The sequence below is a fragment of the Pecten maximus genome, chromosome 5, assembly GCF_902652985.1.
Source record: "Pecten maximus chromosome 5, xPecMax1.1, whole genome shotgun sequence".
Classification (NCBI taxonomy): Eukaryota; Metazoa; Mollusca; class Bivalvia; order Pectinida; family Pectinidae; genus Pecten; species Pecten maximus.
In genome coordinates this window covers 18,619,963-18,764,141 of record NC_047019.1, presented here as the reverse complement: position 1 = coordinate 18,764,141, position 144,179 = coordinate 18,619,963, and the positions used below count along the sequence as shown (strand labels likewise).

The window sequence follows — 144,179 nt, the reverse complement described above, 5'->3', positions numbered from 1 at the left end:
GTTTGAAATATAAATACGTTTCTTACTACACACGTTCGTGTGTCACTGCCTTGGGGTTTCGTTTAGAGGAGGTGACATTTCCTGTATAAGCTTAGAATAGCATGGCGGGTAAAGTCGATTAGGCAGTCTTTTAGACCTTCCCTAAAATATGGCCTAACCCTTCTGATATTTTTAAGTTGTTGTCATGTAAAACTTCCCTTTATTCTATTTTTATCCAGGCTTCATCGGTTTTGAGTAGCAATTACGGTTGTACAAACGCTTTAGTACGTTATAATTATTGTTTGTTTATCAACATTTTGTTACTCACAGCAGGATCACTTCTTTTAATGCTTCCGTAATCAACAAAACACGTGAATGTCGACTTCCAAACAACATTCTCTCCCAATAGGCCTTAGTTGCACATGATTAATTTTAGAATTGATTGCATAACTAAGATTGCTGACAGGCGCACGACTTCGAATTTAATATTACAATTTCTTTTTGTTAATCTCAAAAAGTAATGAATGAAACTGTCTCGATTCCTACAGCTTGATTACATCTTAGTTCTCACACCGCAGTTGCGTTGCACACTTTCAGCTTGATCGATAAAGTTGGCAATCAATAATTCATTTAAAATTGACTAGTAAATTCTAAAATCGTTATTTGTCAGAATGTAAAGTACATATATCTATATGACAAAATAATTAAAACCGAAAAAACTCTGGCAGCAATTTCATTGTAATTCAAAACATCCCAATACAAGCATATGATGTGTCATCAATCACTAGAAACGAAACAAATAAACAATAGATATAATTAAAATCGCACTTGGATATAATGGAATTTTGATGTATTAATAACAAGGTACTGGTGATGCTAAGAAATTATAAAGGTGACTATGTTAACACATTATGCGAGCTGGACCTATGACAGAAAACATATTGATTTAGTGAGCGCAATTACGAGTTAACCATATATTGGATATTACCATACATAACCATGCTTACTACAGTAAGTTTGTACATCAATAACGAGATAACCATATATTGGATATTACCATCATAGCCATGTTTACTACAGTTAAGTATGTACATCAATAACGAGATAACCATATATTGGATATTACCATCATAGCCATGCTTACTACAGTAAGTTTGTACATCAATAACGAGATAACCATATATTGGATATTACCATCATAGCCATGTTTACTACAGTTAAGTATGTACATCAATAACGAGATAACCATATATTGGATATTACCATCATAGCCATGTTTACTACAGTAAGTTTGTACATCGATAACGAGATAACCATATATTGGATATTACCATCATAGCCATGTTTACTACAGTAAGTTTGTACATCAATAACGAGATAACCATATATTGGATATTACCATACATAGCCATGAATAACGAGATAACCATATATTGGATATTACCATCATAGCCATGTTTACTACAGTTAAGTTTGTACATCAATAACGAGATAACCATATATTGGATATTACCATACATAGCCATGCTTACTACAGTAAGTTTGTACATCAATAACGAGATAACCATATATTGGATATTACCATCATAGCCATGCTTACTACAGTTAAGTATGTACATCAATAACGAGATAACCATATATTGGATATTACCATCATAGCCATGCTTACTACAGTAAGTTTGTACATCAATAACGAGATAACCATATATTGGATATTACCATCATAGCCATGAATAACGAGATAACCATATATTGGATATTACCATCATAGCCATGCTTACTACAGTAAGTTTGTACATCAATAACGAGATAACCATATATTGGATATTACCATCATAGCCATGTTTACTACAGTAAGTTTGTACATCAATAACGAGATAACCATATATTGGATATTACCATACATAGCCATGCTTACTACAGTAAGTGTGTACATCAATAACGAGATAACCATATATTGGATATTACCATCATAGCCATGTTTACTACAGTAAGTTTGTACATCAATAACGAGATAACCATATATTGGATATTACCATACATAGCCATGCTTACTACAGTAAGTTTGTACATCAATAACGAGATAACCATATATTGGATATTACCATCATAGCCATGCTTACTACAGTTAAGTTTGTACATCAATAACGAGATAACCATATATTGGATATTACCATCATAGCCATGCTTACTACAGTAAGTTTGTACATCAATAACGAGATAACCATATATTGGATATTACCATACATAGCCATGAATAACGAGATAACCATATAGTGGATATTACCATCATAGCCATGTTTACTACAGTAAGTTTGTACATCAATAACGAGATAACCATATATTGGATATTACCATACAAAGCCATGCTTACTACAGTAAGTGTGTACATCAATAACGAGATAACCATATATTGGATATTACCATCATAGCCATGTTTACTACAGTAAGTTTGTACATCAATAACGAGATAACCATATATTGGATATTACCATCATAGCCATGTTTACTACAGTAAGTTTGTACATCAATAACGAGATAACCATATATTGGATATTACCATCATAGCCATGTTTACTACAGTAAGTTTGTACATCAATAACGAGATAACCATATATTGGATATTACCATACATAGCCATGCTTACTACAGTAAGTGTGTACATCAATAACGAGATAACCATATATTGGATATTACCACCATAGCCATGCTTACTACAGTTAAGTTTGTACATCAATAACAAGATAACCATATATTGGATATTACCATCATAGCCATGCTTACTACAGTAAGTTTGTACATCAATAACGAGATAACCATATATTGGATATTACCATCATAGCCATGTTTACTACAGTAAGTTTGTACATCAATAACGAGATAACCATATACAATGTATTGGATATTACCATCATAGCCATGCTTACTACAGTAAGTTTGTACATCAATTACGTAACGCGTTAATTGTCAGACTGATTAAGAAAACAAGATTGTCGCATTGACATATTCCTCTCTGTACAGTTTCTGTACCACTTCAAAAATAATCACATATTCAATATGCTATATCACCAGGACAGTAGTAAATAACTTGATACTAATATTAATTAATACCAGCGCAGGTATTTTATTTATCATGGAATTCAAAATATTTGCTTACACAATTCTGCCCTCCATATACATTCGGCGACAAGTCCATGCCAGATGAAAGTCCACACGATATTTGCAGGGCCTGTGCCTCAATTTCAACATTTGATTATGATATCTGGTCTTGCCATTAGCCACTCATAAGTAAACCACATTTGGTACTGGAGCCTTGAGTATTGCAGGATTATCATGGTAAATATCAATTACACAGGACCATATCAAATTTGTAAATGTAATTAATCACATCAAAAAGAATTGGCCTTTGTATATATACAAATTAGGTTGCAGAAAATAAAAACATGTAAGATTATTTTCTTAAATGTTGTTGTCCCTAAAATATTTCTAATATTCAGTAATCTTTCATTGCTTTTAATAAAAGACAAGTATAATATAAATCTCAACATATCTATATAAATTTTATAAGCCAATAAAAAAACCCTCCTCTAACTTATTGTAACAGTGGTTGTCGCGATGCAGCATCAGGCGTATACCCTTCCGGGACATCTGGTCCGGTGAATCTTGTACTGTATATGGTTCAAGAGTAAATTATCTTTACTTGATATTTCGTTCTCGTTAGAATCACGGAAATTACACAGTATAAAAGTATTAAACCTACAACATTCAATACAATGTCTTGTTCAATACAAATTTGGTCTTATAATCGACAAGTACAAGAATATCGGGATGATATTTATTTCTAGTGAAATCTTCTTTACCATACTCAAGACATACAGTTATGTAATATACGACTGTTACAGATCATAGAATGTTACAAATGTAGCTCTACAGCTGTACACTATTTCTTGGTTTTCCCGGTGTTGGGGATTAACTTTCTTGGAGAGTCTCCTACTGGTATGTCCCACTGCCATATCATTCCTATTTTTGAGGAAGGTACTGGCTGTAGCTTCGTAAACATAACAAATTACGGTTTAGTTTTATTTTCGTCAGATCAGATAAAAAGTAACCTTCGGGTCCAGGTGTTTCGACGATGCCCTTTACTTCAATAGTAAAGATTTTGAAAAAAAAACATGTACACACTGGGAAAGCCGTATCCCTGATAACCTTTCTTATAAGTTGTCTACATATTGTTCTCATGTAATTATTTTCATCTATTTACTGGATGATATTTCGAGGTTCTGAGAGTGAAACTTGTGATGCCAAACTGTCAGAAAATGATATAGTCTACCGGATGTGTAATAAACACAACCTGAAAGGCAACGCTTGGAGAGCAACTCCTCAACAACAGACTACTACCGTCCTATAAATGAAACCATAATTATAACTCAAAATCGATACAGCGGGGGTACACCTTGTACAAAATTTATGGATTAAACTGCATTTCATGGCGTTTATCGTTTAATGAACGCAATAGGATACAGAGATATGCTATGTCACTTTTGTCAAACTGTTAACAAGGATTATTTCCGTGCCATTATCCCCATTTCATGAAATCCTGGATAACATAGACGATGATATCAGAGGCAACATTCTTAATTCTTCTATTCTATATACATTATATGTATATATATAATCATATCGTTATGCTATGGTGCTTGATTGCCACTTCTGTGCATTATCTATTGAATAGACATAGTAATCGTGGAACATGGCCTTTCATCGGTGTTCGCACATGTAAGTAGACTTGACAAAAAATGCTTGCGAAGATCAATTTCGGAGAATAATTTAATATGTAAAGCAGTTCCTTTCCTGTATTATATTATATTTTCCTGAAGAGGAACCTACTTTTTACTGTAGAAGCTGATTATCAATACATTTCAATCAATCATCTGATGCAGTACCACATCCTGCTCATCCTCACATCCGACATTTGATGAAAACGTCTATCATCTCGAGCGTTGGTGTCTCATTTACAAGGGTTGGTGTCTCATTTACAAGGGTTGGTGTCTCATTTACAAGGGTTGGTGTCTCATTTACAAGGGTTGGTGTTCATTTACAAGGGTTGGTGTTCATTTACAAAGGTTGGTGTCTCATTTACAAGGGTTGGTGTTCATTTACAAAGGTTGGTGTCTCATTTACAAGGGTTAGTGTTCATTTACAAAGGTTGGTGTCTCATTTACAAGGGTTGGTGTTCATTTACAAAGGTTGGTGTCTCATTTACAAGGGTTGGTGTTCATTTACAAGGGTTGGTGTATCATTTACAAGGGTTGGTACATTGCAACGCTCTCAAAGGGTGAATCTGCTGCATCCCTGTCAAGGGCTATGCTTATTACATATTTCTGCAGAAAAGGTTTGTTAGTCCCTCAAAGCCTTTAATGTGTGTTAAGAGTGATAGTTCACAAACCTTAGCAAAGACTCCGGTTATTGTTTTGTTCATCTGGCCTGCTCTTCATATTTATTCGGCAGTAATGTTTTCTAAAGCATTTTTCTTAAGTCGGCACCTCGATGGTTCAATCCTTAGCTGAGTTTTTGCTGGAATATGGTTTTTAAACCGTAAGATGTAGATACGCCCTGTAAATAAGGTATTCAGCATGAGGCCAGACTGTTCCGGTCAGAACTTCCGGTTCCACTACAACGCATAAACGTAATGAACTATGTTTACTAGTAAATCGATAATTTCATTTACACCGGGCGGAGACTTAACTTTTCTCTCCTCAGTCAACGCGATTGATTATAAAATAAATATCGATCAAAGTTTAAGATAAAGCCATCGATACTTAAACTGTAATTATGAAAAAAACGTTTAATTTACATGTCGCCACATAGTTTATGTTTCAAATGCATTTAATACGATGCATAAAACATGATGTCAATTAAATCCATTCATGTTGCGTTGGTTCAATAAGTAATTGTGTCACATACATGACAATTATGTAGCTACATATGGATTACATTTTGTATATATATATAGCATGATACAACCAGCGCGTGCATTTCAAAACAAGATATAATGTTTTATGACGTATTAGATTATGACACTATCTACCATGATAAAGTTTATTAATTGATTTATTTAAAGCCCAGTTATATGAATGTTCATGATTATGCAGACTTGGACTACAATACAAAGATTCAGGTGTGAGCATTTTTCATAACTTACTCTGTGACAGGTGTTTTTCTTCCAGGGAAATTTACTCTAGTTAGGTCAGGGACGTATGTGTTATAAATCATCTTTGTCTTCGCTAGTGGCGTAATTGGTTTTTCATTTTGACTTTTGTTTTGTGCAATATATCTAGATAGACGGAAGCGGACGAATACGCTACGGGGATTCTTCTTTCCGCCCAATCACTCATTAACATTTGATACATGAGCCTTGATCGACGGAGGTTAAAAAACACAGCCAACGCATCGACAGTCTTCTGTTTGTGACTTACTTACTTAACACATGTCTTTATCACTTCTTTGCGCATGTGCAGCTTGTTTGGGCATGGACAATATGAATATATATAGTTTCTAATGTATTGCGTTTTACTGTTATAGAGACTTATTGATAATTCGTAGTTTAAAAGAAGATTTGAGTTTAAAAACGCCATAACTTTGCTTCTTTGGAATTCAACACCGTCTATTACCCTTTGCGGCTATTTTGATCGATTGTTTCACTATGAACGTCACAAAAGGGAGTGGTGATTCTTGGTTTGACTGATTCCGTCTGTTATAGTACGTCAAAAATATTCTGAATCCTGAATATGTGATCTGTATGCATGCTCCACATAAAACTAAAACCAATGATTGAATTGAAAAGGCCATCTTATACAAGATGGCAATTTATTATAGAAACATGAAAATTAATATCATCAGACATATTTTGAAACGCTCATCATAAGATGGCTAATTCTGCATCAGTATTAGAACAAAATATAAATTGTATGACAATTTACATCCTTAGGTGGGTATTCGACAGAATCACGCCAATAGCCAAATCCCACCGTGAAATTCTTCGAAATAGCTTAATTTAAGATTTAGTGCTAGATGCGTAAAAACAAAATGGCGATGATGAAAAACAATGTTCAAGTGAAGAAAAGTAAACAGCCAATCACCGACCAGCAAGTGCTGTATGCTCTTGGGTTCCCAACGAGATAAAAAGGCCCCATAAAGGGACATAACCAAAACAGAATAAAATGACAAAAGAAAATTAATGTGTTACAGCATAAAATCAGCTATTTGCATAGCTTGCATTTAATGAAAACTCATGACAACAGAAAACAAAGCGTCCCCTTCATTTTATTGTAAACCAATGTGATACTTGTGTTTGATATTGTTTTACAATATAGATATTTTACTATGGATATCCTTTATTCTTCCTTGTTATCCAATATCATTAACATCAACTAGAAGGTTCGGCCGGCTAGTCATAAATAAAGAGAGATAACTCCTCCGAAACTGTGTTATAAACAGTATAATAAGTTCACAATGTACACATTACAATACTCGTAGTCGCGGGGTTATGTAGCTGTGATCAGGGTTATTCCATATTTTATTTTATCATTTTCGAGCAGTTCATAACGCTTTATATCACTATAATATTGAGTGTAATATGGAGACGAAGAATTCAATATATAACGCCTTTATCAATTGATGTTACATTTGATACATTCTAAATTAGATAAGCGCAAGTATAATGATATTGACCAAATAATTATTAACACGAGACAAAATTGAAAATTAATTGCCCTCAAAAGACAGGTGTCTGTACCAACTTGTTCTGCTGTATAAATATATATTGTTATATATTGTTATATTGTTATATCAGAAATATATAGACCGGTATATTTACCAGCACCATTATTTTACCATTATATTTATTTTTACTGTCCTGGTTAGATTTTATAAATAGTTAAAAGTGTATAAATTATGAATAAATAATTAAATTAAAATGAAATGTAAATATAGAAATCTGTCTTTGCAGCTAGTTAGGATATGCCTAGAATTTGGACTTGCGTCTTTGAATATGTTCTCATTTGTCTATGTTAACATCAGCTTCATGAGACTGCTTTGAATGTCTCCCTGAATCTATCCATTGACATCCTGATCGAGCACTTTGTCAACATCACGTAGCTGGTCGGTCTTTATAAGGAAGCTTGAATTATTCATTTGTCCGGTTTGAACAAAGAGGGCCCATTATCTGCCGTTGAACTGGAAGATCCTAACTCGACAGTTGACAGGTAAGACACAGTGTCAGTACAACACAAACTGTACAAGTTTGGTATCACGTGCAACATTGAGAAATACGCATGGACAGCTTGAATATACCAGCGAAAAAAGACATTGCGAGCCTTTGACATGCACTTGACAATTAGGTTTAAGGAATGACAGCATTTGTGCTCATGATTACTAGTATTGTATGGTTTTATACTGCAGTCTCACCAACCCATTCCATTACAAAAAGTCCACCATAACACAATCTTTATCATGACTGACTCTTTAGTGTTTCATGCCAACCTCCCAGAATGGAACCCGCCCGAATATCATGCAGATCTCTTTTGCAGTTCCATCCTAGCTAATCTAATATTAGGAGATGGGGGTAAGTATGATGTCAATTGGTAAGAATACTCTACTGATCATGTCCATTACACTTGAAGACACATTTTGTAATGAAAACATTTAAGTTTAGGCGGCGTTGAAGTACAGGTTTACAATCCCCTTCTACCGTAAGCCGGAAACCACATATAAATTGAAGACTTTTGTGGAAATGAAAAAATTGTATATAAACACAAGCCTTTAATTATTCATCTGGATAAAGTATCGGTTAACCCGAGCCATTGCCGTTTTTGCGTAGTTTTTTGCCAAAGGTGAACGCTAATGTCATGTTTGGTAATGACAAAACACTAGTGCAGCGGTACATGGAAATCAAACAATGTTTGAATAACTGCACACTGCCTTTGGAAGTTCCATTCTACACCTTTCTACACGAAGCCATGTGTTGAATATCGCAAACTTTTCGCACATTTTCGTATCCAAGTTTCACCTTTCCATCGGAAAGCTAATGAGTTGCATGCTTTATATTTGTTCCAACCCTAATTGGAATATCACTGGTAATGGCTTCTCATCACAAAAACCATGCAATTTCACGTATTGTGTGTTGTTATGCTTCTTGTAGATATTTGATATCGAAGGCTAATTCATAGAAACTGTAACGCTCAACTGGCGTTTTGAATGTGCAAAGTTTAATGTCCTCACAGTCGTAATAACCATAATCCAGATCGAACCTCGGGCGTACTTTGGCGTCACATATCTCGGCTAAAATATTCGGTGTATCACTTTAAACGTATTCGTTTTTATATGACAATGTGACGTCATCAAATCAAAAAACAAATTGAGCTGTAATAGGATGTTCACATATTTTAAGCTGTGTCATACCGTGAGGTCCTTTATCGGGATCGTAACAGTGTTTTCCGGTACGAACCTGCTGTTCACATGATGGAATCCGCTGAACTAGCAGAACCAAACCGGTTCTCGCGGGTTGATTTTTTCAAACCTACCACTGGGATCCCAAATGGCGGAACTGTGGTACTTCATTTGTCATGCAAATGCTCTTTTTTGAAAAAATCGAAACGGGGACTTTCCATTTAAAATGAAATTTTATAAATTATTATATTCATTTTGTATGTGTATGTTTGAAGGGATTACTGGTAGTGATTCTACATCCATTACGCTGTAAAAAGGAAAATAATAGGTTTTTATGTTTGAAGCAAGCGACGGTCGCCATCTTGGGAACTCGCTTGAGATTAAATTGCATTCCATCATATGATACCGTGCGTATTTGGTACAACTGGTACGAACCCGATAGAGGAACACAAGGACTGATACGACCAAACCAGTACACATCGTTTTGGCAAAAGCCTTCATTCCGTATTCTTGTGATACTTCGCAACAAAATGTAATTAAACATTCTACTGATGAAGATGAGACTTGATTCTGAATGCGGTTTTATAAAATTTGACTACAATGTCTATAGTGCCGTAATCAGCATCATCGTCTCGCATTTCTTATAATAGCGATCTCTATACAGTACAGTAGCAGATCCAGATTTATCTATTAAAATATTTGTATAGAAATAAATAAATAGATAAATAAATATATGACAAACTGTACATTAAGAGATGTGTTTACACGCAGTCAGTATGAATAAAACTCGAATGGGTCACTTGTAATCCAAACCGATGGGTTCCCAGTCCTGACACAGTTTGATACTAGTATGGCTTCATATTCCGTAAGTCAAGTTCAGATTTCGTAAAATGGATTGAAATAAAGTACAATTGTAGTTAAGTTTCCTCCGCACAAAAAAGGAAATGGTTTCTCTTGGAATCTGGTTTACCTTAAATTGAATCTTCGGAACCGTTTTACGGTCTCAATTTCTTCAATATTATCGTTGGTTTTGTACTTAGCTTCAGAGATTAAACTAGATTAAAATAGTTTGTGTGTACTTGAGTTGTTGAGAATATCTGTTTATCTGTGTTTTTCGATCAAAATGAAATGTTCTTTATCATTATACTGTCCTTAATATTGATACTAATAGAAGATGTGATAGTAATGTAACCCTTTTCAGATACGATTTGCAGTGTAAACTATTTCCGTTGTCTTAAATTCTTCTCTGTATTTTATGCATTTTATTAATAATGAAGGTCAGCTTGGAAAACGCTTTATCCGATGATATAGTGGAAATAGTAAAATACAGAACATGTAAAAGATATCTAGGACGGTATCTGTTTAAATGTTATAAACTTGATCTCCGCCTTATAGTTCAGTTTCAATGTTCATATCACAGGGACATTTGAATGACATAGTGTCTCCCAGTCCTTTATATTGGCACATCAATGGACCAGGTGATCCCCTGTGCATCCCTTCCCATTTCATTGTGACGAGTGGCATTTTAATAACTTTTCTTCGTCATAGCTTGGACAACATAATATACAGTATACATATCACTCATTGGGCGAACGTACCATTCGAATATCATGGATGGAGCAGTTTCAAGGGAGACATGAGAAACCAAGAAGAAAAAGAATATAAAGATCCCAAATTCAGACGCCTCTTACGAACGACGCAATTGGAACAGCAACTGTATTTCTTACGTTCTACTTACGTCTACGCTCTCTCTGATCCTGACCAAATCAAAGATGGTTCAGTGTCAATTTATTGAACAAAATAAATAGCCTTTCATCCTAGAAATATACTACCAGACGAGACTTCCGGCCCAAAAGGGACGAGAGCTCGCCTGTCTCCCTTGAAACTGCCCCACCGGTGACATTCGAACTGCGCTTTCGCCCAAGGAATGCTAGGTTCCTATGTATTATTTATAATTACTTAACTCAATTTTTCACATTTATTCAAAAGACATTAAAACGATATTATCTGAAAAGCATTCAAGAAATGTATTTGAGTTTAAGCATTGGTATAAGACATGCTGTGAACGATTCACCTTGGTATTGTGAATTTTGATTAGTTCTTTGTTTGTGATATTGATAGGATTTCCCCTCGTTATCATCAGTACTAAGTAAACGTGGGTGGTGTCGGGGTAACCTTAGATGCCAGATCTCGTTACTACTGTGTTTACCAAGATATACCGAACACGGACCCACGCGCCTCGGTACACAAAACGTATAGATCTTCTTTACACACTTACAGTGTCAACAGTGGACAAGCACTCGTCAATGACTCTGCCACGATACGGAACCCTATACACGCACACTTGTATTTATTTGTAAGGCGTATTGCATTGTTGGTCTTACAACACTTGACACCACACGATTTGGGTTAGAACTCCTATTGGAAAGGACAAAGGCAAACATGGTAACAGAGTAGACTCAGAACGTCCATAAAGATAAAAAATAAAGAATTTCGGAAACCTCGTAAGGAGTAGAAGAAACTTTGCTTGAAAGGAATATCGTCAATAAACTCATCTACAAGACCACAAGGGACCCAGACACTCAGCAAGGGTAAGCGTCCTCCGTCCAGTTTGTGTCCGTGATCTTATAACTTCTAAATAGATCTTTACATGTAGAACGGTCTGGTTCTAACACAGAAGTATAATGATGCGTGGTAGTTTTGTCTTGTCATTATGTAATTAAGGTGTAAGATTATTTGGTGACAGTCGTAATGTTGCTATATATGGCTGTATATTCATATTAAGACATGTTCGATAGCTTCTACTAGACAGGACACTTCAATCTCTATTGGGATTATTTTACGTCAAATATTCAAGTTCCCGTAAGCTGGTAATTGTTGTGTCGTTTTCGAACGACAGAAAAAGTTAATATGAAACGAAATGAAATTCTCATTATCAGAGACGGAAATATTCGTAACTTAGGGTAATTTTAAGTTGAAATTGGTAGTGTAAATATCAACAGAGGTATGGAATATATTGAAATAAGTCACGAAATTGTAACGCTCCTTTGGAGTTTCTTCAATTATTCCATTAATGATTTCCAAAGAACTAGCCCCCCAAGATTTTACTTTAAGAAACGTATGTTAATTTCTAATCTATCACTGATAGTAAAATCCTGTCAACTAGGAGATATTTATATATAAAAATATAGGTATTTTTAAATGATCTCATTCCATGTGAGGACAGTTTGTATTATTTGTAGACGACTTACCTATAATTGGCATGCATTGATATTACCCGTGTTCCGTAAGAACGCGCTGATTACAGGTGTAAGCTATACAGGTAATAGCGTATTATCTGTCCACGCCATGACACCCTATACCCTCAATCATCACTAACGGCGCTTAAGTATTGAACGACCTTTTAAATTCCACGAGTGTAGTGAAATACATTTTAATTGAAATCTGCTCGTGCGACCAAAGCTTTCGTTTCTGATATTCACAAAAGACTGAATCGATCACAAAGTGGGAATGAGGCATCTCGCACTAGTTTAACAAAAGAGGTCCTTATAATGCTCAACCCAGTTATTAATAAAGAGTTTTGTAAACGACATTTAAACAATAATACAAAAATATGTATAGGACATATGTGCTGGTCTAGACGCGGAGTATGTGTTGAATGTGTCTGTAAATAAGAGGTGTTTATCCCAGACGGAGTGATATACCATTATATTGTGATCCCTTCCAGAGTGGAATAATGCCATCATAACCTGCTGCAAGAGTGATTCCCCTGTCTGATACCGCGACGGCTCGTCAGGATAAAACTCCTTCCCGCACAAGCCATTATGGAGCGAATAGAGGTAGATCTGATGACGTAAGTATGAGTCAAATTTTACGTATTTATAAACTAGCATCTCATTACAGAAGTATTTATATAGGAAGGTGGTCCCAATATACCAACATTGCATTACATTGGACGCAATATGCTGTTTAACAGTCCATATCAAAACCTTGTTTTTTTTCTAAATGTGTTTTGAGTCCACTATTTTATTCACAAGAGATTAAGTGCAATGGAGTTGGAATATTAAACAGAAGGAGCACAACTTGGCATTAGAAAATGAAATGAATTGAAAAAAATTGATAAAGATTTAATTATTTCGTAAGTGTTTATTTGAATGATCATTATTCACGATTGGAGTTTGTTGTTGCTATGTAAACATCATGTTGTGCGGCTACTGAAATAGTGCGTTCTATTGAATGTCATAATTGACTGACATCTTGTTTGTATTGTGATCGAAATTAAAATTTATTGAATGAGATTTCCTTTTCAAACTTAACATAGAACTATAGTACATCTGGTAAATTATACTGTACCAGGCACCAGAGGTATCAATTTAGGTAACACTCATAAACCCCAGGACAAAGTCAACTGCCAGTATACCAGTTTACATTTTAAAAATATTTGTTTAAATACATAATTGTACATATGTTCTATGCCTGACAATAGTCGAGTTTTGTCGGCCTGCAATAGACTAGATAGGAAACAATGACAAACCATTACGTACTCCGCTAATTATGAGAACAATAGATTAACTACAAAGGCCTATACTAACTAAAAACAATAAATGCCAAACTCGATGGTGGACATAGGAGTTATTGAAAAATACAAATATTGAACATAACTTCGAAATGTTGATGAATTGTCTCCTGTCTCTTGTTTAGTCAAACTAGCATTTTGTTGCCGTCATTTTTGACAAGCGTTAATGGGGTTTATAGAGAGCGAGGGAAGAAGATGCTTGTTGGAATCCATACCCAGGAAGCGCCGTCGCCACGCAAGTATGTCTCTGCCTGTGATAACTTTAGACGTGTCATTGGTCACACACTGAAGCCCCGGCCTCATGTAATCAAATTGTTTTTCACAGCTTTATATTTTAATTAGATTCTCGTTGATGTACTTTTAGATATTTCGACGAAAATAGAACGTTCATTCTATTTAATAGAAGGGAAGAAAAAGAAAACCTTATAAGAAATAGCCGTTGCCTTAAAGCAAAAACAAGAAGCAGATCAGTTTTCGTGGACAATAAGAGACTATCATCAATATTTACAAGCGGCCTTGTGTTTTTGATGTCGTTACTTTTGATTCATTGTGAAGTGCCGCCGTGTCAGTTGCTAATCACCGTTGTGTCAGTCTTCCGTCCATTTTAACCAATTATAACGCCCGTGTAGAATCAAAGCCATAGTTACTGCAAGTTAAGCCTATTTTAACATGATTTTAAAGCATGCAGGCTGTTATATTTTCAAAACCATTTTTTGAAAGACACGTTTGAATCTATATTAAGTAAAAAAGGTATTAAAAGGATCGCCTAGCTTATTTTTACCAATGACCATGTAGGAAATTTAAAGTCAGTTCTGGGCGGCCTTCAGGAATCCCGTCTTTAGTATTGAAATTGGTAAGTTCTTAATGTTATAGATCCTGGGTCACATCGCACACACAATGAAATAAGATCTAGGTAGTGAATTCAAATTCTGTTACAATGAAAAGTTTGTCTTTCTACACTCCGTAGAGACATAGACAATGATCATTTTAGATTATTTTTGGCATTATAGGAAAAATATCTTTGAAATTCCCTAAGCGACAATCAGAATGGAAGTGAAGTCATTCATACTTCTTACGGGAAACATCATTCTGTTGTTTATTTGCTTTCTACCTAATTATAAACATATCTATTCCTCCTCAGTCAGAAAAGATTTAAATCATGTTCTGGAAACAGTAGACAAATAAAACAGCTGTAAACTATTATAGACGTTCATTTGTGTCTGATAACAGATTTCAATTATAGAAATATATTTAACGAGATAGCTGACTACAATTACCGTACACTTTGTATATGTATTTTACAATCTCCGTTCTCCTTAATTGACGTTCAACAGTGCAATACACGGATTACAAATTAGCGATAGGCATTAAAACCCTTAGAGTGCATGTAGAACCGTATTTTACACACTAGATGTGCCCGAAAGTTATATATGAAATGCATATAGAGTTACAATATCATTCCAGTTATGCTAACAAATTGCATACTGCAAACATCATTATTTTAGCAGTAATCTTTCTTCAGCAATTTTCGCACCGAAAGCATTGCGCTAATTCCAGTTCATATGTATTGTTTTCAATAAAAGATGTTGTGTGGGCGCCAATTCGTCATTGCTCCTTGTGTTTGAAGTTGATTATGGGCTAAAATGAATTCGTCAAAATAAACTACGCTTTTACAGTACTTTGGAGAGGGTTATAGTTTCCGTTTGAAGTTATGTCGCTGTGTAAGCAGGAAAGCTGTTCCACAACATTTGATATCCACTTTGTCTTGTGTGCGCCTTATTGAACGAATTTTTTGACGACTGCAAATTGATAAGACTACGTCTTCACAAAATCATGCTTTAAATCAGTCTATTTTTTCTGACATTTGCGATTTTTTTGTAATCTCTTTACCCATTTAATTTCGTTTTGGCATATCTTGGACCCTGCAAGCATAACATAATTCATCTACAGCGGCTGTGCATGTTTTGGCAACACACATTCGAATACTGTCATTCGGGGGCATGTTCGATATTACTATAATGCTTGAGAGCGTTCGTTGCTTGAAAGCAAAAAGTTTATATTTACCAAGATATCCAAATCTGTTACCTTGGTATCACTTATAATCACTTGGATGATAAGAATAATATGTTCGTCAATTATCTAGCCCGTAAATGTATTTACGGCATGTCGTAATAGACTAATGGTGCCCTCTTACAGAATATCGGTAATTATGTCGTATGTCAATGTTTTATACGACATTGAGTACTGTAGAATAAGGCCTGTTGTATCTCAACACATGTCGAGAGTAGGAAGCGACAAAATGTTTTTGTTCAAAACATAATTATTCTAACAGGGTCATTCTCTAGAGGAGCATTGAAGAGATGGAAAATTTACACTGTAGCAGCAATTGAACTTTTCGGTCAAATGAGAGGTAAATACTGCTGTGTTATTTGTCTGAGATAAGGCTTGGGTTTAACGGTGGGCACTCTGTGGCTTTGTATGAACGGCTTTGGTTTTTTTCACTGCTAGAAATGTCTTAAGAAGAAGTATAGAATCTGACAATCACATTTTGTTGTGAGGCGTATGGGAATGTATCTGTTTTCTTATATTGAATCTAATGGTGTTACCGCGAGCACAAAATTATGAGGCATACATAAATGTATATCAAACTATCGATTAAAATAAATCAAACAACATAAAGATCGTTTTTTTCGGCTCCTACATTCACCTACCTGTACCTCGCCTTACATTATTACACCTGTTGATTAAATGTTACCTGTTATTTTACCTACACTCCTAGTTACCCGAAGAAACATACGAGCACAGGTCATACAGGTAAAATTACAAACCCGTAAAAATAATTAGTTATCTGATTAAAAGGGAAATTGGAATCGGATAGATTTCAAGATTGCCATTTGGGCGTACCACGAACATTTTCTGTCGAATTATGAATACTATATTTACGAAAATAAAGCATATTGATTCTAGAACGGTATTTTGCAATTCTATTTAATACTAGTTTGGTTTTTCTGCACGTTGAAATGGTTTGTTTGTAGAAGAGATCGACCGATTTGCATAGCTTTGCAATTTCAGGTGGTATTATGAATCGCTCAATCTAAAATAGAAACAAACAACAATAGTCGGTCTTCTGTAGACATCTCGTAAACAACATTTAACCATCTTAACAAAAATGTGTCTACATTTATATCCAGAACATGTACCCTAGACAAACACTACCCAACACAGATCATATCACACCACATACCAAACACACTTTATACTAAACACACCTTATTCTCAACACACCTTATACTCAACACTATATATACCCAACACACCATATACCCAACACACCATATACCCAACACACCATATACTCAACACATCATATACCCAACACACCATATACTCAACACATCATATACCCAACATACCATATACCAACACACCATATACTAAACACACCATATACTAAACACACCATATACTCAACACTATATATACCCAACACACCATATACCCAACACACCATATACCCAACACACCTTATACTCAGCACACCATATACCCAACACACCATATACCCAACACATCATATACCCAACATATACCCAACACACCATATCCAAACACAAACATATACCCAAACACAACACTCATAACAACAACCTATACCAACACACCATATACTCAACACACCATATAACCAACATACCATATACCAAACACACTTTATACTAAACACACCATATACCCAACACACCATATACCTAACACACCATATACCCAACACTACCATATACCCAACACACCATATACCAAACACACCATATATCAAACCCAACACCTATACCCACACAACCACATATAACACCAACACACCATATACCCAACACACCATATATACCAACACACCATATACCAACACACCATATACCCAACACACCATATACTTAACCCATCTTATACCAACACACCATATACCAACACACCATATACTCAACACACCATATACCCAACACACCATATACCCAACACACCATATACCCAACACACCATATACTTAACACACCATATACTCAACACACCATATACCCAACACACCATATACCCAACACACCATACATAACACCAACAACACCACCAATACCCAACACACACCATATACCCACACACACCATATACCCAACACCTAGATAACCCCAACACACAAAACACCTATAACCCAACACACCAATACCAACTCACCAAACCAACACACCAAACCAACACACATATACACCAAACGCACACCATATACCAACACACCATAACTACAAACACCACAATACCAAACCACACCCAACATATACCAAACACAACCATATACCAAACACACCATATACCCAACACACCATATACTAAATACATCATATACTAAACACACCATATACCCAACACACCATATACCCAACACACCATATACTCAACACACCATATACCCAACACACCATATACCAAACACACCATATACTAAACACACCATATACCCAACACACCATATACCCTAAACACACCATATACCACCACACAGACCAACCATATACACCAACACACATACAAACACATAAACACACCACCAACCATATACTCACACCAAACCCAACACTACCCAACCACACCAACAACACACCAAACAAACCCAACACACCATAAACTAAACACACCATACACACACCATACACCCAACACACCATATACCAAACACACTTCATACTAAACACACCATATACTAAACCCACCATACCCAACACACTTTATACTAAACACACCATATACTAAACACACCATATACCCAACACACCATATACCCAACACACCATATACCCAACACATCATATACCCAACACACCATAACCCAACACACCATATACCCAACACACCATATACCCAACACACCATATACCCAACACACCATATACCCAACACACCATATACCCAACACACCATATACCCAACACACCATATACCCAACACACCATATACCCAACACGTCCTATACTCAACACCATATATACCCAACACACCATATATTCAACACGCCATATACCCAACACTATATATACCCAACACACCATATACCCAACACACCATATATTCAACACGCCTTATACTCAACACACCATATACCCAACACACCATATACCCAACACACCATATACCCAACACATCATATACCCAACACACCATATACCCAACACGTCCTATACTCAACACACCATATATACCCAACACACCATATATTCAAACACGCCATATACCCAACACTATATATACCCAACACACCATATACCCAACACACCATATATTCAACACACCATATATTCAACACATCATATACCCAACACACCATATATTCAACACGCCATATACCCAACACTATATATACCCAACACACCATATACCCAACACACCATATATTCAAACACACCATATATTCAACACATCATATACCCAACACACCATATATTCAACACGCCATATACCCAACACTATATATACCCAACACACCATATACCCAACACACCATATATTCAACACACCATATATTCAACACACTTTATACTAAACACACCATATACCCAACACACCATATACTAAACACACCATATATTCAACACGCCTTTTACTCAACACACCTTATACCCAACACACCTTATACTGTACCAATTACACCATATATACATTACACCATATAACAATCACACCATGTACACATTACACCATATAACAATCACACCATGTATACATTACATCATTTACCAATACGTTGTCATGTACCTATCACACCATTTAGATGTAACTTTACATCATCGCCACACCATAAACAATTTTTCTCGCACCTTGGACAGGGAAATCTCACGTGATACCCAGTGCTAGATTTTTCTATCTCGTCCGATCTGTCTGGTACCTTTACGTGAGTTTTGGCGGAATTTTAACCCATTCATGTATTCATCCGCGCAAGTTAACCAATATTATTAGAAATATATGAATTCAAACTGTTTTTGTCATGTATTTAATTACTATACATTGTTTGGTTGGTTGTTGTTTATTATTAAAATAATATGTACCGATTGATCATTGTTTTTCTTCTTTGATATAACCGAACTATATTTTTACGCGAAAGGACTGAATTCGAAGCGATTAATCGGCTTTGAACCGGGAGGCCCCAGACGGGATACTCTTACACTCTAAACGCCTGGGTTGTTATTATACAACTAGATATATGTAAGAGGTGCGAGAAAAAAAATCTATTACCTGTAAGTGATCGAGATCGGGTTATCTCAGTCTCGGGCTAAGATTCTGCTAACGCCTCGGTTGGGATTATGTTACAGAATCTTAGCCCTCGACTGAGATAACCCGATCTCGATCACTTACAGGTAATAGATTTTATTAATCCTTCATACCTTAGAACACCTACAAATCATACCATACACCTTTCACATCACATACTCATCCTAGTTTACCTTACCGCATACACATATCAGATATAACATCCACCAAATCATATGCAAATCACACCACATATCCGTGAATCTACCCGCTCATCACAACATACGTCCATTAAAATCTGATCCATCACACAATATACAAATATCCGCTCCAATATCTGTTCCACATCACATTAGTTCTGTTTGTAGTCATTCTGATGTTATATTTTTGATAAATATATAAAATAACTTGAAATACATGTTGTTACACGTTATGAGCCTACATGAGTGTTAGAAGAAACTATTAAACTTCTCATAGAATGTTATCCTCATATCAGCAACTTCTAATCGTATGCTAATCGAATTATATCCTCTGTGATTATGCAAGAGCAGAATGGAGAGTAATAGAATCTGGTGTCCTCGTGTACAGATCTATGTTAAATGTTGTTTATGTGAGGGCAGTAGAATCTAGTGTCCTCGTGTACAGATCTATGTTAAATGTTGTTTATGTGAGAGCAGTAGAATCTAGTGTCCTCCTGTACAGATCTATGTTAAATGTTGATTATGTGAGGGCAGTAGAATCTAGTGTCCTCGTGTACAGATCTATGTTAAATGTTGATTATGTGAGGGCAGTAGAATCTAGTGTCCTCGTGTACAGATCTATGTTAAATGTTGATTATGTGAGGGCAGTAGAATCTAGTGTCCTCCTGTACAGATCTATGTTAAATGTTGTTTATGTGAGGGCAGTAGAATCTAGTGTCCTCTTGTACAGATCTATGTTAAATGTTGTTTATGTGAGGGCAGTAGAATCTAGTGTCCTCGTGTACAGATCTATGTTAAATGTTGTTTATGTGAGGGCAGTACAATCTAGTGTCCTCGTGTACAGATCTATGTTAAATGTTGTTTATGTGAAGGCAGTAGAATCTAGTGTCCTCGTGTACAGATCTATGTTAAATGTTGTTTATGTGAGGGCAGTGGAATCTAGTGTCCTCGTGTACAGATCTATGTTAAATGTTGTTTATGTGAAGGCAGTAGAATCTAGTGTCCTCGTGTACAGATCTATGTTAAATGTTGTTTATGTGAGGCCAGTAGAATCTAGTGTCCTCCTGTACAGATCTATGTTAAATGTTGATTATGTGAAGGCAGTAGAATCTAGTGTCCTTACATATAGATCTATGTTAAATGTTGGACCCTGGACCTTGTATCGAATCTCTATAGAAGACAATGTGACAAGGGGAGTTAATATGTAACTCTTTATTTGCGTGTACCGAAAAAAAAAGAATAATTAACTTACAAGCACTTGTATGACATACAAGCACATTTGTATAAGAACGTTTGCACTTTTAGTCCAAATTTCTACGCTGTACAATCGGCGATTTCTAATGTTATTATTGATGTAATGCCTTGTATGTCGTAATTATATTAATTAAAACTCCTAATGGGATTTCTTAAAAAGAAAAGAAGCTTAATCAGCTAAAGGATAATTATCAAAACTTGTATTGAATTTCTGATCAATAAAAAAGAAATGTAGGTTCCTACAATATCTACTTATGATTTTAAGGAATTATTTCATTGATTCGGAATGGTTCATGAGAAATACCATTCATGTTCAAATTGACAATCGCCTATTTTCACGGTATGGGGTTTATGGAAGTGTTTGTAACCCAAGTCAAATACTTGTCAAACTTTTTAAACGTTAAGCATGTGCACTTATTATATTTTTACCTAATTTTCTCTCCATTTCGAACACTTTGTAAACAAAGGGTTACACTCAAGGCCGTATAACGAGGACTCTTGTGAATATATGAGCACTTTACAGCTCTCTCATTTAAATACGACGTGCTATGAAGTCAGTAGGGGAGAGAATGATTCAGATTTAAAGTACAAAAGTTATGTATTTATGACTTGTATGTTAAACAACCACTTATTTATTTTGTTATTGAGTCAGAGACTATGAAATTGTATAAGTGTACTGCATCATTATTTAATATACTTACAACCTATCTTTAATATATAAAGACCAGTTATATGAATAAATTATAAATCACATTTAACAAGGAAAACAAAAGATACGTGTTTCATTTTACATTTCAAAAGCGGACACCACTTCGAAAATAATAAATCCTTCTTACATTTACTGATTTATAGTATTACAATAGTTGATGGTTAATAAATGCCAGCGGATATCCTCGAGTAGGGGACAAGGATATAATTATGTAAACAAGCATTTAAGTACAGGTCATGTGATATATAATTTCTTGTATGGATTTATGGTTAATAAAAGTTTTAGGACTTTCAATGTTATAGAAGATAATGTCAAGATAAACCTTGCACTTATCATATTGCCATTTTCTCAAACGATAGCAGAAAATCTTACATATTTAATTTCATTCATAGAATGGCACAAAGCATGCTAGGGAGAGAAAACGATACTGATAATGTAAGCTTTACATGTGATAGGACAGTCCTAAACACAGATCATACACTAGTTACAGCAATCCTAACCACACATCTAACACTAGTTACAGCAGTCCTAACCACAAATCTAACACCAGTTACAACAGTCCTAACAACAAATATAACACTAGTTACAGCAGTCCTAACAACAAATATAACACTAGTTACAGCAGTCCTAACCACAAATATAACACTAGTTACAGCAGTCCTAACAACAAATATAACACTAGTTACAGCAGTCCTAACAACAAATATAACACTAGTTACAGCAGTCCTAACAACAAATATAACACCAGTTACACCAGTCCTAACCACAAATCTAACACCAGTTACAACAGTCCTAACCACAAATCTAACACCAGTTACAACAGTCCTAACAACAAATATAACACCAGTTACAACAGTCCTAACAACAAATATAACACTAGTTACAGCAGTCCTAACAACAAATATAACACCAGTTACACCAGTCCTAACCACAAATATAACACCAGTTACAGCAGTCCTAACCACAAATCTAACACCAGTTACAACAGTCCTAACAACAAATATAACACTAGTTACAGCAGTCCTAACAACAAATATAACACTAGTTACAGCAGTCCTAACCACAAATCTAACACTAGTTACAGCAGTCCTAACTACAAATCTAACACCAGTTACAGCAGTCCTAACTACAAATCTAACACTAGTTACAGCAGTCCTAACCACAAATCTAACACCAGTTACAACAGTCCTAACAACAAATATAACACTAGTTACAGCAGTCCTAACAACAAATATAACACTAGTTACAGCAGTCCTAACCACAAATCTAACACCAGTTACAACAGTCCTAACAACAAATATAACACTAGTTACAGCAGTCCTAACAACAAATATAACACTAGTTACAGCAGTCCTAACCACAAATCTAACACTAGTTACAGCAGTCCTAACTACAAATCTAACACCAGTTACAGCAGTCCTAACAACAAATATAACACTAGTTACAGCAGTCCTAACAACAAATATAACACTAGTTACAGCAGTCCTAACAACAAATATAACACCAGTTACACCAGTCCTAACCACAAATCTAACACCAGTTACAGCAGTCCTAACAACAAGTATAACACTAGTTACAGCAGTCCTAACAACAAATCTAACACCAGTTACAGCAGTCCTAACCACACATCTAACACTAGTTACAGCAGTCCTAACAACAAATATAACACTAGTTACAGCAGTCCTAACAACAAATCTAACACCAGTTACAGCAGTCCTAACCACAAATCTAACACCAGTTACAGCAGTCCTAACCACAAATCTACACTAGTTACAGCAGTCCTAACCACAAATCTAACACCATTTACAGCAGTCCTAACCACAAATATAACACTCAGAGTTACAGCCGTCCTGACCACAAGAATTACATCGGTTACAGCAGTTCTAATGATGAATCTAACACCAGTTTACGCTACCGTTCCTGTAGGATAGCTAGCTATGGCAGTTGACGAGTTTTATAATCCGTAATTACTTGTAGACGGATCTTGTTTTCAATTTATCGATCTTTTCGCGATGATAATGTAAGCCATTATTTAAACATGTTTAGCGATCAATGGTGCTCATCCGAAAAAGGAACATAAAGGGAGTTTTACAGCTTTATGAGGCTGTCCTGGAAATAGTACATGTCGGCTGTTGAATTGTAGATATACCGAGTGCAAATAGGCAGATTTGTATTGTATTCAATATCTATAAATGTTGTTTCCTGGGGGTTCTATGACAAGTCAATGACTTTAGATGTATCGAGAATCACATACAGATTGAAAGGCGGTATCCATAGACAGAATAAGGTATCTGAAAATGAAATAGCAATATCATTTATAAAATATCAAACAAATATATCCAAACGATATCTTTAAAATAAAGTGTTTGAAGATCAAATGAATGAAAGATAGCGGAGACCTAACTGGACACCGGTACATCAGCTTTAGCATTATGTTAGATACATGTGTCTAAAATGTATATAACGACCGCTATATCGGCAACGCAGTTATTGAGATCAGTATATATTTGTGAAGCATGTATTGATTTTGATTACCATGCTACTGAAGTCGTTAAGTGACCGTTGAAATAATATCTCAACTGATATATATATATATATATAATGTCAAAGTATTTCTTAACAAGGATATATTATAATTACTGTTACAAATAACGTAATTGCGATATATCATAATAACTGTTATCTATAACGTAATTACGATATGTTATAATTACTCTTATTGCATTTTTGCCAGTGAAATATAGAAATTTATCAAACTAATAAAACTTATATTTTCACTGCAGCGATATTATATAGATCCTCTATTTATTTATAACGCAATTAAGAGATATTATAATTACTGTTACCTATAACGTAATCACGATGTATTATGATTACTGTTTCTATAATGTAATAACAATATCCTTACAAGTAGTCGTGATCATGAGGATGCTGTATCTCAATAACGTAAATGAGTTGTATCTATGACTTCTGAAATATTACGATATGGGAATACTAGTTCCACGTGACTTGAACTTTCCTCCCTAAGTACCGTAACCAAACCGTCCTTACCTGATTTATATCTGTATAAGGAATATAATAATGATTAGTCTACACATTTCCATGAACGTTCATCTTTGTTGTTATTTTCTTCATTATTTTTTTGCGCTTGCTTCTTTTGTATGCATTGGATGAAGACAATACTAAAATAAAATATAAATAATAATAAGATATAATACATACTAAGCATATACTGTGTCTATGGCTACATTTGACAACAAGCAAATATAATACATATATATGATTTCAATTTTGTGTTGGACTACTGATGCAGGTAATCACTAATCCGCGGCCTGGAACTATTACCAAAGTTCCGGACAACACGTATCAGATGCTTTATAATAGCCTGCTGTGGGGAAACATATAAATGACCTTAACAACACCAGGTGAAAAAGGCAAAATGGTATTGTGTTATAATTAATTAGGTTGGCTGACATGCTGACTTAATATTTGTAGTCCATGCTGGTCTCATTACTGTGTTAAGGTCTGCCAGACGTGACCTTAGCTGCTGTGTATTGAACACACACTAGTTAATTAACCTTCGCCAGGTACAAACAATTAATTAACTTTGTAGTATTCAGTTTAAAACCTATTGAGTGAAAAGTATGGTGTATAAATTACTGAAATCATCTAATTAACTGTCCTACCTTTGTTCTCGTACATTCTTTTTTAGTTCATCGTTTAATTACCTCTTGTCATCACTATTATAAGTTATCGACTATTTCGCCCTTGTCATCGTTACACGATCTTCCTCTAATCACCACAGGCTCTCGTTAACTTTTCACCTGCCATCACTTAAACTTCTCTGCAAATCATCAATCTGATCATGACTATATATTCCCTGATCACGGCTTTATGTTTCCTGATCACGACCTTATATTCATTGATCACGACCTGATATTTCCTTGATCACGGCCTTATATTCCATGATCACGGCCTTAAATTCCCTGATCACGGCCTCATATTCCAAAAGCACGGCCTTATATTCCTTGATCACGGCCTTAAATTCCCTGATCACGGCTTCATATTCCCTGATCACGGCCTGAAATTCCCCGATCACGGCCTTACATTCCCTGATCACGGCCTTACATTCCCTGATCACGGCCTTAAATTCCCTGATCACGGCCTTATATTCTCTGATCATGGCCTAACATTCCCTGATCACGGCCTTACATTCCCTGATCACGGCCTTAAATTCCCTGATCACGGCCTTAGATTCCATGATCACGGCCTCATATTCCCTGATCACGACCTTAAATTCCATGATCATGGCCTAACATTCCCTGATCACGGCCTTAAATTCCCTGATCACGACCTCATATTCCCTGATCACGGCCTCATATTCCAAAATCACGGCCTTTTTTTCCCTGATCACGGCGTTATATTCCCTGACCACGGCTTTATATTGTTTGATTCCGGCCTTATATTCCCTGATAACGGCCTCATATTCCCTGATAACGGCCTTATATTCCATGATCACGGCCTCATATTCCCTGATAACGGCCTTACATGTACATTCCCTGACCACGGCCTTATATTTTCTGATCATGGCCTAACATTCCCTGATCACGGCCTCATATTCCAAAATCACGGCCTTATATTTCCTGATCACGGCCTTATATTCCCTGATCACGGCCTTACATTCCCTGATCACGCTCTTATATTCCCTGATCTCATAAAATCTTATCTTGATTGATGTCCCCGTTTCGTTAATTGCACTCCGTTATTTCAAGCGGAGACGTTTATCATACGGGAACTTTATCAAAATCTTAGGAAAGTTTATATGTGTAAAAGTAAATTAAACGGTTTCATAACGTCTTGATAAGGCGGTTCCTTGTTAATATCTTTATTTAAACGAAAATATTTCATTTTGTGTTAAGTATAAACCTGAATGTGGACCTCAAAACGTTATAGTATTGCTTTCAAGATAAAGAATTAATCCTACGCCAACCGTAGATATACAGCAGTATATTTTCATATAGTGGATAAAATAGTCGTTATGTATAGAATAAACAAATGTATAGAAACATTTTTAAAGAATATGCACCCTGACTAAAAGTGCAAAGTACATCATTACATTTCCGTGGCATGGCTATTTCACAAGAATGGATATACAAAAAAAAAAGGGGATGATATAGAACACATCGTTACATTTCCATGTTGTGAATGATATAACCGTTATGAATAGAATAGTACCCATAAAAGTACAAATGAAGTCGTTACATTTCCATGCGGTGACTTTTATAAATATTATTTAAAGAATATGCTCTCTAAAAGCACAGAGTAAGTTGTTACATTTTTAAGCAGTGACTCTTTTAACCGTTATATATATGTAATATTAATGATAGAGAAAAAATTCGATTGGTTTATATAGCATTGTTTGTGTGTTAGAACTGGTAAGAGTACCGTGTTTCCCCTTTAATCTGCCGACTTGTGTATTGACAACAATGGAAGCGGGTAGATTTGTAAGCTATTGACCACTCAAGCCTTCCGCTAGGTGATCAAGTTTTCGTTCGCACTAATCTCCGAATTACAGGTATAGACGAAAACACAATAAGGTCATATATATACACAAGTCACGCTTCATTGTTTATTAGACTTGGAATACTTTCAGCAGTTTTTATTAGCAATGAAAAACAAAATCCATCATTGTGAAGGAGTCGATATCTGAGGTTTTATACGGGGTGAAATACTGACCTTAGACTGACCAGTGTAGGATAGGTTTATCTGGTCAAAAAGAAGACACACTTTGGTCATCTCTGTACATAGTGGGAAGTGTGACTGACCGGATTTATTCTATTTCACGGGCATCCTATACGGTCACTAAAACCAGTGAAAATTGACGAGGATCTTATTTGAGCTGGAGATTTGGGTGTGTCTTGAGCAACTATTCTGGACTATCAGAAACAATATATACTGTGTACATATGTAGGTATATCGGTATATAACCGCCATCTCTATCTTATTTAAACAGTGCACAAGCTGTATTTACCTTTCACTTTATCTACACACAGTTAAACCTCGAGAAAGCCAAAGTGATTTTCACATTAAAGTTAAATTCGACAGAGGAGATAGCGGAACAATCTCTCAAGTGATTGGAATATTAAGAAGAGATTTTAATACTTGACGACAGAATGTTTCAGTTGTAGAAGGTAATCCTTGATAGTTAAGGAGCAGGAGTGTTATACATATGTATAAAGACGAGCTCGTATGATTATTTAACAACTATCCACAGGCCAGAGGACGGGTTTTACCTGCTTCCAAACGTAACACAGGTAAGATCTTTTGTATCTGGGGAATATGGGACAGGTTTGAGGTAGAACAGATAAACAACAATATTGTATATTATTGTTTAATACGTATACATGTTTATATCTTATTTTATAGACATAAGAGTTTGATCCAAACAAACCGGCAGTCGGTCTTCCGAGGAATAAAATATATATAATAATTTACGACACGTGTAAGTAGGAATAGGTAAAACTGGACAAGGAAGACGAAATAATTGCTATTAGTATTTGACGAGTACACCAAACCATACATTAGCTACATCTAGCTACAAGTAAGATTTTTTCTTAACGGAATTATCCTTACATTTATGTCTGTAGCCATATACACCTGATCACCAACGTTATTTGAGGTAACGTTAATCTAAATAGAGTTAGTCTGGGACAACAAGTATCTGTGTCTGTCGACCAGACGTTATAGTAAATCCATGATAAACACAGCGTTACCAGACAACAGGCATGGCGAATCAGTTTTATTGGCAATAACAGTTATCAGTGCGTTACAAGCTTACAACAGACTCTGATTGAATAATGCATTAAACAGGCCACGAAATATGACTTCATGGAAGCAAAGAGGCACATCCGGTCACTTCCGGGTATTTTAAGGGATATAATTCAAATGTGTACATGTTATTTAAAACATCTCCTGTTATTATTGTTGAAGTGTCAAATGTTTTTCTTTGTTTTTTCTTCTTCTTTGCATTAGTTGAGCAAAGCAAGGCAAAGTCTGTAAATGAGGTGACAGTAATGACTCGTTTGTCGTTTGTTTATGTATGTCGTATCCAGGCTATGGCAATTCAGTGTGATATCACTATAAATGTACCACCGCCACGACTTCGTATGATCTTGGCCATTGCAAAGATTTCAAAATCATGTACAAATGATACATACATTCGTTAATATTTTGTACAAGGATTGAATAATGATAATAAAAAATCAAAATGTTGATCATGCCATCGTTTGTTCTTGCGATCCTAACATCCGGGAACTCATAAAGACGTCATTTGTTCGCCTTCATAGCGTCTACGTCTGTCTAATCGTAATCTGGTGGCATTTATAACTGTTTTATTTTTTAATTTTTAATTGATGGTTGAAAAAACAGCTACACTTTATCACCCAAAAATCTCTAAGGATGTTTGCCGTTTGGAACACGTGTTCCTAATAAAACTGCCATGTTATTTCTGCATTTTCACTGTTCACAGTAACGAATTTCAAATCATCTGGGAGTATAAGTGTAACATATAATGGGTTGAGCAGTCAATTATTCACACCATCGACGCCCACTTGGCTATAAGGGATGTCAGACAAACCCATGTTTGGAGATCTCCATCTGTGTCGAGATTTCATCTTAGATAATGCTCGTCATTAAAACAACACCAGTCCTATAATGATTTAATCTCTGTTTGTTGACATCTCCAGTGGGTATTTATAGTCATTTGACTGAAAATATTTTAACAGTAAGAGTACAAACATTGACTTATTGTAACCTTGGCGCCGCTCAAAGAAAACCATTATTGTAAAGTTGTTGCTGAGAATTAGCCGAAATTCTGACCACTATGGTCTCCTGTCCTTTAGTTAAATGGAGCAGATCCAAAGTTGACTTAATATTAATTAAAATACTCTACACGGTTGATATTGACTGTTACGATCACATGGGACTATTGACCGAAACATTGGTTGACACCTTATGATTTTTGCATATATATTTTTAAAATGTTGAAATTAAAAACCGAATATCACAAATATATAAGAAACATTGTGATGGAAGGAAGGCAAAGATAGAGCAATATTGTAACTTTACACTTGTATACATCTGTATTTGGAAAATCGCAGTTTGAAATTTTGTGATATTGTAAAGGCATATTTCGCACAAATTGGAAACATTTCAACTCTGTCCATTAAGACTTTTTTCTAACGACTTTAAAAGCCATTTTCAGCATCAAAATATCTTGTGGACAAGACAAATCGGTGGGAACGCAGACTACGTTCGACCTGTATAAAATAAGATAGACTAAATATAGTGTATTAGGGAATCCGGAAATGAACGGTCACTGGAACACATATCGTATTCAAAGCATTAACACACAACTGTACGCTGTTTACTTACAATTCTGCTGGGATGTCATTTTTATTGCTTCGTTAGGCTTATTTCTTGTCGTTTTTGAAAATGAAAACAAATATTTGATAATTTCACACTGTTCGGCTAATGAAACGCAAACCTGATTTGGCGCAACCAGGACCTTGCGAACGTTTGTAAATTGATTTAGCCAGATTTGCATAGAATTTCTACAAAATGAATGTTTGTTTATATTCCCAGTTTAGTCGTACGATTTCCATACGAACATACGTATGTAGTTTTGTTGCGCAATTTATATAAATATGCATATAAAAAAACCCATATGAAATCCTAACTTGAGCGGACTACTCCGTTATTACTTGTACAAATGCACATTGTACACGTATTTCTTCTCTTTTTATCCGTTTTTTTTCTGCGTCTGTCTAGCTCTATAATACAGAATCAGAATGCTCCGTTGGCGTTTCTACTTAATTGATTTTAAGACATGTACTTAATCACTTTAGGCGAGACATAGAAGAGAGTAGGATAAATCTGCTGTCTAATTTACAACACATGGGATTTAAAATTTTGCATTTCTGTCTGCACATTGTTTTCCTGTGTCCATATCCCCTGTGATGTAAGGCTTTCCTACAACGCAGGTTGTTGTGAAGTTGTCGTCATGTGTTTTGAAACCATTCTTATCAGTCGTGAGTTTACAGTGAATGTGGATGTTTTGTTATGTGTCCGAATGTCTGTTGTATTGGTCTTTCAGGTTTATCGGTTGTCCTTCGGCTTTGCTATCTTGGCATTTGTTTATCTCTCGACATCTATTATTAAGTGGGAACTGGCATTTGTTAGGGATATGGCGTCAGTATCTTACAACGCTTGTTTTTTCCTTACGGGAGACTTTTACTCTCTAGACAGTTCGGTTCTGAATTTGGCCCATTCATTCACACCGATTTGCTGACAATAGTATATGCCGAACAGCTGTAATACAAAACTAAATCCTATTTTACAGAGATTTTCATCTAACCCAAAGTGCACTGGACATGCACGATATCGTGGAGTTATCTACCCCTGGGTATGTTCAGTTTAGGAGTCAAGTTTCCGTCCTTGATGATGTAAATTCGTCACCATACATTGGACTATTGTCTGATCCCACGACATCAATCCGCCTGCCTGTTTACGCGGCTTTGTGTAGGGGTACCGAGCCATGATTACTACAAACAAACACAGAGCTAACGGGACCGAAATAGGATTCAACCAGTCAAGTGATTTGTCAATATTGATAAAGTTTATCTCAAATTGCAAATTGATATACATTTTATAATAAACGCCATTTGTTAGCCTAGACATTGCGTGTCCTAAGAGGACGGTTATTTAGCCGAATGCGGGTACCGTCTGGTAATAAAGTTATCTTCGAAATTAGAAATATTCAATCATTATCAGCGGAATAAACAAATATTAATTTCTATTATATATTCATATGTATATACAATGGAGTTATGTTTCTCTAATGATTTCCATTAATGATTTATAAAGCCTACAACAAATGAATCCTCTAGAACACACTAAACATGCGATATTCTCGTGTACAGGTAACGTGTGGGCTGGACAGGTACGCTGGGTCAAACAATTAAATTTTGAGGATCTTGTTTCGGTAAAATTGCACGATTGATTAATCGCAGTCTGTATAAGTATAACGACATCATGCTGACTGCCCATAATACCTACAGAGTGGGCCGGGATTATCGGCGCGGGATGACGACCCAGGTGTGTTTCAAACCTATTCCTTATCGATTTCCCCGGAGGAAGCGTATCAGGTAATTTTTGTAGGGTAGTGTAGAGGGGAGGCAAGATGCGGTAGGACAAATGAGATATACATGAGTATGTATTTCTGAATACGAAGTTAGCGGAAGAATACTGTAACACTCATAACGTAGTAGTGTTGAAAATTTCCGGAACTATAATTGTGGCATTGGTCGTATCCTTGGAAGGGATTAAGATAATTAATTTTGTAGAGGTGGTAATTAATAGTTTAAATAATTGTGTTTAACGGCCCGTCGATAGCCACAATGTTATTGGGACAAACAATATTGAACTGCGGTATATGGATTTTTATGACGCCTGGGCTAAGTGGAAATTTTAAAACTGTTGGGGTTAAAACCACGTGGTCAAGCCTTGGGGGTTTAAAACAGTGCATACACATTGTGAAACACAAAAACGGGTGGTAGATTGGATGTTGTAGAAAAAAATATTCAAATATTCGGTACAATGCCACAGGTACATTCATTATAGAGTCTAGTAGCATTATCTTCTTTTTCAACTTCTTTTTTATCAAGCTTTCTCCTTGTCCTATTTTCTCATCACTCTTCTCTATACCTATTCCCCTATTAAATTTTCGGAGGGTATCATCAGTTAGTTGTACGTTCAGTATGCGGGGTATCGTTTCTGAGCTGTACTCGTTAGTGCCGTTATTCATTTACATTAACTAATATCAATTATACATAGCCTTTGTTGGTCATATTCCATAAGTAAAGTTTGTTTAAATCAAATCAGTTATGATGAAACAGGAAAGTGGAAGGTAATACACAGGGGCTTGTGATATCGTTACGGTCTTTGTAGATTTAAACCTATCCTGGAATGTATTGGATATTATAAGATGTTTAAGGTGTTTTGACAAGACTCAGTATACATTATTGCACCGGGCGTTGTAGATAGGTGTACACTTTACTGAATGTTTACATGAACCCCTAAAATATCCAACAATAATTTCTATATATCGTGATACATGTAGGTCCAAATTCCCGTAGGCTGCTGCAGATTTTACCAAAAGCTTATTTTAGCAACGATTACATTATGTATTTTGTATGTAAGAAATCGTAAAATTGATAAAATCATACAATGTTACAGGTATTCTATAGTTATATCCGTTTACAGCTTTTGTCTGAAGAACGCATCAGTATACATCTTATAACATAACACCACTTCCGGTTTGCGGCTACCGGTTTGAGGGGTGGCGTTATTTAACAATATAATACACGTTTCGACTAATTTCATATCATTTGGTATGTAAATGCTAACTGCATCTCTATACTTGTAAAAATATAAAACGACATGTGTTTGATAAAACTTGGTCAACAGTATATTAACCTATAATACTGCTTCGTATGTTTAAATCGTATGCGAATCAGTTGATTAACCAAGAGAATTCTGGGTCCAGAAAACAAAATACTTTAAATACTTAACAATAGTTCAAAGATTACAGATAATATCGTAGCTACTCTCCTAAGACATACATACAATTGATTAAACAGTAACAGGTACTTGAGTTAAATGATCAAAAATATGTAATGAATCGCAACAGTGAAAAAACACATTACCCTTGGTGACCTGACCAAGGTCACAGCAACCATGACGACCCCATGTCTTAACCATACAAATAACACGAATTCCCCAACGTCATAAAGTCATATTGGTCCTCCATTGTGTCCAACAGTTAATCTGAATTATTTATACACATTCATTAAACCATGACCGTTCCGAGATAAACATCTTTTCACTTTGCTTTGTATAATTACAGTTATGTATTTACCGAAACATACACGTGCGGTCATTAATTTGGGAAGCCCCAACCCTGACTAGCTCCGTCGTAAATAGCGAAAACAAAAGTTCCTGAGGCAGAATGAATTTTACACTTGGTCTATAATCAGATTATTAGACAATTTTACGGTTTGCCATAAACAAAACAAATAATAAAAGTTAAGATCATTAACAAATCAGGCACATTACTCGAACAAACAGGGAAAAATTCTGACAGAATATGAAGGATTTATGTACCTAACCAAGAGTACACGTACGATGGTTTTCTCTAGTATTTTGTTACAAAGTGCATATAGCCGGTAAATAAACTAATAGTGATGCTGTCACCATGACCACAGCAAAATATTTGTTATGAAAAGAAATGAGATTGAGGCGAGGAAAAAAAACAACAAACAAACAAACAAGAAAAACCGTAAAAACGTTGTTTTAAAAATGCCATCATTACAAGAAATGGCAAATGACGCCGCGCATTGTATAGACGTTACTGAACGAGGCATAACGATGTGGATGTGAAATTTTACTCCAACATTTTAATTTATATGAATGTAAATAGTGATGTTACTGTATGTAAACTATACCTAGGAATATTATATCGAGACTTTAATTTGATGTAAGCTAGAGACATCATATCGAGGCTCTTACAGTTAAAACGTATTGCTCAGATTGATGTGAATTTCTGTTCACACTGTATACACATTACTACAACCGCACATACCATCTAAATCAGTATTATCTGTGATCAATATTCATTTTTGATTTAAACATATTTTATTTGTCATTTACAATTTGTTACAAAGGGATTGGGCACAAGTTTTCCAACTTATATTAAGCCCTCTCCCGATACAATTTTACATTGAGAAAAAATTCACATGATGGTAGTTTTATTTACATATTTACAATCTAATTTTATAAGAAATAGAGAGAAAGAGAGAGAGAGAGACAGAAGGGGAGGGAGACGGAGAGAAAGGGGAAGAGAGGGGGAGTTGGAGGGGGGAAGGAAGAGAGAGACAGAAAGAGATTTTATAAGATATTGATACAAATAATCTTATATATATGGGATATACATGTATATCTAAATACTTCAAAAAGACAAATAGTTTTGTGGTAGACCTAAGCGGACTCGGGCAACAATCACTTTGGTACACAATTCGACTTTCCTTTCGTTCAAACTTGTCTAATGTCTATGATAATCCATGCCAGTGGTGTCTTCCTCCTTTTCTTTTCTGGTCCTTCATTTATAACATTTCACACACACCCGAATGTCACCCGAGTCCGCAAAGACAAAAATACAATGTACATTAATTTCCAATTAAGATATTTTAAAAATCTATTTGTATTTTTAATAAATTTTTAATCATATATTGCATTTTAGCTGGAAATGTGAAAATAACACCAAAAATGATGTCCTGGTCATAAAATATGTTCCATCTGGTTTGAAATTAAATTATTTACAAGTCGTAAATCATCCTTTGGCATTAACTTATCATTTATCAGGTTGTAACGTCTGAACCCTGTGTTGTGTTGATTGGGCGTTGGGACGGTACATTAATATATATCATGGTTATGTATCTAGTTTTACCGATAACAAGTCGTCCAACTATCGCCAAACCAGTGCGTGTTTTAAGCTCCTTTTGACACCAGGATTCTGGGAGATGTCTTCTGATTTGTTTTCGTGTCTTCGATCGAAACTATACAATAAATTATGTATCTGAACAGACAATAAACGACGGTTATATCACCGACCAGTACCGTACACATGATCCCTTATTTATTTTAGCACTATACGTAATCACACGTGTTTTGTCTGTCCCTTATAAAACGTAGACCTCCCTCCTAGTTTGATTAATAGTTCACCGAAGGCAATAAAGCTGTTCTATCAAATAAACGTTCTCTAGATATCGTACCAATAGGATTTTTAGATTTCTGCCAGTATTTGATTTTGACACTGCACGGTGTTTTTAATACTCCAGATCAAGATATATCTGATTATTATCAATATTCAGATTAAATCAACTTATTTTCCTCAAAGTAGAAAATGATTGCACATTGATAGGAAGTGATAAAAACCTATATGTATGATAAGGAAATAAAAGAAGAGATTGATCATGTGACCTGTCTTCTATTGTTTGGTTTGATCTTGTCATTCATCTCAGTGTTTGATCACGTGATCGCTATAGTATGCATTGTATGATGAGGTGATTTTGGCAATATTTATTGTTTTATCATCACAATGATGGAGCGATGGAAACACAGTGCAAATCAAACTAACTAATTCGATAATGTCGCTTAACTGGTTTATTACGATACCTGGTAGTGGAAATGTGTGTTATTTGTATTTCTATATTACTTTTAGATATTTAGCCAAGTATCTTTATAGTGCACAGCATTGTACACAAGGTATTGATCACTGCCAGAACAACCCGAAGTTTGTGATCAAAATCTGACACTACGCAATTTATGTCGCTGTGATATTTCGCCATTGATGAATTCAACTCCATACGAAATAAATCGGTTCCGAAGTTACATAATTCGGAAACATACGCATGATCTGTAACCCTTAACCGCTTGAAATGGTTGATAAATGTGATAGACACTCCCTCTCCCAGATATCGGTGACCACAAATTCTGCTAGCACAAAGTCTAGTCTAGTATTGAGCACTCGGAACAGTTCGCCCCCGTACGGGATTGATCAGGGCAGTCTTGGAATTTATCGATTTCGAGCGAGGTACTTAACATTCGGGGTGTTGTTGGCTTAAATATATGCCCCAGTCAGTACAGAGATGATTAAGAGTTTAAAGGTGTACACTTGTAGGTCTATCTATGTAAAGTGTCATGCGGACTAAGATTTTATTGATAAACGCAATCTCGGATGACCCAGTCATTTGTCAACCACAAAGAAAAGGACATGTGTCACACTCCTTGCCTTAGTAGTGTTGTAGCGGGTGGTGGAATACTATATATCGCTAGGCATTTGAAGGATTTACCCAATTCACCAAACGCCTGATAAAGTAAACCCGCGCCTCTATAGTGATTTCTTACGAACTCAGCTATGCACAGAAACTATTTGGTATTTTCGATTTTTTAATGAAATCTATAATTACGAACCACGCCACTTGTGTTTAAATTTATCTTACTTTGAAAGTAAAATACTTGTCACATAAGATTATGTGTCTTGGCTCCGAAACAAAAATATATTAAAGCGAATTAGGCATGTGCACCTTGAACAATCGAATGCCGTTTTCTCCCTACCAAAAATACCCAATGCCAATGTGTGTGTTAAAGTTGGACCCCGGCCATCAACAACTGAATCCCATGGTTTAACCTTGTACGAGAGGGATTTCGTTTTTATGTGCTTGATTTAACTCATTTACCTTTTCGTGTTTTAAATTAGTGTCTATATGTAAGAAATAAACTCATTTGGTTATTTTTGGTATTGTCAGTGGTGCTATAATACAGGGAATTGTGTGTATTTCGTGAATGAATAGAGCGAACAAATACACAATAAGAGGCGTAGTAAATTATTTGCAAGAGTAGCGAGTATATTTAAATGTTTATTGTGCCTTTAACGACGGCCAGGGGGTGCTAATGTAGTTAGAAAAACAGTTTATGTATCATTTAAGATTATATGAACTTGTTTGTGTATCCGAGTCGAACATTGGTTCTGTCTTTGTCTGTCTTAGCTTGTTAAACGTCAATATTTCCGCCGATCTCGTCACTCCCTGGGACAGGCAGGCCAATTTGCCTCCAAAACAAGATACTCCGATGAACATATCATGGTCTCCACATTAGTATTACTCTCTTACTATTCAGTTTAAGGTTCTCTGTTTAAAAAAAAATGCATACGTACGTAAGAAGTGAATAACGTACGGCTACCTGTAGAATCTGTGTCGGCACCACATGCGGTCATACTAATACTGAAAACGGACGAACAGCAGTAGACACTACTATTTTAAAGACTCCGGTATATTTTGGCCGGGAACAGGACCTAAATGATTCCTCACAGGGACAACAGCTCTACTAAAGACCAAACGTAAGGCACTGACAAGGGGAACGTTTGGAAGAATTCATTTGTTTAGAAATAAGAGACACGATACGATCCCAAATGAAGTCACCGCTTGTAATGGAGAGAGCTGGTAGAACTATTACAGTCTACCTGCAATGTAGGCGGATATTGATAATAGACCTCCGAAAGGATCGGGAAGTTTTCTCATAGATGATTTTGTTCAGACGACTTCAAAGCCAAACTTTGTCTTCTAAACCTTCGTATACAAAATTGGGATATTTACCTTTCTGGTTTTTATCCTCATTTTTATTTGTCTACGGTTTTTATAATCTAATGCATCTTTGGAATCAGCTTGTCTGTTTTGTTTAACGAATACTCCTACAGAATGGGGGAACAACAAAAGTTCCGATTAAAACGCAATCGCGTACAGTAGGTCTCTGTTTTTATCGGATAATAATACAGGAGTTTGAATGGTTGTGTACATCTGAGACGTAAACATACATTGTATATATAAATTTTAAATTGAATGCGCAATGTCTATACATACGGTATTACATCCGAAGGGTCCATCCGAAGCGTCTGCTTTGTAGGCGGGGCGTAAGAATGGAAGCTGCTGCCTCCACTACACGGAGAGGACTACATCTGGGGTCTCATCTCCTGTGTTCTTTATAAACAACCTTCTTTTTCCTAATGTCCTCCTTCACAATGCCTTCTTTATGACCTTTTGTTGAACGTTCGCCTCTTTCAGGAAGGCATTGGGTACTGTCGCCTGGTAGAGACATGCAAAAGAAATCCCTTCTTAACGATCAGCCCTTTGGGAGTGGGTTTGACTAGTTCGCTCGTTGTCAGTCTGCTGTGACCCTGTGTGGTGTCCTGTTGATTATCTTAGATAGTATTCTTCACTGAGCACTATTACAATGAGACAAAACACTAAGATACCACAGCATCCCAGAATCAAACACATTCATCAAACGCAAGCATCTCGTCAATAGGGAAGGCTGTCTTTAAATGACTTAGCTGTTGATAGGGCGTTCAACAATGGAAAAAGAATGCACACAAACAATTGTTGTCAAGTAATTTACATGCAAATTGCACAATGGTGGATTGTCATTCTATCTGAAGCATCTCAAAGAAAAAACACATATTTCACAATGAAAAACTTTCAAGTAGACAGTTAGAAAAAACCCCATATATGGGTCGAATAGATGCAATGTTATGTATTGGTACAGTGGTGTGTATTAGTACAGTGGTGTGTATTAGTACAGTGGTGTGTATTGGTACAGTGGTGTGTATTGGTACAGTGGTGTGTATTGGTACAGTGGTGTGTATTAGTACAGTGGTATGTATTGGTACAGTGGTGTGTATTGGTACAGTGGTGTGTATTAGTACAGTGGTGTGTATTAGTACAGTGGTGTGTATTAGTACAGTGGTGTGTATTAGTACAGTGGTGTGTATTGGTACAGTGGTGTGTATTAGTACAGTGGTATGTATTGGTACAGTGGTATGTATTGGTACAGTGGTGTGTATTGGTACAGTGGTGTGTATTGGTACAGTGGTGTGTATTAGTACAGTGGTGTGTATTAGTACAGTGGTGTGTATTGGTACAGTGGTGTGTATTAGTACAGTGATGTGTATTAGTACAGTGGTGTGTATTAGTACAGTGGTGTGTATTGGTACAGTGGTGTGTATTAGTACAGTGGTGTGTATTAGTACAGTGGTGTGTATTAATACAGTGGTGTGTATTGGTACAGTGGTGTGTATTAGTACAGTGGTATGTATTAGTACAATGGTGTGTATTAATACAGTGGTGTGTATTGGTACAGTGGTGTGTATTAGTACAGTGGTATGTATTAGTACAGTGGTGTGTATTAGTACAGTGTTGTGTATTGGTACAGTGGTGTGTATTGGTACAGTGGTGTGTATTAGTACATTGGTGTGTATTAGTACAGTGGTGTGTATTAGTACAGTGGTGTGTATTAGTACAGTGGTGTGTATTAGTACATTGGTGTGTATTAGTACAGTGGTGTGTATTGGTACAGTGGTGTGTATTAGTACAGTGGTGTGTATTGGTACAGTGGTGTGTATTAGTACAGTGGTGTGTATTAGTACAGTGATGTGTATTAGTACAGTGGTGTGTATTAATACAGTGGTGTGTATTGGTACAGTGGTGTGTATTAGTACATTGGTGTGTATTAGTACAGTGGTGTGTATTAGTACAGTGGTGTGTATTAGTACAGTGGTATGTATTGGTACAGTGGTGTGTATTAGTACAGTGGTGTGTATTGGTACAGTGTGTGTATTAGTACAGTGGTGTGTATTAGTACAGTGGTGTGTATTGGTACAGTGGTGTGTATTAGTACAGTGGTGTGTATTAGTACAGTGGTGTGTATTAGTACATTGGTGTGTATTGGTACAGTGGTGTGTATTAGTACAGTGGTGTGTATTGGTACAGTGGTGTGTATTAGTACAGTGGTGTGTATTAGTACAGTGGTATGTATTAGTACAGTGGTGTGTATTGGTACAGTGGTGTGTATTGGTACAGTGGTGTGTATTAGTACAGTGATGTGTATTAGTACAGTGATGTGTATTGGTACAGTGGTGTGTATTAGTACAGTGGTGTGTATTGGTACATTGGTGTGTATTGGTACAGTGGTGTGTATTGGTACAGTGGTGTGTATTAGTACAGTGGTGTGTATTAGTACAGTGGTGTGTATTAGTACAGTGGTATGTATTGGTACAGTGGTGTGTATTAGTACAGTGGTGTGTATTGGTACAGTGTGTGTATTAGTACAGTGGTGTGTATTAGTACAGTGGTGTGTATTGGTACAGTGGTGTGTATTAGTACAGTGGTGTGTATTAGTACAGTGGTGTGTATTAGTACATTGGTGTGTATTGGTACAGTGGTGTGTATTAGTACAGTGGTGTGTATTGGTACAGTGGTGTGTATTAGTACAGTGGTGTGTATTAGTACAGTGGTATGTATTAGTACAGTGGTGTGTATTGGTACAGTGGTGTGTATTGGTACAGTGGTGTGTATTATTACAGTGGTGTGTATTGGTACAGTGGTGTGTATTGGTATAGTGGTGTGTATTAGTACAGTGGTGTGTATTAGTACAGTGGTGTGTATTGGTACAGTGGTGTGTATTAGTACAGTGGTGTGTATTAGTACAGTGGTATGTATTGGTACAGTGGTGTGTATTGGTACAGTGGTGTGTATTATTACAGTGGTGTGTATTGGTACAGTGGTGTGTATTGGTACAGTGGTGTGTATTAGTACAGTGGTATGTATTAGTACAGTGGTGTGTATTGGTACAGTGGTGTGTATTAGTACAGTGGTATGTATTAGTACAGTGGTGTGTATTAGTACAGTGGTGTGTATTGGTACAGTGGTGTGTATTGGTACAGTGGTGTGTATTAGTACAGTGGTATGTATTGGTACAGTGGTGTGTATTAGTACAGTGGTGTGTATTGGTACAGTGTGTGTATTAGTACAGTGGTGTGTATTAGTACAGTGGTGTGTATTGGTACAGTGGTGTGTATTAGTACAGTGGTGTGTATTAGTACAGTGGTGTGTATTAATACAGTGGTGTGTATTGGTACAGTGGTGTGTATTAGTACAGTGGTGTGTATTGGTACAGTGGTGTGTATTAGTACAGTGGTGTGTATTAGTACAGTGGTGTGTATTAGTACAATGGTGTGTATTAGTACAGTGGTGTGTATTGGTACAGTGTGTGTATTAGTACAGTGGTGTGTATTGGTACAGTGGTGTGTATTAGTACAGTGGTGTGTATTAGTACAGTGGTGTGTATTGGTACAGTGGTGTGTATTAGTACAGTGGTGTGTATTAGTACATTGGTGTGTATTAGTACAGTGGTGTGTATTAGTACATTGGTGTGTATTGGTACAGTGGTGTGTACTCAATTATTTGTCATTTGAAGACTGATCTTTGTAGCCGATGGGTTTTCTGAAGACAGTTTGTTTAATTTTGTTTCGTTCCATGGAGTTTTTACTTGAATTGTGAACACCCAAATACAAAATAGACCACAAGTTTTCTATAAGGTTGTCCGGATACTGAAATGGGAACAGCTGTTGCATGATTCTAGTGTCTAATTACGCTGATAGGGGGCGCTGTGACCGCCTGACATCGCCCACACAACGATTCACAGACACAATTGTGTAACTAGGGAGCGGAAACACACCGCTGGAAAATATCTAATTGAAAGTGAATGTCGAAGATCACCAAGTTTCTTTGCGGAAAAACCATAGTGTTTTTACATCACACTTAACAAAATTAAGGTTGAGGCTTCAAATAGATTACGTCCCTTTTTATAATATATTGGACGATGACGTTGGTAGTACAATGGAATCAATAACGAGTGTGACTTATAGATAGCACCGGGTCACTTCAAGAAAACGTTATGTTATTACAATATATTAATAAATGCATATTCACTATCCTTTTTAGGTCATCTGACCCAAAGGGTCAGGATGACCAATAGCCCTCGTACTTCATCCGGCGTCGTCCGCCGTGCGCCGTTAAACTATTACTTTCAAAATGTTACAACTTCTAACCCCAAAGCAGATTACCGACAGATTTGGTCTTATTATTTATTTAAGTTTACTTCTACATGGTAATGGAAAACACGTCGATTGATGTGAATTATGATATATTCTGTGCGGCTCTATTTGATCAACAATGTCGCAAATTTATAATTTTGAATATGGACTAATCTTCAAATGAGGAATTCGCGACATCCTCCTCCTTTAAAGTTTTTATCTGTGTGTCTATAACTGATTTGATATTGCAATTTAGTACGCGATGTCGCCATAAGGTGTTATATAATTGTAGCATACATAGGCAAACTTTTGTTAATGCTGAAAAGATGTGTAGTAAAAGTAATAACTGTAAATCATCTGTCTGATTTTATCTTCGGCAAGTAAAAATGGTTATTTTTGTCAAATAAAGGGACATAATTATCATCTACCTTCTTTCAGAAATGCGGTTCTATGTCCGTAACCATAACGATGTACACGAAATTAAACCCGACATAGTATTAAATCTTCAGCGTATTTAATGATTTAGATCGTACCCGGAAATTAATTTATTGATCTAGGCAGACATGCCATAAGGGAAAATTGAATTTTCTGCCCTAAAAAGTTCCGCAATTAAAGTTAAAATTGATTATTTTGATTTACAAATATAATTTAAGTAGAAACGCGGCAGTTAACGACAACGAGTTGATGATAACAATAGTTCAGCTCTCTCGAAGTTCATTAAGTTACTAGAAATTGTGTTAAATGGTCCGATACTAACACAAGGGTTTACTATATAGTTATACTACGCTATGCAAGTAAAAATCTAGCGTTTAAAAGGCTGGAGTTATTGAAGTTTGTACCTGCAAAAATATGAATTATTCATAGTGTGTTGGCATATGATTTAAAGTGTATACAGGCACCCGAGGAGGGTAGTGTGGTCGAAATTTGGCTAGGGATCAGTCGTTATTTGGCTGGGATGTGAGGGTGCATTACCTGCCAACACGTTTTACCTGTAATCTGTAGGTAACACACAGGTAACTGTACAGGTGCACATCGACTGTTACCTGTATAGCACACCTGTGATTTTGTGCACCATTACAATATACCTATACTTCTGACCATTGGACCTAATCTTGGCCGGAATATGGAAGTGGACACTATACAATTTTGGCCATTGTTAAGTGGACACGAGTGGACATTCAATGACTTTGGGATTTAGATAATGGGCGTTTTTCTCAATACGGCGTATCACATTACATGGAAATGAAGATATACTTACGGAAAATCAAAATATTTACATAAGCTATTTACACATGTAAATGGTGCTTGGGCACTGTTGGGATGGATTAGCCGGAGACCCATGTCAATAGGTAGGTGTTTAAATATCATCTCATACAGTTCCATACTTCATTACAGATTGATTTCATTGCTATGATATTTATTGGAATTTCGTCTAGTATTTTAAATGTCAGAATTATTCAAATGTTGTGTATTTATTCCTTAGTAAGACTACTGTCTAGATGGTTCGCCGTAGCTTATTGGCACTGACAGTAGATATATTGATCAGATTGTATGTGTATATGATGTAATCCACAGCCATGAGTATTTAATTGTTCATCAGGTGCTTGTGACTTATATATGTACAGTATGTTTTGACACTACCATCAGTCGTTTACAGGCATATATCTTCTATTCTATTGGTTTGATACCAGCAGGCTTGTGAAAGAAATAGAAATGAAACAGGAAATCAGTGGTGGAACATGGGAAATGGGAACATGGGAAATGATTCGTTACCCATGTCTTCGTTTTGTGGTGCAGTTTCCCAACCTCCACGATAGTTTTTAGAAATTCCAACCAATGGTCTTTTACCCAAATATAGTTATATGTTTTAATGGGTACACAGAATAGCTATTATTGTTAGAACAGAATTAGATGTACATGTACATCGATGCATTTCTCCTACCCTGGAGAGGGATATCCGCCATTATACCGGAGTGATATTTTCTTTTCTCTAACCCTGAACAGGGATATCCGCAGTTTTTCCCGGCAACACGTACAGGAATCTTCCTCCTCGGGTTGAGATTCTCCTGTCTCACCCCAGAGGGGTTGAAATATTCTATTAATCTATTTCCGTATGATGAATATCTCAGTCCGTATGATGAATATCTCAGTCCGTGTGATGTATATCTATGTCCGTGTGATGTATATCTAAGTCTGTATGATGTATATATCTATGTCCGTGTGATGTATATATCTAAGTCCGTGTGATGTATATATCTATGTCCGTGTGATGTATATATCTATGTCCGTGTGATGTATATATCTAAGTCTGTATGATGTATATATCTATGTCCGTGTGATGTATATCTAAGTCTGTATGATGTATATATCTATGTCCGTGTGATGTATATATCTATGTCCGTGTGATGTATATATCTAAGTCCGTGTGATGTATATATCTAAGTCTGTATGATGTATATATCTATGTCCGTGTGATGTATATATCTAAGTCCGTGTGATGTATATATCTATGTCCGTGTGATGTATATATCTATGTCCGTGTGATGTATATATCTAAGTCTGTATGATGTATATATCTATGTCCGTGTGATGTATATCTAAGTCTGTGTGATGTATATCTAAGTCTGTGTGATGTATATCTAAGTCTGTGTGATGTATATCTAAGTCCATGTGATGTTTATCTAAGTCCATGTGATGTATATCTAAGTCTGTGTGATGTATATCTAAGTCTGTGTGATGTATATCTAAGTCTGTGTGATGTATATCTAAGTCTGTGTGATGTATATCTAAGTCTGTGTGATGTATATCTAAGTCTGTGTGATGTGTATATCTAAGTCCATGTGATGTTTATCTAAGTCCATGTGATGTATATCTAAGTCTGTGTGATGTATATCTAAGTCTGTGTGATGTATATCTAAGTCTGTGTGATGTATATCTAAGTCTGTGTGATGTGTATATCTAAGTCCATGTGATGTATATCTAAGTCCATGTGATGTATATCTAAGTCTGTGTGATGTATATCTAAGTCCGTGTGATGTATATCTAAGTCCGTGTGATGTATATCTAAGTCTGTGTGATGTATATCTAAGTCCGTGTGATGTATATCTAAGTCCTGTGTGATGTATATCTAAGTCTGTGTGATGTATATATAAGTCTGTGTGATGTATATCTAAGTCCGTGTGATGTATATCTATGTCCGTGTGATGTATATCTATGTCCGTGTGATGTATATCTAAGTCCGTGTGATGTATATCTAAGTCTGTGTGATGTATATAATAAGTCCGTGTGATGTATATCTAAGTCCATGTGATGTATATCTTAGTCCATGTGATGTATATCTAAGTCCGTGTGATGTATATCTAAGTCCGTGTGATGTATATCTAAGTCCATGTGATGTATATCTAAGTCCGTGTGATGTATATCTAAGTCCATGTGATGTATATCTTAGTCCATGTGATGTATATCTAAGTCCGTGTGATGTATATCTAAGTCCGTGTGATGTATATCTAAGTCCGTGTGATGTATATCTAAGTCTGTGTGATGTATATCTAAGTCTGTGTGATGTATATCTAAGTCCGTGTGATGTATATCTAAGTCCGTGTGATGTATATAATAAGTCCGTGTGATGTATATCTAAGTCCATGTGATGTATATCTTAGTCCATGTGATGTATATCTAAGTCCGTGTGATGTATATCTAAGTCCATGTGATGTATATCTAAGTCCGTGTGATGTATATCTAAGTCCGTGTGATGTATATAATAAGTACGTGTGATGTATATCTAAGTCCGTGTGATGTATATCTAAGTCCGTGTGATGTATATAATAAGTCCGTGTGATGTATATCTAAGTCTGTGTGATGTATATCTAAGTCTGTGTGATGTATATCTAAGTCCGTGTGATGTACATCTTAGTCCGTGTAATGTATATCTAAGTCCGTGTGATGTACATTAGCCAGTTATATCTGTAGATTGATAAGTTTTAAGTGAATAAGTTATTTTTAATACATTATCATGTTATTACATGCACGTGGTCAACCCATTAATACCATGTTGGTAAGCTGAAGTATATACAAATTGTGCTAAATAGTATGATAGCTATACATTTATTGATGTTTTATTTCAATATGCTGACCGATAGATAGAGTTATGTACATATTTTGTGAAATGCAGGTTATATCACCCTAATACAGAATGTATGCAATCGGTATCAATACAAAAACTCCAGGCTGTGATCTAACATATCTAATAATATATTGACTATAGCCAGTGAATATAAATATAAAATTTAATAAGCAATAACTTTTAATGAGACTTTGAAAGTTTTTCACTGAACAGTCGTCATTTCTTCACCATCCATTGTGAGTTTTAAAATGAAAACATAGGCCTATATATATAGAATAACATGATGGATTCAGTACTCCACAAACAAACAATCAGTTATATATATATATATATATATATATACATATTCTTCTCCACACTCCATTGCGGAATTAATGTGATTTAAATCTCAACAAAGAATTACAATTGTTTGTTTGTGCCAGGTTTGGCACCTGCTGAAGGTAGATACAGCATGCCTGTAAATGAACACTTGTCTTATTCTGACCCAGTGACCCTAGTTGACCTGGCCTTTGTTTCAGTAATAGTTACAAATCAACGTATGACGAGAATAGCACGTGTTTATCTGGAAAATCAGTCCCTGTGGCACTTTATCAAACTCACATAGTTTCATGTCACAACTTAGCGTATCTGGGCGTCAAACACGTGTACATATTGAAGTGTATGGGGGTATATAGAGGAATGTATCCGTCCATTCGTCAATCTGTCTGTCTGTCTATTCGTCCGTAGACAAGGTACTGTGATATCGCACTGTTCATATTAACTGGGTAAAGAATATTTTATCGCATGTCGTACATGTAGGAGGCCCCTGTTGGATTGGTGTACGCTATCCGATATGTAATGTTTGTTATTATTATTTTAGTTTAAAACCCGCTGTATTCTATTGTATGTTGATCGACAAGGGTACATAAGGTACCCCCCTGCAACGTCGAACTAAGGACTTTCTTCTGAGCCTTCTATCTAGAGGACATTAAACAAAAAAAAGTGTTCTAATGCAGCCATGGATACACAAAAAGTGTTCTGATGCAGGCATTGTAACAATTGGGATCTTCATCATTGTTTTTCTTTCCTTCAATTTTGCAGGTAGATGGTAAGAATTGTAAAAGGTGATTTTGGATAAAATACTTATTCCAAATGTCTCTTTTGACACTGCCTAACTTGTGGCTTTTATTTGAGCGTTCACCCCCGTGAGGAATGCATCAGGTTCTGTTCCCTGGCCGAGACATACCAGAGTTTCTTAAAATGTTAGATTTCTGCCCCTGCTCACTGTTTCGCTCGTTTTCAGAATTGTGTGACCGGACACCTGCTAGATGTATTTGAAAGTTTGCTTCGTGAGGTAGCACTATGAAGTGATCATTAGTTCCTCGCTATCACAAAGAGACAAATATGAATGGCTGTTGGTGTCTATTTAAACACCCGTTCTCATGTCCCTGATTGTTGGTGTCTCCTTAGACATCCGTCCTCATGTCCCTGAGTGTTGGTGTCTCCTTAGACATCCGTCCTCATGTCCCTGATTGTTGGTGTCTCCTTATACACCCGTCCTCATGTCCCTGATTGTTGGTGTCTCCTTAGACATCCGTCCTTATGTCCCTGATTGTCGGTGTCTCCTTAGACACCCCTCCTCATGTCCCTGATTGTTGGTGTCTCCTTAGACACCCGTCCTCATGTCCCTGATTGTTGGTGTCTCCTTAGACACCCGTCCTCATGACACTGATTGTTGGTGTCCCTTTAATTAGACACCCGTCCTCATGTCCCTGATTGTTGGTGTCTCCTTAGACACCCGTACCCATGTCCCTGATTGTTGGTGTCTTAGACACCAGTCCTCATGTCCCTGATTGTTGGTGTCTCCTTAGACACCCGTCCTCATGTACCTGATTGTTGGTGTATCCTTAGACACCCGTCCTCATGTCCCTGATTGTTGGTGTCTTCTTAGACACCGGTCCTCATGTCCCTGATTGTTGGTGTCTTCTTAGACACCCGTCCTCATGTCCCTGATTGTTGGTGTCTTCTTAGACACCCGTCCTCATTTACCTGATTGTTGGTGTATCCTTAGACACCCGTCCTCATGTCCCTTATTGTTGGTGTCTCCTTAGACACTAGTCCTCATGTCCCTGATTGTTGGTGTCTTCTTAGACACCCGTCCTCATGTCCCTGATTGTTGGTGTCTCCTTAGACACCCGTCCTCATGTCCCTGATTGTCGGTGTCTCCTTAGACATCCGTCCTCATGTCCCTGATTGTTGGTGTATCCTTAGACACCCATCCCCATGTCCCTGATTGTTGGTGTCTCCTTAGACACCCGTCCTCATGTCCCTAATTGTTGGTGTCTCCTTAGACACCCGTCCTCATGTCCCTGATTGTTGGTGTCTCCTTAGACACCCGTCCTCATGTCCCTGATTGTTGGTGTCTTCTTAGACACCCGTCATCATGTCCCTGATTGTCGGTGTCTCCTTAGACACCCCTCCTCATGTCCCTGATTGTTGGTGTCTCCTTAGACACCCGTCCTCATGTCCCTGATTGTTGGTGTCTCCTTAGACACCCGTCCTCATGACACTGATTGTTGGTGTCCCTTTAATTAGACACCCGTCCTCATGTCCCTGATTGTTGGTGTCTCCTTTAGACACACCGTATAACCATGTCCCTGATTGTTGGTGTCTTAGACACCAGTCCTCATGGTCCCTGATTGTTGGTGTACTCTTAGACACCCGTCCTCATGTACACTGATTGTTGGTGTTATCCTTTAGACACCCGTCCTCACTGTCCCTGATTGTTGGTGTCTCTTTAGACAACCGGTCCTCATGTCCATGATTGTTGGTGTCTTCTTAGACACCCGGTACTCAGGTCCCTGATCTGTTGCGTGTCTCCTTAGACACCCGTCCTCATGTTCCCTGAGTGTTGGTGTTCCTCCTTAGACACCCTGTCCTCATGTTCCCTGATTGTTGGCTGTTCTTGTAGAAACCTTATTCCATGTTGCTCTTAGACACTTGTCCTAAATTGTGGCTTTCATTAGCGTTCCCCCTCATGTCACTGATTGTGTGTTCCTGCCGAACCATCCAGGTCTCCTGATTGTTGTTTCTGCCCCTCCTCATGTCCCTATTTTTGTTCTTAGACACCCGCCCTCATGTTATTTGGTTGCTCCGTAGACACCCGTCCCAGTCCCTATTGTAGTGTCTTAGTTCCCGCTAGATTGTTGGTGTCTCCTTAGACACCCGTCCTCATGTACCTGATTGTTGGTGTCTCCTTAGACACCCGTACCCATGTCCCTGATTGTCGGTGTCTCCTTAGACATCCGTCCTCATGTCCCTGATTGTTGGTGTATCCTTAGACACCCATCCCCATGTCCCTGATTGTTGGTGTCTCCTTAGACACCCGTCCTCATGTCCCTAATTGTTGGTGTCTCCTTAGACACCCGTCCTCATGTCCCTGATTGTTGGTGTCTCCTTAGACACCCGTCCTCATGTCCCTGATTGTTGGTGTCTCCTTAGACATCCGTCCTCATGTCCCTGAGTGTTGGTGTCTCCTTAGACATCCGTCCTCATGTCCCTGATTGTTGGTGTCTCCTTAGACATCCGTCCTCATGTCCCTGATTGTCGGTGTCTCCTTAGACACCCCTCCTCATGTCCCTGATTGTTGGTGTCTCCTTAGACACCCGTCCTCATGTCCCTGATTGTTGGTGTCTCCTTAGACACCCGTCCTCATGACACTGATTGTTGGTGTCCCTTTAATTAGACACCCGTCCTCATGTCCCTGATTGTTGGTGTCTCCTTAGACACCCGTACCCATGTCCCTGATTGTTGGTGTCTTAGACACCAGTCCTCATGTCCCTGATTGTTGGTGTCTCCTTAGACACCCGTCCTCATGTACCTGATTGTTGGTGTATCCTTAGACACCCGTCCTCATGTCCCTGATTGTTGGTGTCTTCTTAGACACCCGTCCTCATGTCCCTGATTGTTGGTGTCTTCTTAGACACCCGTCCTCATGTCCCTGATTGTTGGTGTCTTCTTAGACACCCGTCCTCATTTACCTGATTGTTGGTGTATCCTTAGACACCCGTCCTCATGTCCCTTATTGTTGGTGTCTCCTTAGACACTAGTCCTCATGTCCCTGACTGTTGGTGTCTTAGACACCCGTCCTCATGTCCCTGATTGTTGGTGTCTCCTTAGACACCCGTCCTCATGTCCCTGATTGTCGGTGTCTCCTTAGACATCCGTCCTCATGTCCCTGATTGTTGGTGTATCCTTAGACACCCATCCCCATGTCCCTGATTGTTGGTGTCTCCTTAGACACCCGTCCTCATGTCCCTAATTGTTGGTGTCTCCTTAGACACCCGTCCTCATGTCCCTGATTGTTGGTGTCTCCTTAGACACCCGTCCTCATGTCCCTGATTGTTGGTGTCTTCTTAGACACCCGTCCTCATGTCCCTGATTGTTGGTGTCTCCTTAGACACCCGTCCTCATGTACCTGATTGTTGATGTCTCCTTAGACACCCGTCCTCATGTCCCTGATTGTTGGTGTCTTCTTAGACACCGGTCCTCATGTCCCTGATTGTTGGTGTCTCCTTAGACTCTAGTCCTCATGCTCCTGATTGTTGGTGTCTCCTTAGACACCCGTCCTCAAGTCCCTGATTGTTGTCTCCTTAGACACCCCTCCTCGTGACACTGGCCGTTGGTGTCTCCTTAGACACCAGTCCTCATGTCTCTAACTGTTCTGTCTATTTAGACATCCTTCCTCATGACACTGGCTCCTTCACACCCGTCCACGCATCCCCTTCTTGGTTCGAGGGCATTAAACTTCTTAAACCAATCTGATTTATTTTAAACTGTCTTTTTAAAGGTGTGCTTTTTTCTGTCTGAAAATCCAATGAAAGTCTCGAGGTAAATTGCCATGTTATCTTTAAATTTATCGTGTATGTATTCAAATTCACGAATATCAGAATGATGTGCATTTTAGAATGGATTCTATGACCATTTATTGACAGAGAATGAACAATTACATCTATTGATTTCTATGAATGAATGCATTTCATGTAATTGCATACTGGTAACAAGGACAGGAATTATATTCACCAAGCAGATGTTCCCACACAAACACTGAAATGAGACTGTTCTCGACCTTGTGGTGAGATACATAACGAGCTCGTATAGATGTGGTCAGGATATGATAAATTCAAACAAAAAATGTTGTTATTTTGGACTGTTTTGTCTAGTAAGATACTCTATAACGAGTGATCGCCCCGAACAATGCTTTGAACAAAAATATCGATCTAACAAATGTTGCTAGTTGATGACTGGGAAATTGGTTAAGTTAGCGCCTCGGAGATACATTCAAAGATAGATTTTGTCAATTATTACAAAATATACCTCATTCTGTAAACAAGTTGTTGACAGATTCGCACGACATGTTGTTTGTATGGTGTCTGTGGCGAAAACAGATTACAAAATATCAGATAAAATCTTCTTAACGCCCACATAGACAATGTGCATATCTATCGGTCCTGAGTAAATAACACTCGGGAAGGCATCGTTTTAAACATTAGACAGATTCTGATTGTTCTACACTTAACCACATTTTTCTCATAAAAAGATGGAGAAAACTCCACTACAGACTAAAATAACGATTATTATGGTTATAACTTTTTGCGTTTCTTTCAAAGACAAAAGTGACTTTTTGTTTGTTTGTGCTGTCACTATATTAACAGGAATTCGATGTTACATGTACATCATTATGGTAAGCATATACTGCTGACAATTTATATATTAGTCATAATATCATTTCGCTATAAAGTATGCAGTATGGTCTACACTGTAGGCTCTATATTGAAGGAAAAACAACATTGAAGTATACTGGACAAATAACGTGAAACCGTAAGTCATTACGTTCGTCCTAATTCGGATATCGTACAATCAATACACATGCATGTATTCATAGCTACAATTGAAAACAAAATGAACACGTTTATAAGTTCGAATACCACCAACTACTGTAGTTGTTCCTGGGTAATGTATCTAGGTTATGGTAATCGATGTCTCCAGCCTAAATAACCAAGGAATGTTGAAAAAGTATGTATATAATAATCAACTCTACTCAAGCATAAGAAGTACTATTTCAAATAATGATTAATATAGTGCTAAGTGTCATAACCTCCATGCCATGTTTCAATTGATTTGAATAGTGAAGCTTTCAGAATATATACGTGTACCTGACATTTTTTTTTTTGTATAAATTTACTGTTTCTGAAATATGGGGCTATTGTAAGTCACCCGACCAGATTTGGCTCTCTCTCGATCTACTTTGATTGTCTCCTAGCTATTAATACTTTAAGCTCTTAGCAACAACTATATGATTTTGTTCTACTGTGTCTAACAATCAAGTTGAATTGAGGGGCGTTAATACCATGTGTGTCTTTTGACCAATCATTAAGATAACTACAGTAAGTCAGCACCGAACAATGTGTTTTTCTGGTGTCCCAAAGTAAATATGCCACATGAGTTTGATCGAAGGCAGCCTGTACATGCTTTGTAAAGGTTAAGAAATGAGTACTAGAACGACTTATGAATAGCAAGGTTTCGTATAACTGTATCAGCACGCATATCTGTGATTCGTAAGACGACAGCAAAAATATGGCATCCTATATTACTAAATACTTATTGGTATACACAGTTATGGACGTCCATCCTGATGATTTGACGGTTGGGTGTGATCGTACTTGTATCAACTCATTTGTGTACGATGCACGTGACATGTATCGGTTCGGTATTGCGATATTCGGGCTGTCGAATTAACGCTATAAACGATTCTTTCAAAATGTGGACTGATAGCAGCAGAGCAATACGAATATCTCTATAGCAACCTATCCTGGTACATTTGCGTGTCAACCGTAACAGATGGGAACACCTTCCGTTACTAATACATTGTTACCAGGCTACGGTCTTGCACGACAGTTTGGGTCTTCAAACCCCGTCAATAAATACATAGTTAATGACAGAAAAGTAATTTTAGCTCAGTATATTCCTAATATAATTTCAAAATACATATTGATTTGTATTACGTAATAAAGACATATCCCTATAAACTGCCATTAACATTGAGCTTATGCATCGATATTGCCATGCCTCAAAACAGACTAACGGCGTGTGCGCTAAGATAAATAACCCCGTCATATATGACAAGCGTTTTAATGACGTACATTTGAAAAAAAGATAAATAAATAAAAACAAATACATTGAAGTTGATTTGACCTTGTCTATAGTAGTTTATTACATAAGGGACAACTATAATTCGTCCACATAATCCAGTCGTCGCAAGTTACTTATCTACCGTGTACATCGAGTGGCGTTTGTGGTTTGAAGTCTTACACAAGATGACAGATCAGGATTAGTTGACGTACACATACACAGTATGAAGCATGGCAACAGCTTTAGGACATAGCCAAATAAAAAGGCACTCGAGTGAAATTAATTTCTATGTAAACCTATCAAAGAATACAGGGACATTTGTCATTGGCCACATGCACTCATATCTGTTGGCAACATTGTCCGGATCCTGGGTGACGAACGTTACCATTATCGAAATCCTGATCCCACGTTTTAAATGAAATTGGTAACTGCACGTACAATCAGTTAAGCACGTACTATTCATTAATTGGAATTTTAGGCGAATAAACTGTCGGAAGTATAAGTATATTATATATATTTCTTGTTATCATTTTACATGAATAGGGGACCGTTGTCACCACGCAATTTGTAATAACGACGCAATTTGTAATAAAAAAGTTATTTTTACTGGATGAATTGTCATCAGATGGAAAGTTAATCTTCACTTGGTACATGTTTCGACCTAATTCTATCAGAAAAATACTTATTTATTACTTATAATGACATTTGAAAAGTTATTACAAATTGCGTCGTGTTGCATGTACACATCAACACAATTTGTAATAAGAATTTCAAATCTTTCCATCTGATGACAATTTATCCGGTAAAAATAACTTTGAAATTTGTATTACAAATTGCTTAGTTATTACAAATTGCGTGGTGACAGACCGTCCTTATTTCCTTATTATGAAAATAATGCACTGTCATTCTGCAGCTTTATTTGCATCTGTCGTAGCAGACAATACTGGTGTGACGTCACAACTACAACAGAGAGTTAACATTAATCATTTATCACAAAACTCTTCTGTTGGAATTCGTAAACATAATCTATATAAAATTAAAACAGATAACGTTTATATTTTCTTCCCTGATATAAAAGTGTACATTTTCCCACGCGATGACTTTTCAATACTGCTTACACAATGTTTGTTATTGTTCAAAGGTTTTTGGAATGGAATCCAATCAACCCAAATACTAATATGTCTTGCTTTTTCTCTTTTCCAGATCACTAAAAGCAGTCACTTTTAAGGAAAAACCGGAACCTGCTTTTCATCACTCGCACCCATTTCCCTTTGATCCTGGAACGGATGTGACGTCACCAGAGCTCCGTCAGTTGGAATCCTGCTTACATCTTGACTATGACCGCATGGTATCCAGCGTTGAAGATGCTATCATGGAGGATAAAAGCCGAAACCGACATCGGGTCACACCAAAGGAGCTTCTGATGAAGAGCAACCCAAGCTTGTATGCCGATGTCGGTAAAAACCGACAAATGAACAATATGCTTTCAAATCGTCGCTGGGAAGTTGATACTCACAGTAAGGATGATTCAAATATGAAACCAATGTCCAGATTGGAAGCTCCTGGTCCGTCCTTTCCGTTTCTATCCAGAACCAGTAGTATGAACAATCTAAATCAGTATTCCAGTAGTAAAATGTTACGGAAGCACCATTCACATAGTAACCAGGACTTATCCGGTTTAGACCGGAAGGACCACAACAAGTATTCGGCTGCCCTACACCGGCAACAGAATTACAGTATGGAGGACCTCCGACACGTCAGTGAGTCTGACAAGGAAAATAGGAAGTCGCTTTACTTCCCCGCAATTCGTAGAGAACGCACAAAAACAATGGCTCCTAGCAGCTTTCCTGGATCAGACTCTGGTGTGAATTTTCCTAATGTTAGGTCCGATCTTTCTGGGCCGTTACAGAACGGAAGTCACGGAGAAATTCGTATAAATCACTCCATCAGAGATAAAACTCGACTTAATGGAAAACCTTTCACTCACAAGTTGGAGAAGTGGTTTTCAGAGATCCCAGGTGAGGGATACGATAATGCGTATCATTCGCGTTTCATAGAAAATTCGGATAGTTCAAAATCTTCTTCACAAAGAGAAAAAGAAATGAACGTACCTTCTAGAACTCAATGGAAAGTACCTGTTTTGAAACCTATGCAAAACATTCCAAACAAGTATTTGGAGCTGAGAAATGAATTAAATGCAAACGGAACTGTGAACAAGGAAACAAACATCAATAGGGACCAGTACAAATTGCGACAAAAGTCGTTGCTACAGCTGAAACTGAACGCAGCAGAGGAGCGAGAGCGACATATGACCAAATTCTCTTTTGACTTTGACCATGATTCACGACAATACACCTTTCATACCGATCGGTGTCCTCCCACTGAACATCAACACCAACGACATACACTCGAGGACCTTGCGAGAGCAAGAAAACACGTAGGGCGATGGTGTAAGAAAGATCGACATAGGAGAGTTCGCCATAGACGCGTACAATATCAAACCTAACTCCAAATTCACATTCGCAAATCTAGACTCCGATGGGATGTACGGCTCAGCAAATGAGCATAGTAACAGCGAATCAGTAAGTTCGAATGACTCGGTACAACGGACACCAGAACGAGGTGATCCATCAAGGACAGCAATCGTTAATTTGGAAATGTCTCGTAGTTCGAAGGTCAAATAAAACCAATTCTGGACAATCAGAAAACACCTCTAATGGCTATCATGGTGTTGCTATGTCCAATTCAAAACGGCTAGGTAATAGTGCTGTTGCCAGTAACACCGATTCTTCTTCGTATAACACACACCAAGGAAAAGGTTATGTCAGGATCAAAAACTGTGCTTTCAAAGTTTAATACGTTGGAAGTGTTTGGAAATGACCCGAAGTCAAAGCAAATCCATGAACACCCCGATCATGGAAAGTTCCAAGGTTCAATGCTGACAGTTGAGGAAAACGGTGGATCTAAAAAGCCGACAAAAGTGCCGGTTTACAAATTAGATCTGAAGGCGATAACCAGAAAATCTGTGAAGCAAAAACCAGAAAATCCAGAGGACGTAAGAGCTCTAAGTGACAATATTTTGATGGAGATTCCTACATTGTCTTTAGAGTTCCGAACTGGTGAGGTCGTAGTTAATCGAAAGTCAGGGACAGAGGTTAGTTTCAGCGCGAGAAATCACTCACAGAAAAGAGATCCTGTTCAGACGTCATCGGGGATGAACGCGATTCAGCCGGAACTTATTGACCGAGCGGCTGGTTCCACTTATACTCCGGAGAGGCTAGATGTGGTCAGCCACGGGACGAGGACCATTACACCGGATATGCCAAACAGCGTTCCAAACACACAGGAACAAACACCAACTCCTAAAGAACCTAAATCAGACACAAGCAATGAGAAGATACCAACCTCTGAAGTTGAAGATGAAGGATATGTCCATGGTGATTCACCTAAGGAAATCGTTAACGATGGTTCAAAAGACACTGAAAATATTGAAAATGTTCAGGGTGAAAGTAATACTGCCGAAAATCAGATTGACGAAACAGTTGCAACAGAATTAGAAATTGAAGGTTTGCAACAAAATTCGGAAGTCAAATCGGAACTCGACAATTTGCAAGTTAAGGAGGAGATGATTTTGGAATCAATAGGAGACCAATCTGAACAAATACCACCCGACAAACTGCTTGACGAAAACGTCGAAGATGATTCAATACAGTCAAAGGTTGAAGGGATCGACATCGCCGACACAGGCGACCAGGAGGTAAGCAATGAACACGAGTGTACGGAGGAAATTATCGAGAAAAGAGATGCGGCTACGTCGGTGTCAACTATACATAAAACTCCGAGGCTACCCGCAGATACCCCTGTGGATTTAGGAGAGACACCTGAAAATGATTTCGCAGAAATCGGGAACACCAAGGGAAATGTGATTCAGGAAGAGGTGACGGAGCAAACTGTTCTGAACGATCTACCTGATCGCGATAAAGCACAGTCATCTAATATGTGAATATTACATGGTGCCATTCCTGATAGTATGCGTACAGGCACTATGGACATATCAGAGTCCAGGGTGCCTTCAAACGCTTTAAATTATATATCTTCCTTTGAGACGAACTCAAAGAACATATATAGTTTACATGATCCGTTAGACTGTGCGTGCTTTCTGCTAGGTCACGTACACACGTAAAGTACTCACAAACATAATATTTTCTATTATAAGATTATTGTACTTTCAACACATTTTCAGTACACTCTGTATACAGTTTACCTTCATCAGTTGTGCATAAAAAATCTGGAAGTCGTGATACATCATGTAAGATTTTAGATTGTAAGCGTTTGAAAAAAATGTTCATGATTTTTTTACTTGTTTCATTTCCAATCCTAGTGACTGTGTACCACGGTTATGAAAACATTCAATGTTATTAGGAGCGTCATACGAACCAAATATTTTGACATTTCCACAGTGACGGAATCGTACATAAAATTCCCGCGATGACAAACGCAATAAACGAAAGTTATAATTTTAATTTTGTTTTAAAATCTATATGGCACTTCAGGTATTTTGGAGGTGTAGAAATAATCCATATTTTAAGACCGTTTATGCCATACATAATTGAGACGTACTTTAGATCGTCAGGCTAATTCGATCCTGACGTATGAAATGTTTCGAAATCACAAGTAGCATGTACTTGTAAAACCAGGTCGATGAACGTTCACTTAACTACTAAAGTCGGCTTTCCTTTGTGCGCGTTTATTTGGGTCTAGAGAAATAGAAGAGGTATAGTGATTGCCAATATTCTCATGTGTAAAGGGAGACAGCTCCCGTGGATTCTTTGAAAAAGTACATTAATGTAGTCAAACGGGTTTACCATACATTGCTAGCAATTCTATCAATGCTTTTAAATCAATATCTATATTGAGGATTTAACCGAAAACAATGCAAATTTAAAATAACACTTTATATAAAATGGTTTCACGTACTGGTAATTCCATGGATTTGTATAGATCTGCAGTGTTTGTAGTAATTACATTTACGGATTCCATACTGTTGCGAAACCGACCCCTATAAACCTTTCAGAAGTTATTTTGTGATAGAAAAATCCGTCGTATGTTTAACTTTGATCCCCCAAATTTGAAGAAAGACAAGTTTGTTTATATATGTAGTATATCAGATTAGAGCAATTCACCTGCATTTGCTGCCCACAATTTACAGTTTTTAATCATATCACGATTTTAATATCACTTTAGATAAAATTTTACACACTCTTTGTTTGAAACCACTCGTTTGTTTTATCGAATATACAATTCATATTACACAGAACAGTAAATAAGCAAAATGCATTATTGTATATCCAAACACATTATTCCAATGTTGTTACTTAATATATCGGTAACCGGTCATTATATGTCACTCATACTAGTTAATCAGAGAAACAGCAAATCTAACTTAATGCTTAATGCAAAATATCGCCTTTGCGTTTTGATTTGTCTTTGTAATTTATATTTGCTTTCAAATAATATAATTTACAAGAGGAACTATGTCGATATGTATTGGAGATAGGTACACTTCCAGTACAGTAACAAAACACTACTAGACTTCTGTGTTATTTTACGTATATGGATTCGCTAGTAATTCTACACGTATTTCATTGTTTGTAAAACAGACTCGCGTGTAATTCTACTTCCTATATCAGCAATGTACATATATATCCATCAAATATCGTCTCTTTTGAATCTATACGTGTACAGTTTAACTTAACAAGTCAATATGTGATATCGACCCGCCTATAACCCTACATATTAATGATAATATGTGATATCGATCCACTTGTAACCATACATATTAAAGATTATATGTGGTATCGACTCGCTTGTAACCATACATATTAAAGATAATATGTGATATCAGCCTAGCAGTATTACATTCTATATTTGTATACGCAGCTCAATCTTCAATTTTTCTGTGATATATATGTAAGTAATTTTAGGTTAATAATTTCACGCGACCTATCGGTCAAGTTTGTGTGGACTCCACATTTTACTGTAGTTATACGGTCATATGTGAGGAAGCTGCTTAATTTATATTTCTAACTTATTTTATCATGCAAACTTCATAAATAAATGAATTAATATTCTATCGTGGTGTTTCTTTTTATTTTACAATCATAACCTAGCTATTGTCATGCCACATATCATAATTTGTATCCATTTCTCCCTTGGTCCAGTGGCCAGCTCTGTAAATGGTACGCGACATATCAATTTTTTTTCTCGAAGTTATATAGAGGATATCTAACAGTACATTCAGTGATACCAAACATGTTTCACGAGTGGGGCTAATAATTTGATGTTTTTCACGCGTGCCCAGCACGATTGAAATATTTTTGGTATTACTGTAGATACTGTTAGATATTCTGTTTATGGCATTTTATAGCTAAATATACCGGGCCTGCTTTTAATTTTCCCCATTGTCGTTCGTAAGCAGTGTTTTGATTGGTCAACAGCCAGGGTCATTTAAGGACGTGCCAGGTTTTGGAAGTGGAGGAAAGCCGGAGTACCAGGAGAAAAACCATCGGCCTATAACTGCCCCACGTAGGTTTGGAACTCGCAACCCAGAGGTGGAGGACTAGTGATAAAGTGTCGGTAAACACTCAGCCACTGCGGCAATAGTGAATAACAACACTTTTATAGACTGAATAATTTTATATACTTCACTGGTAAAAAAAGTAATAAAATGTAATGTTCATATCATCACAGCAAGGCAGTTACAATATCTTTTTTTTTGAAAAATGAAAATGCTTTTGAATACTTGTTATTAGTGTAAGATAATCTTTGTCAACAGCAGCGTTAAGTAATTAAATAACATGCAGTAAACGCCCATGTTATATCGGTCATAGTGTTTTAGTAGTTTTCGGGCTGGGAGTATTCCGCTGAATTATGATTGCGCTATGTGTAGTCGATGGCAAGAATTGTTATCGAACTAATCTAACATTGAGCTAATATATTTTATTTTGGTTATACGTTAAAATTTGACTGTGTCAAAAATAGGTACGTCTTCAGTGAATGATATATTGGTGAACCGCTTTTACGACGTATTAATCATCCCTCGTAGCTTACATAAATGTCTTACTTAATAGTTTATACAAGTAGTTGAAACATATTTCATTCGAAAATGTACAACTTATAAATGGCTTTTTCCATAAGCATGTATACAATGGTATATACAAATGGCAGCATATGTGATATAATATAAAAATATGTATACATAACAAACAACATTACTGTGTAAGGTGACAAACGCAATTTCATATGCCATGCCACTATCGTTCTAATGACCCTGAAGGTGTTGGTTGTTGTGATACAAGTTGTGCCAAGTAATGTTTACATACATTCTATGATACTTACAATGTTTGATAAGATGGCACTCAATGAGTCGTAGGATTAAACCATTATTGGTAAGTTGAGAAAATACAGTAATTAACACATCGAAACCTCACACACTTAAATATCATATTGGTTGAGTCATATAACTTCTGTCATATTATGTTACCAACATGGAAAAATGTTTAAGAAGACCAGATTAGTTAGTTTAAAGAAAATGTCTGGAAATATCTGTAATTATAAGTAGGAGTTCAAAAACGATGTATGGACATATCTTTACATAAATCACGAGTCCTTATTTAATTGATGAACCCGTGATTTAGTTTGTTAAGCAGGTGGTTAGCAGAACAGGAAGAGATAGGTTTTAGTGCATCAAAGGGAGGTAACACAGACATCCTAACAGAAATAACGAAGTATCTTTGTTGACTGACTCAATAAAAAGACACATGAAAGTGTATACCACAATAAACAAAGAGGGATATTTACTAAGCAGAAGTACTTCAAACCCAGTAACGCCAATTTCAAAACGTACTCAGCACTAAAGTCATCATGAAAGTGTGCCAAACATCCAAACGAAACATTTGAAGCTGTTTAAAGCATCAACCAAAACCAACATTGTTTTGGAAACATACGGCATTTGATATATGAATGATGTATATACAATGTATTAATAATACAACGGAACGGAATACTCACAGTGTTATATACATGTGTAATCTCGCGCCAGCATATTGTAATTTAAGACATGTAAAGCGAACAAAACTCAATTCGGTGAATTGTTTTATTCTTGTATAGATCTCATATTTCCGAGCATTTTGTTTTATGGTCCGTCATGATGAATTTGTACGTGAATGAAAATTCAGTTTACTTAAAACATCAAATGTCAGTTTGATTTCTGAATATAAACCAAATACTAATTGTCAGCATCGGCAGAAAATGATACTCATTACACTATGGTGCAGTGTAGTTTGTGTAAGAGGAGATTGGATGGTCGTGAACAAATGATTATTGCCATAACGTAGTCGTTGTGCCAATACACAAATAAAATGCCAAAAGGACTAATAAAAGATGAATAAAAAGATATTAAATAAGCGAAATTGACTTAAATGAAAATGTAAAAGTCCGATTTCACACATACATTAGGTCATGGTTATGTATATGTATGTCTAGGGCACAGTCAGACAGCCCTCAGATGAATAATTACAATGAAAATAAGAAAATAAGACTAATACCAAAACGCAAATGGTATCGAATGGAAACATTACTGAGATATTCTAATAATTTTAATAGCAACGATTACTTTCGAAGTCAAAAGGCGAAATATACGATGAAAAGCGTAGACTACCATGGAAACAAACAAACGAGGTCAAAATATACAGAAGGGATTAAAAAGAACAACTAACTAAATATCAACGCACTTTTTTTTCAAGAATGAAAGTTTACGAAAGATCATGTCATGCGGAGATCTGTATGCTAGATTCAGCAAGGCACAGCAACAGGAAGGCTCCTGCTAGCACTACAAAGACAGTTTCAAGATGGATCTCACTGGTCACAACTGACCGATGACTGGAGTAACAACAAGGTAGGTTAACTCCAGGTTAAAAGGCCCCTGTGTACGGAAACAACTTAGATGCGGATAAAATGCCCGTCTCCACCCGGCATGTGTGTCACTCTCTGGCCAACTCTGTTACAGAGTATGCTTGTGTCGGATATGCTTCACCGCCGGTATTTCCTGCAAAATGAACTCACGCAATTAAAATGATAAATCATACCATCAGGTTAAAAGACACAAATACTATATCCCTTTTTAGTGAAACAGTTACATTTGTACGAATTAAAAATAATTGTCATTCCGACAGCACATTTTTGACTACCGAGACAATTGTGTGATGTCAATTTCACCTGTGCCATACAGTATTTTATTGATATGGGTGTCAAACATCGTGTAACAGGCCAGTTAAATATTATGACCACACTTTGTGTAGTGAACAGACTATTGGTGTTTGTTGTTGCCACCGAAATGAAGATCACATTACGTGCATTTTTTTAACGATATCTTTAATGTTATTATGTAAGTGTTTGTCAAAATTTCAGAGTTACGGTATGGACAAATAGTACACATATTAGAGTTATCTCCCTCCCAATATCATTTCTCCAAAATGTGAAATTATGATACTGTAGCGTGGGTTGGGAAGGTGTGTCAAGTCTCTGTGATAGGACCCCTCATTATATCATACTTTTGAATTTTATCCAAAGAACAAATAGCAAACCGAGAAAGAGGCGATTGACTGTCAAAGTCTTCATAAGTTGAGTATTTTGTATGCAATCATTTTCTATTTTGATAAGCCTAAGAATAATATAAGGTGTCTCCTGCACTATTCATTGTTTTGTTTTATTTTGATCCATTGATCACGTGATCCTTATTCTTAATGAGGTTATTGCGTCGATAACCAAATAAGACTACCTTTACAACGCAAAAACCCTTTTTTTTCTCACACAAACATCACCGACTTAACTTTCTCTCTGCTAACAACATCTAATGACGGAAAGAAACGCGGCAAAATATCACGTGGTTTAGATATCATACAAATATAGGGATAGTGTTTATGACCGATATCTGTCATACTGGGACTATTGACAAAATCGGTTAATTACACATAAAGCGAACACAACAGGACACATTGAGGCTATGATTAAATCTGTAATGCAGAAAATAGAAATAATACGTTGGACTTCAATCAACTAAAACGGTATTGTTCTAATTATAATTATATTTCTATATTTTCACATTTTCCCTGATCTAAACGTTGTCGTTATCCTGCGTTAGTGTTCGTAAAGAGTGACTGAATTTACATTTATAGGTTTTATGTTACAGAAAATCCCATACCAAACCCCTCTTAAATGTCTATACAAATGCATATTTAAAAGACGCATCCAAATAGATGTTCGTATTTAGGTTTCACTATCTTAAAAAACATCAGGTCATGATGTAGCATCAAAGAGAATGAACTGGCTACCGGTAAATGTTTAAATGCGACTTTTCGTTAAAGCCAGCATATTAATGACACGCCGGACGTTGATATTGTCCATATCATGGTTAAACGAGACATTAAAACGCGAAACCTAATCCACAGAGTAGCTTTAATGTGAAATGTGCGATACAAGTAACCGACATGAAATGTATGGTTCGATTGATCAACGATGTCACTATGAAGCCATTCTATGTATACATATGAAGATGACGAACAATTTGATTGACAACACTTGTTTAACCGAGAAACTAGTCAATAACAAAGAAGCTGTGGGAAAACCTTAAGGCCGGCAATACGGGAAGTAGATCTCTATACGGTATTACTCTTTAGATAAATCATGTCACATCCAGCTGTCTTCGAAAATACAATCTATCTACGACTGATTTATGTTCTGCTTGTGCTGTGCTTTTCAGAGTGGGGTGGCCAGCTGAAAGTCTTCTGCAGCATGTTTCAGTGAGGTAGCTCTACAAGGTAGGCATCAGAATAGACAAACACTAACATACCGCAGCCTCCCATAACACATTCATCATAGGCATGTATCTCACACACAGGGGAGTCTGTCCTTAAATGACCTTATCTGTTGATAGGACGTTAAACAATACATAGCCAAATCTAAGTGATATGCGAATGATATGTATGCCATAGTAATGGAATATTTTAACTAATACTAGAAGATATGAATGAACCACCTTTTTATGGTACAATAATCTAAGGACATAGAAATCTCCCAACCATATACCGATATTACCAAAGCAGAAATTCACATGCTTTGAATGACATAAAATAGATTGGGAGAAAACGTCACTTGTGTAACTAATGATAGATGCAAGTATTTTTAAGCTATTTTCCTGTACATGTCAATACAATATTTTGATTGGCATGAGGTCGGATCTTATTCTGAAACCTAAGGTTTATTGGAAATGTGAACCGAAGTATAAGTGTATGTATTCTTACGCATATACTGTATATTTACTTTAAGTAATGGACACTTTAATACCTTTCTACCTCAATCTTGAGAGTGTAACATATAAAAGACACTTTTCGTCAAGTCTTTAACTGTAAACTAAATCTTACTTTTGTGTGTTTGTATACAAATAAATGAAGCTTTTACGTGTATCTCAAGTATCTAATTATGTAGTTATTTTCTTTTCGATTTTTGTTCTTATGGAATCAGTACTAATCGAGATTGTATTATAAAGTGTCATTTTGATACGGTTAGGCATATCGGGCATGCTTGTGTCGAACTTAAACCTTTTCAAAAATGGCTTCATGAGGACAGGTATTTGGTATATTTAGAATAAAGAAAATCAGATTGGGCGTCAGAAAGCACAAGTTAAATATTTACAGCATTATTATATCCGACATTACGAAAGTTAATCGTGTTCAATGTAGCTGTAAATGAAGTACTAGATCGATGTAACGTGTCCTCGAAAGCTCTAATAAAGCCCTACAAGTTAGGAGTAAATCTTTTAGCTATCGTACATGTCAATATGTCGACACTTTTGTTCCCTTAATCAAACATTCACTTCAGTTCTACGACAGCCCCTCCTTCCTCGTCTCTGGTTGTGCAGTAAGGTAGTGCAAATATACGTTCAAAGATAACGCAACAACATATATTTAAAAACTATTTTGAAATAAACATATGTATAGTTAGTGATTTCAAAATATATTTAAGTGTTACAATATTAAAGTTAATTTTAGTATAGTGCATTAAATGTTCAATTATTTAGAAATACAATGCATAATAACTTGGACCGGCTATCCAAGCTTAATGATACGTTTAAGATATAGATTGTTTTTATCTGACACATATATTTGCGAAAAGACGCTATATTTGACAATTATGTGGCGAACCATTAAAACTTTACTTGGAACCTTGGAGACATAGAGGTACTCAAAAGCATTAAAGGTAAAACCAATTAAATCAAAATTTGAGTTGTTAAGCTGACGATACTTTCCTTAATTTCGTTCTTACCGCACAGACTTCATTCAATACACTGATCACCTGGAGGCCATAGTACACTTCGTTTACATTACGATTACATTCCGATATTTGTAAGTTCTTTACAAACATTTTTGTTTAAAATCAACACTCACAGTGATTTGTCAAAGGCACTTATATCGTCTTAAAAAAGAACTCGTTTAAAGCAGCATGGTCTAGCTGTAGGAATATTAACATACTTATGGTATTGTCCAGTTTACCAAACACCATATTATTTGTATACGAAATGTTAAAGGGTATCTCTGTATTTAAGTATTGAGTCGAGGCAATCCCCATTGATGATTGAACCTGAAAGCCACTGCAAATCTAAGGTCCACATGAAATATTCGACATTGATTGGAAAACATATGTAGTAAAGCAGTTTAATTTGTTTGAAACACTATTACCGTATAGATGTTAACTACAGACACATTTAGATTTACTTTATAATGGTTTTTAGTTTTTGATAAAGGCATTTTGTAGAACATCACGACCAAGACTAATGATGGAATATGTACATGTATGTTTGTAGTTTATGACTAGATTCTGTGTAAATCTTACTTCTTTTATTGTTTTGCCATGGCTTTATTGGTGTTTTCTTAGAAAAGTGATTTCATATACACGTCGGTAGTCGTTTTGTTGAACAACCAATAGTTTTTGTCCAGCAATAAACCACCAAGAAAAGCTGATAACCATTTAAACAGGATTCCTTTCAGCCAAAGATGCTTGAGATCGGTCTATGACCAAATGCCTAACTAATCATCGTCATCCTAACAAGCCTTAGCCATAAGCGACACTTCTCTGTGGATATTCATTTCATGTATATGGAAGCCAGTAGATCCTTGGTTCCGTCTCCATTTTTTGTAGGGTTGTGCTTCCTGTTGTTTTTAGTGGTCTAGATGTATTTGCTTTTTTAAACACGGCATCTTTGAGTTCAAGTTTGTAAGTATGTGTTGATGTCTTTATATCTGAATATCCTATTTAGCATACTTGATATGAATTGAAAAATTATATGATTGATAACAAATAAATTGTATATACTTTTCATTCACGTATGTGAAATAGGAACATTCTATTCCTTACAAATTTTGATTTCGTTTGTGTGGAATTGTATCGATCGAAAATGAAACAAAACAACGAAAAGACGTTGCGAAAATCGCTTTAACGAAACTAGCATTTATTTTACAGTATCTAGTGACAAGTAGCAATTCAATTGTAGGTAGCATAGTATATAACATACCAACCAGATAAAGAAACTGTGTACACAAACTTCGCCACCTTATGCAATACTTGTACCTGTTTTTACTGTGTTGACTATTTCGTTCGAAGAAAAAAAGTGTTTGTTTCTTTATCACAGCAAAAGCCATTTCTTAACAATGAAGTGATTGAAATATACTGTAGGAACGGCATTTTACATAGAAGAATTCGATTAGTTTCTGTCTGTTGTAGTGCTTGCTCCAGATATTTCAAAGAGTCGTAGCATGATGACACGCTTTCCCCACGAATAGACGTCGTAAAACCAGGAGTACAAAAACTTTGAGGAAACGAAATCATTGGATAATGGAATTCGATAGAGAAAGCAGATAATGTCCTTTATAATGAGAGAAAGAAGAAAGGGATTCCATTGTGACGGTTGTCATGTCAACACAAAGGATCTATGTATCACGCACTGATGATGTAAGTATCAGCCGTCGATAATACCCAGCCTGATCACGATCCAATCTACCTGTTCTCGGACAATGTACCTGTGCTAGCTCCGCGGACTTCAGTGGCTGAACAGGGCAATCAGGTGTGTTTCCTGATGTACCTATATAGGCGTGAAGCTTGAAGGTAAGAGGTTGTTGCGTATATATCTGTGGTGCATTTTCAAGTTTCGGGGGTACAAATTATCTTGTATTGAACTTTGATGATATATGATTTATATATTTTGCAACCAGTAAGATATTTTGAAAAAGATAACCCGGCATTCAATTATTTGCTGGCCAAAAAATGAAATATGAAGGAAAAAGATAAAGTATTAAGATATGTTTCCCTTAATGCCCTTACGTGCAGCGTGTTAAACAACGAGTTAGATCTAGTAACAGATTCAATTGAGGATGCTAAAACAGGCTGGAGATCCCATCGAGATATGATGTTACATTTATTATTAATTTTCAATCATGCAAGCTCGTCGTTGTGTTTTCACAGATACAAGGGAGCTGGCAGATCAGTGACTAACGGGCCGCTATCCCCCCCCCCCCCTATCATTTATCTACTGATTAGAAAAAGAAAAGTACCATTTAATGGTACATAACCGGAGCATTTTCAATATATTACGGTTATGTTCATATGCAATTCAATTAAGATAGAACAAGTAAGGAATTATAAATGATACGATAAACACATGCGCTTTATCTCATTTCTTTTGCAACTAAACTGATAACGAAATATCAATACAAAGCTTCGTCTTTATGTTAAATCCTAAAGTCATCTGTCCTATAAAACACACACACATATATATATATATACAATATATGAAAATCAAATCAAATTCATCTGCTACTCGGAACATGGTTTTTGATTATATTTAACTCATCGTTGTTGTCTAAAATACACTGCTCAACATAAAACTAAACACAAACAGGCCTGGTACTGGCTTTAAAGAATTATATAAATATTTAGTTGATTTAGCGAAATTCAAGCGAACGCTAGGTTCTGCAACATTGTCTCCACACAACCGTCCTGATAGTAAAGAAATTTTAAAATTTGTTTATCAATTCTCGTGTAATACGTGCATACGGGTGTTTCGAAAAGTGTGATGACATTGATGTGTGACAAGTGTGTGTTTATTACAGTATTATTTTTAAATACTTTCTTCTCTTCTATCAGACATTAAGACTAAGATATATTTTCAATGAAGCATAAAATACCAAATGAAAAAAAATAATAAAAAAAACATCTCAAACTAAAATCAGTCAGAATACAATAGTATTATAGAATTGCAATCATTTATGATTTATTATGCATTAATGTGTGTTAAGAAAACAAGGATGAATATAATCAACAAATAGTTATAAACTCGGAACTAACGACAGAAAACAGACACCAAAACAATGCTATTGATACCGAATTGATTCTTTTCACACTTTGTCGTCATTAAGTGAGTCCGCGACCAGCCATTATGTAAGAGCTCCGATCGATTTGTGACTATCCCATGACCGCTTCCATGTATTTTGTTCTGCATCCTTGTCACAACTTTTAGTTTGCAATATGCTTCTTATCTAAAAAACACATTCAAATCTGCGCATGCAGATTTCAGATTTCTCATCATCTTCTGTTTTGCTTTAATCTTCCTGGGTTGCTAAACATCAAATAATGTAATAAATATAAAAAAAAAAAAAACAACAACAAAAAAAAAAAACAAAAAAACCCCACTAAAAACATCACTTAAAGGCGCCAAATGCTTCGAAAGAATTAAAACAGTAGATATTATAAGACGGAGTAATTTACTTTAAATATGTATACAGGTAATTCTACCACTGATATTTCTACTAACGTAACTGTGAGTACTGAAGTTCGATATCGATCAATTTATCTGAATGTTAATGGTCACAGAGGAAGTTTACCATGGAAATTAAACCTCCCACATAAATGTTCTCAGTGACATATGGATCGATTTCTTTGTTTCAATCAATTTGTGAATATTGTTAGATTGATGCTTGAAGGATGGCATAAACATTACATAATAATATTTCTACTCACGTCTAGTAACCTTAACCCTAACAAACGAGAATGAGCAAACCCTTGATTACACTGTTGAACTAGACTACATTCTAGAAGACAAATGGTCATTAAGAACAGAATCGCTCTTGTCAGCATTCACACGGAAGCTCGCCATTAATATATATGTGCTTTTACTGTGATTGTTGGTTGTCATCATGACCTAGTCATGTAATGGACAGCGATGCAGCGTAGTATCTTTGCCCGACATTCAATCAGAACAATCACTTGATATTATGTAATGCTGCAAAGAATATTATGTAATGCTGCAAAGAACAACATTTTGATTTCCAATGTACATCTGACGTCAAAAAAGAAAAATGTGATGGTTTAACGAATAAAACATTGATTTACAACTAAAAGATGAATAAAGATATCGCTGCCGTCTTCTCAGCTTTAATTAAAAAGCTTTATACTTCAAAACATTTAATTAAATATTAGGTAAAACATCAACGTACCCATACATACCATCACTTTGTTAATTCCGTAAACAAAACGATTCTCGGTAACCACTATATATACATATCATACTGTATTGACCGACCGGAGATCACATGTCGACCTATTTTGCAATAGTCATACATAAAACGATCCTTTCCTGCCGGTTGCCATTAGGCTTGTGAAAGCAAAAAGGCTTTTCATTAACCCGTAATTGCGAAGTTGATAAGGATATCTGATATGTGGACCGGCTATTTAGGTTTTTGTTATTCGGTATATCGCTTTGAATGATGTAAATTGATTCGAAGATACAATTAGTTGGACGCTACAAAACAAATGATAGACGTTCATCGTAGCTTTTCTCTCTAAGTGACTTTTCATGTTATCGCGAAGGGTCAATGACAGGAAAGCAAATCGAGGACAATTGTCCTGTTCAGAAATATACAGGTCATCTTAGTAAGGTCATTGAAGGCTAATGGAGTATGGCAACGGACGAACTTGTGTTAGGTTTAGTTTTGTTTGCATTTTCCATTGCTCTGCTATTAATTTCGTTTATTTTTGATTTGAGATGAATGTATTTAAAAAGTAACGATAGAAGAACGCTATATATCCTAATATGATGCGAGACGTCATGGGATATTTACAACGTGATAAAGGGACTGACATTTTAGAGTAATGTGTTTTGACTCATGTCAATGTAAACACAAGATGCGCATTGAACGCCGATATGGGCCAGAGGTATAAGCTGCGGGAATTTCTGGCTAGGCGATTGGGTGCCGTAGATTGTGAGTTCGAGGCCTATTCAGGGCACAAGTCATAAAATTTATCTCCCTTCGTCATTTGTGTTACTATTCTATATATCAAATACTTAGCACGATGTACCATATTAACTATGTGTTGGTGATCCGAAGGAAGATCTGAATTTCCTGTCGTAGTTTTCCTGTGATGAATATTTATATTAAGTGTACAATTGCACACATGTATGTAAAAACATTGCGATACAGGTATTCATATCATCTAATAGACGATTTGTCACTATGATCGTGTTGTCAGGGTATCGGAACGACCATCACTGCGCCATTGAAACGTTCTTTTTATAAGAACGCCGATGAGGCGCAGCGGTATAAGCTGCGAGCATTTCTGGCTAGGGAGTTGGTTACTGTACATCGCGAGTTCGAGTCCCGGTCAGGGCACGAGTCATAAAAGTTGTCTACCTTATAAATTGGTGTTACTATGTTTATTCAAGGATTGAATGTTGCTTTGATCGATTCCATGGGTTGATGAATTGAGTTGCTCATGCGACAAATTTAATGAACGGCTTCGGAGTTCTTGTTGAATTTGTCTCAAGAGCAATTCAATTCATCAACCCATGAACCCATAAAAAAAGTTCTGCCAACTGCGCGGAAGAATGATGACTGGTCTGTGATCTCCAGTTGTCTTCCGCTTCAATACGAACTGAACAGCCATCTTTACGATTCAAAATATGGGACCTTGATACGAGCACTGCAACTGATGAAAAGATGATACTTCATTCATTTTATGTTTACTGATTGATCGAATGAACTTCCTTGTGTAACAGGAGAGGAGAAAATGTAGCAGCCAGACCGGGGTTCGAACCCGGGACCCTCCGAACTCTAGACGGACACTCTACCACTGAGCTACCTGGTCGCCGATGATCGGCCCAGTCCAGTTCCGCTACATTCCTCTCTCCTTTTTTCAAGTCTTTGCCCCCGAAGACCACAAGTTCGGATATCCCCTTGCTAAGCATACACCTAATGCTTTAAACAAGGGTAGGCAAGCTCACCAATTATGTAACAGGAGAGGAGAAAATGTAGCAGCCAGACCGGGGTTCGAACCCGGGACCCTCCGAACTCTAGACGGACACTCTACCACTGAGCTACCTAGTCGCCGATGATCGACCCAGTCCAGTTCCGCTACACTTTTATACATCTTTTTTCAAATGGAGGCATTATTTCGACCGCATGTCACACAGAGGCTTTACACGAATGCTTGATTCCCAGTCCACCGGCCATTCGGACGAATTACAGGATCAGAATTGAATCAGACCGTGATGATTATGAATTGTTATTTTTTTTTATCAGAAATGGGCTAATTTAAAGCACTATGAGCTAATTCTGAATATATACAAAATGAAGCATTATTCAGGAGCGGGGATTAGACATTTTCACCCGTGTTATTGTTAAAGATTTCATTTATACTTTCATAATCTTAATGTAGGCGTCCATGATGCCTATTATGTAACTCTAACAAAACAGTCCCATTCACTTCCTCCAAAGCCCCGTTAATCTCACATGTATGTTACATGTTTTTCTGACTCAGAACTATTCCCTCAAATAAAGCATTTGAGATCCCCCCCCCCCCCCCCCCCAAACATTGGCCTGATGTATGTACTGTATGGGTTATGCATACAGATCGGGCAGAAGCGGGCGGTTGGCGTGTGCACTATAATTTTTTTCATACGCGTAGAATGATGTTAATCTGGTCAAATCCATAGACAAATGAAACAGATTAAATTTGGCAGGTTCATTGAGACTAACTTGAGTAGACTTTGAGAGTCATCAATGTTACAACGATTAACTTTCTCGATGGGGACATCATATGGCGTAAATTTGTAGCGTGTCTGATGTTATCGGCAACTAATCGAGGTCGGCATTTTGAACAAAAATGAAATGAATCAATATAAAAACATTGTAAGTATAATGCTTTAGTTGAAATCCATTTGCATGTTGTCCCAGTTTCGTTTGTAAAGATATGTGCAACCTTAATAATTAAAATTTGAGAATGTTATAACAAATTAAAAAAACTTTTGCTCACCCTAAATAATACTACAACAATACTGAAACAATGGAAATATTACAAAAAACAATTTGAAACAATTATTTGAGCATCAGTTTAATTATTTCATAAACAGTCTTCTCGCTCGTTTTTGTAAATCAAAAACTAGAATACACTTTTATAAATCGATAACACTCAACGCATCTAATATCATAACCTTAACCTTAAGATACAGAATGTACAATATACAAGATTGTTTTGAATTTATATTCAAGAAATTGCCTGATAATGTCTTAAAAATTTTTAAATGGAAGCTGATACATAATATTATTCCAACTAGGAAAAATCTTAAAAGATGGCGGATTGAAAGTACAGATGTATGTCCATATTGTAATACAGTTGATGACAACTTGCATTTTTTCATAGAATGCTCACATCTAGATGAGTTTTGGAATACTATAACAATGAATTTACATAAAATGGGAATATTTACAAAAATAAGAACACTAAAATGTATTGTCATTGGGTATCAACCAGGAAAAAAGAAGTTTCAACAGTTGAATTTTCTACTTGTACTAATAGGCTATAATATATATAAATCATTTTATGTCAGTGAAAAAAGAACAAAAACTGTAGATATTTACAATATGTTCATGGCAGACCTAAATTTCTACACGAAGTATTTTCATAAGGTCCTGGACCAATAGTTGTATGGTATGCCGACTTGGAACCTGGGCAGATCTTCGTCTTAATGCTCCAAATCCATTCTAAAAATAGATTAAATGAAAAAAATAACATGAACAAGATAAATTAGTTAAAATAATAACTCGACCTTCTTTTAATATAACGTTAAATCATTGTCATTTTTGCAGTTTGTTATAACTAATTAAAACACCTCATGGATGTTGTACGTTGTAATATTTGTTTCTCGATCTGGACCAAAACTGCGAGTCAGAATCACAGGTAGGCCTAGAACTAGTAAGAATCAGAAATAACTTAGTCTAAGTCTTTGGTAAAGCAGTATATGATAGAAATTAATCTCAATAATGTAAATTTAAATTCTGAACTGTTTACATAACTATGAATAAGACTTACTCGGTAATACTGTAAAGCGCAGTCTCCAAACAACCGCAGTCGATGACACGTGTTGTGGACAGACACACGTTATACACTCCTACACGTGGTAAACTCGGCAAGGAGCACTTGATTCGGAGTAAGCTCCCCTAACAAGGCTGCACAACACCATTTTAACATGTACGGAATAAACGGAATGAATGAATGAAGTATGGCGAATGCTAGCCCTCGTGTGTGAGGACATTTTTTGTATTTTGTTGGTGTCTTTGAAAATAAAATTTTTGAACCTAAAAAAAAAAAAAAAAAGATACAGAATGTACTAAGAAAACTGTATTCGATCTTGGATCAATATTCATTAATACTGTATGTGTAACAAACAAACATAAGTACTCTTGTGGTAGTACAATAACCATTCGCCGCGGGTAATACACAGTTTTATTATGATTACATATTCAGGCGGATACTGGTAATTAATAAAGGCTGCGCGACGGGATATTGCCTATGTAGATATCCTGTCATTATCCTTGGGATACATTTGATACAATGTATGTTATTAAACAAATTACCGTCTCCAGGTCAGTCTAATTATTCTCCAACACAAGAATGACGTTCAATCCAGCCACCGAGGCTAGGTAAGGTAGGAAAGAAGGTAGACCAGGTCTGGTTACTTCTAGCCCTTGTGAATACAGTGCATTTCACGTAGGTGTAATGCTATTGGTTTGAGAAAATGGCATTCTAAAGTGAATGGACGTTGACCGTCTAGTTATTCCAATTGATTGATATATTTGTGACTTCTCATAAAGATTTTTTCTCGTTTGGCCAAAAGTGTCACTGAAAAGAGCTCCAGTGGATCGTAATAATTTTTCAGAAAATAATAATAATAATAAAATACAAGTAGCAATCAAATGTGTGTGTCTTTTGCACTTTGTCTTGTGATTGTTATCTGAGTGATAAACTCTTTGAATGCGTGAATTGCGAATAATCGGTAAGGGTCCACGATATGCAAACTTACTAAAATCATCGAATTTGACAGGAAAAAAAAAGAAAAATAGTATGGAGTAATTGTACTCAAGATAATCTCTATATGGAACTATTTCGATTTTCCATACTTCTGGATTTGCATCACTTAGAGGAACCAGCTGTTTGATGTCTCTTACATAACTGATGAGTCCTAGAAGGAGGAAGCAGATATATGATGTCTCCTACATAACTGACGAGTCCTAGAAGGAGGAGCCAGCTGTATGATGTATCTAACATAACTGATGAGTCCTAGAATGATGGACCAGCTGTATGATGTCACTAACATAACTGACGAGTCCTAGAAGGAGGGAACAGCTATATGATGTCCCTGACATAACTGATGAGTCCTATAGGGATGAACCAGCTATATGATGTCCCTAACATAGCTGACGAGTCATTGGAGAAGGAACCAGCTCTATGGTGTCCCTAACATAACTGACGAGCACTAGGAGGTAGAGGCCGTACATTTTTGACGATTCTTCGAAGCACGAACCAGCTGTATGGTGTCCCTAGCATCACTTACGAGCCCTATCACGACGGAATAGCTGTATGATGTCCTTACCATCACGGACGAGGATTCGAAGGACGAAACAGCTGTATGATGTCCATAGGATGACTGTTGAATCCTATAAGGACGAATCAACTGTATTATGTTGCTGACACCAGTGGAGAGTCCTATAAGGACGAAACAGATGTATGATGCAGTTTCACATTCACTCTTCTGCACATTCTCTATCTATTACTTATTTCTAATTGAAACTTTGAAGTCCTTTTTACAACCTTTATACTCATAACGACTTTGGCCTTTGGAAATGCAGCATTTTACATGCATTCTATAGAAACAAAATAAGCGTGGTGCATATAAAAATACACTTCATCATGAAGTCATGGCACGGTGCTTTCCCGAACACCAATAACAATATGGGATATATATTGCAAAACAATTGATTATCAAGTCATCCAGGATATCATCATAGGAAAACTTCGTCGTATATTTGTATAAAACATATTATCTGTCCTTTTGTGTAGCTTTTGTAAGGTATTTTCCAAACAACTGGATGTCTTTCATAATGACAAAGTTTAAAATATTCATTTATGTCACAAATCAATACCAGGATATTTGTTCGAATTTCCATATCTTTTTTATAAACGTCAATGTAGGCTTTCAAAATCATTGACTTTCTTTGGTGGGTATCATACTGATTTGTATGTGTATAGGGATCGACAGGAACAGTAAAGCAAGGTAAAATGTTCACACTGAATGCACACCTGACACGGTGGTAAGATTAAAGTACCCAGGTAATATGTACGAGCTTAATAGACAGGACTAGGTCACAGCCAGCTATAACGATAATCCTGGCTCTGTAGGATATCGATCCCACATACATTTATTATGAGGAAAATCGGATGAGCATTATAAGTTTATTTAGCGATGTATAAGAGGACATGCTCTGATAGAGTCGTGGAGATGTGGAGAGAACGATAGGAGACACGTTGATACCGAAAAGACAGGAGTTCTACCTAAACTCATCACGATGCTGGCCGTTGAAGGTATTGGTATTTACATCTCTTTTAAATTTTACATACAATGTTTGATTTACAACATAATATGAAACTGAATTACTCGCGGATATCTCCATATCAAACACATCTGCGATCCCATAGTAATCGTTCCCAAACTACTACATGCACATATAGCTATTGAACTCTCGTGAAGATATACATTTATTGTCAATAGGAACGAAATGATGCTTACAGATAAATATAACAAAGCCCATTTTTCTCGTTAACATGTTTTTAATTTATATAGGTTTTAATTCTGTATGCTTATCTACTCGTAGATGTGCATGTAAATAGCCACCCTCTGAATGTTTGATGCAAAGCATTATCATATGATATTAAGATTGACGTGCAAAGCGTTGATGCAAAGTATACTCTTTGGCAAGATAACACAAAGACTGCCTGACACAATCTAACCACAATAATATCACTTATCATTATATCTACTAATGTTGTTTTAAAGCAGGCATAATATTGGATAAATGAAAGAAAAGTGTAATGATGCTCCCATGGAATAGACACATTGACAAATTCACACTATCAAACAGTCAAGTGACACAAACAATACATGTGTATTAATATAGAACACAATCTTTTAATACCAGCGTTCATTAAAATATCTGTATTAAAAATCATTACCAAAACAAAAATAAATAAGATTTTGCACAGGAAAAAACTCACAAAGAGTAATATGCCAAGAATTGTTTCAGTTGAGTTGATTTATAGCAATTTAATCTGTACTGGGATGTTGATATCACTTCAAATTTGACACATAGTTCAAACTATGGTAAACATTGTTACAGTCTATTGAACTAATTTTATTACTTTTTCTCCACATAATTTGGCCAAGGCGTTAACAATACGTTTGTAATGCCACTTTTTAATATTTCATCAACACGATGTATAAACATAGACACACAAAGGTGCCTTGTCTGTTTACATTATTCCATGTTATTGAGTTGTTCGTAACTTCTTATGCGAGATAAGGTGTTAGATACACACTGACAAATCGTATCAGCCTTTTAATAATAACTAAATCAGGGTTTAAGATAAGAATGCTATGTTTATAATTTATAAAGATGAAAAACAGTTTATTGTAGGATTTAATACTGATCAGAAGGATTTTTAGTTTTCAAAAGATGATGAAAAGATGACATCTGTTGATATGAAATTATGATAATATCATTAAATATATTTTTGTATTTTAACTGAACATCAAATAATTTGTCAAGAATATTCACAACCGTCCGAAAACAAACATGACCTTTCCCACAATTGACTGTTATATTTAATGCATTATGTTGTTTCTTCGCGTCCACTATAGTGTGATATAAGTCGAGCTTGACATAAGCCAGTGGGTAGGTGGATGTACGGTTAACCTTTGATTAGTCGAAATCGACGCGACGAACCAAAATCCTCGACTCACCTATTGTCTAAATCTTTGTATGGTGACACATTATGAATAAGGATTTAAAATGAAACAGACTATAACTATGCCGAAAAGTTCCTGTTTATGTGATATGGTGTTCTTCTATTGTGTATGCTTTTCAGTTAATATCTACTTATAATTATATTAATTGATTTTGCATTTTCCTATCGACTTCTGCTCTGATATGCTTGACATTTCACTAGCGTTATACTTCGTAGTTTTATTGATAGTTTAGATTAAATATTAGCATTAACGTACAAGATATATAGTTAAAATGAAAGCATAACTCAAAAGCGAAAATGAAAGCTTTGTTCTCAATAACAATAGAATATATCCTTATTGTTGACTTCAGAAACCTGAATAAGATCGATCGATAAAGTCCCACACATTGAAATATACATATCATTCCCACCTATTTAATCACATGTATAGTATAACAATTAAATCTCTTAAAAGCCAGTATACGTCTCTTTCATTTAAGTTAAAGTGTTGGTCATTTTTAATGAATGATTGTACGCTTATCGAACAGTTTATTTTAGTGTGGTAAGCTGCACCGTATATCCCTCTGGTCCGTAGCTCGAGATCAGTACATCAGATATATCATAATTTTTCGTAGACCACCCCGTAGATTTTAGATAGGACCGTTATGTACTGGTTAGATAGATAGATATATACATATATGTAGTAGACATACTTACATATAAGGAACGATTGGAGTGGAACAATACCCATTGTGTGGGGTTATTAAGATAAGACAAGTACATGGCGGATGGTATATTCATTGGAGCATGGTTAGTTTATTTACTTATCGTCTGATATAATTTAACCATAACTACAAACATTCATTAGTTTATACCATCACTAGACATGGTGTTCAGTATCCAGTCAGATTCTTTATCGTCTTCACTTCTATTTGAAATCTCCGTTTTCGATTGAATATTTAAAAGTCTTATCATTTAAGTAAGCTTATTGCATTATTGATATGATTCCTATGATCTTGGCAAGGTACAGTTTCATTACCGAATCTCTTTGTTAATTATTTCTCATAACGCGATGAACATTTTATTTCATATCCACATGGGAAGTGGATAATATTTCTCAAACCGTGGGACCCAGTATCAAGATGTAATGGATTTACTCTGAAAGCGTGAGTATTTATACTAAAAGGGGGATTTTTCATACTAGAATCGTGAGTACGTCTGTACTCGGATAGAGTCGACGATGGCCATGAGCGTGTCTAATGAATTACAAGCATGAAATTGATTACATCAGTTAAATAATGGGGTATATTCACAAAGGTAATTGATTTAAATGGCTGTGCGATAAACACATATCCTACAGCTTTATCTAAAGCCGTATATTATCATATGTGATATGCCTTAGTGTGATGGGTAATAATGGGTATTTAATCAATCAATTGTTTATGATATTGTAATTATTATTTTTGATATGAGATATTTTTGTTCAAGATTGATATGGAGATGTAACCATTTGTAAAAAAAATATGAAAATAAGTTCAGAGCTAAAAATAAGATACTTAAAACAAATGATTTAGTTCAATATTGTATTCAATATGACAAAGTGAAATTATGGAAATGTACTTGTGTTCTTGTGATTAAGTAAATTATTGTACCGACGGAAATAATATGTGGAACTTGGCCTTGTATTATCAAAATCAATACCTGTCCTTTTGAAAGCTACATCAGTCAGTCTAATACATGGAACACATATTTTAGTAAATATAACTACGGTCCCCAGTTTAAAGCATTGAACCTGTTACATGAGCTGTCGATTGCATGAATAATATTACCTTAATTAATAATATGACCGCCATATTGATTAAATGCAGTGTAAATTTACAGGTGTTACGCATATATGCGCCATTCGTAACTACTCGGTCAATTCCGTACCTTCTATCTAACCCAATAGAATAGGCCGAGGTGTTGCGAATGGGAGTGGGAGGTACCACAGTGGTACACAAAAGTATCACGGATCTTTCTGTCGTTAACCCGGTACTATACTACTGTACAGATTGGTATGGAAGTGTCGTCAGCATTGTAGAAGACGCTTACTCTTCTTTAGCAAATGGTCTTATTCTCCTTGTACATTTTCAATTGCTTTTAAAATACGTGTCGGAGTGTCGGGTATATAATAAGAGGCGACATATTATGGAATTCCCTCGGGGTAGTACGATGGCCGATATCGGACGGGCAAAATAGTGTTACTAGTAGTACGTTTTTGTCAATGAAAAACATACGTACATATTGTGTGTCAAAAATATCTACTGCTAGTAGTAGATAAATTTGTACACAAAAAGTATACGTACAAATCCTGTGTCAAAAACCTGTTACTAGCAATACATTTTCGACACAAAATTTGTACGTACATATGTTATGTACACATTTATCTACTACTTCCAAATATCAAGTAACATTCCTTTTATTCTTGATTGATAACCATGCGGTCATAGGCTAATTTTGCCTGATAAGGTAATAAAAGACAGAACCCAATTAACTGCGCGAATGTAAAGCCACATACTCCCAAATAACCTAAAATTCTAGTTGTACACATGTATTAATGGCAGTCCAAGATGCTCATTAACGCTCTTCTAACATTAAAATGACCACTGGTCTGGATGCTTGACCAGAGGAGTCCTTGAGACTTCAGTGTATAAAAATAACACGCCGCATTTATTTTTATCACGAGGATGTCACGTAGCCGAGAACGAGGCTATAACAACGTGCACTGCACATAAACTACACACATGGTCGTTGTTTACATATCGAGTATACGTGAACTCTGCCTATCATTGCTTTAATTTAAACATATTAACAGAATATTCGCGTATATTAATAAGTGAACAAAATAAACAAACATCAGTGAAGTTGACAATGTTCAAAAGCTAATCAGCAATCCAATAGACGTCCCGCAAAATCGGAATTCGAGTCTATTCCAACGAATCATTTCCTTTCCTTAGGAAATAATCGGGTTTTGCTGATTCCAGTCGCTTTTACGTTTAATTTTGGCAGAATCTATCTGTGTTTTTGCAGGGTCACGCATTCGGCGTTCCTCCATTTTGTATAGAATGATAACCCTTCCGTTGCATTATGGGACTATTTCGAATGGAAACTTGGTCTTTGGGACCCAGGTATTATTTTTGGGAATATCCCGTTCACTGTCATAAAAACACATTTTCCTCCAGTTTTTGATTCGCAATAATTTGTTAGGTATATATTAAGTCTGAAAACTGCAATGATCTGGTAATGTAAACATTCCTTGGGAGTATATGGCTTTAAAGTCCAGCCAGCGTAATGGAAGAATGGTATCACTCGAAACCAAAATATGTGCAAATGAGACAAAAGTTAATTGTTTTCTCGTATTCTTATCGGATGCAGTCAACATACGACCACAAGGCGATGAATCAAGATAGGAAAGAATGTTAATTGATATTTAGAGGAAGTAGATAAATTTGTACATAAAATATGTACGTACAAATTTTGTGTCGAAAATGTGTTACTAGTAGTTAGTAGTAGGTTTTTGACACAGGATTTGTACGTACACTTTTTGTGTACACATTTATCTACTACTAGCAGTAGATATTTTTGACACACTATATGTAGGTACGTTTTTCGCTGACAAAAACGTACTACTAGTAACACTATTTTGCCCGTACGATATGGGCCATCGTACATAAACATAAGGCGGAACAGACATTCGCTTGTTAAGGCCTATGTTTTTTTTTAAATAGAAAATTTCAACATGACGTCCCTAAACAGATTCAACACAATGGTAATTTACCTAACAAAGAATAATTGATAAGTGAATCACCCTAATACGTATGTGGGTATAATGAGATAGGGCTATGTATATCCAATGTACATATATACATTATTGTATCCCCATTTACTAACACGCTCCAATTTAGTGCAATTACCAAATTTGGTGGCCGTAATTAGGTTTATCGATTGAGGTCATTGTAAGTTTACCTGTGATAATTCAAACCTGTAAATAGCCCCATAACAGATCAAGGTCTATTAATGTTTTATCTAAATCCTCTTAAATCTTAAAGCGTGCTGAACTTAACCAGCTATATCGCTGTGATCACGTCGGTCCTGTAGAAGCTTTCCTGTACCAATACCACAATAATGACCAGGCAAATCTGGAGCAAATCACAAGGGAGCACTTATGAAAACTTGTATTCATTTCATGGCATAATTCCAAACTTTGACAATAATGACTTTTCTTCTTGCCATATTTAGCGGTGGTTTTGCATAGTTCTACGATACGCATTAAGGTATAAGAAGTTATAAGTAATGTGCGATTGTAAGGAAACGTTGAACCTGTCCAAGAACGAGATGTTTCATTGAGATATAAAAGAGGACCGAATATAGAAATACTGAGGACGTTTTTTTTTTTTTAGATTTATGAGTAAACAAGAGGCATGTACATGGATATAAATTTCGTAATATATACCCTTCGAATATTAGAGATTCTCTAACGTTACATCCAGCGTAATAACTTGGCTAGTGTTTTCTCTTATCAGGACACCGAAATGGAAGTGTTATCTTTAAATACAGGTATGTAAACAAGTAGTGTGGAGATAGTGATAGTGATGTTCTGTTCAACTATTAGAATATGTATGTGTTTAAATGCACTAAGTTCCATTGTAATATCGCCAGGCACTATGTGTAAATTAAAGATACGTATATGATCATGCATTTCATTCAAGCTGAGAATAAACGTGTGTAAACATCACAGGGATAATAAACATATCCAAACTGTTAGTGTCTAGTATCGCATGCAGTCACTCTAACAGTCAACTGAAATAAATCGGACGCAATTTCTTAAATAAGTGGGTAAGCACTTACAGCCGTCTTAACCAGAAATTGACGCAACATTCCTGTCGGTTCATGTCGAAACCCTTATTGCTATATTTTTTTATTGATGAATATTTGACATTTTGTTAGCAGATTAATTGACCAAAAGATTCCATGTTAATAGATTTTAGGCCATATTCTTGTCCAGTAGATGATGTAGTCATCCCGTTTCTAGTAGATAACATACTCGTATGCATATTCTTGTCGGGCAGATATTCCAGCCACTTTTCCCTTTAATAGCGCTTGTGAAATGGAAATTGGATTTTCAATCGAAAACGACTTCACTGTCGCCGAAATATAGTACAGATAAGGAGATAACGGCCAAGATAAATGTGACAGGATGGTTGGGTTTAATTATGTGAAAATAACATCATTACACAAATTTTCTTGACGGTATGGGAAAAAATTGCATATGGATAGTTTTAACATAAGCAGCAATATATTAAACCCGTTATTAAGGAAAGATGCTATGAAAAAGCTATTCTGATGATGAAGATGCTATTAAATATGTATACAGATGATAAAGATGTTATGACGTATTTTTACTGATGATAAAGATGCTATTTATACAGATGATAAAGATGTTATGAAATATAAATATTGATGATACATATGCTATGAAATATTTTTACAAAAATAAAGATGCCATGAAATAGTGTTATTGCTTTTTTGCCAGTGAAATATAGAAAATCAAACTAATAAAACTTATCTTTTCACTGCAGCGATGGCCAGTGAAATTTTAAGATTTGCAGTGAAAATATAAGCTTTCCGTTTTTGAACAATCAGAGCGAACCCTTGTATTCACCTCGTTGAAACTTGGTTATTTTGCTGTATTTCTCAAATTTTCAGACTAGTTTTTAAACAAAAAAACTCACTTGACGTTATCTATTCATGCACATATTCTCCTATAACAAAAGAAAACGCTAAAATTGCGTTGATCAGTCCTTTCAAAATGGCGCCGTCAAGTTGACGTGGAGTAACGTCACAAAGAGATGACGTCATTACTGATTCCCGCACTTTTTGTCACATTTAATTTCAAGATGTTTTCAATTTTGTTTTTAAGTTTATTAGATGCAATAAAAAGAATGTGAATGGTTTTCTGTTAAATATAACATATATATCACTCGTATGACAGAATATTTCGATATTTTACAATCTTGCTTCGCACTCGTGAAACTATCGATATGTATTGACAATACATATATGTCATTTACCAATAAGGTTTATTCATTCATTTAGATAATAATATATTTTGGTGTACATTTCAGAAATTGAAGTAATCATTTGCTCTGATACATGATGATACTTAGGGTGACTTTGTTTTTCCTAAAACAGTTTTATTCGTTAGGAAACTCTTTATCGAGGCAAAATTGACCTGCATTCTATTACCTAACGTTGATAAGAATACAGTAAGTACCAGACGCGTGTTTAACAAAGTAACCATAGCAACAAGACTGCTATATATTGGACTACTTAGCACACGTGCCAAGGTTGACCCGGGAATATTCCCACGCAATGTAATTAATAATGGAACTCTATTTCTATGGTGTGACGTTGTAGGTGACCTTAAGTACAACATTAAGGTATTGATTACCTATAAATTAGGTAGTAATGTTGATTTAACAAACAATGCTTATTAAGTAGCATATATTTTTCACAATGAAGGTATATGCGATTTACATACGTTATGCCATTTGATTAAATATCAATTTTGAAACTTTCATAGATTTGAGACTGATCATCGCGACATCATGATTTTTGAAAATTTCAAGATTGTACAAACATAGGTCTTACAGATGACATACAAGATATGAACAGCGAAGCTTACAAGATATGGATTTCATTCTTTAAAATGAAAAAAGGGTTTTTAAGAACGTAAGTCATCGGCTATTGACGGGTATAAGACGTTGATATCTATATCGGAAGCGTTGATATTATTACCGCATTGATGTTAAGAGAATTGAATATGGCATATACGAGAACAAGTATAAGAAATCAAAATATCCTAATTAATCAGCCATTTTCGTGTTTAGATTGGTTGAGCGAAATAGACAATAGCACTGAGTCAGTTGGAACTATTTTAGCAGATAACTAAAGAATATGCGGTGTTTTTCAACTGCAGATTTTTTTTTCAAAAGCCTTTGAGATTATTTGGCAGGAAGCTCTTCTATAAGCTGTGATTCAGACAAAACGAATGTGAAATGTAGCTTCATTCGTTATACAAGTATACAGCGTAGCGGAACTGAGCGCCAGCGCCCTGAAGGTAGGGGGTTCTGATTACAATTGCCGGTATTTCGGAGGTCCAGGTTTCGAGACCCGGAAGAGTTCGCAGGTATCGGTTGAGAGTCTCATTAGAGTTCGGTTGCCGCAGTTTAAAGTCTCGTTAGAGTTTAGAGGTCCTGGTTTCGAGACCCTGTAGGGTGCGGAGGTCACGGTAGAGTGAAGAGGTCCCGGTTTTAAAACCCGGTAGAGTTCGCAGGTCCCAGTTTCGAGTAACCGTATATTTCGGGGGTCAAGGTTTCGAGATCCGGTAAAGTTCGGAGGACCCGGTTTCAAGACCCGGATAGTTTTGAATCCTCGGTAGTGTTCGAAGGTTCTGGGTTAAAGTACTGGTCTGGTCATGGAATTTTCTCTCTACTGTTGCATACTTTTAATGTAACGATGGTACAAGGTGTAATTCGCATGAGTGTTCTAAAAGACAATACTGTCTAAAGATTTATTGGACTGCGTTGAATTGAAAAAGGAAATGAATGGCTATTGAGAAACATATGTTCATTCACGGAATGTTGATATCGGCGAGCATAGTATTACAAGGGTTCCTTAACATAAAGAAAGACAGTTGTTATTTGATCCAACACAGACAATAAACGAATTTCGAACAAAGACCAAAGGAACGAAAGTAGGGTATAGACATTTTGTTGTTGTTCCCGTCTATATTATTACCCTAATGTGACTTATTAGTACTTAAGTATTCCAATAATTACATAGGTACGACTTTTTATTCGGATTTTAGATTTTGGTTATTCAAAACATTTAAATTTTCCGTGTTGATTTTTACTACAATGTATGTTCATTTCAGAAAAACGAATGAACAAAAACACAGTGTTTACATTGCACAGTCGTTCGATAAACTGATAAGCAATGTATACTGTCACCACGATGTTTAATTATCAAGAGTCGTGAGCCATTGTTTTGCTTAAGGACTAATGTGTTATAGAAGCACAAAGAGGTTTTATAGTCAAGTACAAAGTGGAGATTAGTTCCGATAGAAACCTTTTAAATACTTTGGACATCTGAATATAAAATCACTTCTCCTGAATATAACGAGTTTATACGTAAATCCGGCAGACATCTCTTTCTAAATGGGTTTTTGTTCTTAAATGATGGTGTTTTCTATTTTTATTCCATAACACTTACTAAACATAATATGACGTCAAATCTTAAAATGCATCACTGACTTTATGAATGAGACATTTCCTTTTCACGTAAACGTAAGTCTTTTTAGGCTCAATGAATTCTTTATTAGATCTTGAACGATGCTTTCTTTGTCATCGTTATTGTAGCGTTCTGCCGCCGACGATACTAAGCACACACTCTCTCTGATTTTATCTTACACAAGTCAGTGTTTCCTATATGATTGTTCCATGAATGATGAACAGCGCGCTATTGTTTCACCAAAGGAGCGTGGTACATAATACATAAGACTCTTTCCTGGTCTATATATGTGTTTTCCAGAATCTATGAGGGGACTCTTGATCATTTGAGAGAGAACCAAGATCAATATGTATCTGAGATTCGCTGATAACGTCATTTTTGATTCATATCAAACGCAGTAACACCGTCGATTACAGGGTACATTTGGTTTCTATTATTGACAGGCACGCACGGCCTATGTACGCGAGCTGGTCACGATAACTCACTGATCATAACATGTATACGAATGCGCCCATTGTATTTCAGTCTGATCAGAGATGGGCATCGCTCCATCAACATGTTTAGTGAAGCTAGGTGGATGAACGCTTGCGTATAATGGCTATTGTACAATAGTTGATATGCATCAGCATACTAAATACACTAGTAGATTTTACAACTGACAATACTTACCAACTATTACAATTAACACTTTGCAAATCATTCAATATGACTGACTTTGCTTATTCTTTCAGACTGGCGTGGTGGAAACGGAGGGCAAGCTATAAGCATGGACGGGTCATTGCCTCCTCTTGGCAATATAATATCTGTACCAAAGGAGTCTACTAGGACAAACCATGATTCTCTGTCACTCAGTCTTCCGGCAGTGAACGTGTCTCAGAAGGTCTCTACGGGAAACAATACGCAGCGTTCACCCAAAGGACCAGCACAAAGCATCAACAAGGCTACGACTCAAGACACGCCAACACGCGTAAAAATTAACTACCTTGCGCGTGACAAAGCCCTATCAATTTTACAACAATACAATTCTATTGTGGCAGATGACACGTCTCTCGCAGTGAGGAATCTACCACCTGTTAAGGTTTCCATTCGTGCCAAAGGTACCAAGGCAGACAGACGTCAATCGGATAAGGCCGCCGCCAATAAACCTACAGCCCCGGTTTTCACGGAGGGAATCAGCTCAATAAGTACTCGGCAGGGCCCGTCATTTCTGGTTTCCAAGGAGAGTGTTTTACGTGCAAATCTCCCCGATGACGTTTCACTTGCTCAGCATAACAATCAATTCGCATTCAACATCAAGCAGAAGCGGCGAAAGCCAGTAGCTAAGGATGGAGTGGGTACACCCCAATATAAACAGATAAAGATGCTGGGATTTGACCATCTTCCTCCTATTGACCTTGGGGAATACATGAGGAAACAACTACTTCAGAAAAAAGGTGTTAAGAAAGGTGAAGGCCAACATAGTGATATGTCTGGTAGGTCTAGTTACGGTCATCCGCCAATACGTAGACTTGACAGACCAAGTGTCGGGTCATCGGTCAGTGCAACTCCGGACACATATCGAAGTGGACAAAAGGCCCTAAAAACTTCATTGAAAGCTAAAGTTGACACGAGACTAAAGCGTAAAACCCCAACCAAAGTGAGTCCGACGTACAATGGGAGTAACTACCGTGGTGATCGACTAAACATTGTGTCTATAGGACAAAAACAGTCCGGTCTCCAAGATATTTCCTCTCCAAGACGGTTCGTTCCAGGGACATACCCTCAATACGATTGGCGGGCGCGTGTTCACGAGGAGTACAGAAGGCTTAAATTTGTACCTGTGGACTCATCCCTTAACGGGGTATGCTCTTTAGCCCCAATCAAGGTAGGACTTCATCATCAGGACCTCCCTCCTTTAAACTTTACTGACGATGTTCCGAAACGCTTTTCTTCATACGATGGGGTAAGGCGTATATTCCGTGATGATGTGATCGGTGAAAGACTCAACCCATTGAATTATAGACGTAATTTGTACAACAGAGCCATGGGTCGGACAACCTCCGCTAATAGCACGAGTACTAGTACTAGTAATTCAAATAATGTGATCAACCCACCCCCTTCATTTGTGTCTAGTAGCGACGAGGAAGCATTGCCCAAACCTGCCGAACCCATTCGGGAAATGCAACCTTTGAAGGAAGAAAGCCCATCAGTGGTTGGTGAACAGGTTGCAGGACCGACACCGACATCGAAAGCTATAGATTCGTTGAAAAAGAAAAAAGAAAATAGCCCAGTATTGACTCCACGGGAAATAGTAGAGAAAAACCGCGTGGTTAAGCCTAAAAAACAACCCTCTGTTGGAAATGTTGTTACACTAGGAACGGACCTAGCACCTAACGGTTCTGAAAGTAAAGGATTGGGAGTTCCAACGGGAGGAACTGGTTCTCTTTCCCCTTCAGGAGGTAATGGATTTCTGTCACTTCCGATCGTACATTTGATGAATGAGGGACGACCTCCGATGAATGGCGGCTGTGAGGGAAAGGCAAAACAAAGCCGTGAAGAGGAAGATTCTATGTACAGTGATCCCTCCGGTGATTCTGGTTCACAGAAGGTGACTGTACACACTGTTCAGCTCATGCCGGACCAAATTCCTGCCAGACCAAATGTGACGTCAGTCACTCCTGTCATCAGTGTTACTAGCGATTCAGGGGTGAACGAACCCGTTGTGTTCAGAGATTCTGACTCTGACGATTCTTTTGGCGCATATAGCCGCAAAATGGCGCTCGCCAGTAAAAATGTGCAGTTTGTATCTCCTCTAGACCCTGGTCAAGGAGTTGCTAAAAGACAATAACGATTTGTGTGTTAACATGAGGCAAGTAATAAAATAAGTGTTTATTATTGCGTGGAGTGAGATGGACCAAAAGGATTTAATCCTATAATGGGTAAGGTAAAAGGGCGAATCGTTAATATGCCATGTATTTATTTCGTTTTTTTTTCGATATGTTAGACCGTATGACTGGTATAATCTCAATATACATAGTCATAGAAAACAAATCAGCAATAAATCCAGAAATCTTCAGCTGGTTATTTTGATTATTGATTAAGGTATTATTTAGTTTTCTTTTAATTATATCAAGCACATAAAAATAATGAAATTGCATTGTTGCGATGAAAGGTTAATCAAGCGTTATACATCTGAATGTGTTTGTTTAAAATTTAGCTCTCAAATACTTATACTCAAATAATAATATAACCTAAGTATTCGTAGTACTTTTATCGCTTAATCGACGTGCTATCCATTGCATGTCACAATTGTAATATAACCTGGAGCGTTTGTCATTTGCTGTGCCGTATATCAACTCCGACGCCAAAATATGGACAATGACGTGACGCCATCAGTTATGAATGACACAAAAACGGCTGTCTATGTTTAATGAAGACTTCCAAGTTCTGACTGTTAAACCTGTCAAAATAAACTTTTTATGAATGATTTGATCAAGATTATCTTAAACATCTTTTTATTTCATATTAGGATTTGTGAAATTTATTTCGAAGTAAGTTTTTAAAAAACAATTTTTGCGAGCAAAGCCACCCCACAAAAAAAAAAAAAAAAAAAATGCTTCATGCTTGATAAAACCTAATGAGATGAAAACTACTATAAAGATCCTATATAGAAAAACCTCTTATCATTAAGGTAATACCTGCTAATTAAGTTTTCAATTGTAACATACATGTGGTATAGTGTAAATATCAAGTATTTTGGATTTACATATGCCAAAGTATCCAAATGCTCTGAAAAGGGGGCATTAATATGCACATTAGCATGTTTGAATTCCTTTTGGTTATGTAACAATCGATGAAAAAAAAAACGAATCGTCTAATAAAGCTAATATATTTAATTAAAGGCAATGTCATACATATGTAATATAAACACTTCTGTCATTTGTAAATAAGAAAATATGAACGACAGTGTATAATATAAAATGTATGATATAGTTTGGCCGAATTAAGAAGCAAGATTGTTAATCGTTTGGTATTTCTAAATATGCTTTTTCACAGAAACTAGTTCAAAGATTAAAACAAGTGTTAGAACATATACCACCATTCAAACTAAATCGTCAATCCAACTGATATAAGTATGGAAATTGTTTTTTTTTCTGGTTGATAATCGCAATAATAAAATAGGCGCATACAGTCTAAATATTCGCTCTAACAGTTATATGAATAAAGATAAAATAATGTTTAGATTGGGAAAATTAAGTATAAAGTGTCTTCCAGAAATACATATAATAATTGGGAATTACTGGTATTCATGGAAATGCAAAATGATTGGACATTTATATTACAAAAGGAAAACAAATCATGAAAATTACAGCCTTTTTTAATTTATCTCGTCAATTTCGAGTATATTTATATATTTCCTGCGTAATATTAAAACGATTGTTCACTTGTTACAAAAACAATCTCACTAGTTATGCATATGTCAAAAGTTTATGAAAACCAGTGTCGCCCCCAATGACCATTTTTGTGAAGAAAGGAGTTTATTTATGCGTTTAGATAGCAAGTTTCTATAACAACTGTAGATATCGAAATTTCTCCTTTTGCCTTGTCTTGAAAGTATGATTTTGTACACAGGTGTACAAATCTTACAACGAACGAAGGTGATCTCAACCATGTTGTACGTTTTTAGATTTAATGTCAATCTTCATCCTAATCAACTGTGTCCAGATGTGTTCATTCCACATTTTCGTTATCTACAGTACATACTTATGTTACATATTTGGACCTTGGTATAAGTCTGTAATCGCTAAGCGTGTGTATTGGCAATATAGGTTTTGACCTAAATAGCGCATATATCCGGAATCATATTTCAGTATTTAATACATATCTTTACATCTGTCCACCACAAATCGCATTATGATTACCACCCATTCACAGTTGAGGTTAGTTTACCAACCTTAGAATATGTGCCACAATGCACTTTAAAAAGAGCAGCCACCGTTCTGTGACAGTAGATATACAAGTTATATGTATAAGTTAACAGGTAATTTGGCTAATCAAGAGAGTACGTAATAGGTAGACACTGACTGAGTCATCCATACAGGATATATCTATATGTACCCATAATACTGTACACCGAACGGACATTTTAAAGGTTTAAATACCAGTCTGGGTCTTGACCTTTAACAGAATGAACACCAGTTTATCATAAAAACAACTACATGGATACTTTATTATTGGTATTCATTCACAAATAATAATCATTTGTCACATCAACGAATGTTACAATTATCAACTCTAGTCATAACACGGAAAATTCCTAAATATTCGAAAGATATCATTAAAATGTTAATGCATACATTACACTTTGTAAATATTTTCATTCTAATAAATTTCTTTTGTATAACCAATCTCTTATTGTTTTGAATTGGATTCGTTAGGAGTTTAAAGGGAGATGTTCTTTGAGAAACATGCACCCCCGTCACGTGTTTATATCATATGTATATATGTTTAGGGTTTTCTCTTGCTTGACATAGTCGTAAAGATAAAGAACTTAGTAAAGTAAGGATTTGCTCGTGTTCTTCTTCAAATTACCATATACATTGTATTAAGGGTGTCCTCTATGCTTATATATTGTTTCATCAGTCATATTGGCATGTTCCATAACATAAAATGTCTCGCATGTTTTTAACTATGAACATAAGCAAGAATAGTATTCATTATATATGGTTCATTAAGTAATTTGTACTGATCATGGAATCACATGTTACCTAATTAATGCTTATCATAACTAACATCATTTATTTTTCAGCAACATTATTGCTGATTGCCACTTATCATATAAACACAAAATTATCAACGTCATAACATTTATTTCATAATTTCATAAATTTAGCAGATCTTTAATACGATGCAAGTTTCTGTTGTTTCAAACGTAACGTCACTAGATTATGGTGTGAAATGTATTTGAAGTCACTAATCTATGGTGTCAATTGCATTTGGATGCCCCTAATGAAGGAAACAAGCAATCTAGATACCACCGTTTTTGACTTCTAATGAGTCTGTGAATGTGCTGTTTTCCCCCATTGATTATTAAAAGAATATTTCTTATGTTATAAACTTAATATTTTATTAGTTCCTGTTTCATGAGATTTATGAAACTCGTGTTATTGTTTGAACTTAGCTGGCCGGAATGTTGGCAAAAATGAAGCATTTTGAATCCCCTTCATTTTTTTCATATGAAATGGAAAGTCATGAAATATTCCATACAATGTACATTATGATCATGTTGATATATCTCTTGTTTAACTTATTATTTGAATTAAAAAAAAATAAATTAAAACGTTATTTGTTTGATTTGAATTGATTTTTCAATTGTAGTCATTACTAAAATCATGGGTTCGAACTTATACTACAAAACTCTATATATATAGACATACTATTTTATGGAATGACATACGATTCGGTTCATTTGCCAAATTATTAGCCAAATAATCCATCATCATTTTATATATATGTCACCCCCTACAACCTGTACAATATTGCCACTCGAAATGAAAACGTCTTTATAACGTCTCTATTAATCAATAGTTGATTTCATCGAGTCTGTGCTGCCTATATAACAGTTTGTTTTTACAAACAGTTAAGAAATTAGCTTAGCATAGATATGTGCATTTGTGTTTAAATACAGCAGTGGAATCATATTGAGAATTGACGCTGCAAAAATATGATAATAACCCTTAGGTTCTATATTGATTAGGCAGCCTCTGAAAACGTGTACCATCTTTGAAAAGGGGGAGGGGTGTTACATGGTTACATACTAGCGTGCGTGGGTTGTAGATAGACTAGAAATTGCCGCAATAGATGGAATGGTGGCAAATTTAGCACGACAAGTTCACGCTTGTGTCTGATAAACATCCCGAAAAGATACAAAAATAGCGTATCGCTTGTTTTGCCCACTCTCAAGAAGTAATATGCGATATATATTGGGTTTGTGTTCCGTTCCTCTGTGTTTAAAATAGATGCACGTGGTAAATGTTACGCGTCCTTTTGATAGTTAACCCGCAGTGTGATCGTTGATGCTATGGTAACGTTTACGTCACAGTGATCGATTCCTGCTATTTCGGTGTACAAAAGTTCCTTTATATATCTATGTATATGCAATTCATTAGGTCTTTTCCCTATTCATTAATTTTTTAATTAAACGTGCCACGTCCTGTTGTAAGTGGTGTGGTGTCCCATGGTAACATTCACAACTGACGATGTAATACGGGAAATATTTTCGGGGGAAAATCTGACTAATTACGCTATGCATAGTGAAACTTACGTCATGTTAACACTTATACATTAGATATAAATATATACATACTAATATAATCAACGGTTTAAAGGGAATCAATTCCAAAGTAACTGTTTATGATTTTTATACTTATTACAACCAAGTCTTTCTCCAGCATCATTACGTTTTACCCGAAAATAAAGAAAATTTACCACGGATATCTTATGTATATCAAACATTTTGTCCTCTGACTGGCTAAACGGTCAACCAACTATTAGTTAACAAACTGTTTGGTTGAGATTAATAGAATCTATCAACCCTTATGGGAATGAGACAATGGAATCTTAAGAGATAAATAAGTTGCCAAACACGAGGCTTGCTGAGTGTATGGCTAAATGCAATTGTTGAGATCGTGCAAAGAGCACGTGTAGCTTTCTCAACCAAGGGTAAAATAAGAAAATCTTGTTGATATCCCTGTCCAAGGTTATAGAAATATATATGCATGTAACGGATATAAGATCCACTGTTATATTTGCACTTCCGCTTCAAATACCTTATAACTATAATTTCACGAAAAGATTTGGTATTTTTGGCCTTTGTTTTTCTCCCGAACCGAACACAATAATGTATAGATGATGTATCCGCATCATAAAAATAGAGCTAATTACTTGTAGGGTACAGGTACAATAACTACAGGACGCCTTGATATGGACCAAGACTTTACGTCATGAATTGAAAATGGCGAAGCAAAATGGCTTTAACAGTTTGATTTAAAAAAAAGTTTTCGTAGTTATTCGATAAATTTGTATCCTGAATTTCCATTTAATTTGTTTCAAAGTTTAATATTTAGCTTACAATGATCGCGAAAATAATAACAGTAATAAAAAAAACGTCTAAGACTCGTTTCATAAAATCAATAAACCCAAAAAATGAAAACGCTTTCAATGTACTATATACAGTATATAGGAAACATTTTGCACTCGTTAAACTTACTATCGAATTGACATGTATATTTCTTCTAAGGGAAGCGTGTGGTCACATCACACAAAACATTAATACAAGTACCTTTCAGCGGATACTATTATTGGGGTTTTCTACCGTTGACAACTGACCCGTTACCCTCACACTAAGTACGATGGTGCGATACAGATAATTCAATGAAACACGTCACGCGAACACTCAAACAATAGCACCGTATTACACGCCAATTATAATCAATTAATTAATCACGGGATTCGCAATCACCACATGACACCTCTAACAAGACCGGATTGAAAAGCTGGATATTTCTAGAGAACGCATACTGAATAATTTAGCAGCCCAAACACCACTACACAAATATCAGTAACCTTTTCGATAAACAACAGTCCATTAAACTGCATATTTTGTAGTTTTTTTGTTTGCTTCTTAAATTTAAACTGTTCATGCATTGACAATCAAAATATTATTCTATCACCATTGTGGTTGGCGTCTAGCATTTCATCATCAGGAACATCAAAATATATATATATATTTAGAATGCAACGGCCTCAGATCGAGATTTGAACCTGCGTCGTCCAATTGTTGACTATCTCTCTACCTGTGTCGTCCAATTGTAGACTAGCTGTCTACCTGTGTCGTCCAATTGTAGACTAGCTGTCTACCTGCGTCGTCCAATTGTAGACTAGCTGTCTACCTGCGTCGTCCAATTGTAGACTAACTGTCTACCTGCGTCGTCCAATTGTAGACTAGTGTCTACCTGCGTCGTCCAATTGTAGACCCCCTGTCTACCTACGTCGTCCAATTGTAGACTAGCTCTCTACCTGCGTTGTCCAATTGTAGACTAGCTGTCTACCTGCGTCGTCTAATTGTAGACTAGCTGTCTACCTGCGTCGTCCAATTGTAGACTAGCTCTCTACCTACGTCGTCCAATTGTAGACTAGCTCTCTGCCTGCGTCGTCCAATTGTTGACTAGCTCTCTACCTGTGTCGTCTAATTGTAGACTAGCTGTCTACCTGCGTCGTCCAATTGTAGACTAGTGTCTACCTGCGTCGTCTAATTGTAGACTAGCTGTCTACCTGCGTCGTCTAATTGTAGACTAGCTGTCTACCTGCGTCGTCTAATTGTAGACTAGCTGTCTACCTGCGTCGTCCAATTGTAGACTAGCTCTCTACCTACGTCGTCCAATTGTTGACTAGCTCTCTACCTGTTCACCGGTAGTCACCCAGCCACCTCTTTTTTAAATCTATTTCTTTCACTTCCAATTCGAATATCCCCTTGTAAGACACGCATTGATTATCAAAATACCGGAATACAGTAATCACAATCACTGCACTCACAGGGATATTATTCATGATCAGGGAATATCGAGATGTATTTATATTTTGATGTAGTATCTGCTCACACTCTGATACCTGTTCTTCTTAACCTTTTGTTTTGGAAATCACTTTTCGTCTTTAAATTCTTTTTGATCCTGATATCTTTAAAAGTATTAACTCTTGACAAAGCTAAGAGAGTTACTACAATCATTATTGTTTAAGTAAATAAAGTTTGAGATATATTAAAATTGAGATGCTCGCGTAGTCATGCTGATAACTTTTTTGAGAGTGTCATAATTTGGTGTTCAGCGCGTCCGTGAGCGAACAAACGTTAATCTGTTGGTAAAGTATTACTGCAGTGATTCTCTATACACAACATGTTTACAAGGATTTTATCGATTTCTGACCATAACAACGCCGCCTTACATGGAATGGCAGAGCAATGGCCAGCAATCCTGTATGGATATTAGGATCACTCTGATTTTATCAATTGCAATTTGATTGCATTTCGTACGAATGATGACATCATAGCAGGTAATCAGTCACTGTGTGTAAAGTCAGTTAGCGAGCCAGTCAATGTGGACAGACTCTTTGTATCTATGTGCAAACACCTCAAATTTGGTTAGTACAGCCACCAGTTATAAAACTACCATCCTGGAGGGTAACAATGCTTCAACTGAACGCGTGCATTGCGTAATTTATTTAATTTTGTATGATGAAATGATTTGGGATCTATTTGGTAAGATCATTTCTCATAGAGAAATGATTTTTCTGCCAGGTTTCATCAGTTTATTGGTATTGTTACTGCAAATAACATATATTTTGCGTGGGGTTTATATTTTATACGCGAGGAGAATCCATAGCAAATTTAAATCCCTCGTTAGTACATTTTGTATTTGTAAATAACACCTTTGGCGACCAAGCTATCGGGTACCGATATATGAAGCATATTATCCAATGGTTTAATAGCTCAATATTCGCGAATTTAAAGTCATTTCTAGATCAGCGGTCGCGACAACATGTTTTCACGAATATGTCTGAAGAGGTAAGTTCACGAAATGAAAGTAATATAGGAAACTGCTCGTTTGAAGCAATGCATGTCAATTAAAGTTCGGATTTGGATTTAAACACATAACTCACTCTAATATGATACGACTTTCAACATTTCATTGATCTGAGTAGGGTAGAAGCGGAAGATAAAACATGTTGTTTTGATTGGACTTCATGTCTAACATCAACATGATCGGATGTTGAAATACCAAATATCACAGTTTGAGTTTTTGTGGGAAAACACGCACTCGTCATAAACATTTTGCTGTTTATATTTACATTTTTACAAAATGCTATAAACATGTTACAAATATGGTACACTAGGAATCAATGTTCAATGTAATGAAGCTACAAGCGTATCATCAAGATCCATTCAATATCATTTTAAAGACTCCGCTGAGATTAAATCCACTAAATTTATTCGTGTTTCAGGTAGATGACATTTTGGTTAAGAGAAAACGTGTATTGCCTGTAGTTGATGTTTACTAGCATTACCATTTCTAAGATATTCCTATCATTAATGGATCCTTACGTCATTTTGAAAAGTAATCAGCTCTACTAATGAATAACGACTTCAAAAAGAGTTGTTATGTAACAGCGGAGCTCTGAAAACGGCATTTCCTATCCATAGTGTTTGAAGATAACGACATGATATGATCCAATATTTCTTTTAGAAGAAACTTTAATAAAGCTAAAACTTCAACTGATATATGCATCATATACACATCATGAGTTTTCAAAATGGATTCAATCTCTTTACGACAAACTGCAATTTTAATTAAAGGACGATCACTACCTTGAAACCTACTTATACAGGACAGTATATAAATGCATATATGTGTATTGTTTTAGGTTTTGAAGGACAAATAATGGCAAAAACCGTCAAAATTTTGTTTGGTTTTCTGTCTGGTTATCCGATGATGTGATATCGTTAAAAAACAGCAACTTGGTTCACATTGTTGAGCTATATAATGTCACAGAAGTTAGAGGTATTATATCAATACCCTTCATATGATTTATCTACCATGTTCACAGCATAGTTATAAAGAACAGCATGCCACCACGCTATACTGAAGACATGGTGGATTTCGAATTCTAAAATCTAAACACTCCAAAGACGATTACTATCAGTATATATTAGTAATGCCATCGGGGTCTCATTCGGAATTCAGGTTTTCATGTGCTGTTTGCGGAATGTAGTTTGAAATGTTTGAGGCTTGTTATTTGTCACTTTTTTCATGTCCAATATATTTTGTCTTGCCTTTTTTTTTCAAAGTTCGTCTTCTAAATGTTAGTATCAGCTTTTGTTTTATCGATGTTGAGTTAGAGCTAGCCTTTTCTACCCGTTATTTTTTTATGTATATATTACTATTAATCTGAACGCCTATACCAAATTGTTTATTTGAAATAAACTTTACAAATTGTCGAATAACTTTATCTCTAAGTGAACTTTTATGTGTATATTTACGTTCTTTTTGATCGTAATTCATTTTTGGTTTTATTTAACTTTAGCATTATCATCGGGAAACTTTTGAAATTAATTAACACGAGGAGGGCAAACAGATTATTAAAGTTTTTTTTCAAGCAAAAAGAAAAACAATTAAAAAAATCGTATAAAAAATAAAGAGATGACAGAGATAGAAAAATAACTGAAGAAAGGAAAATCGAGCAGCCTAGCTTGGATGTTGGTTTGATCACAGGGGCACAATCGTACACTTCACACCAAAATTGTACTACATTGCGTTAGATTTGTCAATGGATTTTTCTGCCTTTCCATGATGTATGCGCATGCTTGGCCGTTAATCGACCGTAGCATACGTCAGTGCCAGACGGGATGTGTACTTTACCTAACCGGGCGTTGGCAATCGCATCTCTAGGTGCGTAACACGCAAAGCACGCGCATGTGGTCAATACTGATATCAAAAGTGACACGTTTTCATCACGAACAACGCTATAATACATACATTTAGGACACTCGAAAATGCTTAGCGCTCCAATGATGCCTCTGGAAGAGTAGAAATATCTTGTGGTAATATATAAACCTGTCAATGTTAAATGCCGTTGGGAATATACACTATTTCTTTGTGAACATTTTATAACCACAAACAAAAAATATCATTGAGGAGATAGCAAACATGATACATTTTTCTCCCTTATGCACACACCTTTGTGTTTATCCTGCAGGTAGGGCCTTAGAATTGTATCTGCTGTCCCCATCTTTTCTCTTCTTTCTGAACAACTTTCTTCTTCCTAATGTCACCCTTGACAATGCCTCGCTTTTTGGTTTTGAGTTGAACGTTCGTCCTTGTGAGGAAGGCTTTGGGTTCTGTCCCCTGGTCGAGACATACCAGAGTCTTTAAAAATGGTAGTTATTACTAATGCCTAGCCCTCAGCAACCACCACACACATGCATATCGCACGAACGGGAGGCCGTTCTTAAATGACCTTAGCTGATGATAGAACATTAAACAAATAAAACCAAACCAAACACCCTAGTGTTGCTTCAAATCTGTTTTGATTTTGTGTCACCCATGATATATAATTAGGAACATTTAGCATTACTCGTATCTTATTATAACAAATACAAGCATCAATCAGGTACCATTTGTGTCTTAGTGTAAGTGGAGTCCAATGATAAATAAAAAGTTTCTGTACTTTATCGTGATTGGTTTGGTTCTGTTTGTATTTTTTAACATCAATGACCATCTAAGGACGGTTTCCCATGTGTGCGAGATTCATGCGCGTTGTGTATATATGTATTTTGGGTTTGGTTTAGCTTATTATTGTTTAACGTTCTATCCCACAACTAGGATCATTTAAGGGCGACCTCCCATGCGTGCGACATACGCGTGTGCGTATGTGTGTTTTGGGAGGCTGCGAACAAGACGTCCCACTTTTTATATGCTGAAAGCAGGAGTAGCAACGACCATTTTTATTGACGCTTGAGGACAGAACCCCGCAGCTTTCCTCACAGGGAACTAAAGGCCAAAAGTGAGAGAGTGTCAAGGGAGTTACAAGATAAATGAAATTTGTTTGTTTAAAAAGAAGGCAAAATATAAATTTAGTCGCCTACTCCCGAAATGATGTGTGTTAAGAAGGAGAAGCAACTACCATAATATATATGGACTATGGAACATAAAGTACCTTTGCAGGGACGAACGCTTAATTGCTTGCAAATTGAGGCAGTGTTACGGGAGACATTAGAAAGCGAGAGAGGACAAAAATGAATAAATAAAAGAAGGCAAAATACATCTTCGCTATCCAATGCGTCTGATTGCGTTACACTCTTAGAACCTAGCAAGGATGGAGAAAAGATAACATTCTAAATATAGTTGTATTTGACAATCATTATGCCCTACGTTTATCGTGATCAATTCATAAAATGCATCAACATGTTCCGAGTTCAAGGACATATAGATTATAGTCTATTCCCGGTTTTGCTGACTCATGTCGCTAAGAAATATCACTATTTAAAGTAACCTGGTTTGGCTTCTTTTTTAAAATAATTATTTGTGTGAGCGAAAAGTAGAACATTTGTATGTTGCACCCAGTTCACATACTCGCAGTTCACATATTCGACTATTGTTATCAGAGAGATAACTCGAATGGGACAATCGAACGGGACTGAATAGTGTATACTGGCTGTTGCAGTGTTATTTGGATACGCTATCAATAAAAGTAGACGTACGACTGGACGTGTACTGGACTCTAAGATTGGCTATTAAATAGAAAAGAAGTAAGGCTGGAAACGAGCGGCTGGGAAGTGAACTTACCTGGAGTTCATGAACACTAACAAATTATTTCAGTGTTATTCCTGATGATAAGTTGCCTGTAGGGTATCACAAAGATTAGGTGCATGATAATAATGATATACATTGATGTATTTCAGTCTATTACTAGTCACAGTACGAATACAATTTATGTTTTCAAGAACAAAACAAGCAGTTTTTTACATGTAAGAACTCTCTCTACAGCTTTAGGGTATCGACTTAGATATGACTTATTTTCATTTCATTCTTTATTTGAAATTATAACACTTTCTTGATCTTATCTAACTCAGGTTCAAGCAGGCATAGCGTCATACCATTCTCCTAGGTTTTGATAAGGTTCTTCATCATGGAGTCTTATGATATTGTGATAAGTTTGTATTTTTATGTTTTTCAATTCCTTTATTGTCAATATACTTTTTAATATTGAACAATTTGTTTTAATACTCTGTTAGCTTGAAGATACCAATGAACGCAATACTACTACACTTGAACAGTTGACAGAAAACTACAAGCATCTGTACAGTGCATCAACAATCAGAAAAATGTGTCTTATTCTGTTGACTGGTTTTGAAAAAAAAATGTGCTTCGAAGAGTGACATCAAAATGTTTAAGGATCATGCATTGATGTCATTGTGATATAATTTTCTTCAATTTATTTGATACGTCACGATGTTTTTGCTATTTCACTTACAAAGCCTAATTAATAGACGAATATATGGGATTTGTATAATAATATGACTTATTGACAGCTACCACTTATCGTATAGCAGGCTATTTTCAACGGTCAAAATTTTCGCGATTTTCATGGAGAGCAAAAGAAAAGTTTTGGATACAGGAGGATTTATTGCTCATGATGTCGAATTACAAAATGTTTAACACGTTATTGCTGATATTGTATATCACTATCGGTAAGAAGTATTTTAACTATTGAAATAACTTTGGATGATTGGCGGTTCCCGAGTCGGCAAATGTCGGCACAATATGACGACATTCTTTTCTACAGCTTATTTTACGGATGATGTCTTCCCAAGTCCACGCCTTTCATGGCCACGTCAATGGCCCGCTGAATAGCGAAGCTGTAATCTCGCGAAAATAACAGGCTATAAGGTACTCTAAAAAAATAATTGAAACGTTCATACGATGTTATGTATTAAACGTGTTACTTGATTTCATTTGAAACGAATTTTATCTGACACTGATATTCAAGTTGAATAGACGAAAGCTAAAATGAACAGTAGAATGCATTTTATTGATTTGATATACGGAGAAACAAACGTTAAACAAAACGACAAATGATCTTCGTAGGCAATCAGTTTATCCATCCGTAATCTAGCAAACCGTTTACGGACCAAAACGAACATGTTTTACTCTTGTATTGGTTAGCAGCGGAAACATCCTCAGACAAAAGTGCGGTCACACCTTGTGAATATGGCCGCCAGTCTGCGGTAGAGGGTGCACCGGTGCGAACAAAAGAAAGAACTTCCCGTCTGACCATCTCTTGAAATCGTCGATCAGAGGGAGCTGGTGGCTTGATATAGTCTTTGATTGTATCAAAATATGCAAACATGTCCCACATATGGAAGGAATACGATGACGGAAAAGGCTTTCCGAATACGTGAACAGGTTTTGAAGGCTGTGACGTCACGACGTATCTATATACCGGTGATTTCATACCAATACTGATAGCTTTAGACATTTTGTCATTCGGACAACCCACTCGAATGTCTGCACCCATCAGTGTATACTCATATTCCGCTGACGTTACATTAATTGGGTATAATTTCAATGCATCGTCAGCTAAGTCAGACCCAAACGTCCCCAAATGGCTTTTTACTTGGCGTTGGTACTCGGTCCAGTTCCACGTGTTTACAGTCAAAAGAGTTGGAGAACAATCAATCTCATTCGCAGTAGTACCTGCGAAAATAAACATCGACATCAGTACGCATACTTTGGCTAAATATACTAAAATGGGAACATGCCATTCGGAAAATGAATTATCGGTATCGTTCATCGATAATGATTCATAAAACCTAGCTCAGTAAATAAACTTAATATTAATGTTACCTTTATATCTATTATATTTGATCAATCTTTATATGACTTAGAATTTGTTTACAAATTTTGTTTAAAAATTCCAGAAGCATTTTTGCAATGTTTTGATCATACGTTTTGTTGTAAAAAGTCTGAACATGTCACATGACAATTGTACTTGTAGCATAGGAACTCACCAATCATCAATGGTACATCTATAGCGATACCTTTTTTCCAGGCCTGGTAAGGAGGATAAGTGACAGCATCTCCTAGGCACCAACAAGGCAGTAATTCAATATTTCATTTTTCACAAAATAATTTGTCATTGAAAAAGTGAAGCGATAATGTATGATAGACAATGTATTGCTGAAAGGGGTAGATAATTAAAACCGTGTCTTCAAACATTCAACCTGCACAAACCTTCATAAATATTAGTTTCTTAACGTTCAAACTAACGATATTATATAGCAAACATGTGGTCAATTATCAACTGCTGATACTATATATGTAGTGGTCGTGCACGCAGTAACAAATAGTAGAGATAAGTTAGGAAGGAACATCGAAAGAAGTATCACTTGTATCCATAGAATATGGGGTTTGAGCAGTCAATGTATTTGATACATTTGCGAATGAAATGGTAAGAATATGATAATATGTTTTATTGCGAGCGGAAAAAAAATAAACAGAAATCGTAAAACTAAACAAATAAACGAAGGTAGTAATATTTACCGTCTACAACAGATATTGCACCATCAAAGTGGTTCTTTGTTGGAAGGTCACCTTGGTCAGTCATTCCCCAAGACGGATACTCTTCCCATGGAACAGCTTTGATGACTTCTAAGGCAGGAAGGGCATATAGGCACGTGACATTTATACAACCGGTGTTTTTCACGAAGACAAGATTATCTTTGGAAGCGTCATGTGATGTTTTGTTGAAGACTGCTGAGGCGCTAAGCATCCACGCTTTGTGGAACAAACCTCTGGCTGGTTCCGAAGCCAACAATGCTACAATACTTGTTCCTCCAGAGCTTTGTCCGAAAAGCGTGACCTAGTGAACATTGTATCAAATATCACTTGATATCAAACCCTTCAGGAAAAAAATATTTATGTGAAAACATATACTGAAAGGGAAAAGAAACGCAATTAGTCATTGTCAGGTTTACTAAAAAAAATAAAGATGTTATGTTATACTTAGGCCTCGTGCAATAGAACAGCAGTCGATTACCAGTACCAAGTGTCAAAAATTCTGGACTATTGCACAGACACCTACGATATATTTGTTTTATTACATAATCACTAAAACACACTTAAAATCACCGTAATATAGATATTCTCGCAGTCCTAGAAGTCGCTATGACTGTTGTCTGGCAGTGTTGGCAGGTGAGTGACTTAGACCCTTGAAAAGGTAGGACTAAATTCCGAAACGTCATAGTTGTTAATATATTGTATAATGTATATACAATACCATGCAATAGCCGTTTTAGCCGTGCAATAGTTCGTAATATACTTTAGGCGTATAGTTGAGAAAACTCAAAAGCATTATGTAATGAAATGTAATAATGATGTAGTTAGAAGGTAGAGAACCATTCTGTCGTTTTTTTTGTGTGAAAAAAAAAATCATTTACGTGCGCTTAGTGCCCTCGTCAAATTTAAGGTTGATCCAAGGTACTCCCCTCAAAATGAAAAGCGTTCTGGACCCGTTTCGGTGGCCGTGCTATTTCCTTGATAAGTGACTTGGGTAGACTCGATACCATTTATAATCCCTCCCTTTACCATGTGAACAAGACCCTTTTCCAGCGTTACATTGTAAAGCGATTTACGGAATGTGTGTTTAGCCATTGCATTCGTATTTCGCGTCGCCGCGCAGTATATTGTGGACGGAAATACACACCGTCGCGATTTCACACCGATGGCGTGCAGTCGATAACATACAGTTTTTTTTTCTATTGGAACATAATTATGTCCTATTATGCTCTAGCGGCTAGCATGAAAGTGAGTAAGCGGTTGTGCATGTGCGAAAGTCACATTGCACGATCCAGCCGACGTGTTTCACGCGTGTCCGACTGCACGCATAAGCTATATTTTAAACTTAAGTACGGCTAAAATGAATATTACACGATCACGTGCGAATACCGCGTAACGCTTCGGAATTTAGTCCTACCCTTTCAAGCTTCTAAGTCACTCAGAGGTCAATACTGCCAGACGACAGTCATGGGTACGTCTAGGCCTACAGGAAAGTCAAGATTTCACTGATTCTAAATGTGTTTTATGATCATGTAATAAAACAAATATATCATGGATGTCTGTGCAAAAGTCCAAAATATCATACACGAGGTACTGTTAATCGACCGATGTTCTATTGGACTAATGTACAGACACCACTGATATATTTGTATAATATATATTTTTTGCATGTGTGGTAGCTATACCAAGCTTTACGTTATATTATGGAATTGTTATTACATGAAATACGTTCATTGTTCTTGAATAGATTAAAATGTATTTTAATGTTTATTGATTGAGGGGCAACAAAGATCTATACACGTTTTTTCATCTTTCTATAAAAGATAAGAGATGATATATATTAAGTAATAACAGTGGAAAGATCAGAAACTTAAACAAAGCGTAATAATCATTTATAACAGTATTATTGGTTTATTTCATGAAATCTACAATTTTGCATTGTTATATTGAGTGTTTAGCGTTTTAAGTAACATTAAGATAATATCAATATGCAGCTTAGTTCTAAAATATGCCTTAAAATCTTTGTACATTGGTTATATTATTTCATGTTGTAAAAACTGCTTTTAATACAATGGGATACATACTGAATCTGGGTTTCCCCCAAAGTTCCTGACATTATCCCGAACCCATCTGAGGGCCAGGATTTGGTCCATGAATCCGTAGTTACCCGAAGTCTTGGTCAGAGACTGTTCTGATAGCATTGTCAGGGCCATAAAACCAAACGCGTTGAGGCGGTAGTTCATACCCACATAAACTATATTAGTGTCACGTGCTAGCTCCTCTGAGGGGCAATAAGTTGGCCAATTTGCGTTAGAATCTTGTAAACTTCCTCCGTGGATCCAGACCATTACGTGTAGGTTAGCACTACTATTAATAGTTGGTGTCCATACATTGAGGTAAAGACAATCCTCACTTCCTAAAATAGTTGACCGGTTTTCCGGATTTCTCTGCATACATGTATTTCCATAGTTAAAAGCTTGGAATGTTCCATCCCAACAGTTTCCAGACGCCTTGTTGAGTGGAACAGGCGGCTTCCATCGTCTACTTCCAGTGGGCGGCAGTGAGTATGGAATGCCACGAAAGGCATATCCTTCACCATTATATTTTCCTTCCACGAGTCCACATTGTGTCTCTACTCTTGTTGTTGGTTCACTGATGACATATTCACAAAATATTACAGCGACGAAAGTATATAATACATGAGACATAGCTTGTGCTTGTTCGGCCAAGATAAGGTTATGTGTATATGTACTTTGTTTCTTTCTTTATATGATTGTGTAATGACGTGACAGGATGAGCTTATCATTGGCTAGTCTGACCTACTCTTGTCTACCTGTACCCAATACGGGACATCTAATTATATTTGTGTATTGGTTTTTGTCGAAAAAACATGAAATAAACAGTGAGAGTATTACGGGACCGAATTATTTACGCATTCCAGTATATACATTATATCTTATATTCCTAACAAACATTGTATCTGTAAACTACACCAGTAAATTAAATATAATCGTCTATTTCTATCTTTTGTGTCCTATCTCTTTTTTGCAAAAATAAAATTTGTTTTCTGTCCGAATCATTGTCTTGTGATTTATCTTACCCTAGGCAGATGTATCGGCACTGTTTCCACTGGCACATTTCTTATCTCACCCTAGGGAGTTTCTTTTCAGTACGATTGAACGGCGTCATGGCAGAAATGCCTTAAAATACCATTTGGAGTAGGAATAGGAGCTAGTAGCTATTTTGAGCTAGGACAATGTATCTTACAACAACGAAGTCTTTTATCTCTTTCCATCTGCTTGACCACGGAAAAGACTACTTAATAAAAAAGTAATATGTCATTTAAGCCCCTGTGGATGAGGAGTGAGTCAGGGTTATCTCATCTTCACAGAGAGTAATACTTAAGCAAACACCTTTTTTCATTATAGTAGAGACAGATAGAATCATTAACCCCTTTTGGGTGAGATAGGAGGAGTGTTAAATTCACATGCAAACACGAGGCTTTCCCAGTGTTTGGTAACTTAATACCCCCCCCCCCCCTTGAGGGTTGAGATATCTCTTTCCCCTATCTCATCCTAAAAAGGGGTGAACGATTATTTTTCTCTTGCCCTGTTTTCCAATTGTAGTGTGAACCAAATCCAAACGTATGTAAACAACAACACGTGGACGGCGGATGTCTGTTGTGATAAGGCTGTAGCAGACGCTTTAGACCTTACGTTATTGATTTCATACAAAATATATATTCCCGATTAACGTGTCAAAAAGAAAACCAAATACTCCGTTAACTCTGATAATTATTACTTATTTTAAATTTCTTTTGTGAATACTATCGAGAACAAGAGCGCGTTCAAAGAGTACGTGTAGCTTGTCTTTTCCCTAGGGTGAGAAAAGAAAATTTCACCCCGGTGAAACTGCGGATATCCCTGTCCTCTTACCATGTTTTTCAATCGTAGTGTGAAGCAAATCAAAACTTATGTAAACAAGAACACGTGGAGGTCGGATAACCGTTGTGATAAGACTGCAGCAGACGCTTTACACCTTACGATGTTGATTGTTTATTTGCCCCAGCAGTTACCATATTACCGATTTTGAACATTTTCACTACGATTTAAATCTTCCACAAATAGTATGCACACAAGTAAACAAGCAGGCAAACATATGCATGTGTGACCCCGTAAACGGAGTTCCAGGTCAGGCCATAGTGACGTTACCCTAGAGAGGACATGAGCACGTTCAAAGAGCACGTGTAGCTTGTCTTTTTCCGAGGTAAAACTGCGGATATCCATGTCCAAGGTAGGATAAATTGCTATCATTGCAAATAATGATCTTCTGTCTTGCTGTTTATGTCAGTAATGTATACAGTATATATTTCAAGCGGTAGAATGATATCCATATGTTATAACAAACCCTTTTTACTACTTAATTATGCAATGGTATCTTTCATTCGCTATCCTTTTTTACCCAGGAAATGTTAAGGTGATATTGAAAAATGGAAACAAAAATATTAAAATATTTTAAGTTGATGGATTTATACATGTGTATATCGTTACTATCATGAGCAAATTCAAAATTATCTGAATCATATTCTTCTTAATTTTGTAATTACGACTAAACATTGTTCCAAAACAAATGACAAGCATTTCAGCCAATTCCGGTATCATTCGGGAACCTTAGGCACTTTCCGTAAACGAGAAAATTCTTTATTTTCTTGTTTGATTCACAGCTTACCATTTTCATGTTCTATGGGAGATAAATCGTACGGGCCGCCTGATGTGACTTATATCTGGACAGACATATTTCTTTCCCACGTGGCGTTGTACCATTTCTATAAAACTGCTTTATTATATTGGCTATAAACGAGGAAAATGTATATGCCTGTTAAAATAGTTAGTCTTACTTTAAACTGACCACCACCTTCTAAATGATCTGTAAAGAATTATCAAGATAAATTATAATACTAGTAAAAAAATCGCGTAATATTTTCCTTTATTGCATTTTTGCCAGTGAAATATAGAATTTTATCAAACTAATAAAACTTTTATTTTCACTGCAGTGACGAGCAGTGAAAATATAAGAATTTGCAGTGAAAATATAAGATTTTGCGGTGAAAATACAACTTTTCGGTTTTTGACAAATCAGAGCGGACTTTTGTATTAACCTCTTAGAAACTTGCCGATTTTTTCCAATCGAAGTGGAGATAGATAAATTGGTTATTTTGCTGTATTTCTGAAATTTTTAGACAATTTTTTTGATAAAATACTCACTTGACGTTAGCTATTCACAGAATCTCCTATAACAGCAGAAAACGCTTAAATTGTGTTGATCAGTCCTTTCAAAATGGCGCCGTCAAGTTGACGTGGAGTAACGTCACAAAGAGATGACGTCATTACTGATTTCCGCACTTTTTGAGGCTATACATTTTTCGATAGTTTTAATTTTGTACACAATGATATAAGTTAATGAAAGGCAATAAAAAGAAAATTGAATTGTTTCCCGTTGAATATAACATATATTTCACTCTTATGACAGAATTTTTCGATATTTTTCACTCGTGCTTTGCACTCGTGAAAATATCGATATTCTGTCATACTCGTGAAACATATGTTATATTAAACAGGGAACCATTCAATATCCTCTATATACATTAATGGACAGGTGCTGCCGTTAACATCTAACTTCTGAGTTGACGAATAAAGCCATCCGAAAGATTAGGAATTATGTCAGGATACATCCGTTCCGACGAAGAAAATACCCGAGAATAGCTAAACGAGAGCCTGTCGACTTGGATTCGATGTCAAAGTGAATAAGATACATCAGGACCATGATTCTTAAAACAATAATCAGCTCAAAATCCAAAATAAAAGCAAAACAAATCTTATGTGCTACGTTGTATTGATTTTGATCAATAAAGGGTTTATGCAAACTTTTTACAACCATTCTTTTGCAAGCAAGTAAGGGCTAGAGTCGTATCGGATTCCTATTTAGGACCAAAGTGGAATGAACGAAATGTGGATTTTTAAGAATTCCAAATAGGTGATGATTCATTTTGACCATTCGCTTTACAAATCATTTATTCTATCAAAACGTTTAATTATTACACTCTTTACATTGCCATTACCCTTTGAAAACTTAAGGAACGCCTTCATTCTTTTCTGATGAGCGCTCACTTTTTCCATGATTAGCGATCGGCGTTAGAAGTACATAGTTGTGACATGTACGACAGTAATATCGCAACATCACAAATTAAAAGTAACCTAGTTTGACTTCTATACCTTTTTAAAGTAATTACATGTATTTGTGTGAGCCAAAAGTAGAACATTTGTATGTTGCACCCAGTTCACATACTCGCAATTTACATACTCGACCATTGTTATCAGAGAGATAACTCAAAGGGGACAATTGAATAGGACTGACTAGTGTATACTGGCTGCTGCAGTGTCATATGTCATCAATACAAGTAGACGTCCTATTGGACGTGTACTGGACTCTAAGATTGGCTATTACCTAGAAAAGAAGTAAGGCTGGAAACGAACGGCTGGGATGTGTACTTACCTGGAGTTCCTGAACACTAACAAATTATTTCAGTGTTATTTCCAATGATAATTTGCATGTAGGGTTATCACTAAGATCAGATACGTGGTCATGCTTTAAAACATAAAGATTGTCATTAATGTGCTTCGGTCTATTACTAGTCACAGTACGAATACAATATATGTGTTTTAAGAACCAAACATTTGTATTGTTGACATAAGCCTGTTCAGCAGCAGTTTCTTTTCATATAATAACTCTCATTAAAACGTTGGGCTATCGACTTGGGTAGAACTTTAGTATCATGTGATTGTTTTATTCCTGATTTAAAAATTATACTACCTTCTTAGTCTTACTCATATTCAAGGAGATACATTGTATAGCGTCATACCATTTCCCTAGGTTTTAATAAAGATTTTAACTCATGAAGTCTTACGGTATTGTGATAAGTTTTTATTTATTTCATTTTCAATTTTAATATTGCCATTTTTTAAAAAGTTTTTGATATGTCACAATGCATTTGTACAGTGCATCATATAATGTTTTAATAGTAGGTTATTTACGTACGACAGATAAAATGTCTTATTCTGTTTAGCAAATGTAAACCGAATCAAAACGTTTAACACGTGATTGTTGATATTGTATATCAACATCGGTAAGAAGTATTTAATTGTTGAAATAACTTTGGATGATTGGCGGTTCCTGTGTCGGCAAATGTCACCACATTATGACGACAGTCCTTCCTACAGCTTATTTCACGGATGCTATCTTCCCATGTCTTATAATTTCACGTATTAAACTTTCATGGCCACGCCAATGACCCGCGAAATAGCAAAGCTATCATCTCGCGAAAATAACAAGCTTTACGGTACCCTAAGAATATAATAGGAACATTCATATGGTGGTATGTATTAAACGTGTTACTTAATTTCATTTAAACGGATTTTATCTGACACTGATATTCAAGCTGAATAAACGAAAGTCCAAATGAACAGTTTATCGATGTGATATACGGAGAAACAAACTTTTAACAAAACGACAAATGATATTTGTATGCAATCAGTTTATCCATCCGTAATCTAGCAAACCGTTCACGGACCAAAACAAACATGTTTTACTCTTGTACTGGGCAACAACAGAAATATTCTCCGACAAAAGTGCGGTCATGCCTTGTGAATATGGCTGCCAGCCTCCGGTAAAGGGCGCGCCTGTTCGAACAAAAGAAAGAGCTTCCCGCCTGATTATATCTTGAAAATTTCGATCAGAAGGAGCTAGTGGCTTGATGTAGTCTTTAATGGTGTCAAAATATGCAAACAAGTCCCAGATATGGAAGGAATAAGATGCAGGAAAAGGAAATCCGAGTGGATGAACAGGTTTTGAAGGTTGTGACGTCACGACGTATCTATATACCGGTGATTTCATACCCATACTGATAACTCTGGACATTTTATCATTCGGACAACCCACTCGAATATCTGCACCCATCCGTGTGTATTCATATTCGGGTGACGTTACATTAATTGGGTACAATTTCAACGCATCCTCAGCTAGGCCAGGTCCAAACGTCCCTAAATGGCTTTCAACTTGGTGTTGGTACTCGGTCCAGTTCCATGTGTTCATAGTCAAAAGCGTTGGATCAAAGTCTATCTCATTTGCAGTAGTACCTGAAAAAAAAAAGAAGAAAAAATAGACAGAAATTATATAACGATATTGCTCCATATGTGGTTCATTATAGACGATAGTAGTACTGAGAAAATAAAATATTGATTTCATTTCACCGTTTTGGCATGCAATGTGTTTTGATAGTTTGTGCACTCACCAATCATCAATGGGACATCTATAGCGAGACCTTGTTCCCAAGCATGGTAAGGGGGATACGTGACAGCATCTCCTAGGCACCAATTAGGCAAAATTTATCATTCATTATTAAACTCAAAATCCATAAAATATCAAGTAATTCTTTGATGTAGTATATAATGTTATGTATTTAAGCAATAAATGATCATGAGACTTGAATATCTGGTAGCTTTGAAATACTTTTTATCCAAAAAACAAAATGGTTATGGTCCGTTAAGAAAGAAGTGCTGACCGTAAGCAAATGAAGAACGACCCAAGTCAAACGTATTCATAAAAAAACATGACAAGATGCTGTCGGTATGCTTTGTGGTATAGTTAATAAGTGTTTTGGAAACCAGTGAAACCTTGTGTCATGAAAGCCTGATGGTCAGTTACTTAGAATTTACACAGAGTCAACAAAATAACAGAATAAACAGAAACAAATACGAAACAAACAAACAATAATAACCGAATAATCTTTACCGTCTACAACTGCTACTGCGCCATCAAAGTGGCCTTTTATTGGAAGGTCACCTAGGTCAGTCATTCCCCAATATGGAAACACATCCCATGGTACAGCTTTGACGATTTCTGGACCCGGAAGGGCACACAAACACGTTATATTTGTACAGCCGGTATTTTTCAAGAAGACAAGATTATCTTTGGAAGCGTCCTGTGATGTTTTGTTGAAGACTGGTGAGGCACTAAGCATCCACGCTTTGTGGAACAAACCTCTGGCCGGTTCCGAAGCCAACAATGCTATTATACTTGTTCCTCCAGAGCTTTGTCCAAATATCGTGACCTGGTGAACATTGTTACATACAACGCCTTCAGTACATATCACCATTACGGTATAAGATGGAAACTCATATATAGTGTCATGTCTTAATGTCGGTAACCATTCCATGCTTTTGCATTATATATGAGAATATTAATTTTTTTAATCGGATATATCTTAATTGCTGTTTTATCATCACTGCTTATATCATCGCAATTTCAGATTGCTAGTGTTTTTTGAGACATTTTGTTAACCTACATTCAATTTCAACACGTTTTAATTAGATACAGCATATGTCAAATGATTTTTATAAATTGATATATTGAAAACATGATTTGAAAAAAAACCGCAATTCATTTGCAAAAAAAAAATAAAAAAAAATAAAATAAAATTCAATAGAATACATACTGAATCTGGGTTTCCACCAAAGTTCCTGACATTATCCCGAACCCATCTGAGGGCCAGGATTTGGTCCATGAATCCGTAGTTACCAGAGGTGTTGGTCGGTGACTGCTGTGATAACATGGTCAGGGCCATGAATCCAAACGCGTTGAGGCGATAGTTCATACTCACATAAACTATGTTAGTGTCACGTGCTAGTTCCTCTGAGGGGCAATAAGTTGGCCAGTTTCCGCTAAGCTCTTGTAAATATCCTCCGTGGATCCAGACCATCACGTGTAGATTAGCGCTACTATTTACAGTTGGTGTCCATACATTGAGGTAAAGACAATCCTCACTTCCAAGAATAGCTGACGGGTTCTCCGGATTTCTCTGCATACATGTATTTCCATAGTCAAAAGCTTGAAATTTTCCATCCCAACAGTTTCCAGACGCCTTGTTGAGTGGAACAGGCGGCTTCCATCGTCTACTTCCAGTGGGCGGCAGTGAGTATGGAATGCCACGAAAGGCATATCCTTCACCATTATATTTTCCTTCCACGAGTCCACATTGTGTCTCCACTCTTGTTGTTGGTTCACTGATGACATATTCATAAAATATGAAAATGAAGATTCGAAAGAACGCATATAATAAATGCGACATACCTTTTTTGTGTTCGCTCTGGATAAGGTGATGTCTGCATGTACTTTGTTCTTTTCATTATCTAAACTTACAAGGACGTGGAGTTGTAACGGATTAGTTTACCACGAGACAGTCTAACCTAACCTTGTCCACCTGTACTCTACACGTAATAACCAGTCAAAAACAAATATCGTTTACCTGTGTATTTGTTTATCGGTTTGATAAAAAAAAATGATACACAAACTAACTGAACCGTCAAAACAACACGAGGAGATACAACGCGACTTTCACGTCGCTCAAAAACTATTTGATATATTTAATCATATTAGCTGAACACATGAGGTATGTGTAAACATGTACAATTAAAAATATACAGTCTGTTTAAGTAAGCTACATAACATTAGTTGTATATCATCCCAACACCTAAATCGCCTTGAACGATTTACAAATGTATATGACAGGTTTATAAGTGTGCCTGTGAATGAGGTATCAAACATTTAGATTCTTGTCTGAAATTACTACAGTATTCACAATACATTTCGTATTTAAAAAAAAACCATAGGCCTGCTTGAAAACTAGATTAACCATACCTACATATTAGTAACTCTATTTAAAGACACAATACTGACCAGCCACTCTCAAGTATATCAATCTTCTAAAATACACGCTTATCAAAAGTAAGTAGATCTTCGTCATTTATATTGGATTTCTAAAGCAACGTTGCATTGGTTGCTCAAAAGTTTTTTTTAACTTATTTTTATTTTGTAAACGTCTAAATACAACTTTCAGTACAACTAAAAGTAAGGGCTAGTATCGCGTGGGTTCTTTAAACCGATAGGAGTGGAATCAATGGAATGTGGTAGATTTTGGTCAATCTTACACAAAACAAAATTTTTTTGTCATATACTGGACGAAGGCCTATACAAATCATCAGAAAATGAAATTGTGAAAATGATTTGAATTCTAGGCGACAACATAATCATTGAATTTGATATTCATATCATTCGACAGACTATTGGCGTATCCTTGGAAACGAACTGTACCTCGTTGCAGACCGACTTGGTATTGTTGTTTTCATTCGAGGCTGTTTATATTGAAGAACCTATCAAAACCGGTTATACAGACCTTGCATAGTCCGACAATTTCACCTATAGATACATTGATATTGACGTGTTATCTTAATGGATAACAAAAACTTCATTGACAATGTAGGTTCTAAATTCTGTAGAACCTGGAAGCAGAGAAACTAAAACACCACAACATCAGCCGCTTATCTCGATCTTTACTTAAAGCATACTCAACAGGTACAGTTTGCAAATAATTTATGATAAGGTGTTTTCCATTTTTAGATAATAACCTCCTTGCTTCCCCGACTTATTTTGTTTGAATCTCCCAGTAAGTTCGATATCCAAGGCCTTGCTCCCATTATCCCAATTTCCAGGTATCGACGGAGGGGGTCATCGATGAAACATCTTAGGTTTTGTTATATAAACTAAGAAACTGATAGAAGGTTCATAAGGTGATAAATTTATTAGACAAGTGAATTCATTTCATTTGAAGTGAGTTTTAAATAAATTCAAATAGTACATTAACAGTTGCGTTAGATAATATTACTTGCAATTGCATATATCGCATGTTTACAGATATGTTTATACATTTGATATCAGTTTATCCATCCGTACTCTAGCAAACCCTTCATGGACCAAAATAAACATGTTTTACTCTTTTATTGTTACACGGAAACGATCCTCATAACAGAAGTGCGTCACGGTTGTAAATGGCTGCCAGTCCTGTGGTAAGGCGCACCGGGGTTCGAACAAAAGAAAACTTCCATCTGACCAGCTCTGAACGTCGATCAGAGGATCTGGTGGCTTATATAGTCTTTGATTGTATCAAAGTATGCAAACTGTCCCACATAGAAGATACGATGACGGAAAAGGCATCCGAGTAGTGAACAGTTCTACGGCTGTGACGTCACGACGTATCTATATACCGGTGAGTTCATACCCATACTGATAACGTTGACTTTCGTCATGCGGAACACCACTCGGATCTGGCACCCATCAGTGTATACTCATATTCCCGCTGACGTTACATTAATTGGGTATAATTTCAAGGCATCCTCAGCTAGGCCAGATGCAAACGTCCCCAAATGCTTTTTTAACTTGGCGTTGGTACTCGGTCCAGTTCCACGTGTTCATTGTCAAATGGGTTGGATCAAAGTCGATCTCATTCGCAGTAGTACCTGCAAAAATATACACCGACATAAGTACGCATAATTTGGCTAAATGTATTAAATTATAGCATAGGAACTCACCAATCATCAATGGGACATCTATAGCGATACCTTGTTTCCAGGCCTGGTAAGGAGGATAAGTGACAGCATCTCCTAGGCACCAACAAGGCAGTGATTTAATATTTCATTTTTCACAAAATAATTTCCCATTGAAATGATAATTTATGGCAGACAATGCATTTATAAAAGAGTTAAATAACTAAAACTCCCGTATCTTAACACATTAAACCTGCACAAACCTTCATACATATACGTTTCTTACCGTTCAAACTAACGATATTATAAAGCAAACATGTAGTCAATTATCAATTGCTGTTAATCCTGCACGCAGTAACAAATAGTAGAGATAAGTTTAGAAAGAACATCGAAAGAAGTATCAATTGTATTCATATAATAGGCATGTGATTATTCTATAGGTTTAGAGCAGTAAATGTATTTGATACAGTGGCAAATAAAATGGTAATCAATTGAAAATAGGTTTTTATTGAAAGCGAAAACAAAATAAAACGGAAATCGTAAAACTAAACAAATAAACGAATGAAATAATATTTACCGTCTACAACAGCTATTGCACCATTAAAGTGGGCGTTTGTTGGAAGGTCACCTTGGTCAGTCATTCCCCAAGACGGATACTCTTCCCATGGAACAGCTTTTATGACTTCTGAGCCAGAAAGGGCATATAAACATGTGACATTTATACATCCGGTGTTTTTCACGAAGACAAGATTATCATTGGAAGCGTCATGTGATGTTTTGTTGAAGACTACTGAGGCACTAAGCATCCACGCTTTGTGGAACAAACCTCTGGCTGGTTCCGAAGCCAACAATGCTACAATACTTGTTCCTCCAGAGCTTTGTCCAAAAAGTGTGACCTAGTGAACATTATTACAAATAGCAGTAAATATCAAATCTAAGAGAAAAACATGATTTATGCGAACAGATAAGCTGAAAAGGAGGAGAAACGCAATTAGAAATTGTCAAGTTTAATAAAAATTAATATAGATTGTAGATATGATGTAATTGGACGATAGAGAACTATTCTGTCGTTTGTGAACATTTCATTTACGTGCGCTTGATGCCCTCGTCAAATTTCAGTTTGATCCAAGGTACCCTTTCAAAATTATGGAATTGTTATTACATGAAATACGTTCATTGCTCTTATATAGATTAAAATGTAATTGAATGTTCAATGGACTAAGGGGGCAACAAAGATCTAAACACGTTTTCGTCTTTCTATAACAGATCAGATATGAGATATATTGATTACTTACAGTGGTGATTCAGAAACTAAAACAACGCGTAATAATCACTTATCACAGTACAAATAGTGTTATTTTATGAAATATAGAATTATGTATCGTTAGATTAAGCTTTTAGCGTTTTAAGTAACATTTAGATAATATTAATATGCAACTTAATTCTAAAATTTGCCTTCAAGTCTATATAAATTGTGTATCATTTGAAATTGTAAAAACTGCTTTTAATACAAAAGCGAACGTACTGAATCTGGGTTTCCACCAAAGTTCCTGACATTATCCCGAACCCATCTGAGGGCCAGGATTTGGTCCATGAATCCGTAGTTACCGGAAGCATTGGTCGGAGACTGTTCTGATAACATTGTCAGGGCCATAAAACCAAACGCGTTGAGGCGGTAATTCATACCCACATAAACTATATCAGTGTCACGTGCTAGCTCCTCTGAGGGGCAATAAGTTGGCCAATTCGCGTTAGATTCTTGTAAACTTCCTCCGTGGATCCAGACCATTACATGCAGATTAGCACTACTATTTACAGTTGGTGTCCATACATTGAGGTAGACAATCCTCACTTCCTAGAATAGCTGACGGGTTCTCCGGATTTCTCTGCATACATGTATTTCCATAGTTAAAAGCTTGGAATGTTCCATCCCAACAGTTTCCAAACGCCTTGTTGAGTGGAACAGGCGGCTTCCATCGTCTACTTCCAGTGGGCGGCAGTGAGTATGGAATGCCACGAAAGGCATATCCTTCACCATTATATTTTCCTTCCACGAGTCCACATTGTGTCTCTACACTTGTTGTTGGTTCACTGATGACATATTCACAAAATATTACAGCGACGAAAGTATATAATACATGAGACATAGCTTGTGCTTGTTCGGCCAAGATGAGGTTATGTGTATATGTTTCTTTCTTTATCTGATTGTGCAATGACGTGACAGGATGAGCTTATCATTGGCTAGTCTGGCCTACGCTTTGTCTACCTGTACCCAATACGGGACCGAATTCTTTACGCGTACCAGTATATACATTATATCTTATATGCCTAACAAGCAATGTATCTGTAAACGTCTACACCAGTTAAATTAAATATAATCGCCCTTTTCTATCCTTTGTGTCCTATCTCATTTTTGCAAAACTAAATTTGTTTTCTGCCCGAATAATTGTCTTGTGATTGATATTACCCTAGGCAGATGTATCGGCACTTTTTCCACTGGCACATTTCTTATCTCACCCTTGCGGGTTTCTTTTTAGTACGAATAAACGGCGTCTTGGCAGAACTGGCTTAAAATACCATTTGGAGTAGGAATAGGAGCTAGTAGCTATTTTAAGGTAGGACAATGCATCTTACAACAACGAAGGAAATACAGCCGAAACTTATTTAGTCTTTTATCTCTTTCCATCTGCTTGACCACGGAAAAGACTACTTAATTAAAAAAAAACGTAATATGTCATTTAAGCCCCTGTGGATGAGGAGTGAGTCATGGTTATCTCATCTTCACAGAGAGTAATTCTTAAGCCAACACTGTTTTTTTTCCATTATAGTAGAGACAGATAGAATATTTAACCCCTTTTGGGTGAGATAGGAGGATCTCAATGATTATTTTTCTCTTCCCCTGTTTTCCAATTGTAGTGTGAACCAAATCCAAACGTATGTAAACAACAACACGTGGACGGCGGATGACTGTTGTGATAAGGCTGTAGCAGACGTTTAGACCTTACGATATTGATTTCATACAAAATATAAATTCCCGATTAGCTTGTCAAAAAGAACACCAAACACTATGTTAACTCTGATAATTATTACTTATTTTAAATTTCTTTTGTGAATAATATTGATATTTCACATCCAAACGTTCCGGGTCAGGTCATAGTGACGTCACCAGATCGAGAACAAGAGTACCCTTCAAAGAGCACGTGTAGCTTGTCTTTTCCCTAGGGTGAGAAAAGACAATCTACACCCAGGTGAAACTGCGGATATCCCTGTCCTCTTACCATGTTTTTCAATCGTAGTGTGAAGCAAATCAAAACTTATGTAAACAACAACACGTGGAGGACGGATAACCGCTGTGATAAGACTGTAGCAGACGCTTTACACCTTACGATATTGATTGTTTATTTGCGCCATGCAGTTACCATATTACCGATTTTGAACATTTTCACTACGATTTAAATCTTCCACAAATAGTATGCACACAGGTAAACAAGCAGGCAGACATATGCATGTGTGACCCCGTAAACTTAGTTCCGGGTCAGGTCATAGTGACGTTACCCTAACGAGAACATGAGCACGTTCAAAGAGCACGTGTAGCTTGTCTTTTTCCGAGGTAAAACTGCGGATATCCATGTCCAAGGTAAGATAAATTGCCATCATTGCAAATAATTATCTTCTGTATTGCTGTTTATCTCAGTAATGTATACAGTATATATGTCAAGCGGTAGAATGATATGCATATGTTATAATAAACCCTTTTTACTGCTTAATTATGCAATGGTATTTTTCAGTCGCTATCCCTTTTTTACCCAGACAATGTTAAGGTGATATTGAGAAATGGAAACAAAAATATGAGAGTATTTTAATGTTTGATGGATTTATACATGTGTATATCGTTACTATCATGAGCAAATTCATAATTATATTAATCATATGCTTCTTAATTTTGTAATGACGACTAAACATTGTTCCAAAACAAATGACAAGCATTTCAGCCAATTCCGTCAAGTTTCGGTATCATTCGGAAACCTTAGGCACTTTCCATAAACGAGAAAATTCTTTACTTTCTTGTTTGATTCACAGCTTACCATTTTCATGTTGTATGGGAGATACATCGTACGGGCCGCCTGATGTGACTTCTACTTATTGCTGGACAGACATAGTTCTTTCCCACGTGGCGTTGTACCATTTCTATATAACTGCTTTATTATATTGGCTATAAACGAGGAAAATGTATATGCCTGTTAAAATAGTTAGTCTTACATTAAACTGACCACCACCTTCTAAATGATCTGTAAAGAATTATCAAGATGAATTATAATACTAGTAAAAAATCGCGTAATATTTTCCTTTCTTGCATTTTTGCCAGTGAAATATAGAAATTTATCAAACTAATAAAACTATTATTTTCACTGCAGTGACGAGCAGTGCAAATATAAGATTTTGCAGTGAAAATATAAGATTTTGCAGTGAAAATATAAGATTTTGCAGTGAAAATAAAAGATTTTGCAGTGAAAATACAAGTTTTCGGTTTTTAACAAATCAAAGTGGACCTTTGTATAACCTCTTAGAAATTTGCCAATTTTTTTCCAATCGAAGCGGAGATAGATAATTGGTTATTTTGCTGTATTTCTGAAATTTTTAGACAATTTTTTTGATAAAATACTCCCTTGACGTTAGCTATTCATGCACAGAATCTCCTATAACAGCAGAAAACACTTAAATTGTGTTGATCAGTCCTTTCAAAATGGCGCCGTCAAGTTGACGTGGAGTAACGTCACAAAGAGATGACGTTATAACTGATTTCCGGACTTTTTGACGCTATTAAGTTTTCGATATTTTTAATTTTGTACACAATTAAATAAGTTAATGAAAGGCAATAAAAAGAAAATTGAATGGTTTCCCGTTAAATATAACATATATTTTACTCTTATGACAGAATATTTCGATATTTTTCACTCGTGCTTCGCACCAGTGAAAATATCGATATTCTATCATACTCGTGAAATAGATGTTATATTAAACTGGGAACCATTCAATATCCTCTATATACATTAATGGACAGGTGCTGCCGTTAACATCTAACTTCTGAGTTGTCGAATAACGCCATCCGAAAGATTAGGAATTATGTCAGGATACATCCGTTGCGTCGAAGAAAATACCCGAGAATAGCTAAACGAGAGCCTGTCGTCTTGGATTCGATGTCAAAGTAGATTAGATACATCAGGACCATGATTCTAAAAACAATAATCAGTTCAAAACCAAAAATAAAAGCAAAATGTCTGAATTTCTTGATATCATCTCCATGTCAATGCCTTACTTAACGATTCACAAATGTTCAAGATATATTTAATGGTTGTGCTGGCAGATGAGGCATAAAATAATTTGATTTTTTTTTTTAATTTATTTTGATTTATTTGCAGAAGGAGCAGGACTTGCTTAATAACAATGGTATCGCAACCTACATATTTTCCTGGTTTTTTTTTTCTAATAGCGAAATACTGGCCAATTACTCCTCAGTGTTCCAATCTTCAAAAAAAAAAAAAAAATCTTATGTGCTACGTTGTATTGCTGGCTCGAGATTTTGATCAATAAAGGTTCTATGCAAATTTTTTACAAGCATTCTTTTGCAAGTACATTTGTAAGTAAGGGCTAGAGTCGTATCGGATTCCTATTATGGACCAAAGTGGAATTAACGAAATGTGGATTTTTAGGAATTCCAAATAGGTGATGATTCATTTTGACCATTCGCTCTACAAATCGTTTATTCTTTCAAAACGTTTAATTTTTACACTATTTGCATTGCCATTACCCTTTGAAAACTTAAGGAACGCCTTCATTCTTTTCTGATGAGGGCTCCCCTATTCCATGAATAGCGATCGGCGTTAGAAGTACATAGTTGTGACATGTACGACAGTAATATCACAACATCACAAATTAAAAGTAACCTAGTTTGACTTCTATACCTTTTTAAAGTAATTACATGTATTTGTGTTTGCCCAAAGTAGAAAATTTGTATGTTGCACCCAGTTCACATACTCGCAATTTACATACTCGACTATTATTATCAGAGAGATAACTCCAATTGGACAATCGAATGGGACTGACTAGTGTATACTGGCTGCTGCAGTGTTATGTGACCACGCTATCAATACAAGTAGACGTACTATTGGACGTGTACTGGATTCTAAGATTGACTATTACCTAGAAAAGAAGGTTGGAAACGAGCGGCTGGGATGTGTACTTACCTGGAGGTCCTGAATACTAATAAATTATTTCAGTGTTATTCCCAATGATAATTTGCATGTAGGGTTATCACTTAGATCAGATACGTGGTCATGCTTTAAAACATAACGATATTCATTAATGTGCTTCGGTCTATTACTAGTTACAGTACGAGTACAATATATGTGTTTTAAGAACCAAGCATTTGTATTGTTGACATAAGCCTGTTCAACAGCAGTTTTTTAATATAATAACTCTCATTAAAACGTTGGGCTAACGACTTAAGTAGGACTTTAGTATCATGTGATTATTTTATTCCTGATTATAAAAAAATATACTACCTTCTTGGTCTTACTCAGATTCAAGGAGATATAGCGTCATACCATTTCCCTAGGTTTTAATAAAGATTTTATCTCATGAAGTCTTTCGGTATTGTGATAAGTTTTTATTTATTTCATTTTCACTTTTAATATTGCCATTTTTTAAAAAGTTTTTGATAAGTCACAATACATTTTAATACTGTTAGCTTGAATATGCCAATGAACGTAATACTACTACTTGAATTAGTGACAGAAAACTACAAGCTTCTGTACAGTGCATCATATAATGTTTTAATAGTAGGTTATTTACGTACACCAGATAAAATGTCTTATTCTGTTTAGCAAATGTAAACCAAATCAAAATGTTTATAACGTGATTGTTGATATTGTATATCAACTTCGGTAAGAAGTATTTTAATTGTTGAAATAACTTTGGATGATTGGCGGTTCCTGTGTCGGCAAATGTCAACACAATATGACGACAGTGCTGCCTACAGCTTATTTCACGGATGCTATCTTCCCATGTCTTATAATTTCACGTATCAAACTTTCATGGCCACGCCAATGACCCGCGAAATAGCAAAGCTATCATCTCGCGAAAATAACAAGCTTTACGGTACCCTAAGAATATAATAGGAACATTCATATGGTGTTATGTATTAAACGTGTTACTTAATTTCATTTAAACCGATTTTACCTGACACTGATATTCAAACGGAATAAACGAACGTCCAAATGAACAGTTTATCGGTGTGATATACGGAGAAACAAACTTTTAACAAAACGACAAATGATCTTTGTATGCAATCAGTTTATCCATCCGTAATCTAGCAAACCGTTCACGGGCCAAAACAAACATGTTTTACTCTTGTATTTGGCAACAACAGAAATATTCTCCGACAAAAGTGCGGTCATGCCTTGTGAATATGGCTGCCAGCCTCCAGTAGAGGGCGCGCCAGTTCGAGCAAAAGAAAGAGCTTCCCGCCTGATTATATCTTGACAATTTCGATCAGAAGGAGCTGGTGGCTTGATGTAGTATTTAATGGTGTCAAAATATGCAAACAAGTCCCAGATATGGAAGGAATAAGATGCAGGAAAAGGAAATCCGAGTGGATGAACAGGTTTTGAAGGTTGTGACGTCACGACGTATCTATATACCGGTGATTTCATACCCATACTGATAACTCTGGACATTTTATCATTCGGACAACCCACTCGAATATCTGCACCCATCCGTGTGTATTCATATTCGGGTGACGTTAAATTAATTGGGTACAATTTCAACGCATCCTCAGCTAGGCCAGGTCCAAACGTCCCTAAATGGCTTTTAACTTGGCGTTGGTACTCGGTCCAGTTCCACGTGTTCATAGTCAAAAGCGTTGGATCAAAGTCTATCTCTTTTGCAGTAGTACCTGAAAAAAAAGAAAGAAAATATAGACAGAAATTATGTCACGATATTGCTCCATATGTGGTTCATTATAGACGATAGCAGTACCGAGAAAATAAAATATTGATTTCATTTCACCGTTTTGGCATGCAATGTGTTTTGATAGTTTGTGCACTTACCAATCATCAATGGGGCATCTATAGCGAGACCTTGTTCCCAGGCATGGTAAGGGGGATACGTGACAGAATCTCCTAGGCACCAATTAGGCAAAACATTATCATTCATGATTAAGCTCAAAATTCATGAAATATTAAGTAATACTTTGATGTAGTATATAATGTTATGTATTTAAGCAATAAATGGTCATGAGACTTGAATATCTGGTAGTCTTGAACATTTATTTATCCAAAAAACAAAATGGTTATGGTCCGTTAAGAAAGAAGTGCTGACCGTATGCAAATGACGAACTAACAAGTCAAACGTATTCATAAAAAACATGACAAGATGCTGTCGGTATGCTTTGTGGTATAGTTAATAATTGTTTGGAAACCAGTGAAACCTTGTGTCATGAAAGCCTGATGGTCAGTTTTTACACAGAATTTACACAGAGTCAACAAAATAACAGAATAAACAGAAACAAATACGAAACAAACAAACAATAATAACCAAATAATAATATTTACCGTCTACAACTGCTACTGCACCATCAAAGTGGTCTTTTATTGGAAGGTCACCTAGGTCAGTCATTCCCCAATATGGAAACACATCCCATGGCACTGCTTTGACGATTTCTGGACCCGGAAGGGCATACAAACACGTTATATTTGTACAGCCGGTGTTTTTCAAGAAGACAATATTATCTCTGGAAGCGGCATGTGATGTTTTGTTGAAGACTGCCGAGGCACTAAGCATCCACGCTTTGTGGAACAAACCTCTGGCTGGTTCTGAAGCCAACATAGCTATTATACTTGTTCCTCCAGAGCTTTGTCCAAATATCGTGACCTGGTGAACATTGTTACATACAACGCCTTCAGTACATATCACCATTACTATATCTCATATATAGTGTCATGTCTTACTGTCGGTGAGCCTTCCATGCTTTTGCATTATATATGAGAATATTATTATTTTAATCGGGTATATCTTAATTGCTGTTTTATCATCACTGCTTATATCACCGCAATTTCAGATTGCTTTTTTGAGATATTTTGTTAACCTACATTCAATTTTAACATGTTTTAATTAGATACAGCATACGTCAAACGATAAATTGATACATTGATAACTTGAATTGAAAAAAAATCCGCAATTCATTTGAAAAAATAAATAAATAAATAAATAAAATAGCATACGTACTGAATCTGGGTTTCCACCAAAGTTCCTGACATTATCCCGAACCCATCTAAGGGCCAGGATTTGGTCCAAGAATCCGTAGTTACCAGAGGTATTGGTCGGTGACTACTGTGATAACATTGTCAGGACCATGAATTCAAATGCCTTGAGGCGATAGTTCATACTCCCATAAACTATGTTAGTGTCACGTGCTAGTTCCTCTGAGGGGCAATAAGTTGGCCAATTTCCGCTAAGCTCTTGTAAATATCCTCCATGGATCCAGACCATCACGTGTAGATTAGCACTACTATTTACAGTTGGTGTCCATACATTGAGGTAAAGACAATCCTCACTTCCTAGAATAGCTGACGGGTTCTCCGGATTTCTCTGCATACATGTATTTCCATAGTTAAAAGCTTGGAATGTTCCATCCTAACAGTTTCCAGACGCCTTGTTGAGTGGAACAGGCGGCTTCCATCGTCTACTTCCAGTTGGCGGCAGTGAGTAAGGAATGCCACGAAAGGCATATCGTTCGCTCTGGATAAGGTGATGTCTGCATGTACTTTGTTCTTATCATTATCTAAACTCACAAGGACGTGGAGTTGCAACGCGTTAGTTTATCACAAGACAGTCTAACCTAACCTTGTCCATCTGTACTCTACACGTAATAACCAGTCAAAAAACCAAATATCGTTTACCTATGTATTTGTTTATCGGTTTGATAAAAAAATGATACACAAAATAACTGAACCGTGAAAACAACAGAGGAAGATACAATGTTACCAGTCCTTTATCTGGTACGCGTCGCTCAAAAACGATCGGATATATTTTATCATATTAGCTGAACACATAAGGTATGTGTAAACATGAAAATGTAAAGTATACAGTCTGTTAAGTAAGCTATCTAACATAAGTTGTATATCATCCCAACACCTAAATCACATTTAACGATTTACAAATGTATATGACAAATTTATAAGTGTGCCTGTCAATGAGGTATCGAACAATGAGATCCTTGTCTGAAATAACTACAGTATTCACAATACCTAGACTTGCTTGATAACCAGGCAAACCCTATCTACACATTAGTAACTCTATTTAAAGACACAAAACTGATCAGCCACTCTCAAAACTAATCAAAAGTACGTTGAACTACTTCGTTTATATTGTTTTCTAAAGTAATGTTGTATTGCTTGCTCGAAGGTTTTTCTTCATCAACTTTTTCTAAATACAACTTTCAGTACAATCAAGTAAGGGGTGGAGCCTTTAAACGATAGGAGTGGAATCAATGGAATGTGGATATTTAGCTTTTGGTCAATCTTGCTCCTAAAATGTTTAATGTATCAGATTGTTTGATAATTCCACTTTTAACACTACAACCACCCATTCCAATTTTAAGGGACGCCTTCATTCGCATGTAATGAAAGCCTTCCTTTTTATGATTGGTAAACGGTGGTATATGTACCTAGTTGTGACACATACTGGACTACGGCTCATAGAAAATAATCAGAAAATGAAATCCTGAGAAGGATTTAATTTCTGAGCGTCAACATAATCATTGAATTTGATATTCATATTATCCGACATACTATTGGCATATCCTTGGTAACGAGCTGTACCCTGTTTATGGCCGAAATGGTTTTGTTGTTTTCATTCGAGGCTGAATGCATTGAAGAACCTATCAGAACAGATAGTATAGATCTTGCATATTCCGACAATTTCATCTAAAAATACATTGATGTTGACGATGTGTTATCTTAAGGAATAACAAAAACTTAATTGACAATGTAGATCGAATAAATCCTGTAGAATTTGGAATCAGAGAAACTACGAACACCACAACATCAGCTGCTTATCTCGATCTTAACATACAGCTAATCAGGAGGAACAGCTTGCAAATAATTTATGATAAGGTGTTTTTAGATAATAGCCTCCCTGCCTCCTCGACATATAATGTTTGAATCTCCTAGTTAGTTCGATATCCTAAAACTTGCTCCTATTATCCCGATTTCCAGGTATCGATGGAGGGGGTCATCGGTGAAACATCGCAGGTTTTGTAATATAAACTAAGAAACAATATAGAAGGTTCGTATGGTGATAAATTTATTAAACAAGTAAATTCATTTCATTTGAAGTGAGTTTTAAATAAATTCAAATCGTACATTAACAGTTGAGATAGATCATATTACTTGCAATTGCATATATCGAGAAGCATGTTTACAGATATGTTTATACATTAGTTTATCCATCCGTACTCTAGCAAACCATTCATGGACCATAATAAACATGTTTTACTCTTGTATTGTTTAACAACGGAAACGTCCTCAGACAGAAGTGCGGTCACGCCTTGTGAATATGGCTGCCAGTCTGAGGTAGAGGGTGCACCGGTACGAACAAAAGAAAGAACTTCCCGTCTGACCATCTCTTGAAATCGTCGATCAGAGGGAGTTGGTGGCTTGATATAGTCTTTGATTGTATCAAAATATGCAAACATGTCCCACATATGGAAGGAATACGATGACGGAAAAGGCATCCCTAATATGTGAACAGGTTCTGAAGGCTGTGACGTCACGACGTATCTATATGCCGGTGATTTCATACCCATACTGATAGCTTTAGACATTTTGTCATTCGGACAACCAACTCGAATGTCTGCACCCATTCGTGTGTACTCATATTCCGCTGACGTTACATTAATTGGGTACAATTTCAATGCATCATCAGCTAAACCAGACCCGAACGTCCCTAAATGGCTTTGAACTTGGCCTTGGTACTCCGTCCAGTTCCACGTGTTCATTGTCAGATGGGTTGGATCAAAATCAATCTCATTCGCAGTAGTACCTGCAAAAATATACACCGACATCAGTACGCATAATTTGGCTAAATATACAAAATGGGATCATATATCATTCGGAAAATGAATTATCGGTATTATCGATAATGATTTTATACAAACTATCTCAGTAAATAAACTTAATATTTATGTTACCTCAATATCTATTATATTTGATCAATTATTAGATGACTTAGATATTTGTTGCAAATGCTAAACTTTCGGTGACATATTTTCAATATTTTGTTCACATGTTTTGCTGCCTCTCGTAGTTAAGTCTTGACATATCACATGACAATTGTACCTGTAGCATAGGAACTCACCAATCAGCAATGGAACATCTATAGCGATACCTTTTTGCCAGGCCTGGTAAGGAGGATAAGTGACAGCATCTCCTAGGCACCAACAAGGCAGTGATTCAATATTTCATTTTCCATAACATAATTTCTCATTGGAGCGATAATTTATGACAGACAATGCATTTATAAAAGAGTTAGATAATTGAAAATCTCGTGTCTTCAAACATTCAATCTTGACAAACCTTTATACATATTAGTTTCTTAACGTTCAAACTAACGATATTATATAGCAAACATGTAGTCAAGTATCAATTGCTGCTAATAGGTATAGATAATAGATAATAAGTTTAGAAAGAACATCGTAAGAAGTATCAATTGTATCCATAGAATAAGCATGTGAGTAAATGAAATAGTAAAAATGTAAACATAGGTTTTGTTGGAAGCGATAACAAAATAAACAAACGGAAATCGTAAAACAAATAAACGAAGGGAATAATATTTACCGTCTACAACAGCTATTGCACCATCAAAGTGGTTGTTTGTTGGAAGATCACCTTGGTCAGTCATTCCCCAATATGGAAACACATCCCATGGTACAGCTTTTATGACTTCTGGGCCAGGAAGGGCATATAGACACGAGACATTTATACATCCGGTGTTTTTCACGAAGACAAGATTATCTGTTGAAGCGTCATGGGATGTTTTGTTGAAGACTGCTGAGGCGCTAAGCATCCACGCTTTGTGGAACAAACCTCTGGCTGGTTCCGAAGCCAATAATGCGATTATACTAGTTCCTCCAGAGCTTTGTCCAAAAAGTGTGACCTAGTGAAAGGTGTTACAAATACCAGTAAACATCAAATCTAAGAGAGAAAAAAAACCCAGATTTATTCGAAATGATATGCTGAAAAGGAGAAGAAATGCAATTAGAAATTGTCAAGTTTTATAAAAATTAATACATAATGTAGATATGATGTAATTGGAAGATAGAGAACTTTTTTGTCGTTTGTGAAAATTTCATTTACGTGCGCTAGGAGCCCTCGTCAAATCTCAGTTTGATCCAAGGTACTCCTCTCAAAATTATGGAATTGTTATTACAAGAAATACGTTCATTGCTCTTAAATAGATTAAAATGTAATTGAATGTTCATTGGACTAAGGGGGACAACAAAGATCTAAACACGTTTTCGTCTTTCTATAAAAGATCAGATATGAGATATATTGATTAATTACAGTGGGAAATCAGAAACTAAAACAAAGCGTAATAATCACTTATAACAGTATAAATTATTTTATGAAGTATAGACTTATATATCGTTATATTGAGCTTTTAGCATTTTAAGTAACATTTAGATAATATTATTATGCAAGTTAATTCTAAAATTTGCCTTAAAGATGACAGTGCAAGTTAAAAAGCATCCAATTGAAATAAAAAAAAATATACATGTACAGATTTCCAAAAATCGTTTCCGAGACAATCCCCAGTTATGGTAGTGTCGTATCTAAGGACGGGCAGACATTTTTCTTTTTTGTTATGCGTGGATACAACCAAGCCGCCGCTGCTATAAAAAGAACGTGCTTCGTCACACTCGCATTCACTCTAACCTCAAGTGTTCACGGTGACACACCTGTATCTTCTACACTATATCTGTACACCACGTGACCTACAACTGTATTCGCGAACGACACCGAACAGAAGCCCTTACCTGTAACCTGAACAGAAAGATGGTCAGTGTCTCTCAGTTATCTTTCAAATCTTGTTGAAAATAAAGTCTCCAAACAAATGCTTGAAGATGCATAACGAATTAATCCCAAATACTCTATCCATCTTCTCACGTGTTTTTCGTGGGTGCAGCCATTTTCATAACAAGTAAACAGTCCGAGGAGTTCCGATTTTTACTCGTATCCTGCACTAGCACTCCTCGGATGTTTTCCTGTTGTCTACACTACACTAGGGCTGCTGTGCGGTTTTATCACGCTTTAATTGCGTTATGACACGTGCACAAATAATACGAAGACACGGAAATTATTTCGATGGAAACTATGGATATAATGATGTAACAATTGTAAAGTTGTTCTTGCTGCATATCCCACTGGAAAGACTCAGGTAGGAATTTACTCATATTTACTCTGTTTATAATTTCATTACGTACATGTTTTGTTGGGGCCCAAATAGTTTGTGTTGCGTATACTATGTATAATGGAGAGATGTGTTGCTATGCGCATGTATCGATAGACTGATACTTGTCTCAATGAACGCACGCGCTTTTATAGCGGCTCGTATCCACGCATAACAAAAAACTAAAATGTCTGCCCGTCCTTAGATACGACACAACCATAATTGGGGGATGTCTCGGAAACGATTTTTGGAAATCTGTACATGTATTATTTTTTTTAATCTCAATTGGATGCTTTTTAACTTGCACTGTCAGCTTTAAAGTCTATATCAATTGGTTATATCATTTGAAGTTGTAAAAACTGCTTTTAACAAAATAGCATACGTACTGAATCTGGGTTTCCACCAAAGTTCCTGACATTATCCCGAACCCATCTGAGGGCCAGAATTTGGTCCATGAATCCGTAGTTACCGGAAGTCTTGGTCGGAGACTGTTCTGATAACATTGTCAGGGCCATAAAACCAAACGCGTTGAGGCGGTAGTTCATACCCACATAAACTATGTTAGTGTCACGTGCTAGCTCCTCTGACGGGCAATAAGTAGGCCAATTCGCGTTAGATTCTTGTAAACTTCCTCCGTGGATCCAGACCATTACATGTAGATTAGCACTACTATTAATAGTTGGTGTCCATACATTGAGGTAAAGACAATCCTCACTTCCTAGAATAGCTGACGGGTTCTCCGGATTTCTCTGCATACATGTATTTCCATAGTTAAAAGCCTGGAATGTTCCATCCCAACAGTTTCCAGACGCCTTGTTGAGTGGAACAGGCGGCTTCCATCGTCTACTTCCGGTGGGCGGCAGTGAGTATGGAATGCCACGAAAGGCATATCCGTCACCATTATATTTTCCTTCCACGAGTCCACAATGCGTTTCTACTATAGCTGTCGGTTCGCTGATGACATCTTTACAAAATATTACGACGACGAAAGTATAAAATACATGAGACATAGCCCTTGTTTGTTCGGCCTTCATGAGGTTATGTGTTTATGTACTTTGTTCCTTTCTTTATCTGACTGTACAATGACATGGAGTAGTACAGGGTTAGCTTATCACTGGCAAGTATGACCTACTGTTGTCTTCCTGTGCCAAACACGTTGTCTCCATTTATATTTGTGTATTGATTTTTGTCGAATAGCATGAAATAAATAGTGAGAATATTACCGAATCCTTTACGCATGCCAGTATATGATTATATCTTATATGCCTAACAAACAATGTATTTAGACATATATACCAGTTAATTTACAGTCTGTTTGAGTAAACAAATATCAATCACAAACGCAGATTCGAATTGTACTGAGCCGCATAGGTACGCCTTATCTATGAGCTAAGTAAGCAACACGTACATAGAATAATGCCATGGATATGGAAATATGTAACTCTTTGCACTAGACAATATGCAGTAATGATTGTTACTCTAAACATGCTGTAATAAGTGCAAATGAATTGTAAAATACACTAATCATTGACAAATCTACTGGGTGATGCAAACAATGGATATCAAGAATTGTCAAACTTATGAAGATAAAAAACACAATAAAAAGTTAATAACATCAAAATAAAATTATCCTCCACTACAAGTTGTTTACAGTCGCAGGCTGTGCATGAAGTGTGACTTTTTAAAGAGCACTGTATTACCTTTTATGCTAATAATCAAATGTTATATTACCGTCTATTTATATTATTTTGTCCTATCTCTTGTTTGCAAAAAAATAAAAGTTGTTTTCTGCCCGAATCATTGTCTTTTTATTGATCTTGTCCTAGATAGATGTGTCGGCACTGTTACCATTGTAACATTTCTTTTCTCACCCTATGCAGTTTTTTTTCCAAAGCCATTGAACGGCGTCATGGTAGAAATACAGAATCGTCACGTCAACAATTTGATCAAGTCTTGTCATCATTGTCTCACATCAGGGAAACGCCAGCATAAGATAAATAAGCTGGCATTCAGGGTATGAGCAAAATAATCCTTTAAATACATTTGGAGTAAGGATATGAACTAGTAGCTATTTGGAGCTAGGACATCGTATCTTACAACAACGAAGGAAAGACAGCTGACACTTATTTAGTCTTTAATCTCTTTCAATCTTGTTGTCCACAGAAAAGACTACTTAATAAAAAAGTAATATATTATTTTTCTGCCCTGTTGAATGAGACATGGTAATCTCAACTCTACAGAGGGGAATTCTTAAGGAAACAGTTGTTTTCATTGCAATATAGACAACCATTGCAAGTAATGATCTTTTATCTTGCCGTTTATCTCGGGAAATTGTAAATGGTATCCACCAGTAGCTTATCCTTTTTTTTACCCAGGAAATGTTAAGGTGATGTTTAGAAATGAAAACAAACATATGATAATATTAGAAGTCTAAAGGATTTATACATATGTAGATCGTTAATATCGTGAACAAATTGAATAATCATCTTAATCATATGCTTCTTAATTTTGTTATGACGGCTAGGCATTGTCCCAAACGAAATGACAGGCATTTCGGTCAATTCCGTCAAGTTTCGGTATCATTCGGGAATCTTTGGCACTTCTCTGTAAACGAGAAAATTCTTTACTTTCTTGTTTGATTCACAGCTTACCATTTTCATTTTCTATGGGAGAGAAATCGTACGGGCCGCCTGATGTGACTTCTACTTATTGCTGGACAGACATAGTTCTTTCCCACATGGCGTTGTTCCATTTCTATAAAACTGCTTTATTATATTGGCTATAAACGAGGAAAATGTATATGCCTGTTAAAATAGATAGTCCTGTATTAAACTGACCACCAGCCTCTAAGTGATTTGTAAAGAATTTTCAAAATCAATTATTATACAAGATCTGAAACTTTAGCATCTGTTATAACATATAGACCAAAACCATAAAGCCTAATTCTATTTATGATATCAGTATTGAATTGACAGTGACCAGCCTTGTCGTATATCGTCATCAAATGAAGTGTACACTTACTGAAAGTTCTTATCTCCACATATGGTGTTATTTATCCATCGAAGACGCTTTTATGAATGGGGACTGCAATGCCGACCGTCAGGTGCCCCCGACTTAAAACAGTCTAGTCGTCCGACCGAGCATCTTTCCTGACGGCGGATTGTATAAATTTATTTGTACAGATCCGTCTGGTGGTTGGCTTGTGGCTTACTCCATGAAATAACTCAACAAATGATATAAAGATACAATCTGAACATTTATTAATAATACATGCAATCAATATCAATCAAATGGAGATGTCGCACAATATGATGCAGTAACAGTTGTGTTTGAAACAAGGGAGTTGTCTCCCTTTAATTAATAGTGATATAGAAATAATTAAAGATGTTCTTAAATAACGTGTGTATTTTTTATATAATATAATAATTTCCTATAATTTCACATATGTATCTGTCCTGTTTCTCCCATTTCTCCTATTTCTCATGTTTCAACTATTTCTCCTGTTTCTCCCATTTCTCCTATTTCTCCTGTTTCACCTATTTCTCCTGTTTAACCTATTTTCTCCTATTTCTCCTGTTTCACCTATTTCTCCTGTTTAACCTATTTTCTCCTATATCTCCTATTTCTCCTATTTCTCCCATTTCACCTGTTCCACCTATTTCTCCTGTTTCCCCTAGTTCTCCTGTTCCACCTATTTCTCCTGTTTCTCCTATTTCTCCTAATTTCACATATTTCTTCTGTTTCTCCTAATTTCACCCATTTCTCCTGTTTCTCCTGATATCTTCTGACTGGACTACTGTTCCTAAATTACATTGTTTTAACTCGAGTACCCTTTTATCAGCTGGCACCCTACCTTCTCCTCTGCTTTAAAGTCCATAGTCTATCAGGAACTCTGCGAATCTGCACTCAAAAACTGCTTCGGGTAGGCTACTCGAGTGAGGTCGGAATGACACTGAGCGTTCGTATCTCCCGGCTCTCAACTTATGGAGAGCTTTAACTAATGAAAACGCTGGAGAATACTAGCACGATACATTCCTCGAGCTCTTATATTAACATGAATAACACCCGAGAGACTCGAATAAATATGAAGTAAATAACTCTAGAAAGGTTCCGAAACTATAAACAATAATGGCTGCCGGTGAAGACGAACCCTATTTTCTGAGATAACTAAAGCCTCTAACGGACTATAAAATGACATAATGTATGTTTAAATGGAATACACATGACATGTATGATAAACTCTTCCGACGCTGAACAATCTTTATGAGAGTCAACATGCATTTATAGAAAAAGAAGATATCATAACAATCGTTGCAACTCACGTCTGCTCGTACATAGTTTCAATACACAGAACTGTTTTACATTTCAAACACATATATCGTTATGTTGCGATGTTACAACATCAAAATTCATTAAGACTTGGATACAATACATGTTTAGAGTGAAGATCTCGGTATATTTAACAATGTGAGATCAATAACAGGTGACTTTCCCTTGATAAACGAGGCACGAAATCGTGTCGATATTGGAACACGTGTTCGTTACAGACTTGTCGCATGAGATTAATTATTATAATACATCACAGTCTGGATTATAATAACCTTCATAAACACAATATAACCACGCAGGGTAAACACAATATGACAGTATTAATTGGTGCCATTCCCATTACATATAAATGACAATATCATGTCAACCTGTACATTTGTACATAATATGAATACTGATCTGAAGTCGATCGGCATAACAGGACTTTCCAGGTTATTGGTCTTTAAGGATTGCTCATGAATTTGTACATCTGTAAAGAACAGGTAATGGTATTTTGAAACAATTGGCTGGCAATAAATTACTGAATACACTCATATACCAAATATTTTGTTTCATCCTAAAATGTTAAGAGCTTAAAACTGTTTCACTAATTTCTTCTATAACATCGGTATTATCTGAACTTTTTCAATGAGAGATTGGGTTTTATGATTTAATGAGTTTAACGTCATTATCATGAGATAATTTATTTTAATTTAGAAAAGATTGAATTCATTTTAATATGTATTTAGAATTCATGGAGGATATGGATATCAACTGAAATACGCTGAAACTATACATATTTGTTATAGTATATAATTGTATTGCTTCTTTCATTGACTTACAACAGAAAACCTTATTTTATTTAACATAATAAGCTGAACACTTTTTTCTTTAAGATTTTTTTTTAAACATCTAATGTCCTTCAATGCACGCTTACTCTCTATCTACAATATGTACATGAGAGTCAATTTCATATGCAATTTATTCAATTAATCAGTTTGATATGTCCTGTTATACGATATGTAAAAGGAATACTTGATCACGTCAATTTATCAAACATTTTAGTCACTTTAAATAAAATATTTAGATCGCAAGTCAAAGTTATCCTAAACGTTTTGATGTTCTTTGTATAAATACTTGATAATGTCAATTCAACCAAACTTTCAGTCATTTGAAATCAAACATTAACACCGTATGTCAAAGTTACTCTAGAAGTATTGATGCCCTTAGTAGGAACAATGTGTGACACAAAGTGTAATATAAGAAGTAGAAGTGTAATATTTTCTTTTATTGAAATTTTTGCCAGTGAAATATAGAAATTTATCAAACTAATAAAACTGATATTTTCACTGCAGCGATAATCCTTGAAAATATACGATTTTGCAGTGAAAATATAAGTTTTTCGTTTTTGACCAATCAGAGCGAACCTTTGTATTCACCACATTGAAACTTGCCCGATTTTTTCAATCGAAGCGAAGATAGATAAATCAGTTATTTTGCTGTATTTCTGAACTTTTTGACAAAATACTAACTTGATGTTAGCTATACATGCATAGATTATCCGATAACAGCAGAAAACGCTTAAATTGCGTTGATCAGTCCATTGAAAACGGCGCCGCTAAGGCGACGTATAGTAACGTCACAAAGAGGTTACGTCATGAATTCCCGTTCTTTTCAATGTTTTAAATTTTGTTTTTATGTACATTTTGTATATGAAAATGCAATAAAAAGAAAATTGAAGGTTTCGCGTTTAATATTGCAGTCGTATGACAGAATATTTCGATATTTTCCCCTCGTGCTTCGAACTATATGATAAAGAGCTGCTGCCATTTATTTCTAATAATGGGACGTTTATAGTGATACTTTTTTTCCAGGCCTGGTAAGGAGGACACGTTACAGCATCTCCTAGGCCCCAGCAAGGCAGTGATTCAATATTTCATTTTTCACAAAATTGTTTTAAGTGAAAGTGTATAGCCATGATTTATGGAAGGCAACATATTTATAAAAGATCTGAATAAGTGAAACATTTAGCCTTTGTTTATTTTGATTTTAAATATTCAAAAAGAGCGATATCATTTTTCCAGCATGTGTTTAAATATTAATTGATGTTAGTAATTATATGATTCTCTGTACGTGTTAACAAATGGTAGAGGTTGTTTTGAGATAAAAGAATACCGCCGGAAAAGGTAATTGAACCTATTAAATAAGCATATTACGGCATTTTCTGTTTGAACAATAAATATAGGGGGGTTACCAGGGGGCAAACAAAATCACAGGAATATAACGGTCAGTTATATTTAGAGCGAAAACAAAATGAACAAACGAAAACCATAAAACTAAGCAAATATGTGGTATTTAGCGTCTACAACAGCTATTGCACCATCAACCGACACTGATTGTATGGTTGGAATAAAGGTATGACTGATTTCTAATCACCTTGTGGTCTTATGTGTATGGTATGAACGTTTGGCTTCGTCGGTTGAGGTGGAATAGCCACTGCCGAATACCTTCGCATACAGTTTGACAGATAGTAACGGCTGGCATACGACAAAAGCAGATCAATAACTATCTCCAGAAATCAAATTTGTGTCATCTTAACCTTATACAAGAATGTGAAGAATAACTGACTAACGAATCTACATTATGTATAATGACATTGTAAGTCATGTAACGTGTTATTACACCGAGCTTTTCTCGTACAGGTAATCCTATAAACACAAAATTAAGGAAATTGTTTATGTATTATAATCAATACAACACATGTTGTTGATACAGTACTCAGATTGTATTAAAACGTTGGTGATGCAAACTCCTATACAATGGTTGTTAATTTCACAGTTCGACACTATCGCCACCCTCGTAATACCGCCACATATTATATGTATATATATCTGTATACGCTTTTGTTAATTAAACCAGTCTTTTTGTATATTTGGTAATCATATTATACATACTTCATTTCTTTTCATCTGATGGTTAATCAATTTGTATATTTTAATGATGAACAGCAATGGATCACGTACTGAATCTGGGTTTCCACCAAAGTTCCTGACATTATCCCGAACCCATCTGAGGGCCAGGATTTGGTCCATGAATCCGTAGTTACCAGAGGTGTTGGTCGGAGACTGTTCTGATAACATGGTCAGGGCCATAAAACCAAACGCGTTGAGGCGGCAGTTCATACCCACATAAACTATATTAGTGGCACTTGCTAGCTCATCTGCAGTGCAATAAGGAGACAAATTGGAGTTAGATTTTTTGTTATCCTACCCCGTGGATCCAGACCATTACGTACAAATTAGCACTACTGTTAATAGTTGGAGTCCATACATTTAAGTAAAGACAATCCCCGCTTCCTAGAATAGCTACCGGGTTCTAAGTATTTCTTTACATTCAAGAAACGCATATCCTTCACCATCACATTTCTATTCCAACTCTAGCTCAACATCTAGCTGTCGATTCACTAAGGACATGTTCTTTAAATATGAAAGGGGTGTATAATACATTAGACATTGCGTGTGTTTGTTCGTCTCGTGTGAGGTTATGTCTACATGTACTTTGTATAGTGATGATTTTATCACTAGATGGACATTTGTATGTAAATACTCAATGTATTAAATGACATTTAGCGTTATCTACCTTAGCTTAACTGCTTACATCATACATTGTAACAATCTGAAACCAAATTAAGTTCGTTTATTTATTTATTTGTTTATCTATAGTTTGTTCGCTTGTTTATTTACAGTGGTAAACAGACCGGGAATTGAGCCTATATTTTATTATTTATACTTATCAAAATTATAGCTGAAACCATCTAGTAACAAAGGAATTCAACATTATTTAATCATTGCATAAACAGCTTGTTTGAGTAAACAACGAAAATATCACTAACAAGGAATATATCATACTAATCCGCATAAAGTATATAAGGGTAAAAGTTTAATTCCTTTACACCATTTAACTACTGTAAAAATCAAGGATACCATGCCTCTTCAACAAAAGGCCTCTTTTGCTTTCTTTCTTTCTTTGTTTTAAGTCATATCAACAGCTTATGTCGTTTAAGGTCGGCCTCGTGTGCGTGCGATATGCATGCGTGAGGAGAGTACATATGTATGTTTTGAGAGGCTGTGGTATGTTCGTGTTTAGTTTCCTTTTGATACTGCAGAATTTGTGTCAATTTATAGTGCTACCTCACTGAAACATACTTACGAGGACACTCAGCACTGAGCAGGAGTAGCCACTACCATGTTTCAAGACTCTGGTATGTCTAGGCCAAAGGGCAGAACCCAAAGCATTCCTAACATGGGCGTTCGCTCAACTGAAGGCCAAACATGAGGCACTATTACGGGAGACATTAGGAAGAAGAGAACTGTTAAGAAAGAAGAAAAACGATAAGATCCCAAATTAAGTCGCCTCTTACGATCAAGGAACAGGGGGCAGCATGTAATATTCCTTTACTTACAACGTATGCAAACAACTAAACGTGATGATTTTATTTTCCAATGTGTTCTTTCTAGATAGCAGCATCCCTGCTTCCCCAACATACGATGTTTACACGTCCCAGTTGATTCGATATTTAACGATTTTGTTCTCATTATCACGATGTCAGTGACGAATGTCGAGTACTGACGGAGACATTGACTACACAAGGTGCAAGTTGGTGAAAACTATAGTAAAGTCGACATTATGATCTGATTAGGAAATTTTCTATTTCCTTATTTGATATAAAGTGCTTGATGCTTGTTGATATACCTGGTGATTTCATTGTCACCATCCTAACTCTCATTCGAGATTGTGATAGGAACCGGATTTGGCCTATATTTGTATGCCGGGTGTCGTTGATGAAGTAGAAGGAATCTCAATACAGATCTATATTCTGCCCTCGTTTAATCGATTCTTAGTTTGAATTATGACTTCGGAAGCATGTCGGTACTCTCTGTTGTTTTATGTCTTTATTCACTCTCAAACGTTAGTTTTCGACTAATTGGAACAACGATGTTTGTGTTTTCACCATAAATTTAACGACGTCTCAGTAGTTGTCATGTGATCAAATATTCACACAAAGGAGATGGGATGGGGGTGTGCGCGGTAGAATGTAAATCTAAATAGTGGAGCGAAACAAATCAGTAACACGAATGACGTCACATTTTGACTATAAATTCCTTATATAATATATAATTGTATTAAAACCCAAACGTACAATATCCAGTTTTAGGATTTACTGAATAAAAACAGTAAATCGGCAGCAAATTAAAGTTCGTTGATGTTAAGGAGTTAATTAAGATAACATTGAGGACAGATAATACCGGCTTCCGGGGAAAGTTTCGGGATCAATGAAATCAGAGATAAATCGGTGGCCCAGAAACACTTTAACACCCTGGGGGTAATCAGATACAATCTTCTCCAACCTGCCGATACTTGTCTGATGATTCCTATGAAACCCCACTAATTCGCCAGAGACCTTGCGTATTTGAAGTATCTGTGGTATGCCATGTAGCTCCCATTGGTACCAGTGGCTACGCATAGAGTTACGATAGGAAGGGGATACAAACAATGCCAATGTTGACGGAAAAACAGCTTTGTGTAATGTAATTAATTTTTCGTTGACGGACAGAAAATATTAAGATAAAAAGAAGATATTGCATATATCAAGTCTAAAAAGAGTTGTTAGGGTGATAGGACGTCATCATCGATGATCCGACACGTGACAGTATGGATAGAGACAAGTGACAGGTTGTTTGAGAGCTTCTTCTGATTGGTTCGTGGAGTAAAAATGGTGATAGTACATCAGTATGATGTTTTGAGTGTCATTACTTACGGTCAGAATCAGGATTAATAGGCTGAAACTGATATTAACCCAATAAGTATAACGGCAGATCAATCAGTTCGTCTAAATATTAAGTATCTGGCGTACTTCGAGATACTTATTGTTATCGTTGTTTGAAAGTGCAAAAGCTATATGGTGTCACTTAAAACTGCATTACCTACATGTACTGAATTAAGATAAGAACCGTCATAAAGATCTAGCTCGTAGTCTTTAGTTATGATTTAGTGTGAAGGCTAGACGTTGAAACTGCAAAATATGTTGTGCTATGTCTGAGATTTGCTGAATTCAAATAATTCTAACAATTTCGGCTCCAAGCATTCACGTTACGCCAGGTATTCATCAGTTCGGGTTCCTTTGTTGGGATTAGTGTTCAGAACATCAGAAGCGTCTGGTTATGAATATGATTTAGCGCGGTCAGGTACAATGCAGATTAGACAATTAGATAACGGTGGAAGATAATGACGATTACAGAGATGAGGAGAGGAGGGTCGAGCTGTAGGTGTATATACTGGGGAATACTTCACTCTATCGGCACCTGGTGTGAGAGGAGAGAGGTATAAATAGTGCACAGTTAGAGTGAGAAGGGGAATATAATGGCATCGACAAAGCTTCAAGAACGAGCAGAGCTGTGTATTGTCCATTAGTATCCTGTATCATTATATACTTCCAATGCCATGGAGTTGTAACGTTTGGAGTTCCTAGACGGAGATGGTCCGATAACTTACCTGTCGGAATTGTGTTATTACCTGTGTGACTTATTTGTGTCACACCTGTCCCTTTCCCCGTTGACATTATGAGCGGAGGGGGCGGGCTCAGCGACTCTCCCACGGGAGGCACGGGGGCAGGGCTCCGGCCGTACCTCAAAAGGAAAAAATCCTCATTTGGCGACACCAAGATCGCTGTTCTAGGTCATGAGGGAACCGGAAAGAGTGGTAAGTCAAAATACGTTTTCGATTCATTTTCGATACAAATCAATTGAAATTTAGTAAATTATTGATGTCATCGTTTTTTTTTTAATGATCTTTTTTTTTTTAAATTGTTATGGCATATTTAATCAAACACAAGGACGACCATGTCTATCAATGAACCGTACGTCCAGTTCATAAATCTGCAGGCATAACAGTATGAATCCCAACCTGTACCTTGGCTCTACACAACCGTATCATTATGTAGACATTAAAGTGCCAAGTGTCATATCGATAATTACTACTGCCTGTTCCTGTTACAGAACAACCTAGTAACTCAAGTCCCCTTTTCTGCTCAAAATGCAGGTGCCAAGCACCCCCTTTTCAACCTCTTTGTATTTCTTGATGACGAGTACTGTCTGAACTTTAGCTGCAGAGCGGTGTAACGACGCCCTTAATTTACTCGCCACATATAATATGCACCACACATTTGCTTGCAATTAATTTGTGATTACTTGAAACTGTGATGCTGGGAAGCGATCCAAAGCATGTTTGGTAATCATGGTGAGAGTATAGAAAGGACTAGAGATAATTATCTGTCTATTCTGGCCTGAAGACAGCACGAATGAAACTCACCCCAGGACCCCCTCCCTCCCTCCCTTCCCCTTCATTACCCTTCCCCAGGTAAAGTTTGGCTTCTGTCGATCTTGGATTTGTCATTCATTGTGCCATGAATTAATCAAAGTTAATTCATGTTCGAAAGTGTTCTAATCTACCAAATTATTTCCCAGCATGACTTGTTTCTTAGTTATTTGAAACTGAAACATATACCGAGTCCAGACCAGGTCTCCAGTTGTTTAAATGCCTAAATACACAAACCATAAAAACAGAACTGTACACTGCACGTGCCAGGCAGTGTTATATTACCAAATATCCCTCCTTGACCAAAGAGATCTCAGGTCAAAGGTCACCACACCAGTCTGACTTCTGGATCAGCTAGTGATTGTATATAAACATACACTTCCTCTCTGTCTTTATCTATTCAATGATCTGGCTCTCTAACATACATACATTCAGGTTAATATCACAGACACGTGTCTGCATGAAAATAAGTCCTAAATCATCACGCTTATATGTCCCTCGCACTTGTACTCTTTGAATACGTTTTATTAGTTAAGCGATGTATAGACACTGTTATGCATATAACTATCATTCATTGCCGATCCACAAATGTCGCGGTATAATAATTGCGCGGTTCGAATCCTTCCTCATAGCAGTTTTGTTTATCACATAGCTAATATAATATACCTGTATCCAACCCAATCTCATGTATGGTAATTATCTTTCAAAATCGCGGTCTAAATCAATGCTACAGCTAACATGAGGAATAGTAGTGGCACTGTCGTCATTTATTTATTTATTATGATATATTAAATACATCCCAACTTATCATTTCATATTTCCACATGTTTGTTATGGCTGTGGTACTGTGTTCATTAGTTTTCTATAGATATTGTTGCAATTTACATTCATGTCAGGGAAGTAAACTGATATCTAAATCATAATCATATCTAAAGTTGCAGACATTTTGGCGCATTTTTCCATCTTTTATTCCGTTTGTAATGTTCCCGTATGCTGTTTTATATTTCCTCTCTACATCACGTTACCTCCAGCACCCTCCCGGTGACCTCTTTCTGTTCGTCTGGTGCGTAGGCAGCGTATAACACGTAAAGTAATCATTTAATCACAATGTCGATGTCGGCGTGAAAACTTGTATAGTTACAATCACTCTGGGAAGGTGTTAAATCATAACATGTATAAGATTCTGACACCTATCAGAATGCACAAAACCTCATCACCCTGGCGTCTATTTTGGTAGTGCATGTGTTAAAAAAAGGAAACGATAAAATTATTTTTAAAAAAATAAGCAGAACAGTACGTAGCCTTGAATCTTTTTTAACTTGGAAGTCACCTTCGGCAA

General features: G+C 36.3%; 8 protein-coding genes, 1 long non-coding RNA gene and 2 other non-coding genes across 12 annotated transcripts in view; 3 read left to right on the top strand and 8 right to left on the bottom strand.

Annotated features, from left to right (window-relative positions):
* The first annotated feature begins 43,948 nt into the window (after positions 1-43,948).
* Positions 43,949-57,004, top strand: LOC117327410. The gene is given in 3 exon segments (XM_033884367.1): positions 43,949-44,350; positions 55,498-56,734; positions 56,736-57,004. Coding segments are annotated over 2 exon segments (1,338 nt in total). The 5' UTR covers positions 43,949-44,350; positions 55,498-55,639; the 3' UTR covers positions 56,979-57,004.
* Positions 57,005-72,474: 15,470 nt separating this feature from the next.
* On the bottom strand, positions 72,475-72,546 carry Trnas-aga. The gene has a single exon. It is a non-coding gene; the product is annotated as a tRNA-Ser (tRNA).
* A 167-nt stretch (positions 72,547-72,713) lies between these two features.
* Trnas-aga lies at positions 72,714-72,785 on the bottom strand. Its single transcript has one exon. It is a non-coding gene; the product is annotated as a tRNA-Ser (tRNA).
* A 1,524-nt stretch (positions 72,786-74,309) lies between these two features.
* Positions 74,310-75,046, bottom strand: LOC117327409. The gene is made up of 2 exons (XR_004532630.1): positions 74,770-75,046; positions 74,310-74,441 (listed from the first exon to the last, which is right to left on the bottom strand). It is a non-coding gene; the product is annotated as an uncharacterized LOC117327409 (long non-coding RNA).
* Positions 75,047-77,109: 2,063 nt separating this feature from the next.
* Positions 77,110-93,393, top strand: LOC117327408. 2 transcript variants are annotated; one of them, XM_033884366.1, is made up of 2 exons: positions 77,110-77,319; positions 87,801-93,393. In XM_033884366.1, exons 1-2 carry the CDS (start codon positions 77,304-77,306, stop codon positions 89,894-89,896), a joined length of 2,112 nt encoding a protein of 703 aa, XP_033740257.1. In that variant the 5' UTR covers positions 77,110-77,303; the 3' UTR covers positions 89,897-93,393. The 2 variants fall into 2 exon arrangements, with proteins under 2 accessions (XP_033740257.1, XP_033740256.1); XM_033884365.1 differs by lacking the exon at positions 77,110-77,319 and adding an exon at positions 83,074-83,334.
* Positions 93,394-102,671: 9,278 nt separating this feature from the next.
* LOC117328346 (para-nitrobenzyl esterase-like) lies at positions 102,672-106,924 on the bottom strand. The gene is made up of 4 exons (XM_033885873.1): positions 106,301-106,924; positions 104,202-104,520; positions 103,670-103,741; positions 102,672-103,355 (listed from the first exon to the last, which is right to left on the bottom strand). Exons 1-4 carry the CDS (start codon positions 106,922-106,924, stop codon positions 102,751-102,753), a joined length of 1,620 nt encoding a protein of 539 aa, XP_033741764.1. The 3' UTR covers positions 102,672-102,750.
* Positions 106,925-111,322: 4,398 nt separating this feature from the next.
* LOC117327407 lies at positions 111,323-112,754 on the bottom strand. The gene is made up of 2 exons (XM_033884363.1): positions 112,564-112,754; positions 111,323-112,408 (listed from the first exon to the last, which is right to left on the bottom strand). Exons 1-2 carry the CDS (start codon positions 112,568-112,570, stop codon positions 111,804-111,806), a joined length of 612 nt encoding a protein of 203 aa, XP_033740254.1. The 5' UTR covers positions 112,571-112,754; the 3' UTR covers positions 111,323-111,803.
* LOC117328345 (para-nitrobenzyl esterase-like) lies at positions 112,582-114,399 on the bottom strand. Its single transcript, XM_033885872.1, has 3 exons — positions 113,767-114,399; positions 113,050-113,382; positions 112,582-112,635 (listed from the first exon to the last, which is right to left on the bottom strand). Exons 1-3 carry the CDS (start codon positions 114,397-114,399, stop codon positions 112,582-112,584), a joined length of 1,020 nt encoding a protein of 339 aa, XP_033741763.1.
* Positions 114,400-117,326: 2,927 nt separating this feature from the next.
* Positions 117,327-132,192, bottom strand: LOC117328344. Its single transcript, XM_033885871.1, has 12 exons — positions 131,545-132,192; positions 129,547-129,865; positions 129,068-129,139; positions 128,152-128,752; positions 126,307-126,448; positions 125,263-125,581; positions 124,759-124,830; positions 124,469-124,604; positions 118,503-118,741; positions 118,176-118,372; positions 117,442-117,546; positions 117,327-117,335 (listed from the first exon to the last, which is right to left on the bottom strand). The coding sequence occupies exons 1-12, from the start codon at positions 132,190-132,192 to the stop codon at positions 117,327-117,329; spliced, it is 2,859 nt and encodes a 952-aa protein (XP_033741762.1).
* LOC117327406 lies at positions 123,503-125,539 on the bottom strand. Its single transcript, XM_033884362.1, has 3 exons — positions 125,263-125,539; positions 124,759-124,830; positions 123,503-124,604 (listed from the first exon to the last, which is right to left on the bottom strand). Exons 1-3 carry the CDS (start codon positions 125,534-125,536, stop codon positions 124,000-124,002), a joined length of 951 nt encoding a protein of 316 aa, XP_033740253.1. The 5' UTR covers positions 125,537-125,539; the 3' UTR covers positions 123,503-123,999.
* A 9,513-nt stretch (positions 132,193-141,705) lies between the features above and the next one.
* LOC117327405 (ras-related and estrogen-regulated growth inhibitor-like) overlaps positions 141,706-144,179 on the top strand; it is a 16,365-nt gene continuing 13,891 nt past the window's right edge. The window contains exon 1 of the mRNA XM_033884361.1: positions 141,706-142,225. Coding sequence (XP_033740252.1) covers positions 142,087-142,225 — 139 coding nt within the window. The 5' untranslated portion in view covers positions 141,706-142,086. The remainder of the gene's footprint in view (positions 142,226-144,179) is intronic.

Excerpts from the sequence above, each read along its gene's own strand:
- LOC117328344 (XM_033885871.1), bottom strand. The coding sequence starts at position 132,192 with ATGAAGGCCGAACAAACAAGGGCTATGTCTCATGTATTTTATACTTTC. Across the intron at positions 125,582-126,306 it reads TTTTAACTATGGAAATACAT|GTCACGATATTTGGACAAAG; the intron begins GTATGCAGAGAA and ends AATGTTCACCAG. Across the intron at positions 118,742-124,468 it reads GCTGAGGATGCGTTGAAATT|TGAACCAACAACAAGTGTAG; the intron begins GTACCCAATTAA and ends ATATGTCATCAG.
- LOC117328346 (XM_033885873.1), bottom strand. The coding sequence starts at position 106,924 with ATGTCTCATGTATTATATACTTTCGTCGCTGTAATATTTTGTGAATAT. Across the intron at positions 104,521-106,300 it reads TTGGGGGAAACCCAGATTCA|GTCACGCTTTTCGGACAAAG; the intron begins GTATGTATCCCA and ends AATGTTCACTAG. Across the intron at positions 103,742-104,201 it reads TGCAATATCTGTTGTAGACG|GAGATGCTGTCACTTATCCT; the intron begins GTAAATATTACT and ends GTTGGTGCCTAG.
- LOC117327408 (XM_033884365.1), top strand. The coding sequence starts at position 83,310 with ATGGAAGTGTTATCTTTAAATACAG. Across the intron at positions 83,335-87,800 it reads AGTGTTATCTTTAAATACAG|ACTGGCGTGGTGGAAACGGA; the intron begins GTATGTAAACAA and ends TTATTCTTTCAG.
- LOC117327406 (XM_033884362.1), bottom strand. The coding sequence starts at position 125,536 with ATGTTGGCTTCAGAACCAGCCAGAGGTTTGTTCCACAAAGCGTGGATG. Across the intron at positions 124,831-125,262 it reads TGCAGTAGCAGTTGTAGACG|GAGATTCTGTCACGTATCCC; the intron begins GTAAATATTATT and ends ATTGGTGCCTAG. Across the intron at positions 124,605-124,758 it reads AGATGCCCCATTGATGATTG|GTACTACTGCAAAAGAGATA; the intron begins GTAAGTGCACAA and ends CTTTTTTTTCAG.
- LOC117328345 (XM_033885872.1), bottom strand. The coding sequence starts at position 114,399 with ATGTCGCATTTATTATATGCGTTCTTTCGAATCTTCATTTTCATATTT. Across the intron at positions 113,383-113,766 it reads TTGGTGGAAACCCAGATTCA|GTCACGATATTTGGACAAAG; the intron begins GTATGTATTCTA and ends AATGTTCACCAG. Across the intron at positions 112,636-113,049 it reads TAGACGGTAAAGATTATTCG|GAGATGCTGTCACGTATCCC; the intron begins GTTATTATTGTT and ends ATTGGTGCCTAG.